Below are 144,179 nucleotides of genomic sequence, written 5' to 3' on the forward strand. Positions count from 1 at the left end.
TGATTTATCTGTTTATTAAGTGGCTAATGCTTAACATCAAACATGTCCAAAATTATCAAAAAATCAAATAATTTTGGGTGTAATGCACAGACTCAACACTTTATTTGCATTCGTTACTGCACATCAGAGGGTTTTTTGTTATTTTCCTCCCTATGTAAATGCAATGAATTTGTGGTGGTATTGAAATAACAAAATATTCCTGCTATTTCAGTATCTTCTTCCAGAAGATTTTCTTCGAGGGTTGAGGGAATTGGAGAGGGCTGTGCGTTGTTTTGGTTCTGTGGCTGTGGCCGTGAAGTGCCTGGCTTTGTGGGGACCCCTCGGCTGCCCTTTCTTCCCTGGCTGTCCATTGTGGCGGGCTCATTCATGCATCCCTAAACCCAGCGTGTGCAGCAAAACGCTGACTTCCAGGGGCAGCAAGGGCCTTCCTGAAACCGCCCCGCCGCCAGCTCAAAACGCTGCATTTGTTTTACGTCCTCCCGTGGAAATAGCGGAGCCCGCAAGGCCTCCCACCTATGGTGGGCGAGCCTCCCCCGGTGCCTGCCCCAGCACGGGGGAGCAGCCCCTGGCTGGGCCCCTGGCCCCCTTAATCCCCCCGCCCGCGTTGCCTGGCCAACAGGCCAGACAAGCAGGTGATGCATTGACAGGGAGCAGATGGTCTCCCGCCGAGGTAAGCGGGGCTCAACAATGCAACCATATTGATCATATTGCTCCTTTTATCTTCTTCGCCTTCAACTTCAGTCTTGAGGTTTCCCCGCTAATAAGACGCAGCCTCCCCCCGGCCCGGCCCCTGGCCCGGCTGCATGGCGGCCTTCCGCAGCTTCTGGGGAGAGAGTGAGCCTTCATCCCGCCCACCCAGCTCCAGCTCTGCTTCCTCTCCTGCTGAAATCCTGCTGGAAGGAGGGAGGGCCACCATTTCCCTACTCCCCATGACCCTTCAGCCTGTCTCCCTTGTAGCCCTCTCCCTCCTGCCCTTTGCCATTTAGCAAAGGGGTGAGGAGATTTTGAGACCTCTCTGCCCCAGCCTGACCACTGAGGCCCAAGATCCCTCACTGTCTCATTGGGCACTTCTGTCTTCCTTTTCCTTTGGCCCCCTTAACCTTGTTTATATTTATGTGTATAAAATAGGCTGGAGATGACCCATTTCCTCCCACCTTCCCCATGTGGAGAGTGCCCGGGGCCCACTCTCCATTTGCTGTCCTCTCCTGTACTGTGCCTGTGGCCACAACTTCTTCAGTCTGCTCAAGCATATTTAGATGGAAGCAAAAACTGATGCCTTCCAATCCCTGTCACTTCCTCTCCTTGACTGTACACCCTTCTTCAACAGACAAATGGCCAGAAACATCCCTAGTCTCTCTTGGTGCCCACGTCTTGCCCTTTCTCCTTCAGCATGCAGGGTCATCAGCAGGAGAAAGAGCCCTGGAGCTCGCATCATGCTCCTTCCATGGTGAGCCCTGGAGCTCGCATCATGCTCCTTCCATGGTGAGCCCTGGAGCTCGCATCATGCTCCTTCCATGGTGAGCCCTGGAGCTCGCATCATGCTCCTTCCATGGTGAGCCCTGGAGCTCACATCATGCTCCTTCCATGGTGAGCCCTGGAGCTCGCATCATGCTCCTTCCATGGTGAGCCCTGGAGCTCGCATCATGCTCCTTCCATGGTGAGCCCTGGAGCTCGCATCATGCTCCTTCCATGGTGAGCCCTGGAGCTCACATCATGCTCCTTCCATGGTGAGCCCTGGAGCTCGCATCATGCTCCTTCCATGGTGAGCCCTGGAGCTCGCATCATGCTCCTTCCATGGTGAGCCCTGGAGCTCGCATCATGCTCCTTCCATGGTGAGCCCTGGAGCTCGCATCATGCTCCTTCCATGGTGAGCCCTGGAGCTCGCATCATGCTCCTTCCATGGTGAGCCCTGGAGCTCGCATCATGCTCCTTCCATGGTGTGCCCTGGAGCTCGCATCATGCTCCTTCCATGGTGTGCCCTGGAGCTCGCATCATGCTCCTTCCATGGTGTGCCCTGGAGCTCACATCCTGCTCCTTCCATGGTGTGCCCTGGAGCTCGCATCCTGCTCCTTCCATCATGTGCCCCCCCCTCAGACTCTGGTGTACAGATAAACAAGAGAGAGAAGCCAGGCCCTCCACCTGCCTCCCCCCTTGCTCCCCTCCCTTTCAGCAGCCCCAGCCCGCATTCACTGCTGTGTGAAGATGCTAAACACCGAGGGCTCGAGCACTGTTAGCCACTATTCACAATTTTAATACTTGCTTCATAGCTGTCACATAAATTCATTGCTGACTGCAGGCTTAGAATAGCAAGAGGGAACTTTAAAATAAAGAAAAAGAAGGAGCATGTAAGGAAAAAAAAAAAAGAAATCCTAAGGGCACTTTGCTATGGTATCTGCACTTGTTTGCAGGTGGTTTTGGAAGCTATAACTACTGTAACTCCACACAGTGTTCTCTAAAGTAGCTGTCACATTGTGTTGTTTTTTTTTTAATCTATTACGCCAGCACACATGCACTTTTTTTTACAGTAGATAAAAATGCCTATAAAGGCTTTGCCCTTCTCTTTTTTTTATAGGGAAAAAAAAAGAAAAGCAAAGAAAGAAGCTTGTGAATGAATGAAAAACAATGCAGGGTCACAAAGCTGTCTCAACCAATGTCATAGTGGTGCTGCTGGGCAGGCTTACAGAGGACTTCTTGTTCCTTGATTTTTATGGTGATCGGTAGAACGCATGTAGCACTTTGAGAACAGGTTCAGGACAAGTGGCAAAGAAAAGGCTCCTCACAATAAACTCTTTTCTACAGCACTGGGAGCATTATGCCTGCAAACACCTGTAGTTTTCAAAGAGGGAGCTGTAAAAGACACAAACAAAAAAAAATAAATAGCAAGGCAAGACAAGTTGCAGTGCACGTCCCAATTGGCACAATGGTGGTTTTTTAAACTCATGTGAGAGACTGTGGAGTTTAAAAAAGCCACAGAAATATTATTGATTACTAGTGCCAGAACTCAGAGGTGGTGAGCTTGGGAAACAGAGAAATGAGATGAAAAGAGAAATGGAAGGTTCAGCATAGTGATCTGGCAGGTTTTCAGTACTGCTCTGTGATGGTCCAGCAGGAACCAAGAGCCTGCTGTTCTTTCTGAAGCATGTCCTTGAAATAACTACCAAGTCCCTGTGAAGTCAGGGTCTGTCCTGAAGTCCAAGGGACATCCTTACATGTAGCCCAAAGGCTCAGTAGTACACTCCAGGCTTTTTTGTCTAGGTACTAGGCACTAGTTAAGTATGACTGCTTTAGACTGCAAAAAGACATTTATCTTCCCCTTCAATGTTGGGATAAACTAACAAAATATCATTATGAGGACATATAAAAAAGACTTAACTCCCTGGCTTAACTGACTCTCAGGTTGATGAAGGGAACATCTCTTTTCCCCAAGATTCCTCATTCCGGTAGATGTATTGTGAGCCAAGTCCCCAGTACTTCTTGAGTGATCACCCTAAGTAGAGTAGAGTTCATGTCAGAATAGGTAATGTCTTTTAAAAACCTGTAATAGAGGTCCCTATTAGCATCCAAGAGAGCTCTGCCTCGAGAGAAACCTCTTCTCACTTCAGAACAGCTAAAGTGGTTCAATGTTTCACAAAATTAAAATTTTATATGAAGCAGAATTTTCTTCATTAGGAAAAACTAAACTTATTACGATTCTCTATATCCTTCACAGTGTTCTTTTCTGTCCCTACTTTTTCTTTTGGGATTCAATTCATTATGATTCCTGCAGTCTTAAATTTACCAAAACCTTTTATTTTGATAAAGTTATAAAAACCCAACATTCACCATCTTGATTGTTTCTGTTGCTAACAACTTTGTTTAAAAAAAAAAAGGAAAAACTCCTCAATTGCCCCCAAACTTCATCCTACCTCTTCCTACCTTTTTTCAATTATAAGTGTAACTGCATGCAACTTAGTAGATTGAAATATGGTACGTTTGAAGCAGAAAAGACTGCCGCATGTTTTATTTGGAAATTGATCTGATATTTTGTTGAGGGTATTAATCAAAGGTGGGGAAATAAGAGCATGGTCACCAATCCATCACATGACACTCCTTAGTGCCTTGAACTATCACCTCTTTTTTCACAGTGGAGTCTCTGGATTCAAGGATAACTTATTGAACTGGTACACATATTTTGGTATTGGTTTTGGTATTACTTGATAGAGGGTTGCATTTCTGAGTGACCCACAGAAGTAAACTAATGTTCGGCATTTTTAGATCACTAGCTTGATATCTGCAACTCCTCTGTACAACTTTCTTACAAACTGGAATAAGATGGAAGCTATTGTGGTAAAGTCCGAACTGAAAAATATTATCTACTTTATCATAATAAATGAGATAATCTCTGTTCCCTAAAGAATGTAAATATGCTTTAGTACAAATGGAAAACTTTTTTTTTGCCTTTTTTTTTTTTTTACTTTTTTTTTAAGACGGTCTGAAGATTTTTGCTTATATCTAAGAACCCTGAAGATACTTACACGAGAAGAATGCAGTATGGAAATTTTAGAGCTGCAATGTAATCTTGTAGGGATCTGGCTTGTTCTCTTAAGCCTACAGTTTAAAGTAGTTCAAAATATTGTTTCCTAGTGCAAAACTCCTTCTTTTCTAGTAGTTATCTATTGTATTAAGATGACAGGCATAAATGGTTTTTTTTGCTCCTTAGATGGACCTTAACTGTAGAGCAGAATCAAAGGACAATAAATTTTTCTGTTGGCCTCGGGCAGCTTTGGCTCATTTAAAACTTCAATGAAATGGCTGTGTAGGACCATATTACACTGATTCTGTCAGCTTTTACCCCTTTCAATGAGTCTAACCAGAGCAGTTAGTGTATAGCGTCTGGGAATTTCAAATCAATGTATACCATGTGTTCCTGTCATGGTGGGAGTTAGGTATGCTTATCTTAGAAATAATTGCCCTGAGTTAAACAGCAATCTGTTATCTTTGAAGCATAACCAAAAATTTTTCTTTAGGACAAGGTTTGGGGATATTCTGTGAAAACTTGATTCTGTCTTGGTGTGCTGGTGATAACATCATCAATGGTAGACCTTAGCACACAGCAGCAGATGGGACAGAGGAGCTATTGCTACTCCCAGTTTGTGTGGGCTTTGCCACAACAACATTGAAAATAATTGGCATTTTCCTTGTAAGTTGAAAGATATTCCAGTGGTGTGTGCAGTCTGGGATTTTAGCACCTTAATTGTGTTAATGGTAGAACTGTGGTTCCCTAATTCCTCTGGAAATGCTGATGTGCTTACCTACCCTTTGTTATAATGGGGTTAAATAAGTTCAGTGTGACTAGCAGTGGTTTACTAGAAGGGTCATATTTTGCCTGCAAGAACTGAGAGCTTGATTGTGTGGGTTAGATCTGCTTTCTGTATGCTTTGTTAGTTGTTGCTTGAGCATGGACTGAGATTAAGATATTTTCTTTGCCTTTGGATCTGTTCCAGACACTTTTTTGGACATCTCTGGATTGTTCATCTTTCAGAAGTCCAAAGAGATGTATACTATGGCCTATTTTGGTCAACTTGAAGCTGATCAGACAATGTAACTCATGTTCAAATGGGTATTGGCTAGGATAATTACAGCATAATTAATTATTGCAATTTATCACTTTGTAAATCAGAGGTCTGCAGCCTTATCCAGGAATTCTTTACAGCTTTGTATAGTGCTGTTATTACCAATGAAGAGTGAAACCATGAGGCCAAGACCTTTTGGGATTATCCATCTGAATACCTTCATATATAAATAATTACTGAAGTTGATGGGACTAGCTAGAAGTATAAAACTATGGAAATGGTTGCAGCAGTGAATCTGAAATGTGCCTTTGTTCATTATAAATAGCTTGGTTTAATTTGTTATCTCTACAAATACCTTCAGACATGTATATTTATATATGTGCTTATGCTTGTAAGCAAAGTTTATCTTCTCTTCCAGCAGTGCCAAAGTAGAACTTTCTTGACCATAAAGCAAGGAATGAGTCAAGGTTTTTGAAAATAGCTCAATACTATTATTTGTACTGTCATTTAGTTTTGCAATGTCTGTTGTCATGCTTTTTTGCCATTCTGTTTGGCTCTTAGGAGTTTGCTGACTGTGGAAAGACTATTCTCTTTGAGATAAAGTCTTCCTGACACTCAGAATATACTCTTTGACCTATATCCTCTATTTCTGCTTTCTCATATGCACACTCTTCCTTTTGTTCATGGCTAGGAAACAGATTAAAGAGATAGCAGGCAGTGTGAATTTTCAGCTCTAACAGGGCCTTGAAGCATCATCAAATAAGATTATTATTTGAGAAGGGCAAGGAGGGTGCTTGGCTCAGCAGCCTGACAGCTTTTATTGACTTGTTCTTAAAGATGCTCTCCTGGGCAAGAATTGGTACCAGTGAGCTGAATATATTGAGTGAGAAGTGCTGGAGTAGATGCCATAGTGTTATCCGCTACACAGCTTTTCCCTTCAATTACTCTAACAGGGTTTCTGCTTTAACAGTATTTTAATTTTCAAATGCTTCAAAATCTAGCCCTGCCACATCCCTGGTAACTGCAGTCTTTGGTTTCTGCACTGTGGCAGCAGTCTGATTGTGTGAAGTAAACTGAGGGACAGGATCCCAAGTTTCCTAATTGTTTCCTGACTGCACAGGGCAGGGAGCCTATGAAAGAGTTGGGATTAAATCTGCATCTGAGCAAAACAAACAGGTCCCATTTATTGTAAGCTGAAAGAGGCAGACTGGCTATAGTTTCTGCCTTGTGCATTATTGTCCCCGTGCTACGAACACCATGGCTGCTTCCTTCGTGCTGACAATTGAAAACTCCAATATTCCATACCTTAAAAATCTAGTGTTATAGTTTGTTGCATGGTTTTCCACTCATTCATGTTGCTCCTCAGTAACTTAGCAATGACCAGTCGAGATATGCACACACCATATTGTTTTACGTGTTTGACTAGAACACTGACAGATTAATAGGAAGGGTAAATAGCTCTGCACTCTGTGGTGGCTCAGTGTGGGCTGGCAGGATTGACTGCTGCCAGACTTTGTTGTATTTGCACAGAGGAAGCCGCAGCAAAGGCCTGCTGGGGCAAGGTGACGTGGGTCATGGGTATTTGTTTCTCATCTCTATAGAAAACAATTGTCCTCTCAATGGAAGACAGCTTTTGGAAACTATGTGGTTCCACTAGTGGGCAAGCATTTGTACTTCCAGAGCGCTAAATAAAACGAAGCTATAGAGTGGCAGATGTGTTAAGTGTCTGCAGTACCCTGCATATCAGGCAGGAGAGTTTGGGTTCATACACTGATAAATTATTTGCCTCTATTTCTTTGCCTTGCTCAGTTTAGAAGACAATATTGCTCAGATTTTCATGAGTATTTTCCTGAAAATTTCTTCTATGCTGAATACTTTTCTAAGATGTCATCTTACAAAGAGCACAAGGACTCCATTTGTCCCTGATCCAGCTGCTTTGCTTATTGCAAAAGATCATTATTTTAACAATTGCTAGAGCATCACCTTGGAAGGCCATCTGGGACCTCTTCTTTACAGAAGATACCATAAAAATTTGCAGTGACACTGAGTTTTTAAAGTGATCATACACTTATAAAGCATCTAAAGTAGTGTTTTTTCCCTCTAGTTTCCACTGTGAGGTGCTTCACAAAGCCAGTGTTTGACAGGTTGACATACAGGTCTGAGGTCCAGTGCCAGGATCACGGTTTTTTCAGCTGTGGAGGTTCTGGAAGGGCAAACTCAGGCACCCAGGTCCTTGGATAGGTTGTCTTGGTTGCCTCTTGAGGAGCTGAAAGTCCTCAAAGTGAAGGCCATGTGAGCATGGGTCACCTGGATGTATGTTAGGTAGTTTGGTGATGTTAAGGGAGCACAGACTGCTGGAATAAGCCCCACTGAGAGCTTCCCATGTGCTGATTGCCAGGCTGCCCCTCCTGGCCCCACCGAGTACCTGAGCTCAGTGGTTGGGGCTGCACCTCCCTACACTGAGAGTGCATCTCCACTCAAGTACAGCTGGGTTATCAGGCAAACCAGGTGCCATCTCCAAAGGGCACACAGAGGGCTCTGCCCACAGGAATGTTAAGTCATAATTTCTGAAACTCAGTCTTGTGCCACGACCTTCCTCTTTTCCTGAGTTATCCTTGAGTTACCTACACTCTGTTTTGCCACATACTGTGAAGGTGCAGAGACTTCCCACTGTCTGACCCCCATAGGGTGTTGATTAAACAGTGCTAGGAGTTTTTCTGTGTCTAAAGGTTTGTGTGATGCTCACTCATGAGTTGTCCTGCTGTCCCTTTCCTAGATATGGCTTTATTCTAGGTAGGGTAGTGGCTGCATGCAGTGTGTGAAGAGTGTAAGCCTCATGCAGTGCAGGCATATGCCCACTGGAATATTGTTTTGTCTTTTACATTCATGAAGTTCATTTCCTTGAGGAAAAAAAAAAACACCTCAGTCAAAACCCAACCAATAAAATACCTGAATGGCTTTAATTTAAATAATTTTTGATTTCATGAGACTCACTTAAAAAAAAAAAGTGGTGGATAGAGAACCTATTCACTGCTTATGTATAACTCTCAAAAATGTTGACAGCCCACAAGAAAATCAGTGTGGGAATCAACCCCCCATTGTCAGGATAATGTAAACACATGACAAAGGTCCTTAACTCCAAAAAGGGAGGAAACAAGCAATTCCTCTCCTTCTTTCCTGCAGTGTGTTTTGCCTTTTCTCCGCTCTGGGGTAATTATTTGCTCTGTAGGGAGGTGGACATAAAGTACTATGCTCCTGATGGTGGTGGCATGAGCAGATTGCTGTGGGTGGGGTGTGAGCTTGCAGAGCCTCAGACACTGTGTGGTGACTTTCCCTGTTTCAGCAGAAGCTGCAAAAGCTATTTTGCATTGCTCACTGCATAAAAAAATCCTGTGTGGGGGCTCTATACAGTAACATACTGCATATTTAAGCTCTAATTTGCCTCACTGTATTTGTTTTGTACAGAGGTAATCTGATGTGATGATGTTTTACAGTAGCTTTGTTGAAATTACTACAGAAGATCTAAGGATCCAGACTGAGCCCCAGACTTTTTTCTCCTCAAGTAGAATATTTGAATAGGTTAATGGCCACAATAAACCTGTGGACAGTCTTGAACCACATCATGATGTGACAGTGATTAGTTACTGCTGTTTGGTAATGGAGACAAGACTCTCTTTTTCCCTCATTTACAATGACCTTGCCAGCTGTCACTGCATCTTTTCAGCATATGCAGAGACACTGTGAGGCCTCCATGCTATGGAAGACGGTTCTGGATTTTGGCTGTAGTGAGTTTCAGTAAAACTTCAAATGTTCTTGGACTATATATATGTATAGTTTACATATAAATTACAGATATATAAAATTGCAGGCAGTACTTTCATAGAGAAATTAAATATATCACTGCCCTGAAATTTATCTTTCAATGTTTCTGGGCTTGCCGCAGATATTTCCAATTTGTGTGATGTTAAAGCTTGATACAACTATGACATAAAGAATCTTTGCTTTTATCCCTGTGTGCTAGACTATGAAGTCTGTAGAGTCAAAAGCAGAAGAAGCTTATAAAATAAACATTAGTGTCAAATATGGAGAGGGAATAATTTCCTAACATAATTCTGCTACAGGGCTTTATGCATCAGTATTCAGAGGAGTCTTCACAGAGGCTTCCCATGAATTTAGGATGCAATTTTGTGTTCCCTTGGAAGATTTTGCTACGAGGGTTTGGTACTGGCCCACCACAAAAGTTGGTGGTATTTTCATCCCAAATATTCTAGTGTTTCAAATGGATCTGTTCCAGCACGAATATGCCATGCAGAAATGCTCTGGCCAAAGCACTGGCTTAAATTTGAGCAAAGAAGTTACTCCTGTGGCCTTAGAGCCCTACTAATTTCCTCTTGCAAAGTAGTTGTCTGTGAGGGTAGAAGGAGTGAGTAGATACATGTGGTAACTGGAATGTGAACAAATACATGGAAGGTCTGAGATTGTAGGGAAATTGGGATTCTTAGAGAGATCATATCCTCCCTTCCTGGTGTGACTTTCAGGTGGTTGGATCAGTACAGCATGATGGAACTGATGCTTTCCATTGGTATCCACCATATTATTGATGGCTCTTCACCTGAATTATACATGGTAGTATCCATCAATAGCTGTACATTTAGCATTGATAAAAAAGTAAAGGAAACAAAAGAATTTTACTGCCACAATTGGGTTTTCTTTACAGGGTTCCTGCTGAAAAGTTAACTGCTTTTAATGGATTGTAGTATTTCCATTTGTTATTTTAAATTTTTGAGGCACTGGAGATATTGACAAACAGGTTGGATGCAGTTCTGTGCCATGACCCTGCTTGAGTAGGAAGGTTGGACCAGATGACCTGCTGTGGTCCCTTCAAACCTTACCCATTCTGTGATTCTGTGGTTATGTTTGCTGAAACAGGTGACATAAACTAATATTGACAAAGATGTCACTGAGAGTTAGGCACCCAGACCCCAAGAACTCAAATAAAATGGTGCAGGAAGGTTGTCTCCTGGCTGATAGAAGTATATTGCCATGTAGTACATTAAAAAAGGGAATAACTAGTCACCAATTTCCCTTCTTTAAGGAACTCACAGCCAGCAACAGTGCAGGCAGCATGAAGGGTACAAAATGCTGCAGCATGCATACACAATATCTGCTTTCTGTTGTAAGTTTATCAATTTGAAGTCAGTAAAATACCTTGATAGAAACCCACTATCTCTGGAAGCAACCAGGCAGACATTGATTAGTTATGAAAGGACTAAAATAATAATGTTAGTTCAATTAATTTATTATTAATTTGCTGCTTTTGCCTGCTCCTTGCCAGGAAGAAGAGGAATGTAAAGTTGCTAATTTACTTTCCTTTCAAAGCCTTTGCAGGAGTAGAGCATTCCACAGCATATTTCAGTACCACCCTCCTGAGCCCATATCAGAGGTATCACTATGTGGCACAGGGGCTGAATTTTGACCCTGTCAGTGAGAAAGAGGGCACATGACAGGTGTGAGCCCAGTTGTTGTGGGAATTAGCCCTGATCACCAGCATGGCTTGGAAGTTTCAGAACTGGGAAAGGTGTATCACATTTGAAAACAATTCTGGTATCTTCCAAATGCTATTAACAAGGTGGGTGGTTAAACCCCCCAGGATTACATCCTGTGGGTTTGCTAATTTTACTGCCAGTGATCCTTATTTCATTGTAGTAAATGTAACAGAAAGGGGGTCTAGAATCTGGAGTTCCCTTCAAATGTGCAACAGAAAGACCTCTGTAACATGGATTACACCTAAATGGTTCAACAATTAAAGCTACAATTAAGAAAAAGGTGAAATGTAGAATCCAGTATCAGAGTGGCTGTAGAAGTACAAAGGAACTTGAGTAAACCTGTCAGATGAGAAAGCCTTGAAGAGGGGAGGACTGGTCTCAGTGCAACATGAACTATTTGGCAGTGCTGTCACCGCTCTGAGCTGTTGGGAAATGTGTGAGCTCAGGTGGGAGCCTGCGTTCTGGATCTCCAGCCCAGTCCCTGAGCCTGCTGACAGAAGGTGTGTCCCTTCTCAGTCAGGCTCTGTGAGCTTTCCCTCTCTCCTTGACTTACAGTGCTGCTGCCTCTGGCTTTCACATAAATAATCCTTGAGTCATTACCCTGCCCGTTTTGTCAATATGATGGCAAATGCTGACAGCAAAACCACTTGTTCCTGGAGCCTCTTAAAAGGCTGTGACTAACCCCACTCTGTTCCTGCAGAGCAAACATTATTGATAGTTTTCTGCCACAGCAGTTTGTACAAGTCCTGGAAAAACGTCAAGATTTGTTGAAGACAATAGGTTACTCCTGTTGCCAGTTCAGGAGATAATTTTTTAGGAATTTTAGTTTTTGCAATATGTCCTAAGCTGAGAGGCAGGACAAGCTGGTTTTTTGGAGGACCTGCATGCTATCTACTGCCACTCATTGCTGCAAAGTTCTCCTGAGCCGCAAGGAGTGGAGTGAAGAAACCCCTGTGGTTAGAGGAAAACTGCAGCCATGGGCATTGAGAACTGAATTTGGGTTTTTGCATGGAAACTCACCCTACTATTATTAAGAAAAAATTTTGAATCATGATATTGAAGTTCATTCAGGCTGAAATTTAATGGAAACAAAGTTGCACTTGGGAAGTCAATTGGTTTTGTGGTTTGGGATTTTTTTCCCCTTCTTTTCACAAAAATATCTTGAGCATTCATGCTGGTTTTGAACTGTTTGGAGTCTATTTTTTCCTGGTGGATAGTAATTTCTTTCTCTTGAAAATACTCACAGATAAGCCATACAGCACCATTCACAGTACTTATAAAGGCCAAGATGTGAGATTTCTTTATTTGCTGTGCCATATTATCCTACTGGTCGTGCAATGAGCAGGAGGGGTCAGTTTTGTGTGGCTGTATTGTGGATCAGTGGCATTGTCTGGTGGCTGTGGAGACAGCAGTCAACTTACATGCTATCAAATTAGCTCCTGCACAATTTAATTAAACAGAGGTCTGTCTGCAGTAGCACTTTTTCTGGGTAGTGTTTTGGAAAACTCTTCCTTCACATAAAAATAACTTGCCTCCTATGTGTCTTTATTCCATTTTGGGTGTTCTTTTAATCAAAGCTTCTGCTGCTTTGGAAAGCTGCCTCATGTACAAGCTCACTATGAAGTTTGTAACTGATGGGAGCTCATTTCAAGGACAGAAATGCTGCTGAAAACATCCATGTTTTTATGAAACAAACACCTCTTGACAACTAGCAGCTTCTTTCAAAATCCAAACATTTTGCTCTTCTGCCACTAATTTGATTATTGATTTTTCAGAATATCAGTTTGTTCCTTCAAATACAGTTAAGTTTCCAAAAGACAGATGTGTTGGGAGTTTTCCCCTAAGCTTAGAATCTGTTTTCTTTTTGAAGTGAGCAAGCAGAACTGCAGACTCCATTTGCTTATCGTGCTCCAGCTCTTCACTGGGAAGCTGGACCAAAGGCTCTGGGTGAGTGAGAGCTGTGATACTGAGCTAGCTATACATTTTCCCCCTGCTAAATTTCCACCTGGAGGGTGGAAATTTAGCAAGACAACTGCATGAATACCAGGCATGACAGCAGCCTGGTGCCTCACACGTCCACATCCTTCAGCTCCTGCTGCTGGAAGCGCGTCACATACAGAGGAGAAGTAAAACACAAAGAACAATTATAGATCTTTGACAGCCTTCTGAGCTGGAAGGACCCAATCAAAATTTCTCATCTGACTGTCCCAAAGAGAGGAAAAACACTTATCTTAAAGATTCACGATGTGAGAGCCCGATAGGATCTGCCGTTTCCATAGAGCTGGGCCCTAGATTTCCCTTTAATGTAATTAAGCCTGAAGATTTATGAATACAACAGGCCAGAACTTGATCCATGTTCATTTTCAATTACTGGAGTGAAAGGCCTCCATCCAGATGTCTCTATTTACAGCATTCACACAGGCAGGACTGGGGGCTGGGGGAGGAGGGACCGCAAATTGTCACACTTGTTAATTCTTCACTGAGGACACTCAGCAGAGGTCTTGGCTTTGACCCCGGGACAAAAGGCAGGGGTCTGCTGGAGCAAGTGCATCAATGATGAGGGGGCTGACCCGCCGACCTGCCAGGGTCACTCCCTCTGCTTTGTAGGTATTTGGGTAATAATGGGGGTTCATTCCTTATTTTTATTTCTGTTACAGTGCCAGGGCAGGGGAAGAAAGAGAGGAGCTCTGATGTGAAAGACAAACATACATAATGAGAGGATCAAGCTTCCCCTGGCAACAGTAACGACTATGAAATGCTACAGGGGAAATACACAGTACTTAGTGACCCACATAATCAGGCCTATTTTGGCAGCATTGTTTTAGTTTTCTTTTGAACATTTCTTTATTTTTCTTTTTCCTCTCCTGTTCCCAGATCCAAATCTTAGTGCAATGAGAAATATTTGGGCATAGCATCTTTTTTCCATCACCAGCCCTAACCTGGTGCTACACAGGCTTTTCATCAGGCTGGTACACTACCAAGTGTTGTTCTGTCTATCTGTATTTTCATTCCAGTTCCTCAAAACTCTTGACAGACTCATGCTAGATGCTGTTTTCCCCACTTGAAAAATTCTTAAAGCAAAATATCTGAAGTGTCACTGTAAAAGAAAACTGCACCTTTTAGCCATCTACACAGAGCTCAGGGCTTTGTTCATCTTTGACAAAGCTGGTGAAACATTGTGAAATCCTAAAAGCAGCAGTTTCTCTCTCATAATGGCATTCCTATTTTCACAACACAAGGAGCAAGGCTGTGACAGGGCAATATTGTTTTCACTGAGCTATAATTGCATGTCATAAATTAAAATATCTTCATTAGAGCAAGCCCCTTTACAAATTTTCCAAAAGGATAGATTATTTCTTGAAATGGCAGAAAGTGTTTCACTCCATTAGCATTTCAAAGAGATTTATTTCTTTTGCCTTCTGAAGCTGTACCTTTTTGACTTGCAGATAGGCTTTGAGGTTTTAAAGGGATTTGAAAAAAACTTTGCCAAATGTGAAATTATGAGCAAAACCAGAAGCCCAAAGCATCCTTTCCATTTTCAGGCAGTGAATAAAAGCTGCATAAATATTGCCCAGGAATGGCTATTGTATAAAGCTACTTAGAGAAAAAAAAAAAGCAAAAAGGAGGAATGATCACCTGATGCTATCAAAACCAACAAATTTTTTATCATTCCTTGAGATGAAATTCAGAAGTTCCTGAAAAAAATAACTGAAAACAACCCAGGAAGAGTGGGTGCCAGTATTCAGAACAGCCATAGAAACATTGATTCATGTAGGTTTGAAAGGACCTTTTAGATCATGGAGTCCAGCCATTGTAAACTGTGTCTCTGTTGTAATCAGTTGGCTACAGGGTTAACAATCCGAATGTAATTTATACTCAGCTATTGCTCACACCATTAGGTATCTTGTAGCTTTAGGCTTAAGGTCTGTCTGAGCTTTAAAATTTCTTGGTTTTTAGCAGAGACTTCACCAGGGCCTTGCTAAGCCTTGTGACTCTAGGTCTCAGTGTAAGGTGTTTCTTGGGTGAGGCTTCTTGTTACCATAGGGGGTCTGCAGTCCCACCTGGGAGAGAGCAATCATTTCAGAGTCTCCATACAGGCTGCACAGTTCTTGCTTATCTGTTTTGGGGTACAGTTCTCTTGTCATGCTCCTGGTGTCCCTTTCCCTCTAGTTACTCTTGAGAAAAGCTGAGGAAAGTGGCCACAGGTTATCTGGAAGGATCTGCTGTTCAAAAGACTGATCGACAAAAGAGAAAAGCTAAAAATATTTTGATTTTAAAATATTGCTGTTCTTTATGTCTAGGGTGAGAAGGTAAGAATCCTCAAAACTTGGATTAAATTGATCCCAAATCATCATGATACAAGGGATGGGGAGGGAGTGGTAAGAAGGAGTAAGGGGAGCATCTTTCTTCTCATTAACCATGGTCTGATCACAACCAGTTTTTTGAGCTGCAATTTATACCTTTTTTTTTTTTAAATAAGAAACAACCATTTTACTTCCACACAGAAAGACAAGGATTTATGTTAGAAACTAATTAGTGAAGTTGAGGTTTGATCTCATTGCACGTCTTGCTTGTCTTTTGGTCAGGAAAAAGAATCAGCCAGTGATGGCAATGTTTTCCATCATCCTAAATAACTTCTGACTGTGTCTTACAGAGTAGTCTGTGCTGGCCTACTGAAAACTGGACCAACACAGAGCATTTCAGAAAACCCCACCTGTAATGGCCTGTGATCAACATTACAGGTGTAGAAAAATTGGTTTAGATACACACTTACAGTGTCCATGCTATATTGCTCAGTAGGTGCTTGTATTCTGTTTTATTCTGAATATCATCCTGAACAAACTTTGTAAAGTTTTGGTTTTTGTGATCATAGAAACTCATAATTTTGGTTGTTTCTGATAAAAGAACATTGACAGACGTAACAGAAGAAACCCCAAGTTTGAATGAAAATTGTGATGTGAATATGTTGAAAAAGAATGTATGTTATTTATGAGATTTGTTTTAGTAGAGAATACTTTAAATTTGTATTATTTAATATCACAGTTGAACATGATTACATCTTGACTACAGGAAGTAAAAAGGACACACAGTTAAGTCCCTTAGGCAGAAGGGATTTTTCCCAAGCAGGGAGCTGAGGCAGTGCAGTTCAAGCTCCACTTTGATGGAGGAGGGATTTGAAGCCCACAGTGTGGACCCCAGACACCAAATTGCATGGCATTGTAAAAACAGCCCAGGGGTTGCTCTCTGCCCAGGATTCATTTGTGTCAATATTCAAACTGAAGTTTTATAGCAGGTTCTCACTGAAGCATGGCTCTTCTAAGGTTGATAGAAATGTGCTGATTTACATCACTCATTTTTTCTTCTTGTGCAGTTAACAATGGTCTCATGTCCCAGGACTTCAAAATATATGTTCCAAAGCTTGACATTCAGAAAGTTGCATATTTTTTTATTAGGAGCTGAATGTGAACTGTTACTAAAATGTAATTACAAGGAATAAGTACTTTGTTGACTCCTATAATTTTATTTTCATGACATATCGAGACACTTTTTTCCTTATTTTTGTATTATTTATATACCTTTCTAAAGGATTTATTCTGAAATATATTGCTCTTGTGTATTTAAATTTTAAATACTGTAGTAGGGAACATGTTTAGATTTCTCAGCCCAGCCTATGGCAGAGGGGTAAGAGTTCTGCTGAGGCAGAGTTTCCAAGGTCAAACATGCTAAAACAAGAAAATTTGAAACAACAGCTTGTCAGCTGGGTAAAACTTGGTAAATAAAAGTGGTGGGTGCTAGTTTGTGAAGGCAGCTGTCATGGGTGACAGGCAATGTAGCTGACAGGTGTGACATTGCTTCTAGACTTGCATAGTGTTTGTGACTTATGGAGCCCAGGATTTTGGATGTTTGAGGAGCTGGTATCTCCCTCACACAGAGTTCACCTGGAAGAGCAATGCAAACCTGCCCACTCTTCAAAAGGGAATGCTGGCTCCACTGCCTCCTCCTTCCACAGGTGATGCTGGCATTTGGGATCTCTGTGGTGCTGCTCTGTCTCACCCGTGCCCTTAGGGAGGGTTCTGAATTTGACTTTGGTTCTTCAGAGAAGGCTTTGGGGTAGAAACAGGAAAGGGACAGCGTGCATGACGTGTGAAAGGAAGCTGGTCTCTGAGGGTACACCAATATAATTTTGGTACCCTCACCAATATCCTTTTTTGCAGTAGAGATAGCTGTGATTGCCAGCATTCCCAGATTGTTCCCATTGCATATGCCCAGGTTTTATGCTTGTGTTTAAAGCTGGATTTATTTGGTTGGACACTGGGACTATTCTTGATACAGGTGTGGTTGCACATATTCTTTGCAGATTCAGACTCAAAGCTAATAGGTCCATTATCACATCTCTTCCTTACACAGTTAAATTTTCCACTTGGCAAAGGGATCTGAGGTGAGGTAAGCTGCTTTATTAATGAGGCATAACTCTCCCTTTCTCCCATACTCTCTAGAATGCTACTCCAGGGATGACTGAGTTTATCCTAGATAATCTCAACAATGAGATTTGGTTCTTTTACTCTCCTTGGAAAGATAGTGTGAAGGCCTGAGAGGTCTAAGAAATCAAGATTTGCTGCCAGCATCTCTGACTAATGATAATACACAGTCTTATTTACAAGTGTTCTTATATCTTTATGAGTGACACACAGTAATGTGTGTCATACACTGGCCAAGTTTGATCTATTCTTCTACAAAATGTTAGCTCAAGTCTTATTGTTATTTGTCCTTTGAACAGCTAGCCTTTGTGCCTGTAATTGCATTTATGGGCTTTCATCAGATCTGAGGAGTGTAAATTCCTCCTTTAGCTTATAATTTACATGATGAGCTGAAAATACCTGTGAAAAATCACTTGGCTTAGACTAGCATTAAGGGGATAATAACCAGGTCAGCTTCCCCTGTCACTGTACTGACTCTCTCTGAAGATTTTGGGCATCACATCTTGAGCCACAGCACAGCAGGTTAAGATGAACTTATGCAATCATTTGAACCACTGGCAAACACACATTTTGCTTTCTCACAGAAATTAGGCCAAATAATTTGCTTTATATATGAAGTACAAATAATTCCTATTACAGGGAAGAGGACAGATGTGTTACATTCAGATGGAAAAGAAAAATCCTTAAATGATCAGTGGCTTAATATGGCAGCTTGGTCACTTGTTCCAGAAAAATATTTTGAGCAAGTAATACTAAAGATGTCTATTTAAAACAGGGTGTGAGCTGGAAGATGGTACTCACTTACTGTCTCTAAGTCTTCTGAAGGCCAAGATATTGTAAACCTCTTTAAAACAGCCTCTAATTCAGTATCATAAAAACATGAAAAATGTTTTCTTAATCTCTACTGAACTATACAGAAATATGAAGGACTGATCAGGCTTTCTTAGGGTTTTTTTTCTAACTGATGAGCTGTATTTGTTTGTTTATTTTTTTAAATGTGCTTTTTATTAAAAACACCTGATGCACTATGTAGAATCAGAATTTCTGCTGTTAATCTAAACTAATTGCTGTTGTGAGGATGGTTTACCTTGTTATCCAAACAGAACCAAGAATTTGTGGTTACACTGGTGTGTTACAGTGCTCCCTTCAGTATTCCATTGTTTTATGAAAGCAAGAGCTAGAAAATTAAAGTATTGAAGTTGAAAATCCCCAGTGCAACTTCATTTTCAGTGAGATGCTGTTGTTCACTTGTATTTTGTTTTTCTCCCTGTGAGTTTGATAAATGAGGCACTCACCACACCAGTTGAAATTTCAAACTGTGTATTTTGCTGTGAGGTTTCAGATGAAGTTTATTTGCTGCCTAGGTAACAAATCCAGATGTGGCGCTTGTCTGTGTATTTTACTGAATTATGTGAAACAAGCTGAGGACAAACACAGGAGACTGTACTCACTTAAAGTACATGCTGTGTTATCCCAGTTAGTGTTACTAGGGAAAACAAATACTGTATCCTTGTCACTTGGATTTGTCTGGAAGTGAAACCAGGAGCTTGGCATTTAGACATGAATAACTGCCTGTATGATTTCCATTATCTTTAGCTGACCTAAGATTGTTTTACTTTAGAAAGCGATTACTTGCTTATTGATTAAAGCCTCATGACTACAGTGATTCAATAGAGAAGAAAATTCAAGCAGGGGGATGAACAGGACTGATTCCTGCTACAGAAAACTAACAGTAGCTTGTGTCTTTTATTTTCTCAGAACTTTAATCTTGGAGCTGGTTTTCTAATTTTGATTGACTTTCAAATGTATGTTTCTAAACAGCAGAACTCATTGTGCAACTGGAAGTAATGCAGCTATCAATAATAATTTTGTACATCAGTGCAGTACAGAGATAATCCTTCTTGGAAGACCAACTGCATTTTCTAGAGACCAATTCACCTGGCAAACAAAACCACTAATACTTTGCTGCTAAGGGGATTTACTGAGAAAAAACCCAGGGTCCTGCTGTAACAAATCTAACACTGTGCGGCTTAGCATGGTAATGACCTGAGATTCAATATTACATACATTTAGAATGTATAAAAGTTATTTTCTGTATTTCTTGAGGTACAAATTAAGGTAATATTGGCAGTACAGATGCATTGTGTTCTTAATGTACCTTGAACTGTACTGATTTCAGTGGGAGATTTTGCAGTTTTATAGCCAATTATCCCCTTGTTACTTGACCTCTCTTCAACCCAAAATGAATGTGACCCAACAAGGGGGCAGAATCATCCCCCTTTATTTTGGTGAATGGCTCAATTGCTAAGAACAAACAGGGGTTAGCAGCCTGAGTGGTTTTGGTCACTGTGGTCTCAGGCTCCCTCTCTGGGTGAGACTGCCTCTGCTTCCAGCCTTTACAGCCCTGCCTTGGCTTTAGGAGCAGCGTTGAGTTGATCATTCTTCAGAAAGCAGGCTGGGGGTAGAGGGGAAGGAGAGAGGCAGAGCTTGATTTTGAGCAAAGAGCTGTGATCAGTCCTGTCCCAGCTGAAGTCTGTGTGGGTTCTGACATGGACTTGGATAAGGTCAGGCTTTGGTGTGACATGATGAGGGCATTTATCAGCAAGGCTACAGATGCCATCCCTTGCTGCACCTCAAGAAAGCTCCTGAAAAGATTCCTATGATGGATAAAGTCAAAGAATGGAGTTTGCTGGGCAGCAGTGAGACAGAGAAATGAGGGACAGCACCTGAAGAGACTGGAAATAGTTTAAAAAATATATATAAATCAACCCACTCCTCAACTTGCATCTTCTCAGCCAGTGACAGAAATGGATTCTAATATCTTTAAAAGTAAAATTTAACTAAAAAAATTTGAAGGCTGAAACCCTCCCTTTTACCTTATTGTCATAACTAAATTCCAGAGGAAATTTCACTAATATTGATGGAATGCTGTAAAGTTATGATCAGGGCAGTTGTAAAGTTATGATCAGAGCAGTGATTGATTCTGAATTGATTTTCTGAAATCTTTGCAGTTATACTGACTTTTTGCTTGGAACCTTCATGAGAAATCCTGAAGGGATCCTGTCTCTTCTGCACACTTTGATAATCACAGAGACTGTAGGAACATTTTCTGTGACCAAAGTCACCTGGAGGATGTTGCTGAGTGTTGTGTCAACCTCCTCAGTAGTTTCACTTACTCTGTGAGTGGTTTAAATGTGGATATGTACATCTATGTTGACAGCTCCTCTATATATAATGGCTCAGAGAAGTATTGCAAATACATTACATTTTCAACATGAATTATCTCCCATTTAAAAAGTCAGTTTGACTTAACATTGGTGTCTTTGAGAGTCTCCATAAGGTAATACTAAATTTCAAAAAAGAGCACATCTGTCAGCTTTTGACAGAAATGAATCTTAACTAGGTTTGCAAGTTATTTATGGGTATCAAAGTGATGTTCCTATTGTAGATCAAGAGCCATAGTGTGCTTCCCCTCTCTCATGCTTTCCCCCTTGCAGTGCTGTAAATCTAACTTCTGCCCATCCCATTGTTGGAAGAAAAGCAGCCATATTGTGCTGATTGCTATTAAATTAAAGCAGAAAGGGAGGGAAACAAATGCAGAAGCCAATCTTACCAGCAGGGATACCACTATCTTTTATTTTGCCTTTTGGGGGTCACAAAGTCATGGCAGGCAGCTGACCTCTGATAACCTTTTCAGTGCCACAGCGTGCAGTTTCTTTCGGAAGAACTTAATTAAACACAACTGAAGTTCCTGGCTAACATTTGTTGTGAAAAGAGGTGCCTTTGATTGGTGTTTTCTGCTGAGGGGACAACAGAGATGAAGCTTTTGTTCAGGGGAGAAAAGTTAGCATATGTTAGTTAAGGATTTGTGGTTTCCTATAGTGGTGCTGGATTCTGAAAATCCACTGGGGTTCCCAGCTAGCACTGAAGCACCACAGCAGAGCTTCTGTTGTTTCAAACTCATTTAAATGAGTTATTCTTTTTAAAGAAATAAGTCTAAAACTCATTTCCAATGAGGCTACTCCTACTAATTGATGTGTAGTGTGGTCCAAAGTAAATAAAATTAGGTTTTCCCTATAGAATTGGTGATGTAGCTGTGGTAGACCATGTCTTTGATATGAACCATGCAGTATCAAGCATGTATCCACCAAGGTTTTGCTGTAAGCCTCTGCAAGATTAATTGGAGCAAGATAAGATTTATTTAGTCCTTCTGTTGTGAATATGCTTGCAACACAGGAGAGAATAAGCAGTTTTTATGATATAGGGTATAAATCCAGAGCACTGACTGAATTTAGATTGCAGCTACAAGGTAAAGTGTGTAAAGCTCTTTTAGGTGGAGAAATGCACAGATATAAGTAATCTTCTGTATGCTTTTGTAAGTGTGATCAGATTGACACTTTCTAAGAGCAACCAATGGGAGAACATTTGACTAGAGAGAAAGACTGTTAATAACTCATGGAAATGTAACTGTGTTATGTACTTAATGATTGCAGAATCCTTTTGAAATAGTAAACACTACTGATGAGTTTCTTGATCTAATTCAGGATGTGTGAGTGTCTGCATGAACCTTTGGTGGAGACAAGCTTTAAATTTTAGCTTTTCCCTAGTAGCAAAAGGCAGGGAAAAGACTTCTCCTTTTCTTGGTTGCATGGTTTGGGAGTTGGCAGCACTTGGGACCTTGGTTTGGGCAGGGAAGAAGGCCCAGCTCTGTGACACAAGAACTGATGTCCTGATGGAGGCAGGAGTAGCTCTCATCATCTTCTGCCTGCTGCCATAGCACAAGGGAACCTCAGCTGGCAGTGTCTGACTTTGGTGCCTGGGTGAAACCATACGGACTCTCTGTCAGCTGAGCTCCTGCTCTGCTGGCAGTCCTTTCTCAGAGGGACAGGAGCTCCTTGTGAGCTCTCAGGGCAGCCAGGAGCAAGGCAGCAGCTCCTGCACTCGAGGATTGTCCTGGGTGTTGCCATGGGAGGTGAAATGGCACTGCCTCATTGAGAGTTGTGGGGTGGGAGAGACTGGGGAAAGGAACACAACGTCCCATGGGAGATCCCTTCTCCTTTGCTACAGGAGATTCACTTCAGCATGTCCCAGCTAAGCAAAAATTTCCCCATTTTTTGCTCTGCTCTTTCCTTCTTTTGCCCCTGATCTTTGATACTGCAAAAGAAATGTGTGGGAAGTGTTTGCTGAGGCTGTGTCACCTCCCTTGTAGTTAATAGGTGTCTGTGCAGGCAAAGGCTCTGGAAAGCGTCTGGTTTTGGGGCTGGGGCCACACTGCAGAAATGATTCTGTCCAAACTGCCCAGGAAGATCAGGTTACCAGCTCATTAGAGGGAATGTGTCCTGGTAACTGTAAAATGAGCTTCCATATTCCCTCATTTCTAGCATCTAATTTGCTAGGTGGTTTCATTTATTAGCATACATTCAAGTGTGTGGGCACTTGTATGGCTCTTTCTTTAAGAAACAAAAACATTAACTCTCTAGTACACCACCTGTTTGCACTTCATTGTCAACTGTGAGGGGTTATTTTATTGGCTTCATTGTTTTGCTTCTCATGATTTTTTTGTTATTAACATGCAGGCTGCAATCTGATTTCTTTTGCTAGAAATGGACTTTGTTTGTCATTAATACCACACTTCTGGCTGTATTTCTTTATTTAAAAGAAATAAAGCTTTTCTTTTATATCTAGTCTTTATATCTATCCTTGGTCTGCGCCTCTGTCCTAGTGGCTTTCCAAATGTACTTGATTTAGCTTTTCAATATGTAATTAATGCCAAACAAGTTAATTACTTTACAAGTGTCCAAAATTCCCTCGTTTCATTTCTATTCATTTATAAACCTTCATTATACAGCCACTGTTCCACATAAACACAAATGATTGTTAATGAATGCCTAATGTCGTATTCATTAGAAAATCAGGTTAATGGCTAGTAATGAATATCTGAGCTACTTGTTACTTTCAAGTATTTTTTCCCCTTGTTGATTACAATACTTTTTAATCTACAAAGACATCATACCTGCGTGTTAGGCCAACTGAAACACGATGAGGTCAAAACTTTGCAAAAGCCTCCAGCCATTCCCATATTACAGATGCTTTCTCTTGAGGTGGAGTGCTAGATAGATTTGACAAAGGCAGTCAAGCTGTAACTGCTAGTTTATCCTCTATTTGTGATTTTTAGACTTGGGAGGACTGCTAATGTTATTAAAACAATTTTATACTAATCAAGGTGACAAAGATCATTCCTAGATATCTTCCTATTGTCATGAGAAAGTCAATGGTTGGACTTGATGACCCTAGAGGTCTTTTCCAGCCTTAATGGTTATGATTATGCAGGATTTGTATGTGTAGCTGGCACATACTGTGACATACTGTCATTCTAAGAAGGAATATTTCTCATTGTGAGAGTATGGGTGCAAACTCTAATGGTTCCACATAGTTTTGCAAGCAATTAATGTTCAAGGCAGGTGAGCACTCAAATTGAAAGCAGTGATGTTTTATACTAGCTAAACTTTGACTAGATAGTGCTATTTCACAGGCATCTATATATTCATGTACTGTTAAAGATCAGTGGCAATGAGCGGGTCCTCAATGGTTTAAACCACAGATCCTTAGCTGCTGTGTGTTGTCTCACCCCATGAGGAAAATCTGGTCTCATGAACTTCTAAAGTAGCATTGGGAGAATACATCTGTGCAGCTGTAAACCCTGCTATGATAGCTGATGTTGTGTGGAATATGTCTGGGAAGTGATCTTCTTTATTGTAGTTCTGGACATGGAAATACAGTTCTGCTCTGAATGTAGGATAGGACCTGGGGCCTTCAGAAAATATGATTTGGGAAAGATCTTTGAATCAAAGGTAAAATTGGGTCCTGACTTTTTCTGTAGTTCAAATTCCACCTGAACTTTTCCCAGAACAGACATGAGATCCTGCCCTGACCAAATTGCTTTCTAGCTAACAGCATTCTTTAGTCCCTCCCAGAGAAGTGCATTTTTACTTGAGGTCTTCATAACTGTTGCATGCTATGTTAATTCATTAGCATGGCTGCCATCTCCTACCCCTGTTCTGGTTGTGTTTTGATGGATGAAGAAATTCCTAGGGTTTGGCTATAGTGAAATGTTGTGTTTTGACCTAGAAAGGTTCAGTAACCCTTCTTATGCAAGATTATCCAAATCTTGTACATGTGTACATACATGCATGTGCAGTGTCTTTTCCTAGATGTTTAGAGAAAAATAAGATTGAATAATATTTCTTGCCTTGCTTTATAAGGACTGCCTGCCAAAAAAAGATTTGGCTATTTGAAGTTATATATCTGGAATAACTGGGCTATATTTCATATTTTGTTTTATAAAGTGTTGGCTCATTTTTGTTTGCTATTCCTTCTGCCATGGTAACCTGAAGGCCTGGAGATCCTACAAGCATTAAAGCTGGAGCTATAGCTCTTCTGAGAACTCATTTTTGCATTGATGTACACCAACAGCCCTCCTGTTTTGCCTTATTAGACCTTTAAGCAACTTCATAAACTGAGCACTGCTGGTGATGAACATGGTCCCACTGGACACTCCAAGTTATAAAGAAATTACTCCTTATTAGTAACTAAACCTTAAAAGAATACATTTGCCCTGATTATAAATAGTGTGAAAAAGAATCCCCAGAGTAACTCTGCAGACTGCTGTTTAGATGATTTAACAGAGAAAAAGAAACATGATACAGTTAAAATGCAATTGATCTTTATAATGTACCTGTCAAACAAATTACAACATGAAATAAGAGGAGAGAATTTCTGCAGTGAAAGACAGTAAACTGTATTTATTGCTTAGTGAAAGTATGTAAGTTACAGTGCTTATCAGAGGGCATTATCTGCTTCCAGTTAAAGTTGGTAGTTTGGTAGTAACCCCAGTCAGGATTAGAGTCCCACAGCAGCAACACAGCTGAGGGTGTTCCATGTGTTGTTTGATCTCCAGCAGGAGTAATTAGTGGTGCTCACAGTCAGAGTGATTCACAAGGGTGTGTATCATAGGCTGAAAGTCAAACGTGTGCTGTGGGATTTTCCTGAATATTTTCTACTGGCATATCAGATTTGATCAGCCCCCTCTCTGTCTGCTTAGCACTTTGCATGACTGAGCTTTAATGAAAGTGCCAAAATGTAGGCAGGTGCTGGCATTGTTTGTCAGGCAAAGGCAGCTTGGAATGGCTTCAAGATGCAGCATGGAAGAGCATGGTGGTACCTCAAGTGTTTTGTGCATGGCTGTAGAACACATATGATGGGTTCCTGGGTTTGGCCTGGAAAAGGAAAGGTGAGCAATTATTACTGAAACAGGGCTTCAATCTGTAAAAATAACAGTGAGTTAAATCACAAGTATCTGATTTTATTCATTTATTTATTTATGGTTATTTTGAGTGGGCCAATATAAAATGGAGCAATCTCATGCTTTGTCTCTCAGAGCACCCTGCCATACTGCAAACTCACATGAAGTAAAACTAAAACATCACACTAAAGACTAAAATTTCTCTTGTGACACCTGAGAGCCTCCTGAGATCTGTTGCATCTTTGAAACCTGCTTGATAAAATCTCTTCTAGAAGCAGTGTGCTGAGCCTGCAAAACCAGAATAAAAGTAAACGGCACTAAATTAAATATTTATTAAATTAATAAATACATTGCAGGCTGTCCCTTGTTGCACAGCCCATGTGAATGGAGTGTCATGGGCTGGAGACATTTGCTGCTGTGCATCACCTACAGTCTCACACAGTCTCCCTTTTCCACCCACAAAGTTAACTGCTTCTTATCTCATTATTGAATAAGCACTCTTTCTACATCAGTAGCATACAGCATATTCAAAATTCCCATCTTTGGGAGATGGCTTTGCTTATTTTTTTTGTGTACTTCATTTTTCATGTAGCTTTTAGGAATTTATGTTCTGATCATGCTTGGAACAAGTGTTCTTATGCTGTTGGATAGCTCTTGATCTTCTGACTGATTAAATAACCCCTTTTCCACCCACAAGGATTATAAAGCAACACAAAACAACAACAAATAAAACCTCGTTTGGTGTAATCTCCAGTAGTATTCTAGTACTATCACCTTCTGCATTTAATGTGCTGTTCAGATGCCCTGTGAAGAATATTTTAGGAATACATAGATGTTGAAGCATTGATTTTATTATTCATCTGCTGTATAAGAATCAAAATCAGCTTTATAGGTGCAATTTTCTCTTTACTAGAGGTACAAAGACCAAAAATTACAAGAATAATTTCATCTTTCTCTTTCAAATAAAAATAAATAGATGAGTTCATCAAGGAAATTGCTGACCTGTTATATTTTTTCTTTCATTTGCTAATGATCTCCTTTTTCAGTGAATGAAGCTTGAGCCTGGTGATTTTTGCTGCAATGTGTACATGTATATCTGGTAAATTAATGGCAGTGTGCTGGGGAAGATGGTAGCCATAGGCCAAGGCTTTCTGTTGCCATGGATCCATTGCAGGCCCCTCTGATTGTAGCTTGTTAGGGCTTTGTTTAAACAAGTGGGAACAGGGGAAAAAAAAAAAAAAGGTTTTCAGCTATTTCTGTCATTTACATTCTAACTGTTCTAATTGTCCTAATTTCCTTCCTTCTTATAATGAATGGTGAAAGGAGTAAGCCTTCAGTGGTGACCACCACACTCTTCAAACTCAGGCCACACGCTCTGTCCATGTTTTTTTTCCCCTGTGCTGTTGTGCCATGGAGAGGATTTAGCCCGCCTGGGTGTGATTGTGAGACACAACCTGCTGTACATATGTACATACTCATATTATGTGAGAACTGACAGTGCTTTGGGCCTCAGTTTTATGAAACAGTGTTTAAATGCACCTTGGGGAGTGATCCACCGTGGCACAGTGTTTCAAACAGAGAGAAACACCCTTTAATATTGTGACCTGCTGTTTTTATTGAGCCCAGGCTCGTGCTGAACACAAGGTGCCTTGTGCAGGTACCCAGCTGTTCTGCAGGGCCAGCCTGGGGCACTGCCATGGTGACAAAATGTCAAAATAAAACATTGCTGTGCAAAACTGTCCCCCAGTGTAGCCTTCCTATGGGTACTGCAGTAAAAGACGGGAAAGGTGTGAAATTCTACCAGGAGCTGAAGAATCAGAATTTTGGTTTTTAGACTGCTATGATCTGAACTTCACCTTCACTGCAGGACTTGTTATCTCTACATATTCTCTCTCAGGGGCCATGGCAGCTATGCCTGTGCAGAAGTGCTTCTTCTCTCTTTCTACAGACCTTCTGCTGTATCAGCAGAGAATTACTGTGAATCAGAAGAGCTGCTAGACCTTGTTTTCATTGCAACTAAAGGCCTTTATACTCTAGTAAATTAGGAAAATATAGAGTGATTTCAAGTGATGTAAATCCAGTTTACTGTTATGTTAAAAATAACTTTTACTCATCAAGAGGGAGCATTTGCTTTAATGTAGATGAATCCAGCTTGTTTCTAGGTTTAAAAGTGGTATTTTACCCTGAGGATGAGTATTGCAACTATGCTGTGGCTGGAGATGCTTAAGGCTGTTCCACTTAGAAGCAATATTTAGTAATGGTGCCAAAATAATATAGATAATTATCAATTTATTATGCATAATTATATGATTATTAATGGTGCTAATAATAAAAGCCAACTTGTTGGCTGGCTTTCAATTATCCAAGTGTGTGTGAACTGGAAAGTCAGACCCAATCTCTCTCGTTTATTTTATTCCACTGTAATATGCAACTAACTCAATGACAGCATTGAAGATTTTAGAGATTTCAGGTAACCCAAAAGACTCAGTCTGGCCCCAGATAATGATCCAGTGAAGTGTCCCTACTGTGTAGAAGAATTAGGGCTGCAGTTACTCCATTTTCTTCCTATTTTCTCACTACACTCCCAACCTCTATTCCTTCCCTGCATTTCTTCAGCCTGAGGTTTTTAGGGCAGAGGCAGCTGGGAGGTAAAGCTGGTGGAGCAGCTGATGAAAAATCACAAAAGCTGCGATTCCTCTATCTTTGTGAACTCTGCTGTTGACATTTCTTGTGACAGTGGTGGAACAGTAGTTGTTCCTGGCCTCGTGACTTTGTCTCCTTCCCCCAGGCACAGGTCTTTCTCCCTGACTCTGCTGTCCAGTTATGCTGTGAGGTTTTTGGGGCAGGACCTGACACTTGTGCTCTGAGCAATGTTTCACATGGTAGATCTTGGCTTTTCTTGTTTGCCAGGCTGTGTAGTTACAAAATTCATGCCAGTCTATCTGGGAGGGGGAGGAAAGGAGATAGTATGATAAAATTTATCCTAAGGAATTACCTAGTCAACATCTGCCTACATGAATACAAATCACCATTCCAGTCGGCTCATGCTTTTATTTGCCCAACATATGGAAGATTCCCTACTTGCTTTTCTGCCACCACAATTTTTTTTCCTCTGCAGTACAAATATTCCAGCATTTGTGTCACCTTCTTTACATTGTGTTTTCCTCTGTTATAAAGGCAGTACAGATAATCCAAGCATTTCTATCACCTTCTTTACATTGTGTTTTCCTCTGTTATAATTGGCTCTTAAAGGAAGACACATAAGTTTCATTTTCTCTCCTAGAGCACACACAAAAGTAAATTCCATGGTCTTACAGCCTTGAGTTGTGCAATGTGCTGCTGAAGTCAGCAGCCTGTGTATGTGTAGATGTCTGCAGGGCTGCCCTGATAGTTGAAGTCCTGGCTTTCTAAAGCTCCTAGAACTAAATAATTTCTTGCTGGCCAAGGTATGCAGGAGCTTGCAAGCTCTTGTACTGCAGAAGCTCAGTAATGTCCCTCTGAGCGGCTGCAGAGCTGTGGGAGGCAGCTGGTCCCTGATGGGCAAAACGAGCTGGGTTTGGAGCAGATTCTGAGCCTGCAAAGGGAAGCGTGGAGGCAGCGCCGCGGCAGCACAGACATACTGGTAATACCCTCTAGTGGAGACAAGAGGCCTGCCAGCAACAGGAGGGGGTTTGCCAGCAACGTTAAACACCAACTTGAACAGCTTCAGGACAGCTTTATCACATACTGTACAGCTGCTGGAGGATTGTGTAGAAAACAATTTGCTTGCACATTTGTGATGGTCAGAGAATATGATTTATTTCCATGTATCCTAGGCACTGTTACTAGGCAGGCAGAGCTCTGTAGCATGGACCAATGTTTTGCTGCATCATTCTTAGTACACATAGGGGTAAAGTAAGTAATTTACTCTCAATTTCTAATGGATAGTTACACAGAAAACAGGCATATCACCTTTTTTAATCTTCTTTTTTAAATGTGTTTTCCTGATGACTGCAAGTAACAGACATGAGCATTGTGTGGTTTTTCTTCCTGCTGTTATTCTTCCACATCTCTAAAAACTCCATGGGAACACTGGAATTTCTGCTGCTCAAATATGGGAATATTTGAGCAGCAGAATATAGGGAAATATAGGAAATATGGGGATTTGGTTGCATAAATAAGTAAACAATAGAACACAAAAATATATTCCCCCCCCCAGTCATTTGCAAGTGTAAAGTTGCATGGTATTTTTATCAAGATTTATAGCAATGTTACACTGGGGTGATTTGATATTTTTCAGTAATTAATACTCTGGCATATCTACTACTTCTTTTATAACCCACATTAATTTTAGCAGGAACAGAACTAAGATATGTTGTTCTTTTCTGATGCCTTTCTTTTGTTATAAGATAATATCAGTGTCATGGAAAAGGCTCAAAAAAGGGCTAATATACATGAACCAGAAAATCTCTAGTCTTCACCTTGAATAATTTATCAGTTAAGTAAAGGATATTACTTTAAACTGGAATATGTTATCTTGGAGGAAGAAAATATATTGGAAGTCTATAATATTTGGCTTCTTGAGAAATTTTACAATTCAGCTTTCACTCACAAAAAACTATATGAGAAATTGTTTCTTTAATAACAGAATAATTTGATAATATTTTATAAGATTTTTATCAGTATTGCAAGTAGGGAAACATTTCCACATAGAATATACGAGTTTTTATATTATTAAAAAAAAAAAAAACAAACTGCTATAGGTATGGCAGAAGCAAAAATAAGAGGAAGAAGTCAATGCTGATCCTCTAGTATCCATACTTAACATATCAATGTTTATCCTGTATTTATGCTTTTCTTTTGATTATCTAGTGAAGTGAGAAAATTTTCCATGATTTCTAATTTTGTTTGTCTGCAAAACCCAACATTTATTCTACTTCTTTTTTTTTTTTTTTTTTTGCAAACAACTGGAAAGGTTATTAAGCATGACCTTGGTGTTCACACCCTGAGACACTTCAGTGATCTACAATTTTTTTGCCCATGGTGAAGGTACCCAGGATTCAGACGGGACCTGCTGTAATTTTGCTGACTTCTGAGGAGTAGATCCACATTTACACCTCTGAAAGCAACAAACTTAATTGAGCCTTTTGGGTTGTCTGCTTCAATTCCTATGGATCCAGATTTTAAAATTGCTTCAAAGGCTTTTAGTCAGGCTCAGATAGGGTGACATTTAAAGCAAATTCTTAGTGTAAGCTTTCAATCAAGTGAAGTTTTGAAAATCCCACCACTGTCTGATTGCTAGAGCCAACATGACTATGCATAACTCCGCTGGCATACCAGATTCAGCATCTGAAATTTGTGTGAAAGCAACATAAAACCAGCAGTCAAGTTCACCTTCTGAACAGTGTGAAACACTTAAATTGGTTTAAGGCGCATGGATTAAGACATGATGCTGAATTATATAATGGCACATTGCTGGAGCCACTCTGGGGTGATGAACTCCATGATGATTTATCTATTTTCTGTGGAAAACATCAAGGGAAAATCACACCTCTAAAGATAAAATGAGATTAAATTACAATTTAGAATTGTGTGAGGCTAGTACATATTATAAGGTGCAAGGGGGATAGATGGGAAAAAAGAGATGCAGTGGTAAAACTGTGTAATCTTCCCTCTGTATGAAAACAACTTAAATTTATCTGCCAGGTGAATTTAAGGCCCTGAGAGATTCCCATTCATGGTTGGCTCTGAAGGGAATTATTTCAATTATGACCTGAAAGGCAGCCAGCCTGCAAGGTTTCTGCATGCTAGTTTACATGTTTTCATCACAGATGTCTAGAGAGGTTTTTTGCATTATTTTTAATAAGAACTGCAGAACCAACCCCACAACCCTGAAATTAGAGAATTTTGGCAAATAGGACTAAAATATTTGCCTTTTTCTCATTTACCATTTTGAAAGGGACTCCTTTTTCCTCTAGAACTATACAACTTGTCAAGCTCAGATAAAATATGAAGGAATTAATCTGCTGTGATTCTTTAAAGCTGTTAGAAAATCAAATTATGAGTAGATGATGAAAGTTATTTCAGTTTTTACTGGAGCAATTGTGTTGTTTGTCCTGAACACCTGACTGAGCAGTCATGGCCATGAGCAGAATCAAAGGGTGCAAAGGTGGGACCACTGCTCTCCTCTGGGCAGGACATCATCCTCACATCCCAGTAAACACAGATACTGCAACAAAAATTGTGAAACAAATTGCAGTATATGGTTCCAGCCAAGACACAAGAATAGCCCCAAATCCCTCTTTCTGTATTTAAGATCCTGGAGGAGTGGCAACCCATGTTTTGCATGATGTGAGATATAGAGAGAAAAATGCAGTAGGTTCTCCTGGTGCTTTTCTTTCTCTGTAAAGAAAGGTATGTTTTCTCTAACAAGAACAGTCTAAATATTCCATTAATGCCTATGTGTATTATTAGCAAAACCCCTTTCAGGATAGATTACAGTATTTTGATTCATTACTCATCAGTATGTATAATTATGGTTTAACAATGTTATGAAGGACTGATGAAGGGAAGCAGGTGTTTAAACATACTGTACCAGGAGTTTGACACAGCATTTAATTCTCTTTATTTGTGCTTTTTAAAGACACTTATTCAAAGAGAGAAAACAGTGAGGCACAATGTAGCCATGAGTGTTTGCAAGAGAAAGAAAAAAGATGTTTAATCAATTTTTGAAGCAAGTATTTTTAATTAATAACAGTGAGATTTTAACAGCATTATAACATTATGTGAAGATACTGAAAGTAGTAACATGTGTTACAATTTTAGATAGGAAAATAATTATGTCTTACAGTAGGGTTTAGAACTACAAGGTATTCCTGGGCAGTGTGTTCATAAGCGTTCATGGTAATGGAAATTAAAACTGAAAAGCCTGGAGTGATTTTTGGAGTTCACACTCTGGAGGGTGCTGATTCCAGGGTTTGCTTCCCAGGACCATGAGGAAGGCCAGAGCAGCCCCATGGGTGACATCCACCCTACCTGGCCCATGCTGGGCTTAGCTTTGTCCATTGTCTCTGGGACATCAGCATCCTTGCTGGAGAGCATGGGGGGTGAGGGCTGCTTCTTCAGAACTTAATGGATTTAGGATATCCAGGGCCTAAGAGTCCTGTGAACTGTCTGCCTGAATGAGAAGACACCTATTTACCTCCAGGTAATGCCCTCTGGGAAGGAGAGCTTGAAAACCTCCATGCTTAAGAGCTAATCTTTGCCAGTAGCTGTAGTCTCCCTGATCACTGCAATTTGCCTTATCATACTAATTATTATATTGCTACCAAGTGTAAATTGATAGAAGACAATAGAACCTTTTAAAATAATCCTTATTTGGATTAAAAAGATGTGCCCTGCCTTATGGTGAAAGTAATTTTAAGTCATCCTAATGATCCCTGTCAACCATAAAATGTATACATAAAATATAAACATGGGTTGGTGTTTCATGATTACACCTGTTTCTCATTGCCTGATAATTTTGTTTTCCCTGCATGATACTCTACTATTAATGAAAATGGCATCTTTTTTTAAGTGACTTAATTTACAGGCAAAGTAGTTTTTGTTTTCCTCTGTTTACTTTGTCTTCTAATTGCTAATGTCATTAACAAGGAGGGTGATGGGCCAAATAAGCTGCCTTTTTTTCTCTCATTTCTGATTGATCACCTTGTTCAAACGAGTTCTCAGCATGCTTCACAGGTATGGAAAGCTTCCAGCTTGTTTGTTCTTTGCTTTCATTAGGAAAAATTATTTATAATTTCAAGGGTAACGAATAGAGTGATCAGAATTGTAACTTTGAGCAAGTGTGGCTTTATGTACTGAATCAGACTCTGGGCAGAGCCAGTTTGAAGAACCTTGTTTGCCTTGCAGACTCATCTTCCCTACCTTTTATCAGACAAATGAGAAAGGCATTGTTCTGCTCAGCAATCAGTCCCTTCAGCTTTCCATGAGTTCAGTGCAAATTCCCAAATATGAAGGTGTAAGGCTGCAGTTTTTTTTGCAATAGGGTCTCCACCCTGGTCTCACCCTGCCAGAAGTTAAAATAAGTAAATCTAAGAGTGTAGGCTGTTTTATAAATGTACCTTAATTTTAAAGACTTTTCTGTTTTAATCTGTGTGTCAAATGCTTTCATCAGGGTATTTTTTCCCTGCACATGCCGTTGTTTCACTTCTCACCTCTAGTGTACTTAACCAAGTATGAAGCTTAACCAAGCCTTTCAGCTACCATAAAGCACTACCCAGAATTTGCAGTCATCATTGGCTGTGTAAATGCCAACTCCTTTAAAGGTTGTATTTGAGCTGAGGAAGAGGTTTGGGGTTAAATACAGGGGGTCAGTAATGACTTTGTCCAAGGCACCCACCTCCTGCTTGGGGTTTGGCCATTTGAGCTTTTACTGAACTTCTGTTTTTCAGTGGCAATTTGTTGTCTCAAAGATCATATTCCTATGGACCCTAGCCTGTGCCCACCGTGCTGCCAGCACCTCCTGCCCAAGGGGCTTCTCCTTCACCCCCAGTTCCTTCCAACCTCTTGGGACAGAGTGTCAGCTCAGCTCCTTCCTTCAGGCGAGACCTGCTGCCTGGTACCGTAAGTTACCAAGACACAGAGCTCGTTTGACACACCATGTCAGTGAAATGATACCCAGGAAAGCACAAGTTTTTATGATAAAATATTAGCATTTTGTCAGAGGGCTCCAACACTTAAAAGTTATTCAGGCTGACTTCAGTGTGAGCAGAGAGCTTTGGGCACCCTGCAGACAGTCAGCCCAAAGAGCAGATCCTGCAGCAATGGGCCTGAGGTCATTTTAATGTGGCTTTTGTGCCTTCATAAAAAAAATGTAACTTCTGGTGCTCCTTGCATGAGAGTTGATGTTTAACGTTTTGGCCTTTAAGAAATTATAGTTTGACATGAATTTTAACTTTCCTGGCTAATAAAATTATCATGATGGAACAGACCAAGTAAATAATAGATACAATAACTCTTCTTTGCCTATTGTGTGCTTTTACTATTCATAATTTTTAGGACCACAGATATTAGATACACTTACGTAAGACTTAACGAACAGTAATTATCTCTTGGCTAGAGCAAAAGCCCAAACGAATGCTAAGCTGCATTATCGCTTGGCTTCTGACATGAGCTGATAATCAGATTTTCTTGCTTAAATCCATGGTGCTTGAACAATGCTACCCACTGTCTGTCCTTCCAGATATTACCCTTAATTAGAAAGAACAGAAACACAAATCTGAATTATTTCAAAATCTGGTTTCCATGGTCAGTGGTTGGAAGGGCTTAACTTTATTACAAATAAACCTGGCTTTATTTACTAATGAAATCTGAAATGCTGGGCCTGTAATAGTAGATAGTCTAATAGTATGGTGTTTACATGCTGAAAAATCTTGTGTGGGCAAAGTATGTTGTAATAAATCGTTAAGTAATTGAATTATGATTCTTTTATCCAATTAATAAAGCAGAAAAGGAGACCCATAGGAAGCCCTATACCATAGCTTAGGCCAAGTAATGACACATTGTTCTCTAGCCTTGTTCTTTGTATGTAGGACTTCCTTCTAAGATGCATTTGGCAAATGCCTGTTTCTGTCTCTCTAAACACTAGAGACTTTAATTTGTCTTTTTTTCCTAATCCTCTGTATTTACTGGCTCCGTGTTTCTGAACTTTTAACACACTAAAAGCTTTTTTTTTTTTTTTAATGTATAACAGGGGAAATGATTGTATTTAGCTCTTTTCATTTGTTTAGAGGCCTGGAAGCCCCTTTTCCACCACTAAATACAATCATTTAATTTGCAGTGATAAATTTTATTCTCTGTAGAAAGCCAGAAATATTATCTTATATTGTCTGATCTCTCTAACACCACTCTGATGTAATTGCAAATATACTTTTATTGTAACTGTTGTGGTAAAGTGTAACTTTATCAAAATATAACTTTTGGTCTACCAAAAAAGCAGAAGATTGAGTACATAAATGATTTATTTTGTGAATGCTTTTTGTGTCACAGTATATATATGTGTAGCTCTTGTTAATGTACCAGAACACATATGACCTTATACAAATAATTGGAGTTTTCTGCAGCATTTTCAAGTTACCTTCTTTTTCTAGTAAAATATTGTTCATCTTTAAGGGATATTTTGTGCATAATTAATAGCTATTTAAGGGAAAAGTCAGGAAGAAAACCCCAGTGTTCTTGGCAAGTCAACAATTGAAAAGTACAGGTGCTAGGAGTGGGTATAGACCTAAAGTAAATAGTTAGTTTGTTTTTTTTTTTAATCAAAAGAAGGTACCTTTCATTCTGAGAAATTTATTTCTTTTAAATATTTGCAGTCCACAGCTGATAGCACATAATGCCACTTTTCTTTCTTCCTTTACAAAGAGAATAGCTTTTGGTAACAAGCAGATGCTTGAGTGGGCTGTGTGGCATGAGGTGTACCATCAGCCAAGAAAATCAATATTTACTGTTCTAGTATCTTTGTGGTGTGTGAGTTGGCCTTGTTGAAAAAGTGGATTGTTTATAATATATAAGGCCTTGCTTCTAGTTGACCAGAAGAGGGGTATTATTGAAAAGGGCATGTTCTCTGCAATGAGTCACACTTAACCCTCCATGTCCTACAGCCCTGCTCTGCTCATTTGTTACACAAACCAAAATCAGCTGAATGGTGAGATCTGAGAGCTGCTTGCAGTCATTCTCATCCCTAAAGTATCTGTTTGGACATCACCAGTATGATTAATAACACCAGTAAAGCAGTAATTTGTTCAGCAGCAGAGTGAGTCCCAGCCCCTAGCAGAGACCCTCAGACCACTGCCTCCTGTGGTTTGCAAGAGTGGAGTTCTCTTGGCAGTGATTGCAGGGAGGGCTGGTGGGGGAGACATTAAATCTGCATTTCACTGTGAGGAGAAACACAGATCTATGCACTACTTGGGGAAATAAACTTCTCCTCTCAAGGAAATATTCATATTGAATAAGACAACTAAGAAATCTCAGGAGCAGTTTCTCAGTAATAATGGTTTCCTTTCTGAGATTGCATTTTGCTGGAAAGTCTTGGATCTTTGTTTTGCATTGATTTTCCCCTCCCTCACCTACGTTATGAAAAGAAAATGTCATCCATTGCAATAAATTCTCATGCTGCTTTTTCCTGCACTGAGCCTTTCATCTGTAATTTTTTTAATCCACAGTGGTGGAGCACAAATGATAAAAAGAGATGCTGAATACAGGTGTAGGGAAGCCATGGAGTTTGCAGGCCAATTTGGTGAAATGGGAAGGCACTCATGGAATGGAAATGACTGCTCATTTCACTGTTCAGCTTTCCTCTTCTCTCTCTTCTTCCATGGTTTGTCGGGAAGATACTATTTACAGTGCCACACTTGAAATTACTATGAGTTTCAGTGATGCAGAAGCACAAAACTCTACTCTGTAAAACTCTTGATCCTGTGCAAGGTTCTTGACTGTGTCAGAGGCTATGAGTGCTTCTTTAATGGAGAACTGGAGTGGTGAAGAGTTTAAGGGTTCCAAAGTTCCCTTGCTGCTATTCAATGCACTTGCTTTTGTCATCTTTGCCAGGATTTGAGAATCCAGAGGGGAAGAGGGAATCTGCATGCAAATAAATGATGGAAATGTTTTTGAACATGTTATTCACTGACAGCCTGCAGAGAAGGGTGCTAAAGGTGCATGTTCAGTCTCCTGGGAAGCTGCAGGAAGTGCAAGTCCTGCTCTTGGCTCAGAGACCAAGGCTTGGCTTTGGAGGCTGGTGGAGGGATGTCTCCCACTGAGCTACTTCTTCCCACTAGATCCCCATGAGCCTTACCTCCTGTTACTGCCAAAATCTCTTCTCTTGCATTTTCCTGGTCTCTGGCTTTCCAAGACATTGGGGTTAAATGCCCAGAGTGTAAACTGTAGGCATACATAATATAGAAAAAAAAAATTACTTCAATCATTGAGGTCTCTCTTGGCAGCCAGAGGGTTGAGAAATGTGGAGGGATGCAGAGGGGAGCTGGAATGTCTGGCATCAGGGGACTGATCAAGGTCAGGAATGCTCCCTTATGTCCTAAAGCTGGGGAAGGACTCAGTGAGAGCTGCTGCAAACACAAGAGCGCTGACATGCCAAGTTAAATGCACAGATTATTGTGCATTTGAGAGACACTACCTCTGCATAAACCAGAACAGATTCCCCAGTAGTCAACATGCTCTGAGGTTTAATTGGTCTATGTGTATCTTTTGGAAATCTTTTGGCTTTATCTTGCCCAGCTTCTGATGCTTAGACCTAAAAAGCTCATGTTAAAATAAGAAATTATTTTAAGATGAAGTTATTTGGTTGAAGTTATTTGTTTGAAAAAGAATGTGAGATAAAAAGTTAAAATGACTGGAAAAACCTGTCTAATTTTCAAACTGTATCAAAACTTTATACATCTTCTTTCTCCTTATAAACTCTTCTAATGCCTGGAATTTTAAGAAGGCAGAATTTGCTGGAAAATACTTCTTACACCTCCAGTGCTGTTTGTCCAGGGTAGAAGTACAGTATCTCATGCAACATGCAGAGATATCTGTGTAATCTCACTGGTGTTTTACTTTATAGAGCACTCAGAAGTCTTTCCTGCCTGGCCCTGGATTTGTGGCTCTGCTGAGGTTGTTGTGTGCTCTTGGGCTCAGCACCAAGCTCTAGGACAATCCAGCTAAGCAGGGGAGCCAAACCTGGAAGAGCTTCCCCTTCCCAGAAAAATATGTGTGGGCACATAAGCATATTGCATACAAAACCCTTTGGGGATTAGTGTCCAATAAGACTCAAAGTGAAGAGGAATTATTTACTATAACTATACTTGTGTGATAAATTTTTTCTTGCATTGTGTGTGGCAGCATCTTGTGACATAGACATACAGTAGAATCAGATCGCATGCCAACTTTAGGGTAATTTTAGAATTTTCAACAACTGCAAATGGCTAAATAATCTATGGCAATAAATTTCTGTTTCTTGCTTGTTATTAGCAGTATAAATGCACCATGTGTTGTTTATGGCATTGTTTTCTTGCAGCCCTTGTCTTTTTAGAAAATGATAGTTATAATTTGCCTGAAGATACCTGTGGTGGTGTTTGCAGGGGTCCCAGGATGAGGGAAGAGATGAGAATGTTCACTCCATGTTTCAGAAGGCTTGATTTATTATTTTATGATATAAATTATATTAAAACTGTACTAAAAGAATATAAGAAAGGATTTCATCAGAAGGCTAGCTAAGATTAGAAATGGAATGATTACAAAGGCTTGTGACTGACTGAGACAGTCCAGATACCTGGGCTGTGATTGGCCATTAATTAGAAACAACCACATGAGCCAATCACAGATGCACCTGTTGCATTCCACAGCAGCAGATAATCATTGTTTACATTTTGTTCCTGAGGCTCTCAGCTTCTCAGGAGAAAAAATCTAAGGAAAGGATTTTTCAGAAAATATCATGGCTACAGATACCAGTAATTTTTTTCATGCTAACAAGAGCTATTTCAATTACCTTTCTTAATCTTCCTCTTACTCTAGAGCAGATCACCTGGTGGATGGCAGTAGCATTGAAAGAGAGTGCTTCAATCTCCATTTTAAGGGCTCTCAGGAGTAAAGACACTGCTGTATTTCTCCCAAACCAACTCTTCCAATAGCTACATCATCATCAGAACCTTTTACTTTTCTGTCCACCTTCCCACTTTTGGATAACTCTGTGTATTTATTGATCTCTTGAAGATAGTCACCTTCTAGACAACTTTTGCAACTAAAAATATTGGCCTTTTTCTCCTGCCATGATGCAGTCCACAGGTGAAGAAAGCTTTCATTGTGGTTTCTCTTTTCCATCTTTCTGTATGACTCTGACACAAAATACCATTTTTTTCCCAAGATGGGCTACAAGTGCAGCAGAAGCTTGTCATACTGATTTCCAGGAATACCATATTCTGTGTCTTGGACAGAGCCATGATGACACCTTGGCATGCAGAACATACTTAGGAATATTGCCTGAAGTTGTCAGGGCTCAACAGGAGGGATTGTGTAACCTCTTAGCTTACCCTGAAAAGCAGAAGGTCCAGTTTGTTTCTTCCCCGTAGTCTAGGGTCAAATGTTTGCTCTGCAGGGAGCAAGAGGTTTTCTGTATGGTCTCCAGCTTCAAAGAAGAATTGGTGTGAGGCCAAACACCAAGTGCTTTAGAAATTTCTCCTGGTAGACTAAGGGCTACAGTTTATCTCAAATTACTACCAAGAGAGGGCAGAGATTCATAAAGGAAGCTGTGATAAGAAGATCAAATTTAGGGACTGAGTCAAATCCTTAGCAGTAAGGTGTTTGGACACATATGCTAAGAACAGGAGAGGACTTTCTTGATTTAGCAAGTCTGCTGTTTCCTTAAGATAAATTTGGATTTTTATGTCTTCTAGACTGACAGCTGTGAGAATCTTCTGAAGTGCATTTTGAAAGGGACAGAGCAAGTGTGATCTGTGCATACAATTTCCAGTAATATATAGGGCAAAATAAAAATGCACTTTTTGTGTTAGGTTGCAAGATTGTTTAGCATTAATTCACAGTGTGTTAAAGTGTACTCAGACTGCCTCTATGCATAGATTGCAAGTTGAATGTCTGACAAAAGGAGAAAACTGAGAGATATGAAAAACAGTTGATGGATGGTCATCAAGAACATTGGGAAGACAGACAAGCTGGAGCATTCTTAGTGGTTTTCAACTTCTTGTATAAATTAACTTATGTGAGTGTGTAAGTAAGCTGTAATACCTAGAAAAAGAGGGGAAAGGTTTTGTTGATATATTGGTTATTGGACATTGCTGCCACAATTTATAATCTTTATTCATTATTATAATGTATGGACATCCTACTATTTAAGTTTCGTGCTATTGTGTTATCAAGTTGTTTTTTTTTTTTTTTTGGGGGGGGGCCTTGTATTTATTGTCAGCCTTAGACAGAGTCTTGTCTTTTTAACAGTTTCAGTTGAAGACACTCATGCTGCTTCTGAGAAGTGTCAGGGAAAACTTTGCTTAGCTTTAGGGGGGAAGAGTGAGAGTATTTCTTTGAGAAACACTGGAGTTCCTTGGGAGCAGGGACTAGATTCAAGCAGGATTTATGCCTCTATCCAGGTTTTGCCTTTTGCCAGAGATCTGAACTTTGCAAAGAGCATAATTATTTATATGTTTTTATTTAGAGCTGCATTAACAGAACTGCTCTTCTTGGTGTAGTCTGGTCAAGTTAACCTTTGTGTTTGATAGCATGTGGAGATTTTCCCCTTGTTCTGAACATCACAAGGAGGACAGTGGGACAATTTACCAAGAAAAGTTCACCTTGATTAAACCAGCAAGATTAGGGAGTTGTAGGGAGAAGCTAGATCCAAGAGGTAGGAGAGAAGCCATTCAGAAGTGAAGGAAGAGTGTACAAAGAAGCCTGAAGGTAAAATTCAGAAATAGATGTAGAGACTGCTAATGGTTTTAGAGCATGGCAATGCAGAATTTAGAAAATGAAATAATGAAATAACGAAAATGAAATAATGAAAAAATTAGAAAATTGGCTGCTACAATACTGGAGGAGTTTATAAACTCTTTTCTGTTTTTCCCTAGGTGCTTAGCAAATAAGTGGTTTTCTAAATGTAATTGGGATGGCTCACTTGAAATCAGATGCTGAATTTTTTGTCAGGCTGAAGAGTTGTCCCTTTCAGCTGATTTAGTTATAAGCATATTTGCTGCTGCAGGTCACTCTCAGTTCAAAAATTCAGGCTCTCTACAGGAAAGCATTTAAGGACTTAAAAAAATTTAAATGCAAAGCAGTCTGGCTTTAAACCTAAGCATAGACTTAAATATTTTGTCAGGTCTCATGTATGAGGCCTGAATCATTTGCTTTGCTAAAAAGAAATCAGCTAAATTGTGTTGTGTTTTTTTTTTCCTCTCCTTCAACCTAAATTTTGAATGTAGCCAGTATTTATAATTATTGTCTGGTTATTTTACACAGGTATGTCCTGATTTGTAGAAAGCTCTCTTGGCAGCACCACTGTCATTCAGGATTTGCAGAAACAGCCTCCTATTATTTGGTACTGGTTTGGTTTCTGAAGGGCAGGCTGTAGACACAAACAAGAGACGTAGCCCTCAGAAACATTCATGCCGCATCCTCCAGGAAGGGAGGGGAGGTTATCCAAGTCTCCATGCTGCTGTACTCATATAAATGCTCCCTCTTTTGTTGCTGCTGGACTCCAAAGAATAAAACCAAAACACAAAGCGAAGGCAGCACCACTGAGCAAATGCCACAGTGTTCCCTTAATCCATGTGGATCAAAAAACATGAACGTTTTGATTCTGTAAAGAATCTTCCTCAGCATGCTGGATTAATCACATGGATTAATAAAACACTGTTGCACTCACTCAGTGGTGCCTCTTCTGCTTTGTGTTTTCTTTTATTATTCTTAGGAGCCCTGCAGGAACAAAAGACAGCATGTTTATAAGAGTACCATAGGCACTAGGAATTCTATAAACCTCTCTCTCTATAAGGTATGCTCCTTGAATTTTTCCCCATGGATCATACACTGCAGATTTGCCTGCCTACTAAAGCCTCTGCTACTGTCCCTATCTGCCTGAAATACACTCAGTTTAAACCCAGTGTTATTTCTTTCATTGTGCTTCTCTTTAGTTCTGCAGAGTGTGGCAGGGAGCACATGTGGAATGCTCTCATCTAGCTGCTTTTGTGGAGCAAATACTTTTGTGTATCATTTCAGTCACTGGCTGGAGGGTAGAGCTGGTGGGCAGAGGCAGCTTCAGAGAAAGACACAATTCTAGCAGCTTTCATGCACAGGAGTGACTGGGGAAGTACAGACTCACACTTTTCATTAATATATACTCTCACATGAAAATGCATGCTAATGCTAGCCTTTGGGAAGCTGGGTGAAAAGCAGCCAGCATCCAGCTTCTGACTATTAAACTTTCTTTCTGTACACTGGTTCCAGTTCTCTGTATTTTTTATTGGCCTCTGCTTTCCAAAAAAGCATTCTTTTCTGCTCATAGATGAAGGCTGACCCCCTCCTCTGCTGTAGGCCCCCACTCCTTTTCATCAGTGCAGAACGTAGGATGAGTAGTAATCAATCTTGTGGTATGGATAGGTTAAAGGTCTGAAATTTCTGGGTTTAGCAGAGCTAAAATTAAAGTGTTAACCCTTAAAATGAGAATGTACTGTTGTCCTTAGATGCCCCTAATGGAGTTATTTTCAAAGGTGCAAAATAACTTATTTTTTGTGAGTAGAATATTATTGAAGATTTTCTGTGTGCTTATCAGTCATTGGGTGGGGTATACAGCAATGAAAAAAAAAAAGAGTCCTAATAAAAAAATACCTTGAAGGCTTTTGAAAATATTCTGCTCATGACTTGCATATTCATGTTTTATCTACATATATGCCTGTGTTTATTGTTATCCTCTGTAATTAGAGATTCTGGCCTTTGTCTGTTAGTTCAGTCTCACAGCCATTCTGCCTTTCAGGACACCTGGGTTACATTGAACCTAACAAATTACACTGTCATGGTCTCTTACAGAAACTTAACATGCATATGAACTGATATCCTCTGTCCTAGGCCTTCTGGAAGGTCTGTTCTAAAGGATGTAGGTGCCATAGCAAATCAGCCCAGCAGAGAACTTTTATCAAACAGTGAGGTTCTGTATCCTCTTGGAGATGGGCACTTTTTCAGAGGGCCAGGGAAAATTTATTTATTCTTTCTCTCTTTCTCTCTTTCTCTCTTTCTCTCTCTCTCTCTCTCTCTCTCTTTCTTTCCCTCTTTCCCTCTTTCCCTCTTTCTCCTTTTCTCGAGCTTCCTAAATCCTTTCCTACCCATGCCCTTGTCCCAGTATGTACTGCAGCGTCCCATTTGCAAACCCATTGCTGCAGTGCTGGGTGTCTGTCATATTGCACCCACCAGCTACAGAACGCTCCAGGCTCCAGCCCCTCTGGTTCCAGTCCTACAGGACACCGACCTTCAGGCTCCTTTTCTCTCTGTGCCACTGTTCACTTCTGCTAAAACCAGCTCTCCTTCCCTCTGCCAGAGATGGGAACTTGATTGACTGGAGCCTTAAGCCCGCAATAGCCTGACGTTTTCTTTTCAAATGCTGCTCTGAAAATGAATCTCTTTCAGGCTGATAAGGCCAATTTCAAGCAGCAGGACATCCTGCAGTGAGCTCCTCCTTCACTTTCATAGTATATCTGATTTGCCCAGGATTCCCTTCTTTGTAGCCTGCTTTATTCTTTGAGTTTTAGAAATTCTCCTACAAATCATGTTGTACAATTGATTCATACTACCTAATCACTTTTCCACCATGGATTGCAGAAATTGTGGCACTTTATTCTGCAGTTTTAATTATGTTGAGCACCTTCTTCTGCTGTCATGTTTTGTAGCCAAAAAATGTTAAAATATTGTTTGATACTATTATCTATTGGTGATGTGTGATTCCAGGGTTTTGTAGCATAGAAATTGTAAAAGCAAAAAGGGTAATGAGTTGCTCCATAAAGAGAATTTTAAAGAGATAGGGCATAGGATCTTCCACTTGGTGGTAAGTGCCATTCATTAATGATGAATATAGAAACAGTTCCTTGCAGACAGGTGTCTCATAAGTATCCACTATGAAGTCTTTTACATCTTCTCCTTCATCTCTTAAGTGCTGACCAAAATCCTGTGGTGAAAGGAGAAGCAATGTGTCTGATAAAATGTTAAGGCTGCTGACATATGTGAAGTGTTGCAGGGGAATCACATATAATATCTAAATATAGATTGCTACTACTGCAAATATGAGCAAAAGCTGTAAACTTGCATTGCTCAAAGTGGGACCCATCACTGCTGGGTACTGCAGTAATGTTTCTTTGTTCAAAGGCATCTCTTATCCAAAAAATTGAAAAAAAACAATTCCCTCTCCCAAGTGTTTGTGTCATAAGCAAAATGTGTTTATTCCTTTCTGTTGCAAGATGGGAAGTGTTGAGCTTCAGCTGATGTTGGCAGCACTCCCCATAGCAACCAGAGAATCATAGCCTAGGTTATTCTAGAAGGGATTTGGTGCCAAACTGACTGCTCAGGTGTTCAACCTGATGAACAGCTACAATTTGCACTGGTGGTGATGATAAGTGTGGGATGCTCTCTCAAACACTGCAAAGACTGTCTGCTTTTCTCAGACCTGGTCACTGGAGTGTTTTGATCACTTGGGCTGTAGATTGCAGGAGAGATGTGGTGGCCGTTTTGGAGCAGAAAAGATGATAAGACTCTTGGCAAATCAGCGAAGAGTATTTCAGAACATAAAGTGTTGTTGGAAAGAAGAAGGGAGTGTTTTCCTTCCTGTCCATGGTACTTTTAAACTACAGCCTCAGAATTTAGTTTGGTTTTTTTTTTTTTTTTAATGGCAAGGATATATACTTTGAGTGCTCATAATTTCTCAGAATAACCTCAGAAATCAGGGCTAGGACACATAATGCTGGTCCTGCCTTGGAACAGGGGATGGAATAGATGAAGTCTGACCTTCTGTGGTCCTGTACAGATCCATGTAGAAATGTTTCTCTTGTTGCTGTCACCACATTTCTCACCAGGAATGCAGTAGGCATTCTGCCTCTCATCAGGCAAAGCCTCATAAACACAGTTTCATGTTTTGCTGAAACAGGACTTTTTAAAAGACATGAGGTCTAAATAAAGTTATTTTCTTAACTGATCGCCTGGGGTTCAGAAATTACAGAGAAATTGCAATGATTTATTGCAAGGTCAAAAAAGATTTGGGTTTCTGGTTGCACTAAAGCAATTATATATATATATATATATATATATAAAGATTGGGATATGGAAAAAAGATAAGATAGAGGGGAGTGAAAAACCCTCAGTCTAAGTCACAGGTAAGAGAAGTGTTCCTTTAACAAAGAAGAAGCCTCACAGCCTCTGTAACACATGGCAAAAATGTACAATTGACCACACTGCAAATGGCTCTTCTTGCTGGAGCAGAGATTGTTTTCAGTGCAACAAGCAGCCCTAGAAAAGCTGATTGCTACAGCCAGGAAAGGAAGAGAAGAGTGTGATTTTAACAGGACTTGTGTGTGTTACAGGTGTAAGGAACCAACCCAACCTCCTGAGGAGCTGTAGGAAGTTCAAACTGAGAGTAAATAGAACTGGCTGATAACACCAGGTCTGGTTGCTGTAAATTCAGATTGTCTGTGTGCATTTAGCTTCATGTGATGTACTTTCATAGGTTTTTATATTTTTGAGAGTGAACTCACCATTGTGTAGGATGAGGAGTATGATGAAAACCTAATGCAATGTGTCTTTCTTCCCTTGCAAGTCATAACAATAGTACTTATTAAATTGAGATATTACACAAACACATCAGTTAGACATCTTGCAGGAATCTTGATAATAACGTCAAGATGTTATTTTATAAGAGCATGAAATCCTGTCAATATGATCAAACTACTAATAAACTGATGCAATTTTTCAAGAGTTGCTCAGAGCAGATGTGCAAGCATCCTGTATCCAGCTCCAGTGAATTCATGTGCTCCTGAGCCATACAACCATGTGTTGATGGTGACAACAAGTAATGACTAGGAGGAGCTTTTTCAGGCCCTGATTAAAGAATTTTTAAGTGCTTTTAAGGACGCGTTGAGTTGTATTCTTTTCCAGGAGGGGGTTTGAATGGGATTTAATCCTCTGCTCAAGCACTTTTTCTGAAAGTGGTTGTCTTCTGGAATCAACTTTCCTTTCCATTTGTGGTTTAGTGACAGCCCCCACCTGGGTTTGAAATGAGGTCATTTGGCCTGAAAGGTGGGGGTAAAGGTATCTAAGTAGCTTTCATGGAGACTTACTCTGTTGCCTATAGCTACTTTCATCTTAAATAAGGAAGTGTGGCATGTTTGTATTCACAAATCCCGTTGTGCAATGTTCTGTCTCAATTGGGGCTGTCTGTGTCTCCATATTAATTCTCAGGGCAGCTGCAATTTCCTCCATTTCATGCAAATTAGCTTCAGCCTTAAAGCTCCTGGCAGGTCGCCAGCATAACCCTCTTTGGCAAAATTTGGATTCATCAGTGGAAGGGTATTAGCCTTTTTGCTTTAAAGGCCTTTGTTTAGGCAAGTATTTCACTATTTTAAAGGCAAATACTTAAGAAAATCTCTATCTTTTAGCCAGATGCATTCTTTACCCAGTAGAACAGTCCTAAAGATAGTTAGATAAACCACAAATAACTAAAATAATGGTATACATTCTTACTGCTTATCTTAAACATTGCTATAAATGCCACTGCACCAGTGCCATTAAAATGCGTGTCAGGAATTTTCCTTGACTGCCTCTATGCAGCCTTTTAAGATCATTTAACTACATAATGACTTTTAAAGATATTCTTTTTGAAATGGAAGGGCTTTTTTTCAAAGCCTAGCTGAAAAACGTATTCCACAGATTTTCAACGCAATATATTAATTCCATCTCTCTGGTTTGAAAACTTAAACTTTTTAGTTTGAACAATGATTTTGTGGTTTTGTGTGTCCTTTAATTATTCTGAGAATATTTTTCCCTTTTGCACTATTATGAATACTCTCACAGTTTTTTGTCTTGTTCTGAATAAATGCTATTCTTGTTAAAAGTCAGATTTAAATTTTTCTTCTGTAAAGATAATAAGAGTATTTAATTCTTCCTCCTTCTATTCTTCTCACATGAACCACATTTCCTAGATTTCCCAGGAACCCATTATTAAATTTCTAATTCTACCTGAACAGTGACAATAAAACAGCATGAAAGGTTCTTGGTTCATGGTGTGACACTGGCTTTGAATTTAATTAGGTAACAAATAATATTTATCTTTTCCAAATATCACAACCATATACTTTCCTGGCTGTTGAAATTCAAGATATGTTTGTCCTGTATCATCAACAGAAGTAGAAATCTTGCAGGAGAAAAACAGGTCTGTGGTTCCACTTGTGCAAAAGTGTTATTTTTACCTGGTATTCTCATGTCCACAAACGATCTAAGGCACAATGGAGTTCCACAGGTATTACCAAAACCACCATCTCAAGACTCTGCTGATCACTGGAATGAGTGAGTTTTCTTATTATTCTTGACATGCAAGATGATGTGATCCCATGCTCTTTGTAATAACTGAATATTTTCCATGGCTAATATTTAGGGGAAAAAAATATTTGCACTCTAGTAACTGGAGGAACTTTGCAACTGACTGTCTCCTCCTTCCTGCAGGTGTTAAACAAACCTCCATAAAAGTTCCAAATTTTTAGGCTGTGTATTGTTTTATGTACTTTAATCATATCTGTTGTTACCTCCTCTCAAAGATAAACTGTGACAATCATTTCTTTTTCTTTATTTTTTATTCTATGGCCTTCTCTGAGTTTCTGTAGTTCCTTACTGTCCCTGGTCAGCCATGGAGAGCCCTCTCTGCATACAGGAGTGAAGGCACCTTGATCTGGTCTCCTTGAGATTGTCCTGGATGATAGAGGAATTACATAGATATTCATTCTTTGGGGATAGATTGAAATTTTGAGATTAATACAGGAAAGCATGGCTTTTTGTTCAGCAAAATATTGTTAGCTTTTGTAGCTGCTGTAGTTTGTCTCCTGGCTGGATGCTTTAGGTGGTTGGATTTTTAGAAACATTTCAATGACAGTGGGCAGGGAATATTTTTACTTGTGTTGCAAAATTGGTTGTTTATCTCTTCATAAAGTGGAGAGATAAACATACCAGCTTTATAGGGGCACTGAAATACCCACTGTGATCCGTCACAGACAAGAAATGTTACATCCACAAGGTGATGGATGTCTCTCTTTGAACAATTTAAAAGAGGCTGAAGGCTTTTGTTGTGTTATTTGAGATCTTGTAACTCTAAGAAGCATACTGTTGCCTGCACAAGAAAAGAATTTGATTGGAAGTACTATCTCAACCAAAATCAAAGCTGGCAGATCATAAACTCTTTGAGGGTTCACCTTCTTTAAATCATAATTTTTTTTAAAATGGGCATTTGCTTACCAGGCAAATAATTTTAGATGCAATTAGGTAGTGGCTTGGATACAAATGGTACAACTTTGATTACAAAGAATCAGAATTTGATTTTATAAAATCCACAATTTCTCAGACCTGAAACACAATTGTTGATATGGTTTCTCAATGTATTTTGAGTATGTAAAATCTTACTGATGTAAATCCTATTAATGTAAAGAATTGAATGATTCCCTAAGGCTTTGGCCAAACATTGTTATTATGCATGTCTATTGGTACAACTAACCTTTATTTTGAATGCTGGGAATTTGCACAGTACAAATAGTCCCCCAGCTAATTACTGAGTGAAGTGGAGTTCCAAGGTATTTGGTTTATTTTTAAAGTTACTTTTTTTTTTAACACAACAATTCTACAATCAGGTGTAGGGGAGGATGTGGTAGAAGCAGTCTGAAGGCAGTAGCACAGATAAGCACAGAGGACAGGAATGTCTTAAACCAGCTTTGCCTGCAAGTTTGAGAGTCATGAAACTGTGTCCTGGAGTTTGACCTAGCTTGATCTGAGGCTGGGCCTGGCCACTGGAGCAGAGCTCTGTACCAGAGTCCTGGCACTCCAGCTCTTGTTGTGTCGACATAATTCTGCTCTGGGTTCTTTGTATGTCATGGATACTCATTAATCAAAATTAAAATACTGTCCCCTGAATATCCAAACCATTCAGATCCACTGAAAGAAGCTGGTCATGTCTAAAAATGGTGTTTTCCATAGAGAGGTGCTACTACAGAGCTTATGGCATCAACTAAATTTTACTTGATATTTCTGGGGTCCTTTTCTCCTGTAAATTTTAAACTCCTGCAGGAAGTAAATTTTACTTTTCAGTAGGCAATACCAGTATTTGAACTAAACTGAGGGGTACTCTTGCCTGTGCTGATTGCTATAAGCAAGGTTTAGTGGAACATTCAGCTGTCAGATGATAATTTCTTGTTTTGATACTCTCACACAAATTAAATGGGTCACTCGGTGCTTGAGACCGCACCAAACAGAGTTAAATCTGCAACCACCTCCTGTTAATAAGAAAAACTCAAACTCATCAGCACTGCCTGTGCATGTTAGCTGTGTCCAAGATTTTGGATAATCTGGGGAAAAAATGCTGGACTAATGGACAGGCTTAACACATGATAAAATAACAAGTGCAGATACAGATTTCAGGACCTGCCTGCTAGTCAGATCTGGAAAGTCAGGCCACACATATGTACAGCTGCCTTTGGTGATCCAATTGACTTCTTGCTTCTGAGTTATTTGTATAGCCAAAAAGGTGCTTTGAGGAGAGAGTTGGGCACCACAGGTACAGGGGTTTAGCTGGGCCATGTGGTATAGAAACAGGAATGATTTGCTCAAAATTGTACCAGTGACAGCAGCAAGATCTGATCAGGGATCATGCTCTACACCTGGCTCTGTGCCTTTCACCATTGCATCTGAGGTGTCTTGGCAATATGTACTGTTTCCTGTTTTCTGAAGAATGGCTTTTATCTAAGGGGCTATAATTGTGATGCATGTTAAAACATCTTAACACACAAAATGTATGTGCCAGAGTTGTAGTTGTCCCCAAGACAAGCAGTTGTTTCCCAATAAGTCTCTTTGTAAATAGTTGCTTTTATTTTGAAATGTTTCTGGGCTGCATTTTTGCCTACTAATGACAGGCAAAAATCAGAACCATCAGCTTTCCTAAATGTAATCATTAGTTTATGATGCTTGAACCATATGGGGATATTTCATCTTACACAAGAATGTAGGGAAGATCTCTTTTTAATTAGAGGGCTAGGGGAAAAAATCACTTCATGGAGCAAAGTGTACTTAGAGGTTTTAGCTGAGCTTTAAGTCCATTTGATGGAACCATCAGACATATTTACCAGCCTTGGTCCTTGGAGGTGAGTGTTTGCTCAGAGGTCTGGGACTGACTCCTCAAGGGGCTTGCACACTGCAGGTACTCAGTATAAATTCATATGCATCAAGCCCTCAGACAAAAAGATGTGTGGAGGAACCTGTGTCCCGGGTATTTACACAATGCACCTCAATTGCCTGAGAACAGAGGAGGTCTGTTTGAGAGCTTTGCATTTCCAATCCTTTACGTGGCTGGAATTGATCATTTTAAGAAAGGGAGCGGCAAGATGAGAGGAGTGGGATGGTTTACTGCAAAGTTCCTTTAGTGTTTGAGAAATGGAGAAATTTGGATGAATTGCGCTTTTCAGCCAGGACTTGCTGCAATCCATCTCTCAGTTCCTTAAGAGTAACGAGGATTTGTGCAGTGAGTGCAGCTTGCTGCCAGAAAATCTCAACTTTTGTTAATGTATAGGCATTCATCATCTGCTGTTCATTAACACATATTGCTAATGCCTGGCAATGGAGCGAACATTTTTCTAGAGTGGGGTCGAAAAACTAATTATTCACCATATGGTGGCCGGCTCAGCAACAATTGCTGAAGCCATGGAAGCAAAAGGAAGTTGGCTGGTTGATTTCTTTGGACAGTTTGCACAGTGATGACTCTCTTGACACATGCCATTCATGTGGCCGCTGCATAACAGATGGGCTGAGGCTGGGAACTGTGGAAAAATCATGGCAGAGATCTGGTGGCAGCCTCTGTCTTTTTATCCCTCAGAATGACTTTGGGTCACATGGGCTGTGAAAATAACAAGTAGGGGATTGTGCTCTAAGGATTTCCCTGCTTCTTTCATAAAGCCAGAGCGTAATTTTGACTGCCTTTTCGTATTTTGTTTATTAAAGGGATCAGGGTTTTAGATGAAAGAGATTACTTGGTTTGTGGTAGGGGGCTGTGCTGTGCCCATGACACTCAGCTCATTGTTAGCAGGAAAAATGCTGGCAGTTTGATAAGGGATAAGAAAATGGAGGGGTTTTAAATTAAAATTTAAATTACTCCTTATTTGTTCTTTTCTCATTTGTAAATCTCACATAGGCAAGTTTAGATAAGAGCTGTTTTAGATTCTGAATACTCAAACCTGAAATGAGTTAGTGTTTTTTTTCCAGAGGAGCTTAGTATGGGAGGGTAAGATTAATTTGAGCATGCTGCCTTTACAACTTGTGTGCTTTCTGGATTTCATATCATCCAGACAGTGCCTGAATGAGAGAAGGCACTGAAAGTTTTCATGCAGAGATTTTTTTGAGCTTTAGTGCCATTCAAAATTAAATTGGGGGGGTTTGAACTATCTGCAAATTAAATTTTAATTGATTACAGCAAATTGTGTCAGTTGAGAATTTTCTCATATCTTCCTTCATGGGAGTTGGGAAGAAGAGTTGACAAGCAGTGAAGGTATTGCCAGATCCCTTCTGAAGCTGCACAGCCATCCCAGAGGGATGCTGGAAATACTGCTTGCAGAACATGGAGGATGGAAAAGGAAAAGAAAGACTGTTCATGAAACTGCCCAGCATGAGGGAGAACTTGCAGGTGAACCATTCACAGTCATTTGGGATTTGTCAGGAGCAGCACACCAAGTTTCTCAGGTGAAATGTGATATGTGAGGTCTTTATTCAGGATTATTATGATGTAAGCATTCATCACTATCATATTTTGCATAAACATACACAGGACCACCTCTCCCCCTGCTGCCCCCTCCTCTTCCCCTTCTCTCCAAAAATAAAAGCAGAACGAAATGAAGATGTCTTACAAAGCCAACTTCAAGCAATATTTTACAATTCACTGGGTTTGAAATTTCTCTTTATAAGCAGAAAGATGCATGTGCCTTTTGCAGCATTACACTCTTGTCTGCTCACAAGCAGCAGAGTCTTTTCTGTGTCTGTGTGGCACAGAGATGACATGATGACACAGAAACACAGAATATTCTCAGTTGGAAGGGACTCACAAGGATCATCAAGTCAAACTCTGCAGTGAGCAGCCCACATGGCAAACTCATGACCTTAGCATTGCTGGGCAGGCTGTCAAGTGAACATCCACCATGTGGCTTCCAGGGTCCTTCCATCAACTCCCATTTTTCATTCTTATGTGTTAAAACCAGGCCTGTGGATTCCAGAGGTGGGATCTGCTGCTCTTGCAGTGCTGATCACAGAGAGCGTCTGCACAGGCTGATGTTTGATTCAGTTGTGCAAGTGCACACAGAGGAGATTTAACAAAAGGAAAATAATGTGTTTTTCTCTTGAATTATCCTGTTGCTATTTTGTGCAGGTGAGGCAGTAAATAGCACTATTTTTCATTAGCGCATGATACTTTTCCATAGCTGAGCAGGGAACACATTTTATTGTCTCTCTTTTCTTTGTGAGAAGGAAGTTACCTAGCCCATAATTTTGGCAGCAGCAATTATTTTTTTCTGGAGAAAGGAGTAAGCCACTTGTTTAATGTGATGAACATCCTAATCAGCTTTTTTGCACTGCAGTGGTCTGAGCAAGCACATTGTGAAGCTGTGCTGCATTGCCCTTGGTCCTGTCATGCATTACTTGTATTTCAGGGCTCTTGTGATCTCCTTGGTTCATGATGGCTGCTCTTTTGCTCAGACAGTGCATATCCCGCTTCTCCTCAGTGATTTCCCTATCTGTGTCACAGACAAGGAATACTTCTGTTTTTAGCAAGCAGTCAGTCCAGCAGATTAGGACCACTGTGCAGCAGTGGTCTTTTAAGAACAGCTGAATTTGTTGCTCTTATCCTTGTTTAATACAGATCTTATGTAGATTATATGAGCCAAATTGGCTTAAATGGGAGATGAATGAGGGATATGTGTTGATTATATGTGCCAATAAATGTTAGGTTGTGTATTTAAAATCTTGCTGTATATATTTTTTTCTAACTCTATTCACATAGAGAGTAATCAATCCTTACTCAGAATATAGGGATTTTTTTCTGAGAAAAACATATTAAATGCTTTTGGAATTAGGCTTGCTTCAGCTTTGTCAGCCTTGTTTGGTAAATCATCACAAATGTTTATTGGATGTTTTGGCTTTACTGCCATCTCCAACATGCTGAAGTAGGCCATGAACTCAGTAGAATTTGGGAGATACCCTATTGCCATTCTCCTGTCACACATGAGCAATTTCAGGGTCAAAATATTAAAAGGGAAAAAAAACCTCTTTATTTCCCACTTTTTATTTACTCTATAATCTTTTTTTCTTTAGCAGTTATGTTCAAGTAGATGGTTTAAATGGGAGATTTAGCAAGGACTTTACAGCCCCTTCCTTTTAGAATCTCAGGCTAAACTCCTGTCCATCTCCTAGAAAGTGAATCAGTCTGAATTTTATTTTAATTAGGTTAATATTAGAGAACAAATTCCCTGCTGTTAGTTACTGTTTTACTCAGAAGAAAATTTGTCACAAAACCAACACTAACCACTGAATTTCAGATAGTCAGAAGAGACCTCAGGGTGTCTGGGAAGGCATAGATGTGTATATTATATTGTATCATATATATAAAACATACATATATATACAACATATATGTTTTGCATATATATATACACAACACACATATATACACATATATATACAACATATATGTAACACATATGTACATGTACATATTATATACATGTATTATACAATTATATACATAATACATAACATTTTCTATAATTTACATATTAATTGTATTATTATATATTTTATTATAATAATACACTTTATTGTTATTTTATATTAATATTGTATATTAATCCTGACTAATCTAATCTGTCTCATGGGCTGGTGGAGGCCTGCAGAGGCAAGGTCTCTGCAACCCCCTCAGGCAGTGTAACCCTGTTGCACATATCCGTCTTGCATGGTGCTGTGTTATGGATTTACTGCTGCACTTGAAGGTGGTTTATCTTGGAGCCCTGCAGGACTTTTGGGCTGCAGGCAGAAGAGTCTGGCAGTCAGAGAATGCTGTTTCAGATTAGCAGAAGCTCAAATAGGAGAAGAGTTCCTTCTGCTCAAATAAGGTCAGTCCTGTTCCTGTCAGCACCTCTGTGGTCTCATAAACCTTTGCTCCCCCAAATGCCACCAAATCACTTGCTTGTTATTGGAAGTGGCCACCCCTACATATATTTCGTTTGATGTCTGTGTCAGCTTCTTGTATTATTTTGTCAAGTCTACCTAAGGAAGATCAATGATAGAGGTCTTGTGGTTTTCTTCTGTTTGCCAGGAATTGTGCATTGCCATTCCATTTTCAGTGACATTCTCTGCATTTTGCAAAGACTGGGTGATAAATTAGCTGTGGATATAACCAGCTTATAACCAACTTACATCTATGACTCCTTGTGGTCATGTGCTTCAGTGTTGCTGAAAGTTGACAAAAACAGAAGCAGAAAGACTGGGGAACAGATTTAGTATGATAAGAGGAAGGGATATCAGAAAAAATGTCAGATGGTTTTATAGATAGCTTGAGTGTAGATCTATATATATCCACCAATTTAATAGAAGTGCTTATGGTATGTTGATTTTATTTATTGTGTAGACAAACTTGCCAAACGTGTTGGACACTGGGATTGACAAAAATTACAGAAGTGATAGCAGTGACAAAAGCAGGGGTATATTGAATTTCCTAATGCTCTAAATGACAGTGGCACACATATGGTGCAGCAGAATGAGACTCTAAGTATTTGTGCTCTGCATATTTTGCCTCAGTTTTGGCTCATCACTGTCCAGCCAACATACATCTTTTTTTTCTTTTTTTTCCATGTAGCTTAGTTCTCATGCACACTTCCAACACTCAGTCCTACGAACTTTATATATGTGGACAGATAGAAGCATGTAGATTTCATAAGTATCAATAAATTCTGAGCTTATGAGTAAAACTGTGTGATATGGCAGAAGTTGCAAGACAGGAATTTAATTTTCTCTGGTCACTTAGTGCAGATGACAATTTTCTACAATCCAAATGTTGTGTCTGGGACTTAGCATCTCCTTGGAAATCCTCATGAACTAACTGTAGGGGAAAAAAAGACAAACAAAAAACTTGAAGAAAACTGTGATATTGAAGGGAGCAAATACTCTTTCCCTATCCTATAATGAAAGTTTTACATGCTTTTGTTTTTTTGAAAATGTGCAACATTTTTTGGAGGGAGGAATCAATCTTTTTCAAAAAATTAGGAGATGTATGTTGACAACTGGGGTGGGTAGATGTAGTGGTGCTTCTGTGTAGTTATCTAATTTTTGTTCCAAAGGACCCAATGCCAAAGCAAATTCCAGCTTTTAACGTTCAATCAGTTCCGTGGCTCAAACAGGGAAGTAACTTATGCTTAGATTTGTTTTCCGTGCACATTTGTCTACTTGGCTGCTCCTTCAGTCTTTGAACGAGTGCTGTTTTACAGTCAGTGGAGAATCTGACCCCATCATTCTTAATAATATTGGAAGTATTTGTGGCATAGGATGTTTGGGTTTACATCTGGGTTTTTATTAATCTGATGTGAGTGAAGGCCTCCTGTGTGGTTGTGTTGACTGGTGGGTGGGTGTCCACTTGAAATGTAGGTGGGAGCCTTGTTTGTGGTGGCAGGGACCAGTGACCTCTGCTTGCAGCCATGGAAAGAGCAGTAATGACCAGGAGCAACTGGTTTTTAAGAGAGATTTTGGAAACAGGGAGCCATAGGAAAAGTCTCTGAAAAGCATTTCTGGACTCAGGGAGTTCAGCCATGCATCCAGGGACTTTGCCACAAAGTGTAGGCATTTATCTGCTGCTAAATCAGCACTGCTGGGGAAGCCTCCAGGAGCCCCACTGCTTCCAGCCCCTTCCTGGAGGGGCTTAGGGCATCAGCCAGGTTCAGCCTTGCTCACACAAAATGCTTGCGAGTATTCCAGTGTTGTTCCTCTTCTTCATTCCACTGTTAAATAAATTGTCTTCCCAAATTAAAAAAAAAAAAAAAAAGGAAATTTTGTAGAAATTTAATATTTAGATTTTCTTTTCAATATGTATCTGTACAATTCTGTTGCATATTGAGCAGTTATGAAACCAAAATGACCAATAAATAATGTTTCTGGCATCTAACTGTTTAGTGGGGCAGAAAATTATTGGGAAGCCAGTATTTGTTCAGTGAACAAAGGAGTTAAACTATTTAATTTACCTAAATGAATGAACACCGATAATGGAATTTTCCTGTCATCTATTAATTTTCCTAAAGAGACCCCTAAAAATGATTGTAACAATTTTTGTCCCTTCCATGCCATCTAAGGGTCAGACTGTGAATGTCATATGCTGAGAAAGAGTTGCTGATATAAGTAATACAACTGACATTTAATTAATGTAACCTCACTGGCATTATTTTCATGACTACTGAAGGATCAGTCAAAGATTTTAGCCAGCTGTATTATGTCCTTTCTTTTTCAATTTTCAGATGCTTTCACTAGTGAGCCTCAAAACTGGAGCATTGCTAACTACTCATTAGTAGTTAGTCAATATTTGTGGAGCTCTAATTTATAGTAATAAAATATAATATAGGAAGGTCTTCCTTATAGGAAGAACTGCTGTTCAACCTAATTATTACAGATTATTAGATAAATTTTTTTAGTTGAGTAGCCTAATTAAAGTAGCCCCCCCTACTTGCAGTTAGAAGACTATATCTATTATTTTCTATTCTTTCTCCACTGCTCCTGTTCAGAATTGCTGAGGAGGAGGAGAAGTGTTCAAAGTGGTCACTGCACTTGTATCAGTTGCCTATTCTGAAAATACCACATTTTGACAGATTTTTTAAAGCATTTTGCCCCCTGTTTTGGGAGATGATGGATGCGCCGTACAGATGACCTTAACACACGGCCGCACGCTAATGCTCAGAACCGTGCTTTTGTCTGTCTGCAACAATGGCTGTCATTAAGAAAGCTGAGTTTGCCAATATGCCCCCCTGTCCCAGAGCTGGACCCTTCCTGATTGGGCACCGGGAAGCATCATGTGCCTTTGACTGAAATGACATGGAAGATGTATGGTCTGAGTGCTGTCCTCAGCACCACTGCTGTGACGCGAAGAAAACCACGCTGACCCAAACAGACCTGTGCTCAAACAATGTCACACCAAACCAAGACAACATATTGGGAAGAAAAATGCTTGTAAACTGTGTGTGCTGGAAGATGTATTGGCCAGGCGGCCATAGGGCAATCTTTGAACTATTGAAATCTTTAGAAATATTGTTTAGTTCTTGAAGAATACTTACAAACCTAATTAATCAAGCATAGATGGTTATTTTCACTCTTTACATACTGCTTCCTTTTGGGACAAGAATAGGGCTGTCACATTTGTTTTGCTGACCACTTCCCAGGTGCTTGCTGGCAAAACCAGAGTTTGAACATACATTTTCACAGCAATCCTTAAATAACAGACTTAAGAGAGATCCTGGCCTTCTCCTAACCCTTAATACGCTTCAAAATCTCCTGAGTGTTTCCATTTTTTGGTTTGTGCATGTCTTGGGCTACAACATTTCATTTTCTTTTTGGTTTGATATCCTCAGAACAGTATTTTAAACCTGACTGAAATCAATGAGTGATGGAGCAGCTAATGGTTTAATTTTAATGTCAAATCAATAGTATATGTTCATTTCAAGAGATGTCTATATAAGAATTTCTGTATAAAACCTGTTATTACCATTTTTGGGGTTTTTTTTCTCTTAAAGCTTCTACTACAGTCTTGTGGAAGCTGTTAGGAAATGCTCTTACCACAAATTCCTCTTTAATTGCACATAAGCTGAGGACTTCAATCTCTGATCAAAACTCTGATTCTTTGGGTCCACCATCCCACTGTTTTCTAAATTCTGGTATCTCTACTTTTAGATTATTGTTTTTATAATAAATTTTTATTGGTCTCTACGTATACCATGTAGTGGTAAAAAAAGCCACTTAGAGTACTTAAAATAAATAACTTCTCTTTTTAAATTATTATAAAAAGTTGTCATTATCTTCAGTAAGGCTTGAAAATAATTTGTACAGGCAGTAAACAATTTATGAAAATGTTAGAAGCTTTAAAATTTGCCTTAAGCTAAAATATACAGCAAGAACCATAAAATATTGCCTCTTGTTCTAATTAAAATCACCAAAACAGCATTTTAATGTTTATTCCAGTTATTTAAATAAATTTAATACAAATTATTACTTTATACATATTTTAATATATAGTAGTATATTTTGTTGCATTGTAATATAATGAATTAGCATATTATATCACACCCAACATGGAGTGATTCCTGGGGTTGTCTTGTGCCAGGAGGTGGACTTAAGTAATCCTAGTGATTTCATTCCAACTCAGCATATTATATGATTCAATAGCTAGAATATTGTAATTTAATACAAATTACTATTCTTATATGCTTCATAACATAATAATCACACTAATATGCTCAGGTGGTGTGCTAAAATGAGCTATCATTCAAAAGTAATGATATTTTAAATCTAATCTTGGACTTGACTTTAAATGAAGTTAAAAGCATATGTTTGAACTGCCTTCAGAGGAAATATTGTCCTGATTAGGAGATTACTTACTGCAGAAATGAGAATCCTTAAGAACATTCTTCAATGTATTTGAAGGCAATACAGTGGGAAAATATAGAACTGTTGAATGCACTCAGGAACTTCTGTGCAGTTCTAAGTGATCACAGTCATTAATATAAATTGCAAGTTTGCTCTGACCTTTTTTTAAAGCACTGTTTGTGGCCTACCCCCCTAGTAATGTAATGTATGTATGTTGAACATAATAAACTGTCCATACAAAAGTATGTCCCTCCCAGTCAGGCTAGAGGAGGTGTGGGAAAATATTCAGCCGTTGCTTGTCAAGGTCTAGTGCACAGGAAACAGGAGCCTGCACTGCTAGGAATCCCCCCATTTTCAGAAATGAGCTGAAGCAAGCCATACAAACCCCCTGTTTTGTTCAGGCTTGAAACACTGAACTCCCCCAAAATTAAAAGCAAGTAGAAAAAGAGACAGACTAGGTGGGGAGTTAAACTGTTGCCAGTAAATGGTCTAAATGAGGAGAAGGCAAATTAAATTAAGAATATGTGCAATCTATGATTCTGTCTGGGTCTTCAGGGTTTCTGCATACAACCTGTCTTTTAAGTAAGGGTAGCTGTGTGGATATGTGGGCTGATCCTAAATATTCTGCTGGATTGAAGCAGGAAGCATTTCTCTCTCTCAGCACTCAGAAATCCCCTGTTGGCATTTAGAAACTCATGTTCTTTCATCAAGGAGTACTGGAAAGGCAGTGTTTTCATGTAAAAGGAAAGAGAGATCCTAACTTTAGATTGGTGGTTGTTGCTCTGCTGTATAATGCTTGGGTTTTCTTCTCCACCTGTTTCAGTCTGTTTTAAAGGAGATGAAAAATGGGTGTCATCATTCCCAGGCCATTTCCAAGTCACCCCCACCCACCAGGTTGAGGATGAGGAAGGACCCAAATTTCCTTGTACCCTGTGTGCCAGCACTGGGGCTGGATGAAAATGCTGCAGCATTTGGTGCAAAAGCGAAGCTTCAGGAGGCTGTGTCTTGGTGAGAGCAGAGGTGAGCTGCTCCCTGGGGTGTGATGGGGCATTGCCCAGGTTAATCAGCTCTGAGAGAGCATCTGCTGGACCAGGGACAAATTGGTTCTGTGTTGACTCTCTCCTCCTTCTTGAATGGACTCATGAAAGATTGCTCTTAAATCTCATCTTCAACAGCACCAAAATGAGCCTGTTTGAGATTTCCTTATATCAGCTAAAATTCTGTAGCATATTTCAGAAACCAATAACCCTATTCATCACATTTTAAATGGAAATGAAAGACCTATTTTTAAAGTGCATTTTCCAAAGCTTGGAGCTCCTCTCTCTTTCCTCCAACATCAATTTAAATACTGATTACACTGGAAAATGAGAATTTCTATCATAAGGAAACTTATATTGAGGTTAATGCAAAAGAAGAGGAACTGAGCTGTAACTTCAGCAGGTTAATTGTGAGATGTTACTCTGGCTGTTCAATGGCATAAGATGTTCAGATCCCAGTGGCCTTATGAGTCAAATGAAGTTTTGGTCACTGGCTCAGTACATCCACCTTCAGGTGAGGATGCAGGTGGCTTTCTGGCCTCACTATGATAGAAATTGGTCTTCCTTTGTGTCAGGTGGTCTACAGGCACCATTCCATTGGCCTCTACCTCTCACAAACCTCCTGCCCGTACCAGCTGCACAGGTTTTATGTATTTCTGTATTTCTGCAGTAAGTCTTTCTATTTCTTTGTGTGTGTGTGCCTGTATATCATAGCTGCTGAGCTAAATCCTCAGTTATGTTTATTTTGCTTAGTTTTTTCCACATTTGCCAGTGTCCTCTCAGGCACAGGTGAGGAAGGGGGCAGGAGCAGCATCCAAACCTGGCAACCTGAGCATCATGCAGTCTGTGTGTCTGGGTGGCCAAGGGTGGTGGCACTGCTGGCAGCCCGAGAACCCCCCAGTTTCCATGGCACTGAAGACATTTTCCAGCCTTTTCCATATTCCACAAAAAAAAAAAAAAAAAAAAAAAAAAAAAAAAAAAAAAAATGCTCGGGGCAAACACCTTCTTTTGCAGAAATTTGGCATGACCGTCTCCTTCGCTGCTTGCCTGTTCTTCCACCCATCTTCCCACAAAGAGGTTAATAAATGTTTACTTTTTTTCTTGTTTCCATATGGTTTGTTCACAGGCTTTTGCTTGTGTGTGTATGAATGCTCACTTGCATTGACTGCTGTGAGGGAATTGTTCTACTAATGCTGGCCATCTTCAAATCAATGCCTGCACATAACAACAGAAAGTGCCTCAGATGTAGTGGTTTCCACAGGACTATTGTTAGGCCTTTGTTAGGCATTTTTGAACCTAATAAATAATGTCAAAAGTCTCTATCCTAGCCAAAAATGTTCCCTTTGAAACAGTTCTAATAGTATTTTTGTTCTGCAATGTCTCCCAGTGTTGTGAAGAATTTGTGCCTCACAATAGGAATCTGGTATATCGCGTGCCGCTTTGCTTTTTTTTTTTTTTTAAATTTATTTTAAGCTGTGAACCCTACTTTCCTGAGCAGGCATTCCTAATTCTTTACATAAATGTCATTTTTTCTCGAATAACCATATGATTTGGAACTTCAGTGCTGTAAATGCTACTAAATTTGACAAACTACTGGAAGAACAAATCTTAATAATGATGGAATGAAGGGGAGGGAAGCAAATCATTGAACCTAATTATAGGCTATTTCAGTGAACCTCCTTTGTGTTTTGTTGCATAACTCATAATTAAATTATATCTAAAGTAAGATTTTAACAATTGATTTATGCACTGAAAAGCAATGATAACAATGGTCAAAGATGATCACAGTAGTCCCCTCTGGCTGTAATATCTATTAATCTAGTCCATAATGACTATTTATTCTGGAAGAAACTCTAATTGGAGACTGTCTGTGATTCATTATGCCTCATATAGCACATATTAGCAGTACATTTCATCTGTCCTTAATATGAAGTATAACTTGTGGATAATATTCCCATTTCAGTGGTGCAGTAGTGTGTAGCAAATCAAGCTAAGAGAAACATATTTGCTAGACATATTTTATTTCTGTGCATTTTACTTTGCTTATTTTAATTGGGCTCTGGGGAAAAATGTCACAACCCACATTTCTCTGCATTCATTTTCTCTGTGACACCAAAGCTGTTGGGTGCTATATGTATTAAAAGAACTATTTATATTGTGGTATTTTATTTAGTTATTTCACCTTAGAGATAAAAGAGACACTTTAACTTGTTTTTTCACTATGGTAGAAATAAATCTTAGATCTACTGTTGGAACTGCTTATTTGTGCTGTTACATGGATCTTAAACAAATTTTACTTCTATAATTGTAAGAGAGAGCGAAACTCACTTGGGGCTTGATGAATCAAGCTTCTAACACTCCCAGTGGCAGTTCAGTGGACTTAGATCTGTGTTCATTTCCTTACAGCTGATGTTAGCAAAGTAGCTGCCTTGGACTTCCAGAGGGCAGACTGTGGCCTGCTCAGGAGCATCTTTGGCAGAGTCCATTGAGAGGCAGTCCTGAAGAGCAAAGGAGTCCAGGAAGGATGGACATTCTCCAAGAAAGAGATCTTAAAGGTACTGAAGCAGTTTGTCCTCACATGCTGGAAGACAAGCGGGTGAGGAAGAAGATATAGTGACAGAGGAGGGTGAAACTGGAAGGATTTAGTGCTTTCTTTGCCTCAGTCTTCAACAGTAAGATGAGTTGTTCTCTAGATCCCAAGCTCTGAACTGAAATACAGGGACAGGAAGCAGAATGAAACCCCTGTATTCGATCATCAGTCAGGCAAAGGAGGTGATTTTCCTTCTCTGCTCACACTGGTGTGGTCCTGCCTTGGGCGTTGTGTGCAGTTTTGGGCACCACAGCATAAAAAAGGCATTAAGCTCTTAGAGAGTGTCCAAAGGAGGGCCATGAGGATGGTGAAGAGTCTGGAGGGGAGGCTGTATGAGAACTGGCTGAGGACACTTGGTCTGTTCAGCAGAGAAAAGGAGACCGCGGGCAGGCCTCACCGTGGCCTACAACTTCCTTGTGAGGGGAAGAAGAGGGGCAGGTACCAATTTTTCCCCTCTTGTGACCAGCAACAGGACTCAAGGAAATGGCCTTAAGTTGTTTCAGAGAAGATTTAGGTTGGATATCAGGAAAAGGCTCTACACCCAGAGGGTGGTTAGGCACTAGAACAGGCTTCCCAGGGAATGGTCACAGCACTGAGCCTGATAGAGTGACAGAAGCATTTGGACTCACTCTGAGGCACATGGTGTGACTCTTGGGGCATTCTGTGCAGGGCCAGGAGTTGGACTCAATGATTCTTGTGGGTCCCTTCCAATTCAGCATAGTCTATGAATCTAGGAAGGGCAAATGGTCAGTAACCTTCTAAACCACTTAGACACACACAAGCCTATAGGACCAGATGGAATTCACACCAGGGTACTAAGGGAGCTTGCAGAAGAGACCACTGAGCCACTTTCCGTCATTTACCACAAGTCTCGACTAACTCTGGGGTCCCAGGTGACTGGAGGTTAGCTGTTGTGAGGCCAATCTATAAGAAAATCTGGAAGGAGCTACAGGCCTGTCAGCCTGAGCTGGTGCCAGGAAATATCCTGGAAATATCATCTTGAGTGCCATCAAACAGCATGTACAGGACAACCAGATGGTCAGGCCAGACAGCATGGGTTTGTGAAAGGCAGGTCCTGCTTGACCATTCTCATCTCCTTGTATGACAGGTCACCCACTTAATAGTTAGGGAAAGGCTGTGGATGTTGTCTGCCTGGACTTTAATCCACCTTGACAACGTTTCCCATTGCATTACCCTGAAGAATCTGGGTGCTCAAGGCTTGGATGTGTGTTCTACACTCTTAAATGTGTATAAAACTGGATGGCCAGGTCAAGAGAGCGGTGGTGACCAGAGTTAAACCCATCTGATGACTGGCGAGTAGCGGTGTTCCAAAGGGCTCAGGACTAGGGCCAGTCCTGTTGAATGTCTTTATCAATGATCTGGATGAAGGGATTCAAGGCACCCTTAGTGTGCAAGTGACACTGGGAGCATTGATCTGCTGTTGGGTGGAAGCGTTGATCTGCTGGAGGGAAGACACGATCCAGTGTCTGCCTTTCCCACACAGGGATCTGCTGATGCCTCTGCTCTCATGAGCAAGGAGAGACTTAATTCACCTGGAGGCATAGAGGATGGGTGAGTATTAGCTTGCTTTAATATAGTCAGCTGCAGAAATGTGCTGTAAAATGGGTTCCAGTAAGTGTTTGGGCAGGTAGCCCATGCTGGAGCTGTGTTTCATTGGTACTTCAGGTGTCTATCCTGACTTGAACATGTGAGTCTATGTGTACAGTCATTAATCCCCAAGGTACGTAAGTCTCTGCTGTTTTTTTGCTCAGTTGCATGGCTAACAGTTCTTGTTTCTGAATTCACATTTCTTTACTGTCAGTATGAACATTGCTATCCAGCAGAGCCCCGAGGAGGTGCTGTGGGGGCTCCAGTGGAGTGGGGCTGGCTGGTCCTGAGCTGGCCAGGCAAGTGGCCAGAGCTCTCCTCTGGCAGCAGAGCAGGAGCTGCACGAAACTCAGCCAGGAGCTTGGCTGGTGTTCTGCATCTGCTCTTGGCTGTGTGCTTTTCATGCCCCTGCTGCTGCGGCTGGGCTGGCAGGACTTCCACACGTGCACCTGGCCCTGCTGCCTTTTGGACCTAGCTTTGGGGGGAATTATTTGGAAAGACAAGAAGGAGACTGTGTGTGGTTCCTTGTTCTCTTTGGTAGACAGAAACAAAAAATCCTAAAAAATCCTGAAATATTAATTTATCTAGTCAAATTAATGGTGACACGTGAAAGGTGAGCAAAGTTGTATTTGTTCTTCTAGTGGCAGAATTGAATTGCAATGTGACAGTCAGGTATACACTCCTGAGATCAGACGAAACAGGCTTTTTTAGAGAGGAAAACCCCTCATTTCTTATGAAAACACTAAAAAAACCTATCCAAAGGGGACATTTTTTTTTTAATTTCTCATCTTCAGAAGAGTATCTGTAATGCACTAGTTGGCTAAATGATTCATTGCAATTGCATTATCAGGTGGACTTAGCACTTTTGCTCTTCAGTCATTAGTTAAAAGACTTTGAATTTTTGAATATATTTACTACCTGCAAAAAATTTACATTTGTGTCAGAAAAGTTACACCTGTATTTTTTGTCAAGTGTTCCTTCTGATCCACAGCTAGTTATTATTAGTGGACTATAATTGCTCTTCTAAAGTTACACATTATTTTCTCCTTCCCCTGATGTAAGGATTGGTCTTTCCATAAAGAAGGATAATGATCTGTGATTAAAGCTTGTTCTTGGTCACATGTTCATGCATGAGTACAGGAGAATGGTCAGTATTGGAGATTACATCTGCCTTAACACTGTACAGGCACACATGATAAACACATGATTGTAGCCAAGTAGAAAAAAAAAGACAAATTTGCTGCTTGTCAGCTGCCTTTCACAGAGACACACCAGCAGAAAAATTGACCCAGCATTTTTTTGTTATCTACAGAGTGCTATAAATCACAGGGAAATATAAATCCTAATTATATTCTAATTAGAAAAAAACCACAAACTCACACTCACATTTGTCATGAAAAGCCTTTGTACTTGATACTGAATTTTCAGTTTATTCAATTTATGGTGCTATTAGTGATGTCTTTCCACATTCATCATCACAAATTTTTTGCATTTGCACCACTTAGCCAAGCTAATATTAAAGCTGATTTTTCTTTTGCCAGGTGTCAATATTAGGATAAAGCATTTTGGAAAATTTCATCAGGCATTATTTGTCAATGTCCTCCTATAGAAATAGATATGAGCAGGATATTGGGTTGTTTTTTTTTTCAGTGAGAAAAATGTATGTAATCATGATAATAAATAGAAAAAGGGAAAGAAGATTGTGTCTATATCTATAGTTGGAACTTTATACAGAACATTAGTTTAGTTTCAGTCTCAGATTATGCAAGTAGCATTTTCCTATGTGTACTGTAGCTCTGTTAAGAGTTTAGCATTTCATTGTCTTAAGCTGTCACTGCCCTGAGCACACAGAGGTTTCTCACATCCTCAGAAGACAATTGTGAGTGTGGCATCCCCATTTCATGATCTCAAACATTGCTTTCCTTCTCTTTTGCCTCTGGTGCAGCAGCCTGCTCTGATCCCCATTCCCAAAATCCATCAAGGGGACAATGATTCCCTTATTCTCTGGAACATGGTCTTCTGTGACTCAGGAGCTGCCTAGGGGGAGATGTCACCTGGAGGCGGGTTAGCCATATTTGTCTAAATGGCATGGCATGAGCTATTGGTTGTGTGATGATCATTTTCATCACTTTTGAGTGGTCTGGTTTGAGACAGCTTTTGCAGCAAGCCTAAAAATCTTGAAAATAGTTTATTTTAAAAGAGGCACTGATAACACTACTGTGACCCCTGTGACGTTTTAGTCCTAATAAATTTAATATAGGTAATAATTGGTAATAATTTCCAGGAACTATAAAAGGCTACTGAAAAAATAGTTTTAAATTCAGAGGAAAAGGGCGTGAAGGCAAGGATCAATCTATGGGGCTTTCAACTCAGCTTATGTTAATAGTCAGGTTTGGTTGAACACTGAGACATCAATATTTTTGAGTATTTAATTTTTCCTCTTGGAAGCCAGTATATGGATGTGAAGTATAGAAAGAAAGCAGATATAAAAAAAGGATTTCATCATATCTCTAAAAACTCATCAGGACTTGTTACAAGACAAGCTTCCAATGTTATTTGGGATCAAATTCCTTGTCAATAAAACAGCTCAAAGAGATTTTATACTGGAAAAATGACTTTGTAAACTCTTGAAAATTATGATCTTGAATTAGCATTTAAGGAATATCTAGCTTTACAAGGGAAAACACATTATAAGAGCTATAAGTGATTGAAGCTGCTTTTTTTTATTGGGAGGGAAAATAATGGGAAATAGTGTTATGTCCATTATTTCACAGTCTTGAAGAAATGTCCCTGGAATGCATCAGATACAGCATCACCAGCCAAGCAAGGGAGGGGGTTGTCCCATTCTGCTCTGCACTGGGGTGGCCTCACCTTGAGTGACAGCTGGGGACAGTTTTGGATGCCACAATATAATGGCATATAAAGTTTTTAGTGTGCAAAGTGGGGCCATGGAGATGGTGATGTGTCTAGAGGGGAAACCATATGAAGAGTGGCAGAGGTCACTTGGTCTGTTCAGCCTGGAGGAGAATGAGGTGGGACCTGATGCAGTCTGCAGCTTCCTCATGAGGGGAAGAGGAGGGGCAGACCATGATCTCTTCTCTGTGGTGACAGGGCCTAAGGGGACTCCATGAAATTGTGTCAGGGGAGATTTAGATATTAGGAAAAGGTTCTACACCCACTGGGTGATTGGGGACTGGAACACGTTCTCCAGAGAAGTGGGCACAGCACCAAGCCTGACAGAGTTCAAGGAACAATTGGACAATGCTTTCAGGCACATGGTGGGAATTCTGGTCCTGTACTCAATGATCCTTGTAGGTCCCTTGGGACTCCTGCTATTCTGTGATTCTGTAGTCACTGACCTAGTTCAAAGGTTCAAGTGTGTGAATACAGAACTGATTCCTTGTCTGCTGTGGAATTGTCGGAACTTTTGCTACTACCTTCAACAGAACTGAACTTTCAGGCATTTTTCCTGTCTGAAGCTGCTCATAATGGAGTGGCCCTTTGCTACAAATGCTGATGCAAATGAATATGCTTCAGAGCTAGCTCTGCTGAGCTGAGGCTTTTTCAGACTTGGCGACTCTATTCCAATGCAATGCTTCATTTAAGAATCAAAAACAAATCAAAATTTGATAACAGAGAAATTAGACTTCAAATAATAAAAATGAGAATTGGGTTTGGATAAATAAATGGCTTTAGATGAATCCTTTATTTCATGGAAGATTTACCTTAGGAATTAGATTTGTGTAAATTAAGTATAGAAGATTTTATAAAATGGCAATTTCTGTGTTTTATGTAAGCATGAAGAGAACATGCAGTCTCAGAGAGGCCCAGTAGGCTGTATAAATGTTGATTTAAATAATCTGCAGGAGAGCAAAAATATTTTTCCACCTTTTTTTCCCTTAAAGTAGCTGTTATATACAAATAAGTAAGTCCATTTCAGTACCTAAGATGTACCCATTGCATCTAGCTGTGCAACATACAGTGATTCCCAAAGGCATGTTGTGAGAATTGGAAGCAGATAAATGAAAAGTTGTGGAAAAATGACATCTAATTCTGTCAGAGTTGCTGTTGGTTTTCCCTTGGTTAGTCAATTTGTATATTTCTTGCCTTTATTGTGCTTTGTATGTATGTTGCTAAGAACTGACTTATCTACTGAAATTCAGTTTTACCATTTGTACTGATAGGGGGTTTTTATTTCCATTTCACTATGATATTACATCAGCATTTTGTGTGTGCTCCTTCATACTTCCTCAGCTTAAAGATGTGCTCTTTTACATTTTTTTGTGTGTGTGACTTTAACAATATTCTGTTCACATTTCCTTGGATAGACCCAACAATTGCTTGTTGACCCATTTTAACCCCTTTTGAGCATCATCTTCAAAGTGTAACTGTCCTTGACAATGAAAGAGACCTTCCTATTGTCTGGTCCTTCCAGGCAATCTTTAGCATTGAGTTAAATGGCTTTCAGATGGAGGAGTTGGCTGGAAGGAAGGAGACAAAGTGGCCTGTTGTTTCTGAGTGACTTTGCTAGAGTTTCCCTTTTTTCTTTTAGAATGGTGCATTTCTATAGAAGATGACAGACGTTTTGACAGGTGCAATATGCTTTGAACTGTTGTGTCAGATAATTCTTTTGTCTTGATTTTTCCCAGCAGAGTGGTACATCTCCTTAGGATGCTGATATGCATATTGTTTGCTTTTCATTTAGTGTGGTGAAGCCTTCCATCCTCCTTTTCTCTCTCCCTCCCTAACTTTTTTAATGGCTTTTTGCATATATGTAGCTGACCCAGATGGGAAGGCGGAGTGACCATGACTTAAACCTCTCTCTCCAAACTTTTGATCATGATAACTGACACTTAAAACTCAGGAAATTATAATGGTAATCGAGAAAGAGCTGGCAAAGACACGCAAAAGCACAACCTCAAATGAAATCATGCTAAAATCTCATCTCTGACCGCAATGAACTATTCTTGGGTGAAAAATGTGGTTTCAAGGTTCTTGAGAGCAGGAAATATTTAGTTTTGTTCATCTGAGCATTGGCCTAGGTGAAAACAAACAGTAGTTCTATTACATAATCAAAACAGGTTTGAGAGGAAAAGAACTCCAAGCTGAAGTTTTAATACTTACATTTGTCTTGCTTCTTGTATGGTTGTTTTATTTCTTTCTTAATACTCTAACTGCAGAAAATATTTCTCAAGCAGGTAGATTAATTTATTTGGAATATGCAGAGCATGTTCTCTGTTTGTAGCCAGTGTTTCTGAAGTGTCAGCTCTGAAGGTTTTTAGTCCTGCTATGAATTGTTATGTTGTAAATAGCATCACTGGTAAACTGGTTATGCAGAGAAAATATTGGGATTTGTGCCTGATGCAATCTTTCTGCATCAGTCCCTGATTCTGCCTGCTGCCTTCCTGCCTGTTTTTGACTTAAACAGAGTTTTTTTACTTTTACCTTTGATGTTTTCTTTTTATTTTCAGAGTTAACATTGCTTCTTTTAGTGGCCTGGGTATGACTCTCATTCATTGTGTCATGAATGACATCCGTGTTACTGAAAGACAATCTGACCCTGAAAAATTGAAAACAAGATCTTCTTTTGCAGTTGCTTCACATGGCACAAACTCAATGGGGTAGAGAGATTTAAAGGCTGCCAATCAAACAGAGGAATGGACAACATAATTTACTGTAACAGGGAGAGGTGACTTGGAAAGTGCTGCTTTATGAATCCTTGCAGAATATCTGAGAATTCAGTTTAATAGCTCATGGAATACGTGTTTAAAATATTTATAACTTTTTTTTTTTAAATCGGGGACTAGTGGCTGAGCCTCTGTAAAGCATAGTTGGCTGACCTGGTGGCCTGATTTCTGAAAATGGCAGGAACCCATCAAACTGTGTTTTTTCACAGTCGGAGTGAAAGTATCTCATTGTAGCATTTTAGCCTACAAGGCAATTTTGTGTGTTATTATGGCATATAGTGGGTAATCTTGAATTGAAAAAAAATATAATTACTTCTTCTAAATGATATTTTTCTGTGAGGATTTTGAATGGTGCTTATGATAGGCCAAGCAGTGAATAGCTGTATTTGTCTGTTTACTAGTAGATACCTCTACTAGTGCTGAAAAGAGTTGTACAGCAGTACTTAAGCATTTGAGATCATGGTTCTGAAATAGATGGCTGAAATATTGTTTGAAATTCAGTCTGCTGCCATAGATGTCCTAGTAATTGTTATACTTGACTGTAAAAGTGCTTCTTTGGGATGATTGTAATTTTCAGCCTCTACAGTTACTTTTTCTTCAAGTAATTCCTGTTTACATTGCAATTCTTACTTTTGTGAGTCACTCATACAAACAAGATACAAAATCTGCTTTATTAGCTATTCTTAGCTGAAAACACAGTATTTTTTGCATCTCTGTTCTATGCTCACCTGTTACCATAGTCTCTGGTTGTAGATTTATTTAGTTATCATACTGATTACTGCTTGAAACTCCTTATATCTAAGCAGTAGAAAGTATATTCACAACACCAGAAATTTCTAAACTGATTCCTGTAGTAATCTATTGTAGTTTTCTGTAGGCAGCTAAGAGCAGGTTCTCATGAAGATAGTTGGATGGTTTCAACAAGAGGCCTATTTACTGACACCAGCTCTAATTGGAGTGTGTCATGGGAAGCTCTCCTCTCAGGAGATCTGACATTGTTCTAGAAAGAGCCAAGCAGATCCAATGCTAAATTGCATCAGGCTCTTTTGCAAAGTAGAGCATTTCTGAAGCTGGGAGAATTTTGCCAAGGGACTCACAGGGCATGAATTTCTTGGGATGATGTGCATCACATTCAGTTTTATGGTTTCCCTTTCACCGTTTGAGGACATTGCATAGCTGAATAGCTTGAAGGGGAACCCACGCCTTTTTCACAGGAGTCTAGTGTAAGCATGGCAGAGTCCTTGTTATGCTCATCAGTGAGATGGGTATTTATTACTTGATCAGTATCTGAAATTTCTATAGGGTTCTCATAAACAAAATGAAGGTGGTTGCTCTTTTGATCAGGTCTAGCAGGAAAATATGCAGAGTTCTCACAGGCTGCTGATGTCTCAAAATATGTCCACTGTAACAATTCACAGGCTATGCAAACTTCATGGTTGTCAAGTGTTCTGCTTGCCCTTGCCATATAGACGTCATGGTTGTCACTGGAGATAGAGCGCTGTACCTTCTGCTCCAAGCACAGAGGCTCCTACTGTCAGGGCTGGTATCGTGTTGCAAGCATGGGGAGACTATGCAAATGGGATAACAGAATGCTGCTCATATGAGAGCTGACTGTGCTAATTCCCACGTTAATCCTGTGAGCGAGCGCAATATGAACGAGGCTCTCACCCCAAGGCTGGCTAAGGCCAAGCCATGTGTTCCCACCACTGAGAAAAGCTGTGGCTGCTCTCCAGGTAATCAACTGGACTCCTGAGTCCTCACTAAAATGTGCAGTGGCCACCTGATAGCATTTTCTGTTACCTTGAAGTGTTGAGTGTGGAATAATCTGTGAGGAATCCACTGACAAAAAGACATTTAACATCAACTCTGAATTTTTCCACCAATTGTCTAAAATTTTGATCACATGGTCAGCAAGAAGGCCATGTTGGGCTTACCTTTGTCACAGAATAGTTTCACTTGTCTGGCAAAATAACAGTAGATTGATGCAGTTTTCTTAGAATGACAGAATGTGAGAAATAGAACTTTTCCCTCTTTGATGTTCAGGAACCATTCTAGGCTCATGGATTGGGAAAGAATCCACTACTGGGTTAAGCAGTTGATGATAGTCCTAAATCCCTTTCAGCTGAAAATATTCCATTCCATTCCATTCCATTCCATTCCATTCCATTCCATTCCATTCCATTCCATTCCATTCCATTCCATTCCATTCCATTCCATTCCATTCCATTCCATTCCATTCCATTCCATTCCATTCCATTCCTACTCTATCATGATGATGATGTTTAACCATTGAGGTTTTTAATTTATGGGGGATTTCTCTCACTCAGGAATTTAAAGATTAATTGAAAGATATGATGCACAGAGGCTACTCAAATTTGCTTTGATTCCTACTGAAATATTTTATGTAGGATTTAGATAATTTCTAAAATGTTTCTGAATGACTTTGCTCTTTCTATTTCAGCTGTTTCCTGCTTTGATGTATTTTCCTTTTATAAAATATTGATTTTAGAAAAACAGTATGTTTCCCAAAATCATACTGATTTTGTCACGTTTAACAAAAATTCCAAAGTGATTTTTTTCTTTTCAAGTTCAAATACTTTGTTCCATGTTTTCGTATCTGTATTTTGAAATTTATGATACAACATAAGAAAAAAGGAAATATGAACTATAACCATGAAATATTTGATGATGTCAAAACAAGGTCCATCACTGTATAGATCTCCACAATAAAATGTTTGATTCTACTTCCATAGGAAATATCAACATAATGTATTTTAAGTTCAATGCGTAATAGGTGCTACCCATCACTTTTCCTTTATGTTTTTCTTTTCAGGTATCCTAGACTTGAATATGAAAGCCAATACACAAGAAGATGCTGCTTTCTCTTTCCACTGAATTTAGTTTATGTACAGATTACTGTTTCAGGATTTTTTGGTCTTCTTCCTTGACTGAGAATTGAAACCAATCACTTGGCTTGAGTTTAAATATTCCTGTTTGAAGTCTTGAGGTCTCAGGGGTGACCACTAGTATTATTAAGGTAACTGATAGCAAATTGAAGGAATCAATTTCTTTATTATTTAACTGAGACTTATATTAATAATGCCATTCATTTCAATGAATGCTGGTCTGGGTCACCTGATCTTGGAACACGACTGCTATGCCCTGGCTGAGGGGTTGAGGTTCTTATTAATAGATTCCCTTGGGGAAGATTAGAGTGAAATAACACTAAATCACTGGTGTTTATATATATATGTAGGGTTTATTTGGTTGCATTGGAAATTAGGCATTTATTAGGTTATTATTATCTATAGTACTACAGCAGTATAAAAGGATTTCAGACATGGACTGAAACTCATTTGCTGATGTTGACTGTAGAGAAAAGGATCACAGAAGGCATTTTAGTATTGTGTTGCAAAAGGCATTTTGGAGGAGTATTGCAATTACTGCAAAAAAGAGGAATACACATGCAAAAAGGCCCTGGAAAAGCTGGATGTTATGTTTTAAGTTTATGAATATTTTATATTTATGCTTTTACCCCTGGATTACTGTCATTTAATATTGTGACATTTTTTCTTTCTTTTTTTTTTGAAGATGTTAGAACAGAAAGGATACTTCTTAAGAATTCTCTTAACTATTCACAAAAAAAACCCCCAGCAAATAACTTTAGCATTTCAGAAAATGTCAGGATCATTAATAGCATTGTTTACCCTTTATGAACTGATTTTTGAGTATTGGTTATGTTTGCAGCAATGAATACATGAATGGATAGCATCAACTTTCTCCACTGGAGCACCAGAAATAGGAAAAGGTATACCACAAAAGTACTATTAAAACAATTTAGGAAGAAAGAAAAATTTCCAAAGATCTTGCAGAATATAAGAGGCAAAATATTACTGAACCTACTACCTGCAATCTACTGTTGAACCTAAATGGCAGGAAGACACATCAATGGGATGTTACTTTGAAATAAATCTAATCTTCAATTGGACAGCAATTAAAACGTGGAAATATGATAAATATGTCAGGACTCACACACTCCCTGTGTGGACTGTACCAGTCTACAGAGGACAAGAATGTTTTCACTGAGCTCAGATGTACCTTCCTTTCAGTGAAGCTCTTAAAAGCCAGTCCTGAAGGGCACCCTGTTGTTCCCTTATACAGTCCCTCTGGTCAAGGGCAACATCTCAGTGGCTGAGGATGCAAAATCATTAATGCTATTTCAGAATTCATATTTGTATTCATTCTAGATATCGTGATATCTAGACACATAAATTGGAAATTCTGACCTGGGAACTCCTTCCTCCAGAAGCACTGAAATGCCAACCTGCAGGTCATGTTCTCAAGAACCAATGCTTTCCTTGGTTGTTTGTACAGTCATGGCACCATGAAGGTGTTTGAGTGTAAATGAGAAAGGAATTTGGTTATTAACCTAGCACTTGTGCTTCTCCTCTGGTAATGAGTGAGCTCTTTCGTGGTACCATCACAGCTCCCAGGATCAGTTAGTTACATTGATTTCAGGCACAGACACCATTTTCCTCATATTTGCTACAGCCTTACTCTCTCCCTTCTCTAAATTGTATTGTATTGTTTTGAGATGTAATTTGAGAGAGTTTTTGCTGTCTTTGATTTCCTATTATGTACACTGTGGGAGAAACTGAACCAATCATGACATAGTCACGTCTACAAAAAGGAAATTTACTTTGGTAAAATAAACTGAGACATGGACACACTATTGTATTTGTGGGGTGCGTAGATGAAGGAAGGAATGATGAATCTGATTCCATTTTTCTCAGAAGGCTAATTTATAGTTTTTATAATACTATATTATATTAAAGAATGCTACACTAAAATATACTAAAGAATACAGAAAGGATACTTATAGAATGCTAAAAAGATAATAATGAAAACTCGTGACTGTCTCCAGAGTCTTGGCACTGATTGGCCAATGAGTGAAAACAACCCACACCCGAATCCAATGAAACAATAACCTGTGGGTAAACAATCTCCAAACACATTCCAGATGAGCAAAACAAAGGAGAAGCAAATGAGGCAATATTTGTTTTCCTTTTCTCTGAGGCTTCCCAGCCTCCCTGGAGAAAATCCTGGGCAAAGGGATTTTTCAGAAAATGTGTATGCCACAGACACGCTGCATGTATAAGAAGTAAAACTGGGACATAATTTACACTTGCTAATGAATTGTTTCATAGGAATGTACAACTTGAAAAATGAACACCTAAGTGGTGAGCTATCTTTCTCTGTCCTATCATTGCTTTGCTGGAATGATGCATATTCCTGGAGGAAATGCAGATGAGATTAAATAGCACACAGCTTTTCAGCCTCCATTCTGAATGTCATGCACTTTTCTGGACATAATAGAGATGAGAATATAGATCTTGCACAAGCTTTAAAAAATATGTTTCTTAAATGGTTTTCATCTTGATAGCTTTAAGGTAGGTTTCCTATATCAAGATGAAGATTCCTGATGATGAAATATTTGACTTATGGCCCAATTTCAAAATATAGAGATTACTTTAAATTATCGTGGTGCTGAAAGAGGAATGACATTGATCATCTGTTGTTCAATTTAGTTTTAATTTTTCTGATCGATGAATGTTGAAAAAAACCAGTTAATTTCTGTGTCAGCATTTCACTTAAGTGCTGATATGGGTTTCTCTAGTACCTATGACTTGGATAAGATTGGGGTGGATGTCTCAAAGTGATAACAATATTTATTTTTTTAATTATATGCAAGGGACTGAGAGAATCCAAGATCTGTATTTTCCATAGCTGGCAAAACACAAGTAATTTTTAGAACACCTGATTTGAACAGGGTTTGTTCTTGAACTGTTTCTATATAAGCAGGACTAGTTTTGTTCCCAAATCAGGGAAGGACAATGCAGCATAGCATGTTTACAGAGTGTTTAATCCTATTTTACTATCTGAAAAGGGTCTCTGGTTATACGTATTTGCCTGATCCTGCATCACTGCCCAGACCAACTAAACCAGGCATCTTTCCAAGGCCAAATCTTCCAGTTATCTTTCAGAATATCTGTGACCTGGCTACCTAGGAAGGAACACACCAAAAGAGAAGAGTTACTTCAACCTGCAAGGAACACCCTTGTTCCTACCAGAGTTTTGCTCCTGGGAAGCCCAATGCTAGCAGAACATCACTGCTTCTCTTTGACTGTAACTTGCCCTTAGCTGCCTCAGAATTCAAAGTTTTCAGGACATAGAGTGTTTATAAACTTACATTTCCCCAACATATTTTATTGTACATACAAAGGAGAAATAAAATGTATATTTATTTTACTTTTATTTGCTGACTTAGGAAAGTGCAATGTCTGATGGGTCTAAGAACCCATTTTTCATGAAACACTTTCTTTTTGGTCAGCATTAATGATGAGGTTCTCATTCTATTTGCATTTTTTGCTATATTTTACTCACCTGTAGGTACCCAATTTTAATTTTGCTACAACACTTCTCTTTGTTTCTCACACAACCAACCACATGAAATGTTTTTAAAATTTATCTCATAGTAGTCCAAACTCAGTGCAATAAGGGATAAACAGTTGACAAGGAAACTTGGGAAATTCTGGACCCTCTGTCACTTCTGACTATGCCATGATCCACTAACTGAATGAGACAGTTCAGCCAGGGAGTAAGACCTGCCAAAGTGAGTAGGGGTATCAAAATCTAGGCCATATTTCTTTGCAATTATTTTTCTTTATTATTTTATTTGAATTTTTTAGGTTCAAGATTACTTCCCCAGAAGAAAAGCAACTGGTATCATTATTATATAGTTGTATGGCTTGTCAATCATAGGATGTTTTCCAATTCTATTATGTTTTTTTTGTAATGAGGCAATGGCAATGTTTTGTTTTAGATGTACTAGAAATTATAATCGAGAAAGAAAATGGAGCTGATGTGTTTAATGGGAATGAGAAGTTATTTTCTTCCTAGTTTCTTGTTACTCTACGGCTTAATTCCTGGCAGCATTGCATTAATGTTAAGCACTGGTCCCCAGCACCAAGTGGCAATTTATCATCTATCTTGGCAGGCTTCCCTGCTTCATCCTGCACCTGCCTCCTTGAAAGAAAACAAGACATCAGATACTTATTCAAATAATGCAGTAGCTGATCAGCAGAGTATCTACACAATGGTGAGTTATCCATGATAAAAGGACAACTTTTTCATGCATTATATGTGACATATGTGTCCTTTCTCTTAAGATTTATGACATTCATGACGGTGACTATTGTTACTATAATCAAATCTTTTACAGCCTAGCTGCAAAGGTTCAACTTATTGTCAATAGATTTCTATATGAGTCAATCATGCAATTTCATAAATGCTTTGAAACACCTGCACTCTCCTTGGAAGTGCAGAAATAGCAGTATCATGATCTCATCTTTCAAGTCATGAAACTGCTATGTCTCTGTAATTCCCTATTGGCAAACAAAGTGAGAGATGAATCAAAACTGTATGTTCATTTGCTCCGTATGATACATACATCTGTCACATATATACACGAGTGTGTATATTTATATATGGGTTTGCACCCACATATATAAATGTGTATGTACATAAACTTTCTGGAGAATAAATTATGATCTTAAAACACAAGTGAAATGTCAAGGGAAAGCTGTATCTATGAGTCAGAATCTGAAGAGAATAGCAGGAACTCTTCATAAAAAGTATAAATAAAATCTTCACAAATATGAAAGGAAAGGTCCTGTGTTTTACCAGAAATTTGCATTTTACAAGCCTCACTGGAAACAAAATGCATAACTGCTACAATGCAGGATGTCATATTCCTGCTGGCATGGAAAGGGAGTCCTTTGCTTAAAGACTTAATTAGCCTGAGGTGTGGAAACCAGTTCTCTGTGCTGCCACTGATCCCCTGGGACTGTCTGGTGGCTTCTCTGAGCCTCACTTCCCATCTGCAAAATAGTTAAATGTCTCCCTTCCTTCTGCATTGTCTGTATGAGCAGTTATCAAAGACACATGCAGGCACTAGATAGCTCCTTGTATTGGGCCCAGATAATTTAAAATATTAGAACAATGCAGCTGCATATGGCAGCATCATTACTGACAAAGCCAGCTTATGTTCCATTAAGGAATACTTTATTATCTATGATCATTAGGAATCCGTAACAACAACCCACTCTGTTAGGATCTGTTACTAAAGGTAATTCTTTCTTGAGTGCTCTCAATTTAATGAGAAAAACAAAGAGGGGGTAGAAGCACTCAGTGAAAAAGGAGCAATGAAAGAAAAGTGGCAAAACTATGAGGATATGTGTATATCCAAGTGGTGCAGGTGAAGGGGTACTTACCCTATAAAAGTACATCGTACAGTGAAGATGCATCATGCAGAACTGCTCAAATCATTAAAAGACAAAATGCTTCTTCCAGGTATCCATCTCAGAGCAGACACTTGAATTTAGGAATCTCTGTGCCAGACAAAAGTCCTGGAGTTGAGAAATGGCCCATCTTTCTCTTTCTTCTGAGAGCTGTTAAAGTCAGACAATTTTTTTTTTTTTTTTTTTTTTAATGTGGCAACAGAGAAGGACTACAGTGGTGACAACAAAGTAATTTAAGCAAAGCTGTTAATTTAAAGTGCATATTGGGGAGGATTTTAGAACAGAATGTCACATTTGCCTACTGAAATGCCATCCACAAGAGTCGTTTGATCTGGGGGCTAGATCTGATCTCTGTCTCTGAAAGAATTCTTCCTATTGACATTCTGATTAGGAATTTCCTTTTTTTTTTTTTTTTTCATAGCCTGGTCTGCAGCTGAGGTCCTGTTTTATCAGCTGCCCAAAAGGAAGGTTTTTTAGTTGTCTGCAGAGCTAGTTCTATAGCTGTCACATAAATGGGTTTCTAATTTGTTGTAGAGTGCTGAGCATTAGGAATATTTGCTACCTCCTGAATATCTGCAGATCTGGTTCTGCCTTTATCTCTGGGGTTCTGAGAGGGTGCCTGTATTTTTGGAAGGCTTCTTGAAAGATATTTTCATGTTGTAGTGCTTGCAGTGATGCAATCAAGCAGTGCCTAAAAGCTGATGGGGGGCTGAACTGCTGTTGCAGCATAAGAGCTCTGCTGGTATGTTGAATACAAGCCTTTTAACAAGTCCTTTACAGGACTCTGTCCTGTCTAGAAAATTGGTTTTCATTCTTTCAGGCTAGAATTTTGCTACATTTATGTGACCTTGGTGTTTGACAGAAGCCACTCTTCCTCCCAAGAGAGCAGAAAAGGAGGAGAAAAGCAAAGCATACTAATCAGAGTTGCAGTGCTCTAAACTTCTGAAGCCATGCTTTGAAAGGAGCCAGGGCCAAGTACTGTGGCCTCCTGGAAGCTGGCAAACAACATCACTTTAATACTTAGACAGAACCACCAAATTTGAAATCTCTCCTGGGTTGTAGTGGTTGGGGTTTTTGAATATTCTGTTCTTGCCATAGCACTGGTGCAGCTCAGTAATTATGGGCAGGTTTGGTAGCAAAGGCTTTTTGTGGCACATCATCCCCGTACAAATCAGAGTACTTCACTCCTCACAGTGTGACCTAGGACTGTGCTGCTGTTGCTCAGCATTCCACAGCTGGGGCTGGACTGGGGAGGTGGTTCTGGCTTTTGGACCTCAGAATAAGGAGAAAAAAATACTGGGAATGCATGGACTTTGTGTGTCATACTGTATATATGGCTATTTGATTTCTCAAGTTTCCTTATGCGTTTGGATACCCTAATATTCCTAATGAGTCCTCGTGTCCAACTGCTTAGTAAATACCAACATTAATGCTTGTGACTTAGAAGCTTTGTTCAGTGGCCGCAAAGGCAGAATAAATGCATAAGGCTTTGTGTATCTGGTTGCTTGGGCAAGTTGCCTTTCTTAGCAAATGCAAAGATATTAAATTTCTATTCAGATGATTAAAAAAGAGCTTCTTCATGTTTTACCGCATGACTTGCTCTGTTTACGGTGCATTAGGTGTTTACTATAGAGATAGGAAAATGGCACCTTCTCCATCTCCCTCTCTCCTCCTTTGTAACAGAGGCTTTCTCAGAAGGACTTGCTGATCACCTGCATCTCCAGCAGCATCTAACAATATTTCATTAAATAAAAAAAAAAGGTGGTACGTATGCGCGCCTTTATTTTGTTAAGTTTTGATTTCTAAAGGTAACAGCCAGTGTCAGGTTTCTCCAACTGCTCCTTCTATTTCTTGTTTTCAATTGAAACAGTGTGCTGTGTCAGCACAACCTACAGCTCGCTGCCACATTCTCTTTTGTGTGGCAGCCGTTTGACACATGAAACTGGCAGCTGCTCTTAAAGGACCCTGCAAATGAACCATATTAAAGATACAAAACATGGAGGGGTCCTTTTTCACGATGGTGGGAAGCTTTCTTAACTACATTTAATTCAGGGGTAGACCTTTACTGCCATAATTAAAAAGTGGAATGGAATAAGAGAGTGTGTTGCATGCAACAGGATTGCTAACACCGAAAAAATGGGATGAGATGGGATCAGAGCAGCCCATGAAGGGTTTATAGGCTCAGGTCTTCCAACAATTATCCTGACACCTGAGCTGTAGTGGTGTGAACTTTTTGATTGCATGACACAGTGTTCTCTGCCTGCTGTTACTGAAGATATTTGTGTTGTGTTTGGCTCCTACACCTAATTGTCACAGAGGTCAGAGCCTCTGGGAAGAGTGTGGTGATGATGATGGAAAGTGTCTTGGACCCCTTGGAGCACTCCTGTTTTTCAGTGAAGTTGCACATGACCTGTGGGCCTGCATAGACCATAAATAGATGCAATCTGTGCAGTGCACTGAGTCTGAAGTAGAACCTAGCAATCAACACTTGAAAAGATATTTTGTAGGGGATTTTTTTCCCCCCAAAATTTATCCAAACCTGGAAAAAGTAACTTTTAATTATTTGCACAATTTTAGAGTGGGAGGTTTTTTATTTATCTGAAGAGAAAGAAAAGATCCCATAAGTTGAGTCAGGCAGGGTATTTCTTTTGGAATGGAGTATTTTAACCATAAAATGCAACATTTTTACACTTGAGTTTCTGTGAGGAAAGCTCACCCTAGCTTAAGTCAGTGCTAGCCCAATCTGTGCTTCAACAATCTGTGGGAAGTAAGGGGAGAAAGCATGGCCAGAGGAGGGGAAGCAACCTGAACACCATTTTCCAGAGGAGAATAGGCAAACCCAGAGAATGAGTACCAGACAGTCAAACTACAATTAGGGAGTTATGGCTGCCCATTCCCACTGTAAAAATTTCCCATTGCAACAGTTTTCAGTCTTTTCCTCTGTGCTTTGAGCTGGACCAAACTAACACACATGGTGAGAAGAACTTCCTCTAGCCCAAAAGGAAAAGAGCTGCAAGGTCTTCAAAAATTCCTAAGGACTTGACTCCTGCCAATCTATTTTACCCTGCAGATTTGCAGCTTGCATTGCATTGCTGAACAGTTGCAGAGCTTCAAAGCAACAGCTGTGTCCTCTTGCAGTGGTGAATGCACTTAAGTGTCGTTCCCAATGTCATTCAAGATCAAAGTGAAAGTTTAGATAAATATTACAGATTTTGAGTGAAAGTGGGAGAATGCATAGAATTCATTACTGTATTTTGCATTGCTTTCAGCGTTGACCCTCAGAATTAAACCTAAGGAGGACAAAAGCCTTGTGCTGTGTTTCTTCAGAACTTTTAAAAATGTTAAAGATCCATAATAAATTTTTTAAAAGATGTCCTACTGATTTTCTCCAGGAAGATTCTGTTGCTTTAATTACTTTATGGGCCGGATCTATCATTTTGATAAATATTTATTGAACCAGTGTTTTATCAGAAATCAGAGAACTTAAGGGGTTTAGTTCCTCAGGCTCCTAACAACCTCTCATTTTAGCTTGTATTGAACATTCATCTTTCATCAGGATTGCATAAAGTGGTTTGTTAATTTGTAGCAGAAGATTTTTGTCATACTTACATATTTAACTTGGCTCTGTCTTATGAATGATGCCAACCATAGAGCATTCAATTGGAAAATGCCTGCCAAAGGTCTGTATCATGAGTGTCCTGGTCAAGGCCAGGTGTTGGATTCAATCATCCTTGTTTGTCCCTTCAACTCAGGATGTTCTAGGACTCTAACTATTGGGCAAAGCCAAGACATTCTTATAAAGGATTTTATGCTTGCAAGGGAAAGAGGAAAAATGGTGTGGTCCCCTCCCAAGATCCCAGCAAAGCTTCTCTCCCTGTAGTATGAGCAGCACCAACCCAAGGGCAGGAGAAATGTGTGTGTCTGGGCAGATGTCGAACAATCTTTACTCACTGGAGAAGGAAAATACTCAGATTTATGGTTATCCTATCTTCCACACAAAAGTCCAAGTGTAGTCCAAGAGAAAACCCTGTGAGACATTTCAGGTAGTATCAGTTGGCCCCATCAGCCTGGAAGGCACTGGGTGTTGGGAAAAACAAGAAATTGGTCCTGTTTAAACCATAAATAGGACCAGAACATCTAAATCACCAGAGCTCCATGGAACATTCCAAGTAACCTGGTATCATTATCATTAAACTGGAGGATTTGTAAATTATTCTGTCATGTCCATATCAGGTGAGGGTCAGTGACATGAGAGTAACATGTGTCATCAGGGCTCTGAAAATAGCTGTGTGCTCCTTTTCCAGAAATATCTGAGAGAGTGCTGCCTTCCTGTCCTGAGCAGGCTTACGAATCAGTTATTAAGGCTGAAGCAGTCCCTTGAAAGAGTGATTCCACTCTGGGTTGAGATATAAAAGTTGCAAATTTTGGCTGTTTTATTTGGTTAAGGGCAATGTAGTGATATTTTTTTCTGTTTCTCACTGATGGAATTTCAGGAGGAATGTGCAATAGTCAGGTTTGGTGTCATCCAGAAGACATGCACAGCTGCAGTCTTTCCTTTGTCTTTGATGCTGCTATATCTGGCCATTTGTGCTATTTGGCAAATGATACACAAACTAAATGAGTCATAAAAATGAGCATACAATTAAAGTTTAGATTGGCTTTGTTTCACTAATACCTAAAGTAACCATGCAAATCAAAACTTAGATATTCAACTGTAATATCAGCATGTGAACAATTTTGAAATCTGAAAATATGTGGTAAAAGCATTTGTGATTATATTTGAACAGTTCATAGGTTGTGTACTTTCCCATTCTGCCCACAGTGATCCAGGTAAAAAAATACAGGTGAAGCTAATCAAATATATTTCTAACTGCAGTTTATTCTTTCTTTCCTGCTGTGCAGGATTTGTGAGGTGCTCAGTTAAACCTCTGTGAGGATCACCTTATACTCAGCCCCCATCAAAACTTTTCACCCATATGGAGTCTTAGGGTTTACTTTAATGTGAAGCAGCTCCTACCCCTCAACTGTAGTGAAAGACACTGAAAATTGTGTGGAGCCCACCAGCCAAATAACTTTGCATCTCTTCAGCTGCTCTGGAATATTTATGCCTTATTCATGTGAATATCTTGTGTGTGCATTTCCTATCCCTGGTATTTCCCACTGCACTGAAACACACAGAGCTGTGTTGTTTTTGTCCACTTGTTTGCAGCAGGGCTGAGGTCACCCAGTAGCACCAGCTTTGCTTCAGCCCAGCCCCAGGCTCTGGAGGGAACTAGACCAGGACTGCTTTGACAAAAAACTAAGGAAAAGAAGCAAAGGAAAGTGGCAACCCTGTGTCTGTAGCTCACATCTCTAGAATGTCACTGAAAGCAAAATTTAGTAACCAGCTATCAATGCTATTGTCAGAAGCAGTCTTCAATCTTCACAAAGTTACCCAACATTGAAATTTTTTCATTTCATTCTACTGAACTACATTTTAAAGTCCTCTGTTTAGAAGTCTTCAAATCATCATTGTTAACTGCCCAATGTTTTCCTTTTGTTTCTTGAGGTTTCGCAGTGAATTAGACCACAAAAAGAACATTCAGCTATGTAGCAGAATAATATGTTGTTGTGGGGATGGTGGCAGAAATAACAGCATGGCAGTTTCCTCTGTATGGTATCAGATATTTCTGTATGTGACCCTGTTCAAATTACTCTTTTTTAGACTGACTGCTTAGCAGGGGCTGTCTAGGTAGGAAATGTGATGCTGTTTGTCACAGAGTCTGTCAATGTGTGAATGGAGCTGCTAACCTGATTTACAGTGTTTTAGCACAGCTACTCCTGGGCATGTGAGGCTAGAGTTACACAACAATTAGAGTGAAGCCATCAGTGGTATTTTATTTATGAAAGGTCTGTACGCGTTCTATAACTAGACCAATCTAATCACAATAATTTATGAGCTGTAGTTGGCAGAAAATAGTCTCAAAAAGTTAATTACCATAGACAGTGACTCAGGAAAGTCTAATCTGTAAATGTTTTGCAGCTAAAACAGTGTTGCTTTTTTAAATTTCTTGCTTTAAGTAATTTTAAAAACCTCCCTATGCCTAGTATATAGAGCTCATATAGAAGACATGACGCTCCTCAAACGTCTCAAAGGTATTAGCCTCAAAACAGGCTTAAAGCCTCACCTAAGATTATTAAATTAGCTCTTTTTCTTCTTGTTTGCCATGGAGCAAGGGGGTGTACATGCACTTCCAGCAAACAGGCCACTTGGGTTATCTTATTCTTTACAGAAAATGTCTTTATACCTTCTTTGTGATTCTTTGGGAAGCTTTGCCTGTCTGACAATCAAATAGTAAACTGCAACCTGAACATGAGCTCACTTAAATTATCCCAGCAGCAGAAAAAACATAGATTATAATTTTTTTCCCCTTTTGAGTTCTCATGGTCAAAAGTACAGCATATTCAGTTCCCTGCATTTTTAATTGCATAAAGTTACTTGAAGGTACAGCTTATTTTGCAAATGATGGTACTTGCTGCTCTTTATCAATGTGTTATTTAATATTTCTTTAGACTTTTCAGAGTCATCAAATAATCATAGGTATCTATCCTCAATGTCTTTTACTGTAGGGAGGTAAAAATCTGTTCTCTCAGTCTCAAATTTTTTTAAAATTTAAGGGATTTTGTGTAGGAGCCAAGACCCTAAATGTAATATTTTCATTTCCTCTGCCAGTAGCAGGGCAAAATACACTGCAAAAGCTGCCCAAACTGGGGGAAGAGAAGTAATGGAAGTAAGGTGACTGAAAAGATGCAGCCTGCAAGGGGTGTTTCAGTGTGAGGGACACCCTCAGATGCTTGTTCCAGGTCTGCACCCAAATTTATGATGTAACCTGTGGTTTGTCTATCCAGCTACGCCCTCACAGCCAGACTGTTGTGTGCCATAGTTCAGATTTGAGGGTTTTGCAGGAGGGAGAGGCAGATTGGCTCCCATCAGTGGGAATAAAGCAACACTGAGTCACATACAAGTTTAGGGCAGGTGAATGCAATCCGCAGGAAGAGCTTCAAAAATCAGCTTTCCACTGTGCTAAGGAAGTGGTCTTTATTGCAACTGCTGGCAAACTGCCTTCAAATGGCTGACAAAGCCCTTTGCAGTGGCCCTGGAGCCACTCAGGCAACCTGCACTTGGTCCTTGCTCTTGGGTGCACCTCCCCATGACTCACTGGGCACTGGATGGGAGGGTGGCAAACCTTTTGGGGCCTTAGTCTGAGCTAAAATTGCACTGTGTCCATCACTTCAATAGAAAAACTCTTGTGACGTGCTAAATCTGACAAACAATCCAGATGACAGGCTTTTTTTAATATGCTTTCATTTTCCTTTCTCAGATATATGTATATACATAAAAATTAAAAACAGGCCTCTTAAAAGACCTTTTAAACATTAAACATGGTTTTAATAGAAAACCCAGTTACTCCACTGATCTTGAAATCTTCTAATGATGTTACTGTCAAATATTTCTTCACATATTTTGATTGGAATAATAGGAAAAGTAAAGACCATTATGCTAAAATAAGGGCTTGGTTACTTTTGCTGATCAGTTTGTTTATATTTAGAAAATTATAAAAATATCTCTGTCGTTGCTCAGTCTCATTTATTATAACATTTGTTGACAAATTTTTATAAGACTGAATCCACCCTGGTGAACTGAGGCACGCACTTTACTGCAAAATTGCCTAAGATTCAGGATGGTACAGGTAAGCCAAGGATTGTTTCCTTAAGGCCTTCTTAATTTTTATATATTGTGTTTGAATTCTCGTTAAAGTGCACCAGCCTGAACATCTGATAACAAACAGTTCTGATTCCCTTGATAAACTCCTGGCTTATCCCTGGGTTCTAGTCCCTTTTATTATCTGATCTCTACTCACACTTGCTGTTGGGTTTTATTCATCTGATCTCTCAGTTTGTCTTTATTACACATCTCACAGGTTGCTCAATGAAGGCTGCTTACAAATAGCACTTGCTTTTGAGGGTTTAATTGCTCAATTTGGAGACCTTAAGGATCTTGGATGGTTTATAATCCAATTATTGAATTTTTCTTTTCTCCAATATTACCCGTATTTGTGTTCATTCTTTTTCTGGCCTTAAGTATAGTGAATATTTGTACTGATAGGATACTTCATAGATGCTATATTGGGCAAATGGTATGACTCTTATAAGATAATGGACACAGCTCTGTGTATTTGTGTATAATTTTACAATTTTCAAATCACTCAAACATTTCTATGAGTTCCCTGAGCATGAGTTTAATTTTTCTTTTTGTCAGTAAAAAGAAACATAGCAATAACTGCTGAGCTATGAACCTTCATATCCTCACATAACCACCATTGGTGAAAACTCTAAAACAACTAAAGTTCTGAAATTAAAATCAACTGGAAACCTTACTAAGCTGTCAGTTATATCACATACTTCCAACAACTTCTTGTACTAGTAATATTTTTCTGGGAAGTTTCCATAGAAAATTGAATGAGAAGGGTTTTCGCATGGTGGTAGAAGATAGGAGCATTTTGGTGCAGAGGAAGGTAGTGATTTGATTCAATCATTCACATTGGGACTGTCACTTCCTACATCAAATAAATGTGAGAAGACAATGGCAGTAGTTGTCAGCAACATGAACAAAGAGGGGCCAGATCTGGTATTTTTGGTGGTGTTAGGAGGATGGGAAACAATATCGGTTAAAATAATGATGATTTTGACAAAACCCTTGAATTTGATGTGGGAAGATAAGGCTGGGCAGCAGGGTAAAATAATGATCTTATTTGCTCTGGTCATCATACAAAGGCTTCCTGACCCTGGCCTTGCTAATGTATAAGGTGGTTACTAATGGTGCTGCAACTTCAGCATCAAGGGACTTCAAGTGAAATTCCTCTCCTGCCCATTTTATTATTTTATGGCCTACAACATGTAAATCACAGCAATATACACTCCATTGCACACAAGCTGGGCAGATGCAATGCTGGTTTAAGAAAGCTTACCTGAATCTAGTTGCTTTAAGAGATCTGATCCTTGTACATCCTTTTGAAACTGGCCCAGTGTTTGAAAATTCCCTTCTTTAACTCTGATTATTTTTGAGCAACTTTATATAACATTTCTACAACTACAAGCTGCATAAAATGTTTCTGAATCCAGTGCAACTACTGTGCAAATGGGAGAAGAATTCAGGCTCTTAGGCAAATATCTAAAGCTTAATTTTTATCCTGATCTGGTGAAGGTTACTGTGAATCTGGTTGTAGTAATATTGAATTACTGGAATAGTAACTCTGAAAACACATGTTAACAATGCAGGTCCACGGTCACTGTCTCCTATTGTATCCCAGTTTTTTCTGCTGAGACTGACAATGCAATTGTAAGACTATGTGGGTATAGTTTTTGTTGTGATTAAACAAACTCTTGCTAGATCTTTTTGACATTCAGCTGTTGCTGAAGATGTTAAAGCAAAAGTAAATGTACTAATCATTGGTAACAAAGCAGCCTAATCCACGCTGACCTACAATTTGTTTAGGATCCTTTGGAGCAACAAAGAGATTAAAGTATATAAAAAAAGAAGAGGTAAATAGTGGGTCAGAGATTAGAAGTGAAAAAGGAAAAGGCTGGCTTCCCCTAGACCACACACTGATAGTGGACTTTTGGTCACTGATTGTTAGAAAATGTTTCATGTTTCACTTTCCCCCCAGAACCTTAGAAAGGGAAGGTTTGATTGGCACTTGTCATGACTGATAGAGAGACGAAGATGCTTTGGTAAAAAGGAGAGGGAGGCAGCCGTGTCAAAAGCAGAAGTAGTCAAAGGATGATTCCTCCTTTCTGGGGTTTTGTCTCTTTCTAAATTATTCAAATCTGGGTGGCATCTTAGGATAACTGGCATTTTGACACAGCTTAAAGGATTGTCTCACTAACTCTATTGAACTAAGGCTGCCATCCTTTTTAAGAAAAATTATAAAGAGGCAGATCTTCTATAATCTGATATGTATACAAACCAAAGGCAGCTTGATGCAGGCGTCTTAAATATTTTGGAAGGGGGGCAGAAATTTTATCCATTTTGTGACTGATTGTCTTCCACATCCATCTGCAAGAATGCTACTTATTGGTCTAAAAAAGGCCTTTATTTGATTTTCTTTAGAATATCCATAGTTGTTTGCAATGCATCTGGTGGTTACAGATCCAAGTCAGGCCAGCTGGATCAGAGTCAACAAATGTGGGGAATTTTCTCAGTCGAAAGAAGGTACCTCACCGGCAGGGAATCTCTTCCATTGATGGTCATCCTGATTATGGATTTTTCTTTTAGGGGCAATTTCCTTTCTTTCTTTTCAGAAAGGGACCGTGTCCCCTCTTAGTGCTTTGTCTGAACCATGCTGGCTAGTTTAAATGGGCTCCCCAGGGTTAGGAGCTCCTCTGTCATTCTAAGTTGCCATTTTATGCTTTGGTGTCCTCTTCACTTATCCATAACCAGAGCCAAATCCTGCTCACTTTATTCACGGGAATCACCCACTGAAATAAATAATTGCATAAATTTTGGATTAGAAGGATTAGATGTCCAGTGGCATTCTGTGCTTAACTACTTAAAATCATTCAGCAAAGCCCATGATTCCCACACTGTTACAACCATTGCGCTTGGCTGTAGCTAGAAGGGAAAATATCATCTTGGCCCTTGTATTGATGTATTTTCTTTGAGCTCCTAGCAAACCAACCAACAGCCTTCATTGTTTGGCTCATTTTTAAAATTCCTCCCGAAGAAAACCTTTGGTTTTCCAAAAAGAACAACTACACTGGGCTGACTCTTTGCACGTACAGTGACCACGGTGTTTCAGAGGTCCTTTGTCCTCACCCAACAACAGTCACCAAGCTGAAGGCTTCCCAGTGGATCAATTAAAGTGCTAAATGAAAGTAATTGGATAGACACAACTTGTAATGAGATAGGGCTGAATTCGAGACAGATTTGTCTGATGGGTTTTTTTGCTGGTAGCCAGATCAGCTTCTAAGATGGCTCTTCTAGACTTTTAACAGAACAGAATACGCACATTCATTATTCCAATAACATATATCAAGATTATTGTACAAAGTTTCTTGGGAGACAACTGAAATGAGAGTAGCCACAATGCTGGGAATGTGAGGTAGACAACTTCTTTACTTGAAAAGTATGAACACTCAGCACTTTGAACTATTAACATCTTGATTTTCTTAACTGCTAACCAGGGAAGAACCAAAAGATACACACCCCTAGTCCCTAATTTTATTTTTTTTCCTGTTTTGAAACAGTTCTGCATCTTTATGTATGATTTACTTTTTGTTACCTAGTGGTAAAAGAACTAGTTAAGATTCACATGAAGAGAAAGACAGTTTTTTGTTGCAGGTAGGACTTCTGAACTCTGCAGAAGGCCTTCATGATTCTGTGTGGACTTTGCTAAGCTTGCCAACCAGGACTGCAGAAACCCCCAATGTGCAGAGCAGTGAGAGGAAGAAGAAGCACAAGTGTTTCATTGCCCTTCACAGGGCCAGGAGTTGGACTCAATGATCCTGATGGGTCCCTTCCAACTCAGCATATTCTATTTTCTATGATTCATATTAATTCGAAAGTCAAGAAGGCTCAGATCATCTCCACTTTCCAAGATGGTGAGCTTTAATTGTAAGCTTGTATTTGATTCCCCAGATCAAAGGAGAAGAGGGTGGCTGTGCCACTAGAATCAACTCCTGCCTGCACCATTTCCTATTCTTTTGCCATATTTCAGACGTGATTGTGATTACCAAATAACCCTTAATCATCCCAAATATACTTCTGAAGGTTATGTCCTCTATAAAGTGATATCTTTGATGATAGCAGAAGAGACAGGAGGTCCATTTTCAAAACTAAATAATACACTCAAAACCTGAGTAAGCCTTCCTTTTACACAATTGAATCTATGTGTGTCTATCAAATAATTAGATTGTCATGTGCAATTGCCCAGAATAAATTCAGATTCTGCATGAGGGGCACACGTGAGAGTTATAAATTTTGCATATGCAATTTAAGCTGTTTTGCTGTATAATCCTGATCCAAGGAGTTTTCAAATGCACTGTTTCATCTGATTAGAACTGAAAACATTTTTGTTGATTTTACCCAGTGATTAGCAAACATGAATTGTATTCTGTAATATGTAAGTCTTCAAGATTCTGGAATTAGGTCCCAATTTTAAATAAGCCATCAACAAGTAAAGCAAAATATTCAATGATCAGAATATCCTAAACTGGAATTATTTGTCCAGGTTGCTGAAATCTGTGACCCTAAAAAGCCAGCTGTATGGTCTGTATTTTCCCCAAACTGTGAAATTAGATTCCTTTTATGGATCCATCACAGTAGTATGGAGCCATTAGATACATCATCCTACACTTGTCAGCCAGTCTTTCCTGTTCATCAGGACTGTAAGGCATATTAAGCACACAATAATAGTACCCTTCAGGATGATTAGGTTGTCACATTTTCCAGCTGAATAATGTACTTTGCTCCTGAATCCCACAAGCAGCAGAGGGCTTCTTTGAAACCCAGGTCCTCCGTGTTCCACTTGCATAAGTTGGTGCCAGGGATGCTTCTTTCTCCTCTGCCATCGAGTTTTCTTCTCCAGTTCTTCCAGTGTGGTACCTATGAAAGTCAGCACAGATGCCAGGTCTTCAGACAGCCATGCTTCATCTTGCAGTGCCAGTTCCTGGAAAGAGGCTGAAATGTTCTGGCAAGCAGCAGAGTCACAACGCTGAGTGAAAAGCAAGTTGTTCAAACAACATCTAATGGACTTAATCCCCACTTCCTGCCCTTTCAGGATAACAACTGAGTTTCAAAGGCAGTGAAAACTAATATACAATTCCTAGGAACAGTTTGACAAAGTTAAAACCTCCATCAGACTGAAACTGGTGGCAAATAAAAGTCTCTCAAGAGACTAGAAAGGTGAAAGACAAATTTCTTTTGTGATCGTTTCAATCTACCCAGTGACCTTCAGCCTGGCCATGGCCAGGCATGAAAAACACAGCCTGCCCAGAGCAGTTCCTGACCTCAGCAGCCTCTTTTCCTTGCTGTGTATGCCAGGGCTTGGGCAGCTCTGGAGCTCTTTTGGTGCCTTTCAGGGAAAATTCATCTGTGTCCTGTAAATGTTTAGCTTAAGTGGGGGCTGACATTGTTGGGTTAGGGGTGAAAAGCAGACTCTAGTCTTCAGGTGGATCAGAAGATAAAAGTATTAAATTAAAGTAGCAGGTTTTTTTATAATGTGACTTGTTAAGGTAATACTTGATTGGTCTTAAAGTATAAACATCTCACATTATTGGTGACTGTGAATAGCACACTCTGGAGAGCCATATCTATAAATAATGTTTACAGAAAGAGAGATAATAATTGTTTGAATTCTTTTGTCTCAGTTTCCCACAGCTTCTACACAGCTTCCCAGGATTTTCCTGGGAGAATTATGTCTCTCTGTGTACAGAGGATATGTAATTACTACAGAGGACAAATTAATATCCAACTGTTTGCTGTTTAGAGTCAATAGGTATTTCAGAGGTCAATCTCAGGTTTATCATTCTTATGTTTACCTCTTCTGGCAGCTGTTCCTTTTATTTGGTGGCATCTCTACAAGAAAAAACCCCACTGAGGTGTGCTCCCTGTTGCTTCTCTGGAAACTCTCCCAAATGGATGATGGATGACAAGGTGTCACTGACTTCAGGCCTCCTCCTGCTGTGCAGAAGTACCATGGCTGTGATGCAAAGTCATGTCTTGTTTTAAATGGGTCAGTTTTGTGCTTGCCAGTTGTATATCATGCAATGCCATTATCACCTGAGCCACTTTGTTTTCCCCACTCTGTATCAGGTCTGCTTTGCACTCTGTTTTGTGGCATTAAGAAAGCATGAGGACATTGGCACCACATAACTCCACGTTGTACCTTTCTGGCTGTCTTGACAAAAACACAACTATGTTGTGCCTAGTTTGGATCCCATTTATAGACCTGGAGACTTACCACAGGATCTTCTGCTGTCAGTGACCATAACAGTGCCATGTAAATCTTCTGAGGTGCCACCAGGAATTTAAACTTTTCCACTACCACGGGGATAGGTGTGTGTGCAAAAAATGAGCTTTGGTGTTTCTTGCCTTGTTGTCAGCTGTGCTTATTGTTCCAGTGCTCCTCTTCTGGGCTGGGGCATCCTCCTCCTGAATCATTGCTGACAGCTCCCAACAACACAAGTGGTGGCCCTGCAGCCACTTTTCCCATCCACACTTGCTATCGGCAAGATTCCCACTGAAAATGCCAACAAAGCAAATTGTATGCTATTGTGCCCTCCTGCTATAATCATTTCTGTAGAAAATGTACCTTTAATAAGCGCATTGCAAGAAATTCCCTTCTCTTTTGTGTTTAGCATAATGAGCCTTCAAGACAGCATTTTAAAGAAAGCATGGCAGTCACTGAGCTCCTATTTCTGTGTTTATTTATTGAGCAATTTACATTAAGCCTCAAGTATAATTAGCTTTTTTGGATAAACACTAAGCAAACTTGGAGTGTTTTAAAAACATAATAGGGCACCCTGCAGTGGTTCTCTTTTTTAATACTTTATTCAGAAAAGATATTCCAGGATGCCACAGGTTCTCCTGTCTGACAATGGTTAGTAGCTGGTGTTCCTAGATCCTTTCTCAGCTTTCTCAGCCTTGTCTGCTGGCAAGCAGTTGCCCACAGGAGTCATTAAGGAGCTTTGTCTAGCAAAGGATGTTAGGGTGTGTTGCCAGATAATTTGGCAAAATTGACACTTTTTACTGTCTAATCAAAGCAAAGCAACTGGCCTTGACTCATTCAGGTCAGGAGGAGGATTAATAGGTGGAGCCCACAGTAGAGGTGTAAATACCAAGGCAGGCTTGATGCTGGTGTCTTCAGGTGTGTGTGGATAGCACAGTGCAGCTCCAAGCCCCATTAAGCTAGTACTCCTGGACCTCTATGCCTGACCCTGCAGAGTCAACCTCAGGTGTGGAGCTGGTGCCTGGGATCCTGGCAAAGTTCTGTTCCTGCTCAGGTTGTTACAGATAATTTTTATAATGCTGACTCTAGAACTGTCTCCTGTGTGCTGTTCCAGACTTCTAGATGAGAGTCAGAGCATGTATGTCCTCTCACCCCTGACACATGTCCCTCCTTCTGGTAGAGCCCAGTCCTGAAAAGAAGTGGGCACTCTGAAGATGCACAGAAATATCCATCCCTTGGGACTTAGTGCAGCCTCTGCACTGCTGTTCCTGCCCAGGTACACACAGTTGAGTTCAGCAGAGTGGAGACCTCATTTGCCCACAGAACTCTTAAGATGGAAGAGAGTCTTTACAGGTTGTCCCTTTATTCAGCAGAGGCATTCTACTTGTGCTACCCAAAGAAAGCCTGCTTCTCTCTACTGGCCAGAGAGCGAACATGATGTGGCCTCATTTAGGCTGACTGCTAGCACCAGTAAGAAGTGTTTTCTTCCTTTGGTGGGCTGCAAAGGAGCTGTTACAAAGCCTCTGAGCTGGCACCCCAGGAGCTGTTACTGCTTGGCTCTGGCAGCAGCACTGGTTGGAGCTGTGTGCCCTCTCTGCTAGAGTGACAGCACAAACTCCTCAGTTTTAGAGGCTCTAAGCAGACACTGGCAGTTCCTTTCACCAGAAGAAAAACAAGGGGAAGTAAAAGGGAGAAGCTGTGTTTATGCATCAGGCCTTTCCTCTTTCACACCTCCAAAGTGAACAGTTGGATGTTGCTTATTTTTGGAACAAACAACGTTCAGTAAACACCATCTGCCTCTGAAAAAATGAGCAACACTTGCTAAAATGGGAACAACAATATGCATTAAAATACCTCTCAAAGAACAACAGACCCCATAAAAATAAAACAAAGGCTGAGGTTTTGTTCAGTGCCAAAAGTGTTGATAAAAAGAAGTTTTTGCATTAAGTCTAAAATAGAACTATTCCTAACAAAATCCTAAAATAAACCAGAAAAGTTACTTTATTTTTCTTTTTTCTGGGTGAAGTCCAAATCAGAAATTTAGCAACTGCTTATAAATCTGTTTCCATGATGAGATATGTGGAGTGCCATACAGAATTTGCATCATTACTTCTATGGTGTCATGAACCCATTTTTGCCTTACACAGAACTGAAAGCAGTTCAGCTTGATGGGCAAATTCCAAGTTGTCCTCTCAGATGTCGCTTGTTCAGCATTGTCTTTCTGGGAATTGTGAATGCCCTGTCCTAATCCTTATCCTAGTGAAAAATATCACTAAATGAAGACCTTTGGATCAGCTTCCTCCCTTCAAGCCAGGAGGGTGACTTATTGTTCTTTTGCTTCTCAGAGTATCTCTCATGGAATCGTCACTCAGTATCACAAAGAGAGACTCTGACAATTATGTGGTTATGAGAATTGCTCTGCTGAGCATGGCATGGCTTTTCTCTGGTCCCCTCTTAAGTGGGCTGTGGAGAGGGACTTGCACAGTTATTCTGTGACATTGGCATCAATATCATATTAAGGTTATGCAGGCACTGCTCACTTCTGAGGTCAGCCTCTGTGACCATGTCCTCACCTGGAGCATCATCCACATAAAAGACCTTTAATATGCCTCAGACTGCTCCAGGCCTCATGCGGGTTCTGATTTGCAAGACCTTGACAATTTTGTTGTGTCATTTGTTGATATTGTACCTCATCCATATAGAGAAAAAGTCATGGGCCTCCTTTCGCGAACAGCAGGAAACCCAGGCCATGGACTCCTGAAAATCTCAGTAAAGTGGTTAACAAAACCAGGACTGTGTTAATGGAAAACTGCACAGTCTGTGGAGCAATGTGGGTGGAAGTGAGTTGGCCATGGTGTAGGTGTTTTAGCTAGCTTGGACAGCTTCTGGGATAGAAGAAATCCTTGTTGAGAGATGTGTTGAATAATGCAATAAGGAAGAGGCACCATCCTTGTAGCCCTGCCTTCCAGGCTCTCTGACAGGACATTAAGGGATAGTGCTTGAGTCTGTTCAGTACATTTTAGCTAAATGATCCTAATTAGTCTGGATCAGCAGCAAGGCTGCTTAATAATACATCCTCCTCCTGATCAACTGACCCTCTGTGGTCTTTAGAGACAAGGTTTTTTTCTGCATTATTGACAAAGATGTTAAATAGGAGTGGACAAAAATACGTCTCAATAAATGTTGTTCATTTGTAATGACATTTTTAGACCTGTCAGCCAGCTTTTAACCCACTGAATAGGTAGCATGATAGTTTGGTGTTATTCCAGTGTTTTAATCAAAGTTTCATGTGATACCAAGTGAAATACACAGTAGAAGTCCTCAGTCCATTACCTATATCAACCAAACCAGTAATCTTATCCAGAAAACAAATCAAGTTAGTTTGACAAGATCTATTTTCATAAACCCGTGTTGACTGGCATTAATTATATTTCCCTCCTTCCATTCTTTATTAATCAAATCCCTTATCAGCTGCTGCACTGTTTTGCCTGGGCTTGATGTCAGGCTGACAGGTCTATAATTACCTGGGTCGTGCCATTTACCCTTTTTAAACAGTGGCACAATATTAGCTCTCCTCCCAGCTCTGGTGCTTCCCCAGTGTTTGGGAAATGAGAAGCCAAAGACCTGCTTCAGTTTCTGTTAAAACTCTTGGAAATGATTTTCCAGGTTGGCTGATGTCTCACTTTTGTGCTTGCTTTTTAATACCTTTATTAGCTGCTATTGCAGTGGAGGGCATGACATAATCACCCTCTGATTTTGTTTATATCAATAAATTAAACAAAAGCTCAATATAGCAATTTGGTGGGTTTGCCTAATTACACCAGAGTTCTACATATTGAGCATGTCTGCTTTTTCCTTATTGCTGTTAGTAGCATTTTTGTCCATTCTTCTTAAAATCAGTAGTGTAAAGCCATTGTTAGGAGCTTTTGCTTCTGATATAATTTAAGTCTTCCAGTATGGAAATTCACCTCAAAGCACTTTATGAGCTTCAGGTGAACAGACTGGATTCCGTAGGGTAGGGTAGGGTAGGGTAGGGTAGGGTAGGGTAGAATAGAGTAGAATAGAATAGAATAGAATAGAATAGAATAGAATAGAATAGGTTGGGTTGGAAGGGACCTCAAATATTATCTAGTTCTACCCATGCCATAGACAGGGGCATTGCCTGCTAGATGAGGTCATTTGATCGTCTCCCATTTGATCTGGCCTTGAACACCTCTAGAGAGGGAACATCCACAGTTTCTCTGGCCAGCCTGTTCCAATGCTTAACCACTTCCAAGAAATTCATCCCAAAATCTTACCTAAACCTCCCTTCTTTTAGTTTAGAATATTTTCCCTTTGTCCTATCATTAGTTGCCTTCGTAAAAAGTTGCTTACCATTTTTTTAATAAGACTCATTGAAATCCTGAAAGTACTGAAATTATCCACAGTTTGACTAGGGATCTCGGCCTCATGAGGACCAGCAAGTTTCCAGAGTCCTTCACAGCACACCTGGATGGTGCTGCCATGCCCAATGTGCAGAAGAGCCAGAGCAGTCAGGCCTTTGGAGTCAGCCTCTCCTGGTTTCATTGTGCAACCTTTCTTTGGGGCAAAACAGTGTTGTGGGAGTACATGGTGTACTTTATTGCTTCCTAATTGACCCAAGGAGCAAATTGGTCTTTCCATGCAGTGTCTGCAGGGTACCCATTAGAAATATATTTATGACCTAAAAAAAAAATTAAAAAGAGAAAGAAAGAAAGATAGAAAGAAAGAGAGAGAGAGAGAAAGAGAAAGAGAGAGAGAAAGAAAGAAAGAGAGAAAGAAAGAGAAAGGAAGAAACTCAGATATTAAAAAGGGGGAAAAAGAATTGTTTCCTTGTCTTAGTGGTGTGGGTGGCAGATGTGAGAAAACATGAATCTCTCCTCACATTCCTCCTTGTTTTGTTGAGGATTATTCAGTTTTGCTGCGTTTAAACATTAAAGATTCTAGGGAAAAGCAAGGAGAAGATAATGCTTTTTTAGACAAGTTCTTGCTGTAGATTTCCATTTCATGCTAGACTGCATAGAAGAAAGCAACCTGTGTGCATGAAAGGCTGGTGTGAGGGGTGGGCAGGGTGCTGGTATCAGGAAGGGGAGGCAAGTGCTCAGCATGCAATCAGATAAAGGGAGCTGTTTGGCATTAGTGTGTTGACTTTGTCCAAGCTGCCAGCATCTCCAAAGGGCCAAAGCTCACTCTTCATTTGTCACCCCAGCGCACCTTTTGTGTGAATAATTTCCCATTGGTATTACCCAGAGCTTGGAGTCGATAGCTGGACTAGCCTCTTTGCTTGTACTATTATTTCCAGCAAGCTTCATACATCTGCAGTAAATCCAGGAGGATTTGCAAGTGGGCTGAGGAAGTATGAGTGACAGAATGAGCTGATAAGGCCTGAGTCCCACAGAAACAAAAGGCTTCCCATTTTGTCCTGACAAGACAGGCGCTGCCTTGGAATTGATTTGATTTGATCAAGATTTTGCCAGCCGACCCCAAAAGTTCATGCAAGTGAAGAATTAGGCCCCCAAGCTCTCTCTCACTCCCTAGTGAACCTTCACATCAGTGCCAAAGATGAGAGTATCTGTTGTGAGTTTTGTTGCCTGTTTGTTTTTATAAAGCAGGATCACTGAGGCTTTTCCTGCTGACGCATTTTTGATGGTAAGAAACTGAAAAGTGTCTAATGACCCACAGCTCTGTGGACAGAGCATCTTGAAAGAAACCTTAGTTGCAAAGCCAGGCATCAAGCTACAATGCTATTGAACTTTAATACACTCTGAAAGGGTAAGACCTAATGAGGTAAAACATAATAACTTTCTGCAAATCCTCCTTGAACTTGTGCCTAACCAGGGAAGCATGAGACAGGGGTAGCATGAATCAGAATGCCTGCCTGATATTATAGAGCCAGACATTTTCAAAAGTCAGCATAAAGTCTTTAGGAGGGTGTAGAAAGGTACAGGTCTACTTCTAGTTTGGCAAAAGTGAAGACAAATTATAAAAGGAAAGCATGACCACCCTTGACAGCTGGACTAGCAAAGAAAAAACTGGTGCTAAAAAATTAAAGCTGTCCAAAATAATGGGGTCTTGAGTGAAATGCATTTCTTCATAACAGATATCATTGTTTGAGCTATACAACATGGTAATGTGCAAGTTTTATCGAGGTGCTGTGAAATAGATTGTCCTGCCCATCTTTGGGGCATGTGGGAGGAGAACACACCTTTTTCAGTTTCATCATGCTTTACTGAGAGTCTTCTCTTACCTGCACAATCGTTATTGAAGACATTGTGCTTATATATTTATTGCCCAGGGACGCTGGAGTTTGATTATGTACAGTTGAATTTTTCCCCTCCTGGCCCTTCCTCTTTCATGGCAGAGCTTTGGGAATGGTGGCCTGGCTGCCCCTTGCTGTTACAATGACATCCACACCCTTATTTGCAAAGACCAGGTAACATTTGTGTAACCTAGCAAGAGGTATCCAAAATATTAGGATTTCTATGTGTATGTGTATGGGTGAGAGAATGAAGGAGGGGGGAGAAGAGTGGAGAAACTAGCTTCAGATCAAAGTCTGAATCTTAAATTTATAAGGTGTGTCTCTTTTAAGGGGGAATAAAGTGAGTAATTTATAATGCCTCATGGATTCCACACCTAGAAGTGACAGGACTGCCTGTTGGAGATGCCTGTAAAATAGGGTGCCCTTTGGACCCCCATAACCCCCATAACAGAAAAGAGGTCTCCTCTTTCATATGAAAGTGTTGCTGTGTGCCTCAATTTGCTTTTTTACTTGTTTAACATGGGAGTACAAACTTTACAGACTCTTGAACCTGTTCTGTGCTTTTATCTTCCAGTAGTGGTGTGTTAAATCTATCTCTGCCCATAGTTCATGGCAAACATTAAGAACCAGTAAAAGTGTTGGACAGACCCATTTAGAAAACATTTTTAATTGAATGTGTTGTCATATTTTTCTTGCAATAGGGTAAATTAAAAGGATTTATTTTGATTAAAAACATGAAAATTTGAAGTATTTCAAATGCAGATGAGAAATTAATCCCTTTGCATTTACAAAATATTGATGGACTTTAAAAGAGGCTGATTTTTGGAAAGAGAGGTTGCATTCACCTTTGACATTCAGTTTATGTCTTTTATACAATATTAGTCTGATCCCTGGTTCCATATGAGATGGTTGGCTCTGAAAAGCAAGTATGGTGATTCAGAATTATTGCCAGGAGCCTGAAGGTTTGTGTTCCCAGCCCTGATGTTTTAATGGCCAAGTCCCACCATAAGTTAGTTTCTACTCCAGCAAAGTTTCCTCAGCTCCTTGTAAGTAGTATACTGGTTTTAGAATTTAATTGAGCCCCTGGTTATTCTTTCCCTTGTAGTTCCCTTTCTATGTGTCTATAAACATCTATGATTGCCCCGTCAACAGCATTACTTAATTGGCTGAAGATCCTAATCCAGCTTTCCTGAAAGGAAAAGCATCCTGGACACAGTTGCCAATTATTCCATTATCTCTATTGACAGCCTGGTGTACTTTGATGTCCTTCAAAGCTCTGACACAGATATCCCATGGGAGACCATTGTCTCCAGTTAAAGCACAGTGCTGAAGAGCAGTGATTTCTGTGTCTGCTACCACAGTGTTCACTGGCTTTGGAAATGTTACTTAATCATTTGGTTTCCCTATCTGTAAAATGGGAAAAAATATGTTATTCAGGGAAGGTTAAGAGGGTTCATCTTTTGATGTTCATAAAATGTTACAAGATCTTCTTTATAGTTTAATGAACAGACAACAAATGTAATTAAAAAGTAAAAGGAAGTTATGGAGCAGGGTAGAAATAGAGGTTGGTACTGATTTAATGATATGGCTACCTCAGTTTTTCTTTGCTTTGAAATATTTTGAAATGACAAGGCTAAAGTTTCCTGTATAGTTTGACTTTTACCCTCTTTCTTGAATCATGATGCGGCCTTTAAGCATGTAATACTGTAGTATTTTCCATAATTTCCTGGCCTTTAAGTACTTGACTTTTCAATTTTAATATTCTTTTAATATGACAAGCTTACTGCAAGTATGAGAGCTCTAGTTTACAAAAGCAAAGTAAGCCACTTTCCCCTCCTCAGGAACGGGGCGTGCTGCCAAAGCTGACGTGGCCATGAGCTCTGCAGGGCCACAAAATCCCCAGGGAAGTGTCCCCCATGCCTGGGTGTTCCCCTGAGTGTATCTGAAACCCTCTTGTATTTGCCTGGCCTTTTCCTTCACTACCTTGGTTCATATCCACTTGCTGGGCCCTCTTCTCTGCAAACTTTTGACTTTTTTCATGGGTTGTGCCCTGTGCACCCTGAGAGACACACAAGAGTTCAGAAATCAGATATACAGGCACAACTGGGTGCATGGAGTAAATGCTACAGGTGGTGGTCAGCTTGGGAACAAAGAACCAAGCACTAATTTTCCTGTTCTTTGCACTAGAAATAAAGCTTATTTTTCTCTCAAGTGCCTTTTTGAGGTATGACCTTAGAAATATTGGATTAAAAAGTATTCTAGTACCAGTTGCTTATTTTTTTCTTTGAAGGGATTAAATTTTAGTTTTGCAACCCTCTTTGAAACATTTTGTTAGAATTATTTCTGGTTTCAGTAAAAACAACCTTTTTAATTCTCAGCATTGGGTGAATATACATTATTCTACCTGTACCTAAGGAAATAATAACCTTGCTGCTGTGTCTCTGCAAAGCTGGAATAATTACCTGTGACAGTGTTTGCAGGGGTCTTAGGATGAGGGAAAAGACAAGGATCTGACTCTATGTTTCAGAAGGCTTGATTTATTATTTTATTATATATATTATATTAAAACTATACTAAAAGAATAGAAGAAAGGATTTAATCAGAAGGCTGGCTAAGAATAGAGAAAGAATGGAATGATGACAAAAACTTGTGTCTTGGACAGAGAGTCCGAGTCAACTGACTGTGATTGGCCATGAATTAGAAACAACCACATGAGACCAATCACAGATGCACCTGTTGCATTCCACAGCAGCAGATAACCATTGTTTACATTTTGATCTTGAGGCCTCAGCTTCTCAGAGGAAAAACTCCTAAGGAAAGGATTTTTTAAAAAATATCATGGCTACACTTACCTGCTTTGGAATCAAGACTTGGGCTTGTCTTGTGCAGGGGCAGGAGTTGGACTCGATGGTCCCTGTGGATCCCTTTAAACTCAGGATGTTCTATGATTCTCTGACTTCATATTTGGTACAGGGTGACTAATTAGCGCAGCCTGAAGGGTGCATGCTCTCTCTATCTCATAAATCTCACCTGTTCACGATGCTGTTTCAGTACAGGCATACTCAGATGGATTTATTTTGAGTTTGGCAGCTGGTTTTTCCTAGGCTTTTCTTCCTCTGTGCAAACTGTGTGGTGCAGAGTAGGGGCCTGAGCATGGCTTTGCGTGCAATCACTCTGGGCTCCCTCCCTGGTAAAGGCAGGGAGAGGAGACAGAGCCTGATGGTGGGAGGGCAGAAGAATGTTCCTGGCTGTAAAGTGCTGAGCAACAGCAGGAAAAATATGGCAGACCCAAACGTGGGTCTGCCCAAGCCCAGAGACCTCTAGCAGCCTTTTAGGGTATAAACTATGAGAGGTACAATGCACCAGCTCCCCCTGACCTCAGTCCCTGTGACTCCTACTGGGGGCACTGCAAGCAAGCTTATATTGAAAGCTATGGAGCTGTTTTTAAACGCTTCTTTACAGCAGAGAATAATTAATTAAACAGGTGGTTCCATGAGCAGTGCTACTAATGATGGCTGCTTTCCAGGATTTCTCTCTCGTGTGGATTTCCAGGCTGTAACAAAGGTTGAGCTCATGCTGAGGTCTTTCCCTCAATGAGGGAATTAATAGGGCCTCCCTCCCTCCCTCTACTCTGCTGCCTATTTTCATGAAACTTGTAGGTACTTAATTCCTGTCAACCCTCTACACCTCTGTCTCACTTGGTCAAAATTGATCAACGATTTTAAAGCTTCCTGGGGATGGGGAGAATAAACAAAGGGAGAGAAACAGATGCATGGGGAACATAGCTGCAGAAAATCCATTTCCTAAAGTTGAAATTATTGCCCAAGATTGGAGTTGAAAATTGCTCTTTGGCCATGCTGGAGGAAAAGAACAAGTTAGAGATCAATGGTGCTGGTGAGGCTGTCCATACAGTTTTGGTGTTCATGTCTTAAAAAGCTGCCATTCTTTTTAGGGGGGACAAGAATCACTGGAAAATCTTTTAAGGAGTGGTAAAAATGTTTGACAGAAATACCTAATTTAATTTTCTCTGAGCATAATCTTTACTGCAGCATGTAAGTCATTTTACAGGGAGGATATAACACATAAAGGGTTCTTTAACCTTGCAAAAACTGATTTTGTTGAGGTTTAAAACAAGTTCAAGTGTCATGTAAGCCAAACACTGGTTTTAGAAATAATGAACATGCATCCACATGGGATTCTCCATATTCTGCCAGCTTCAGATAAAACCAGGAAAGTCTTCCTGAAATCTGTGCTCTGGCTAGGTACAAATAATTGGACCAGTTACACAGGAATATATGACATCCTTTGGCATTTGTGATTCACCAAAGCAGAGTAGATGGTTTAGGAGACTAATCTGACCTTAAAAGTTGCTTAAATAAGTACTGAAGTTTTCTTTCCTGATCCTCCATCTCTGGGACAGACATGACCCTCCATCTTTCACTTCCTGAAATTGTTAATTGCTTCCTGAATTGTTAATTGCTTCCTGAATTTGATTAAACACTCAGATGTAAGGGAAGTTGCAACTTTATGTGATACTTAGGTGAGAAGAAACGTCAAGGTTTTATTACAAGTGAAATGACAGCTTTTCTTTCATAGTTTGAGGTTTTCCAGAATCACCAGAGGGCGCCAATGCAGATCTTCCCAGTAGTGATGCTTCCCAGAGGGTTGGAACATCTACATCTCCCAAGTCGACGATGATGTGCAGACAAAAAAAGGGCAACTTCTGAAAACTTTTGTGCAAAAACAGGTATAGGTCCTGTGGAAATGCTCAATACTAAGCACAGTACAAATCTTTTCTGGAACCTCTACCATTAATGCATTGGTTGTCTTTGACTTAATTTTTCTTAGATGTTGACAGTTAGACCTATGCAAAACCAGTTTGGCCAGAAAATAGTTTTCTCATTCCTTTCAGCATCACAGTTAAGTTTAGAATTAGAAGGAACACCATGTGATAACAACAGTCTTGGAGCATCTGTCAATTTGTGCTTGAAATAGAAATCTCTGCTGCTGTTTTGACATGGAAAACCAAGACATTTTTGTTGTTTTTATCACACAGGTTTGGTTCATCTGGAGTATATAGGATAAGAAACAATGCTATTCAGACATCTTTATTTGTCCTTTTGTACCCTTTAGGACACAGCAATAAACAAACAATGAACATTCCCTCCCAATAGGAACGTTCCTTGCACATGTCCCAAAACACACCCTGAACACAAATGCACTCTTTTAAAAGGAAACAAGAGATTTATGTTGTAAGCTTGTTTAGATACCAGCCAGAATACCACATTACCACCACATTGTGAATCACTCCTTCTCTCTTTACAGTAAAATAATTTTACTGATAACGATTATGATAATAATTCAGATTTTATTCTGGGACAATTTTGCAGATTATTATCTCTGTTTTCCAGTTCTCACTCTAAATGAACAAGAAATTGGGACCCAACAATTTTCCCTTATCAGGTCCTGAATTTCCTAGTGATTTCCCTTGATGTGAAAATAGGATTTCTTTCCTGTGAATGTGATGATGAGGTGATAGAAATGACAGTCTGTGGACACAGAGAAAGAGGTTGGAAAGGAACCAATAAGTATTAGGAGGAGTTTGAATGCAGAGGTGACAGAGTTGGTACCATCCACATAACCCATGAGCTCAGCCTGTGTTTGTGGCATGACCTGACTTTCCCCACCAATTTCCTCATCCTACTCCCAGTGGTTTTTCATGCTGTGTTAGGTGTGAGGAAGCAACTTCATACTTCGTCTTCTTGGATGACAGGCCTGGAAAGAAGCAAAAAAACTTGAGAATAGAGAATCCTAAGTGGTGTTTTTTAATGACATCCTACTTGGTCTCATTAAGAGAGAGAAATAGGAAAAGGTTTGTCTTTTCTGTGATATAGCTGCTTAATACTGAAAGACAAAAGTTTTTTTTGTATACCTGTTTCTTCTGACTTGAGCAAACCAAAGGAATTTGATTTCTAGTGGCATATGTGGGAGAACCTATGAAGGATGCTACTCTGCAGATCTCCAGTCTGAAGAGGTTCTTTTTCCTTAACATTTAAAACAAATAACAAGCCCCAGCCACACTCCCAGACTACTGCCTGACCAGGATGAAGCTCTTATGCTTTATACATGTTAAACATCTCCTATTCATGGCTAAATTTGACTTCATGCCCTGAGCCAGGTGAAAAGACATTTCCAAATAAGAAAGAGAAGGGGAAAAGAAAAAAAGAAAACCCACAACAAAAGCAACCAAAACACAAGAAGCAAACCACAAAGTGAAATTTCTGCAACAAGAGGTGTCTGTGGCCAGTGTTGTTGTGCATCTAAAAAAAATCGTTCTCTTTATGGCAATTCACAGAAATTCTTAAGGAAAAGTAGGGAAAGGAGTTCTTTTATGAGCTATTTTATCCTTTTTTTGTCTGCTCTTGCAGTCGACTTTTTGGCAAAATACTGCATCTTCAGCCAGGAGAAGTTGGCGATGCACAAAAGGGCTTTTGAAGCAGTAAGTGTAAATTCAGACTTCTTTTCTTTTCCTTTCTTCCTTTTTATTTTTCCCCTCTCCCTCTCCTCCTGTGTCTGTAGACAGCTAAGCAGAAATAATAAGCACCATTGCTTGCAGTACACGTCCCATGAATTACGCTGACATCAAATGTAACTTTAGAATGGAGGCACGCTTTATTCTTTTCGACGAACTGTTCCCCTATCCATTCTTTATTTACATGTCGTGAGCCTAAGCGCTGCACAGCCAGTCAGAACACACACACAAGAGGGGGGAGAAAAAAGGAGGCCATTAAACAAATTAAAAGGGATGGGGATGACTAATACAGTACTCTTGGAATCTGCAATTTGATTAGTCTGAGTTTAATACACAAAAGCAGCGCCGAAGCAGGAGGGGAGTCGAAGTGCTCTTTAATAACCTTCTACAATTAAATTATGGTGATGAATTTAACTATTCTGTGCTTCTAAAGGGGTCTTATTATCTGATTGACTCTGAAAGAAAGTCAGTATTTAACCAGGGTTCTTGAGTCCAGCTATTGGAAGTCATACAGTAGTTTTATGCATTAACAACTATTTTTTTTGTTGTTGCGTGCCTCTTCCCATTTGAATTCATCTGTGATTTGAGAAAGATGGCTCTAAGGGTTATTCCCACTGCTTTTGATAGGAGTGTATTCTGGCCCTCTTACTGTACTGCCCAGAGAGTTAACATGAAAATTATGTAGATGGATTTATCTCCTGTTCTGTATTTTTGCTTGTAATTTTTAATTTTCAGATATAATTTTAGTCTACTTCCCTCTGCTGGTCTTCTCTATTGTCTAGCAATGCATCATTCAAATGTAGACTCTGTAAAGCATGCAGGGATCTTTAAAATAGACTTTTGACATTAAATGGCAGGAATATCAGTCCACAGTTTATCCTGACTTGTGGTTTTCCCTCTGTCCTTTCCCTTACATGCTTTCTCATATGCTGAAGGTGAAGATGTTGCATGTAAAAAATATTTAAGCAGAGAGGAGAATTGAATGCATTCCTTAAAATGTTATATTTCTTTTTTTCTAGTAAGTATATCTCTTGTGGCTCTTTGATCTTTGACAGAGAGACAGAAAGAAAAGGACAGAGACTTCATGATTAGCCTGATGGTAAAATCAGAGAGCTGATTTTATTCAAAGTAGAGGGATATGATGGATGCAGAATTTAAATTTTCCAGCTTTTACTTTGATGGCCAAAATGCTGGAGCTACTTTGCAAATTTTGATCTGAATATTTGGAGAGGATCTAGGCTGAGGGGATGAAAAGAGAGAATTATGCAGAGTACTGACTATTCAGCTAGGGCCTTATTCTGATACTTATTTTCATGCTAAGTTGCATCTTTCTCTGCCAGTAGTTTCACTGAAAAAAAAAAAAAGAAAAAGGAAAAAGAGAAAGATACTATTTCTGGTGCTAAAATGGTGTGCTATTTGAATGAGGGTGCTATATCCAGCACTCATTTTGTTCATGCCCTGAGTATCAGAGCAGGGCTCGGTGCCTCTGCTCCATCCATTGCAGCTGATGGCTCTGGAATGGCCCCTGGGGCAGCTGAAGGGCAGCACTGCCCCACTGCCTGCACGACACCGAGTGTGGGGCCGGGCTCCTGGGTCTTCATTCAGCCCTTGTGCAGCTGCTGGCTCTGCTGAATGAGCCCAGAGCGGAGTTCAGAGCTCTGCTGCTGCACAGAGGAGGGAAGGAGCTCTCCCCCTCTCGCCCCGTGTCACCACAGTGCTCCCTGCTCCCTGGCAGGTGAGAAACGGGGGGTCCAAGGGGCTGCTTGCCCTCCTTTTGTGGCATTTTGCAGGCTGTAACGCAAAAATGTAGGAGAACAAAGTATGGTGGTTCACAGCTATGGCATAGCTTGCCATGGGTAGCTCATGCAGAGGAGAGCACTGCTTAAACCAGCAGTGAGAGGAAAGTGCAGGCTGCACCTCTGGCAGCCCAGTGCTGGGTGCCCTGATTGTCCTAGAGGGGGTTGAAAACTGCTCTAATTTATGTTAGCTGCCCCTAGGAAATGTGAAAGCATCTGAAGGTGGTCACTGCAGCAAAGGAGAGACAATGTTGTGTCCCTTCCTTCCTGACAGAACTGCCTGGGGAGAGAATGTTGGTGCCTGTGCTGTGCTGCTGGCAGGACAATTCCCTGCATCCCCATGCCAAGGGATCTTGTTCACCCTAAGGCTCCTCAGGTCCCACTGGACACTGCAGGTCTCAGCATGGTGAGTGTGCTCAGGTGCCCCCTCCTTGCTCTGCTCTTGGCTCTTGAACTGCTGAACTGTTTTGTTTTGGGGTGTGTTTCTTGAGTCTGATGATCTCTACACTGTCGCAGACATCTTTTCATGAAAATCCTTTCCTTAGGATTTTTCCTCCTGAGAAGCTGAGAAGCCTCAGAAACAAAATGTAAACATTGATTATCTGCTGCTGTGGAATGCAACAGGTGCATCTGTGATTGGTCTCATGTGGATGTTTGGAATTAATGGCCAATCACAGTCAGCTGGCTCAGACTCTGTCCGAGCCACAAACCTTTGTTATTCATTCCATTATATTCTATTCTTAGCTATCCTTCTGAGATGAAAACTTTTCTTCTATTCTTTTAGTAGAGTTTTAATGTAATATATATCATAAAATAATAAATCAAGCCTTCTGAAATATGGAGTCAGATCCTCGTCTCTTCCCTCATCCTAAGACCCCTGTGAACACAGTCACACTACACCTCTGTCAATATGGATGGAGCTGTGGACAGCTTATCTGCATTTAGAGTCTCTATATTTTTTAGGCATGTTTTTTACTCACAATCTATCTTTACCTCTGTAGAGAATCAGTTAAAACCAAGTATTTTAGACCAAGGGCACTGGAGAAAAATTGTATGAATGTTTTGATATTGCACTTTCTTATTTTGTCTTAACAGTAAAATCTTTCTTCATGCTTATTAAATCATGGCAGAAATTTCCTTGTGGGCCAATGATGACAGGCAAACATGATGTCAGTTTTTAACAAGATGCCAGGCAGAGGTTTAAAAGAGCTGATTTTTATCAGAAGCTTTTATACTACTTGAGTAGTAAAAAATTGCATTGTGAGTAACATCCATGGCTCATGCATGGTAAAAAGGGCAGCACACTGCATGAAACCTGGGGATGCTGGGCTGGGGAGTGCTTCTTTTAAAGAAGACTGTGCTCCCAAATTAACTTGTTCCTATGCTAAGCATAGCAGAAACAGTGCTGCTGCTAAGCAGAACAATCACTCTCCCTTTGTAGTCTGCCTGCTGGTTTGTTCAGGCCTGCTTTGTGCTCAGCCTTGGCTGGGTCTGGGACGGTGGTTCAGTGACTGTGAAGCTCTGTGTTTAGATCCTAGCCAAATCAGTGACACACAAAATCAGGGCAGGCAGTGAATCCCCAATGTGCCAGGTTTAGGAAATCAGCGCTCTGCATAGATGAGCCAATATCCTGTATTTATTTTGCTGTTTTCTGTACCCATTTCTCTTGCATCTGGGTATTTAATACATATTTCCAACCAGCAACACACCAGCCTTAAATTAAATTCCCTGCTATGAATATCAAAAAACAGGCCCTTCCTTCTCTGTGCTGTTCCAGCTTGCAGCAGTCACCAAGTACAGGACCACACTCCCCCCAAGCCTCCTCCCTCCCTCCCTCCCTCAAAGCAATTTCAAACTGCTTGACTGAATGCAGTATTTGAATGAGGATTTCATATATGGGCTCAGGCTTTCTCTTTAGCTCACTGTGAGAGAACAGTGCAGAGAAAAGGATCCATTGCTGTGAGCACACTGACTGTAATTAACTTCAGTATTCACCAGGTAAAACACCAAGGAATTAATCAGGCACACCTAAAATTAGCATGGTAGTACTAATATTGAAAAAAAAAATGTTTAAAAAAGGGGGAATTTACCAAAAAGATTAATGGGGACTTCTCTCTCCTTCCCCTTAGCCAGCTGTGGTGGAGTCACAGTGCCAGGAATATGCAGGAAAACGGGGCACAAAGGTTGTAGTGAAAAGACAAGTGAGAAAAAAAAGTTTGGCTTCCTCAGGTATCCCCATTTCCTGGTCTGCTGCCAGCCCCAGGGATGTGCTGAGCATTTCTGTGTTCATTGCACAAAAAAGAGCTTGGATCTGGCCCATGCTCTCCCTGTCATATCATCTCTTCTGTGAGCTGCTCCATCTCAAAGCTGTCATCCCTGCTCCCTCTGCACTGATTCTTAGCAGGCCTTTCAAGATGCAGGCTGCTTTGGTGTAAGAAATCTGTGTCTGTTTTCCAAAAGACATTTGTTTTCATGCCAACACTGCCAGCTTTTTTAGCTTTTTCCTTTTTCTGCCTGCTTACCTTAGAGATATTTAGTGGGGCGGTTGTCCTCCAGCTCAGCTGTGTGTTGCCAGGCTGACCAAAGCAGACCCTGTCAGTCTCCCTTGTGTTCTTCTCATCACCCTGAAACAGCTCCAGGTTGACTCTCTCCTCCTGCATCTGGGCACAGCAAGGGCAGGAGAGCTGGAGATCATGAGTGAGACACAGGGCAGGGGGCTGAAGAGATGAGAGCAGGACACATCCAGTGGCAGCCACCAGGGTCAAATGCAGCCCAATGGCTCCAGACACACCCATAGCAATGAGGCAGGTCTGAGGTCAGCCAAGAAGTCAGACCACAGGTCAGGGTCAGCAGTGTCACTCATGTGGGGCCAAGGGCAAGTGTGGGAGCTCAAGCACAGCTCAGGAGCTCAAGCACAGCTTAGGAGCTCAAACAGCTCCCAAGCTCCTGCTCCAGGCCCCAGTGAGGCTCCATGCTGTCCAGTCAGTCAGGCTGGCCAGCAGTGCCAGCCCAGGAGCAGGGGAGCAGAAGCAGAGCCTTTTGGGGTGGTCAGAGAGGGCTCTCTGGAAGTATGGAAGGGGGGCAAGAAGACTTCCAGCCATCAGCACAAAAAAAAAGCCTTTCCACTGCTACTTATTGGTAATTTCCTACTGGAAATCTCAACAGACCTTACATCACATTTCTCACATCTGCATCATAATTATGGCACAAATTTCTCTCTTGCTTGACCAATCTCACATGAACTTCCATCTCCTCTGTCATTTGTCACATCCCTGTCTAACAGCAGAAAATCCTGTTCTTAATCCTGAATTAGAAGCCTTTGGACATTGACCAGAACTTTCTCCTCCAGTCCTCCCTAGCTTCCCATTCTATGAAAGACTAATTCTTTCTCTTTTTTAAACTTTTGCAAATTGAACAACTGCTTCTCCTGCTAGGTATTTGCTCACGTGAGCTTAGTTCTTCTGGTAATGAAGAGGAATGATTCTTTCATCCTGTGAATACTACTGAATTTGACAAATCTGTGGCTTACTATGACTCAGAGGTCCTTCTGTTTCTCTCTGTTTCATTCCATCCCCTCCTTTTGTCTTGTTTACTCAACCTAACATTTTAAATATGGATAGTTATAGTTATAATATAGTTATAATTGCAGGAGTCACTTTTAATTTAGAATATTGAGTCTGGAATTGCATTTAGATTTTGATTTGGGTAATTTGGGCTGTGTTTTTCAGACTGTGTGCTGATTAGTGAGAGTTCTCTCTCTTTTGCATCATGGTGGGGACACTTGCGTTCTGCTTTGCATGATGAAGGTATTTTGGCCCTGCTGCAGAAGTGGAACACCTTCTGTAGATCTGCAAAACAATCACAGATGGGTATAAGAAAACAAGTTTTGCTTTCAAGAAAACAAGGTTGGTCCTAAACTTTCAGTTGTTGATGGCGTGGATCATTACTATGGAAGATTTTAATCTGGCAGGTTGGAGGTGTTAAATCCAATGGAATTCTTAAGGTGTGAATATTTGCTTCCATGTTTATGATCCTTTGAAAGCATTGGGTGAGATGAAGTTGGACAATGAAATTTTTTTCAGGTAAGGTGCCACTGTAGGTCAGCTGGAACCTTCTGTTTATTGGGAGTTCATGCAAGTAGTAGAAAGACTTGGTTTGTTAGGATAAATGTTTGTACAACCTGACAAAATTAATGTTGTTGCACATCATGTGAAAGATGTGTATTTGTGTGTCTAAGAGAGAAGATGTACACCAAAACTAAAACCAGCAACACACCAACACTTCACCTTCTCCTGTCCCCCAGCACTACCAACCCAGAGCATGCTCACCAGACTTCTGGAACAGAACGCTCCATTTCTAGATGTTTAAATGTTAGGAGTTGGCAAGCTGATACTAGTGGTGTCCTGGTCGACTTTATTCTCTTTCCACAATCTTTTGCAGAAAAAGCAGTATTTTCCAAGACAGTGAAAGATGGATTAGTGAGTAGATAGGAAGAAGGGACCACGTTTTCTAGTCCCTTGGTTACATCAGTTTCCACATCGATAACTGAGCTTGCTCAAGCACACACTTCCAAACAACCAGAGCTTTGTGGCAGAGCGTAACAAAAGCCTCAGTCCTTAATGTGCTGCCAGGCCAGGCCATCTGTGTGCAAATGACCCCGTGGTGCTGCCAGTGTCAGTGAGACCTGTGTCAACCTGTGTTCTGAGGGCTGTTTGCACAAATTTGTCAGGTTGCAGAGGGCATTTCTGCACAGTTTGCTTCTCTTTCAAAGCATCTAAGAGGAATGTCCTTGTGTTAATGGTGAAAGCTGTCCTCTTCTTTGGAGCCCTGCCTCATTCTCTGCATGTCTGGCAGGTACATGGAGAGCAGCCAGTGTCCCATGGGGGCACTGAGAGACCTCCAGGCACCTGCTGGTGTAGGGTACTCCTGCTTTGTTTGCTTTTAGTTCTGCTGAATGGAAAGCTCTGGAGAAATTTGGCTTGTCACCTTTTTAAGGGGATAACTTACTGGAGCAGAGGAGAATTTTTTGGCTTCTCACCTTTTTAAGGTGAAAACCTACTGGAGCTCTGATGTGCATCAGAGCTGTGCATCAGACTGGCTGTGTAACCTGTGCTTTCTGCTGTTGCTAAACTCTTATTACATAATGAATTCATTAGTGGAGGGTAGGGGTATAAATGTTTAGTGAGAACCTGAGATCATTACCTCAGATAATTAAGGAAACTTTTCCTTTCTCCTTCTGTATTTTCTCTGGTGAGAGTTTGTGAAATGCACTGGTATTAGCCATCAAAATATTTATTGACTTGAACAGAAAGAGATACTGGCTGTGTATGCAGGTTCTCCAGGGAGTGGATGAGGGATGTGATGTGGTGATGTGACAGCTTCTTCACTGCTGATTTTCAGTACTAAGCTAAAAGTGAGAACTACTGCCTGGGAAGATGCTGAATGGGAACAGAGATCAATCGTCCAGTTAGCCTACAAAAACTCCCAAAGATACAAATTCCCAGTTTGCTTGATGGTAGAACAGCTATTTGCCACTTGCATATATGACTTGCTTTCTTGCTTTTTTTTTCCCCCCTCATATGTTACATTATTCTGCACCCAAATTCAAATGAGCTTTAGTATCAGTCTTCAAAATAGGAAGTCATCTCTGTGATATTTACTTCATAGTCACCTTTAAAACTGAAAATAGACTCTTGGCATATAGAAGTAAAATTGAACGGGAATGACTTTACTCTGGATGGGACCTTGAAAATCCTTTCCATGTCCTGACAATCTCATTCTCATGTGTGAAGAAGAGTTCCATGTTGCTGGAGATAGGTATCCCTGCTCATCCCTGCTGCAAATCACTGCTCCCCAGTGATTCTCCCTTGATGCTTTGACACATCTGTACTCTGACATGCCTGATGCTGCTTCTTCTACTTGTACAAAACAAACTAAAAAACTCCTTGTTGCTAAGCTACCAACCTTGCAAGACAAACTTTTACCAAAGGTTGCAACCTGCTGCTCAGCAAAGCTCTGGTTTTGAAACTCCATTGCCCCAACACTTTCTTCCAGCTCCCTCTGAACATTTCCCCCTGAAAATATCTGTCACTGCCTGAACAAGGCTGTTCACCTCTTCACTCCTAAGGCTACAGGCTGCCTTTGGGGCTGCAGAGCAGGCAGCTGATGGTGCACAGTGGTCACCTCCCTCCCTCCTGCCTCTTTTCCTCCTGCCTTTCACTCCCCTTGGAGGGGAGGCACAAAAGGAAACTCCACTTTTCAAGACTGTTCCGTTTGCATCAGGCCAAAATGTGTTTTCAACTGAACAATCACTCTCTGTGCAGACAGTGACAGCTCAATTGGTCCAAGGAGGGGGGTGGGAGGGGTGCTAAGGTTTTCTTTCACTTCTTGTGGTGTTAGACCATGTCAAATGAGACTGTTGAAACAACACCCGGGTTGTTTGTCTCCTGGCCTGGTCTGGGGTGTGAAATATTAGGACAGCAGCAAAGTGTTTGTATCTCTCCACAGCTGGAGAACACCTCCCACACAGCTTCTGCCCCTTTCCTCATTCAGTGGGAACCTGAAGAGCACCTTTCTCTTGACAAAAGCTCCCCTGGATGCCAGGTTTTTGGTCTTGGACTGTCTTGAGCATGTGAACAGATCAAAGACATACTTAAAGAGCTTAGCTAAGCTCTCACCTTTACTTGGGATACAAAGTTGATCGAAGTAGGATGTTCAAGTTTCAGGTTATGCTTGATGTTGCTTTTTCACTTGATTCTTCCTTTCTATGTGTCATTTCTATATGTGCTATTCATTATTCATCTTGATGGAACTGCAATAGAAACCAGTGTAGCTGTGAATTTGAGGGCAGGAGAGGGAATCCACAACTTTGTGGTTATATGAAGTAGGGAATGCCTCCATATTTGCTCTCTCTCCCTGTAAGACACAAAATATTCTCTTTTTGCCCAATGTCTGCATTACAACTTCAGTTTTTAAGTCCTTTTCCTAGAAAAGACATTCCTGGGTCGTAACCAAGACCTACTTTAGCATGGAGTAGGTATTGTTTGGGTTTTTTTAAACTGTCATTACTGATTATTTTTGGAGGTTCTGGACATGATCTGAGGCTGATAAAAGTCTCTAAGAGATCAATCCTCCCACTATTTAAGCTCTCCTCCAGAAAAGTCTTCCTGTCTATCACTACAATGAGAAAGAATTGATCTCACTTCTGCTCTAACTCCTGGAGTCAGTAAACAGAAGATTGAGGACAAACTTTTAAGAGAACTCACGATCCTACACCCTGTCCTACATGGGGTGTTGCATCTGAAGAGGGAATATTTTATAATGATCCTTTGAGGAACATATATTTTCAGTAGGCCAGTCTGAAAAACTGATAAATCTTCAAGTGTATTAAGAGAACAACATGACCAGATTTTCTCCACGGATCACATTTACTTACCTTAATCCATGTAAAACCTCCAAGTGGATGTGTAAGGATCTGTGGTCTAGAGGGAGCCAGCCCAGCTGGGTGTGAGGCAAAGCAGACACTCACCAGCTGTGTTAGAAGGTGCTCTCTGGAGGATGATGTGAGTGGATTCAGCAGCAGCACTGCCGTGACTGTGGATAAGCTGTTCCCAAACCTATGCTAGTTGTTATGGACTGAAACACTGAAACAGTTGAGCACTGAAACATGTAGGTGTTGCTGTTCAGGGCTAAATCAGCTGTGGAATCTCTGCACTGACCTCCAGTTTATGATGTAGACATGACCATCATCTCCCATGTGACTTGGATCTTTCAAACCTAGTAAATGTGCTATAGATTGTGGTAAGGACTTTTCTAGTCAAAAGATGGGTGTTCCTCATAATTAGCCAGGTAAGCAGTGAAGCTCCATGACAGACAGTTGGGGGAAAAAAAAAAAAAAAAAAGAGAGAAAAATAGTAATCGTCTTGTATGTGAATGACTTTTAAGTAAAAAGGGTTGGTTTGTGTAAAATAAGCTTTAAATCCCATCAATTCTTGCCTGTTCAAATCTTTTCTTCTCTGTCCCTATGGCCCCTCCAGAAGATCATAAAGCCATTTAGATTTTGCAGTAAATGTCTGGTGTATCATCTCACTGAGAAAAATAATGAATTTAGTATCTCGGTGGAAAGACTGTAGTGTATTTTAGCTCATTATAATGGAAAGCCATAGACAGATGTAAAATCCCTCCTTTCATTCTGAATTTCTATATATTCATAAATGTTTGAATTTTCAAAGTTATTCTTCTACTACTACTACTACTACTACTACTACTACTACTACTACTACTGTTGTATTGTGTACTAGGAAATGACTAATTGATGACGAAGGTGGTGTGGAGCCAAAAGAAGCTAAACTACTGTGCTTTTGTGTTCAGTGAAGGGAAAGAGTAAGAGGTTTTGAGGGTTTCCCTCAACTTGAAAAATGAAAGCAGAGCTTAACTACACATTGTAAAAGCCACACTCTGAGACACTGGAGTTCTGCCCAGAGGCAGCTGTCTAATTTTCTGAAAACTAATATTGTGAGTGTTGTTGCAGGAGGATGCTGATGAGATGGGTACTTGAACCCCTAGAAAGTTTTGATGGCCTTTAAAGAAGTTGCTTCTTTATTGACTTACAGTGCAAGTCAACAGATTCATGCCTTGAAAAGTGTGAGGAGGGTGACAAACATTTCCAGTATCCATAACTTCATTGTTTGTTGTGATATTTGGTTGGTCCACTCCACTTACATAAAGGAAAGCAGCCTCAGCAGCAGCACTGGCACATGTGTGAGGTATTTTTTTATTAAGCAATTCTATGCATAACCCACTAATAAATTAAATAACACATGTTCCTTTTCCATCAGCTTTTGGAAGTAAGAGTAGTGTTCAAGGTCTGAAAGGCCTGGAGAGAAATCAGAGCTCCGAGGGAAGGGGAAGGTCAGAGGTAAGCAGTGGAAATGGGGTGTATGCCTTCATTTTTGGCCAGGTAGTTGGGATAGAACAAGAAGATAGCACTAAGTGTACAGTCTACTCATGCTACTCAATGTACTTCTTTGCACAGATTTATTTCTTTTTTCAGTTGTTAGCTTCATTTTGGAAAGTGGCAGAGGATTCTGGATCTGTCCCATTTTGGTCAGCCAACTTGGCATAATGTAGAGGAGTCTAAATATAGCTGTAGGAGATGTTGCTCATTAGGCAACTCAAACCACTAGACAAGATAAAAATATGTCAAATACTCTGTGGATTTAATTTCAGATTGAGCTAGTCTCCCTGTATAGAAACTCTGCTTCTGTGGTAGTTGCTTTTATTTACTTCCTACAACGCAACATTTGATTTTATCTTAGTGTTTTGTATGTGCTCAAGTATTAGGAAATTTTCCAAGTGTCATGGTAGTGCTTGGAAGTTTTTCATGTCCAGCATTTAAACATTTATTTGGCTCTTCAAATGATGCTGGTTTGTGGCTGATGCACATCAGTGGAGCTGTGCCAGCTTCCTCCAGCTGAGACTTTGGCCCTTCAGTGCTGGCCTTTTTGCAGTTCTCTTATCACGATGCTGTTTGAACCATCCAGACATACAGCACCAACTCTGTTAATGCAGAGAAACGGTACTGGGAAATACAGAAAAAGAAGTATAAAAACCTCCCTGATTTAATCCAAACCTTACAAAGGCGTTGTTTCTTTGGGCACTTTCTTTGAAAAGACTACCATTTCAAACAAAACAGAAGGAAATTAGTAGGAAGTGATTATGGAGACAGGAAATCTCAAAGCCATGAAACTGTAAATAAAGTGTTATTTGTACTACTGTACTTGGTGCCCTGCTTTGCATTCCCAGCACGAAATGTTAGACAAGGCTTTAGCACTAGAGCAGGGACCAAGTTATTTGGATGTTTAAAAAAAAGCCAACAAAATAAGTAAAAAATCCAACCACGTATTTCATATGATTAAAGGTAGAAAGTCTTTTGGACAGTTATTTGTATGGAATTCTTCTGGACAGATTTTTATCTGAAACTTGAAGCCCCCCAGCCAGTCTCCATCACAATTTGTTCCTCTCAGCAAAGGATGTGACTTGTTTAGACATCAAACACGTATCAAGTGGCTCAATGTTAGTATTCTGAAGCATCAGCTCTAAGGCAGGCGCCAGTGCTAACATCATTACACAACTCATGTGGCACTATGGTAATCCAGTTCAGCACTGCCTGCATTTATTGTTTATTTTTATCAGACCTATAAAAGCTCATCTTTTCCATCTGTCAGCATTATCTTACATGATCCATTAATACAGCTAGGAGGGATGCATTACACCATGCACTTGCATATCCGTTAATGAACAGCCTTATAGTAGTGGTTGTAGTAACAACAGTGAGTGAATGAACACAGATTTTAATTGCTTCCATAATGATGTGTTTGCTTTGGGAGTGGTTATTGTCATAGGAAAAGTTAACCAGCAAAATTCTCCCTGCATCTTTAGTTGTTTTTATATGAGCATCCAGAAAATATCCCTTTTCTCTCCTTTCTTTAACTGCCACTTGTTTTCTGTTGTAGTTTAAAAATTATTTGCTCAAAGGGATAATAAAGCAAAGCACTTGAGCAAGGGAGCACATAAAACTTCAGTGTGATGTAAGGAAATGCTCTGAAGCACCTGAACTTTACAGGAGTGAAGATCATGTGTTTATATGTTGTGAGAGGCTTCTGAGTCCTGTGAACAGGAACTAGTGCCTGAAAGGCAGACAGTTGACAGAACAAAGCCTAAAGGCTTCTTGTTGCTTCCCATTCCTCTTCAAGCAGAAATAATTTCCCAAAATTGCCATAAGACTTTTGATTCTCCATGGTTTTTCACGTCAAGAGAGTCTGGGGGTAAAATTTGTAACTTGATGTAGAAGGGACATCCATTTGGAGGAAGCTCCAAGGAGTCTGGTAGTGAGACCTTCAGTGTGCTTAGTCTGGCACATTCCCATATGACAAGGAAATTGAGAAGACACCAGCATTATGGTTATTGCTGGTAGAGAAAGCTCTGCAAGCTTTTATCCAGGGCAGAAAGATAAGAACTGGACAGAGCAGTCTAAAAGTCAGCTCATGTTAGAAGAGTTTAAATGCAGCTAGGTGGCTCACCCAACCAGTGTTACTGCGGGTACAATTTCAGTGGCTGTAGAGGCAGTTAAATGGATATTATGTCTCCTGAGAACATTTTGCACCTGATGTAGTCAGTCTTTCTTAAAATGTGGACACAAAGCAGGACAAATATGAGGTGGCTGAGCCCTACATGCAAGTCATCACCGTTCTGATGCCTTAAAATCAGCAAACACCTCCTTTGCAAAGGGAGTGGGAAAGGAGGAAAGGAAAAGAGTGGAATGAAAATATTACATTTACTTCCCTGTGGTATAGTAACAGTATGTTGCATAACACAGAGACAAAAAATATTTGTGGTGGTCTTCTTTACTGATTTAGAGGATGTTCTTAAATTGTCTTCAGTGCCTATTTGTGTACAGCAATGCCTAAATTACAGCTGTAATTATTCGTGGCCTCCTTCAGCTTTCCTGCCCTAAAGCATTTTTCCCCACCAATCTGGTGTCCTTGTCAACTTCTTTGGAGAAAGCATTAATATTTTGGGGGATTGTTTTGCTGGCTGTGCTAATCGGGTTTGTCTCTGCTTCCATCAGGGCTTTTTATCCAGCCTTTCCCCCTTCCCCCTGCCTCCCTCCCTCCCTCCCTTCCAAGCAAGGCAGCAATCTGTTCTTTTTAAACCCTTCGTCATCTTTGCTCTCTCCATCTCAGTTTCCCCAGATTTTGGAGATTGTTGACTATTATGTAACAGATGGCCTGACAGACCTCCGACTCTTTGCGGCGATGCTTGGCGCAGAAAATAGCAGCACTGGGGGAAGCATTCAGCAGCATGGACGCTCATGAATTTTAACTCCTCAGTGACAAAGGAATTCAAGGGGGTAAGAGCCAATCTATCAGTAGCCAAAGTAATTAGAAGACTTAGATGGCTCTCTAGTGCAGAGTATCCCTTCTCTGCTATGGGCTGTTCATAGTAGATTAGGATAGTCTATGTCCCATTGATCTCTAAACCATAACTATGCTTCAAAACAATGGGACAGCTTAATCCAGAAATTGAGACATTTGAGCAAGCATCAGTGAGGGCTGTTCTTTTTGGCTTGTAATGAAATGTACTTTGCAGCATCAAGAAGGGTCAATGTATATTGAGCAGAGTTACACTTTGATTTTTGTTTCTATTACATTCCTGGTGATCAGGGGAAATCACTTGCACTAAATTACCAATATTCTGTCTCTAGACATTTAACACTTGAGGAATTAATTTTCTTGCCCTCTTTACATCTTCTATTTTCTTTGTTTTTTGTCATTATTGCTTCTGTATGTAAGAGTATTAAAAGAGTTCTTGTTAGTGGCCAGAGTTTTGGCACCCTCATATAGCTTTTTGTCATTTCTAGGAAGTTTCTGAATATATCATTCCCTTTCCCAGAAGTCTAGTTCCTTGCCTTTCAGAAACATTTCTGTGTCTGACCAGTCAATGGAAGCTTTTTCTTAAAGTAGGGGAAATGGGGAGAATAGACAGTTCAGAAGAGCAAAGAGCATCTTTAAAGCAAATCTATCAGATATTTAAACCAGAGCTGGTTTATAGTACTTTTAAGATTAGTCTAAATAAAAATAACTGGATTAAGTTACTTCAGAGATACAAGAGCAAAATTACTTTAGAAAAATAGAGATGAGGTCAAATGAGCCTCCATGGAACTGAAAATAAAGGTAGTCTATAGTGGCTATGATGTATCTCTGTCCCTCTGTGTAATCTGTGTATGGCTGAGGTAGGTGCTGTGTGTCTCCCACAACATGCCCCACTGGGGCATGTCCAGAGGTACAGTGTCCCCACGCTCTCAGTAGGGACTCCAGGACTTCTTTTACCCAGAAACGTTTGAATTACCTTGAATAACCTTACTATTTTCGGCAGAGGAGAAAATCCAGGGGTGGTAAGCTGACAAATGTCTCTCATTTCCTCTCTTAAATGTGCTCTGACACCTCTACAGATGAGGAGTGGGCTTTCCTTAAGCTCCTGTAGTTTGGGAATACTTGTCTCATTGGAAGTCATAGTGGAAAAGTTTAATTCCAGCCTGCAAAGAGTAGTTACAGCATGTATCACTCAGCAAGGTGTGTGCTCAGCCACAGTTTGCATTGGATCCTCATCCAGAGCTAGTCCACAGCCCCAAACACTGGTAAATGGTGTAGACTACCTTGTAGGGACAAAATTCTCTTTGAAGGGCTTGATTACCCCTTTTCCACTGCCCCTACCTGTATGCAGATGCACATATGTGGATAAACCCCTCTTCCCTCAGCACATCTCCAACCTTCAGTGCTGTAATACAGGGTGGCCAAAGAGACCTTCCACTGCACCTTTGGGACACAGAAAATCACTCCTCTCCATGCCAAATCTCTGTCCCTGTGCAAGTGCTGAGCTTCCCAAGGATGGTGTATGGAGAGAAGGATGCACACAGAGGTCAGCCAGAGGCTCAGCAACTCAGCAAGAGGTAATGATCTGCCTAAATTATATGAGCTCTAGTAATGTCATTTAGCAGCAATAAGTCTCTGTTTTAATTAGAGTGACACTGTCCCAAATGGCCATTTTAACAAGGTTTAGAGATTCTGGACACAGAGCTTTCCTGCTTTTGCAGGCCATAATAACTAGTTAGTTGTGCATAAGGTCAAACAACAATATCTGGTCAGCAAAGTCTTCATTTTACAAAACAGCTTAGAATGGGATGAGCAAATTATATAATTGTTGTAAAACTGGCTTCTCCATCTCTGCCTGCTGTTAATCCAAGAGGCACAGCTAACTAATAATTTCCCTAAAAGGAGCATCAGCATCCAGTTTTGGGGAAGGAGAAACCTTGGTAAATGCGCAGTGCCATGATCCCCACAGCTGCAAGCACAGGGGAACCTGGCTCTAGCAAGGGCAGTGGTCCATCCTGCTCATGGCTGAGCTCCCTCCTTCAGCAGCAGGCACAAGAATGGCTGTGATTTGGGGGTCAGGAATTCTGCACCCACCATGGGGCCATGCTGAGCTCTCCCCTGGTGAGATCTCTTAGATGCGAAGTTGAGAGTAGTGGTACTTACTCCTTCTGGAAGGCATCAGCTGAGAGCTGTAAGGAATTTGAGAGGAAAAGCTATAAAATCCAACAGAGATAACCTTATGAGTGAAACCTGCAGTGTTACTGCCCTTTATGTGTCCATTCTGCATCTCAGGTGAAATATTTAGCATCTTTGAATCATAACCAGAAAGAGCTAACTTCTGCCTCCAGCTTTTCTATGGAAGTATTTTTCACGCAAGTTTGCACCTTTTTGTTGTTGAGGTTTTCTTTTCTTGCAATAATTCCTCCAAAAATCTTTCCATGTAATGTTTAGGTAACTATGCCTTGAACTTTAATAGTTTGGGGAACTTTTCTTATTGCTAGTACTTGGCAGCTCACTGAGAAACACAGTAAGATAGAACTCTCCTGCTGAAATCATATCAGACATCCCAGGATTTCTTCTGATAGTACCCATGCTATTCTGCTTTATTTTTGCTGGCCTGATTTTCTGCTGAAAAAAGTAAGGTTGCTGCTAAAAATTAAGGTTATTCTCTCTTTTATTTTCTAATGTGAACTTCTCTACACAACTATGTAACAGCAACAACAACAATAATAATAATTATGTAACAGCAACAATAACAATAATAATAATAATATTGAAAAATCTTTTAGCATTATTTATTGTTGACTTTGTTTTGCCTAGAAAAGCAAGTTTCTGAACTTTAGTCAAGCAAACAGATAGAGATAGCTGGCATCTAAAATCAATAAAAGACAAGTGGAGTGCAATTCATGGCTTCTTTGTAAGTCAAACGTTCCAGCCCCAAAATAAACATCTGTAAAATAAAAGGTCATTTTCCTTGGGCATCACATGTGAAAAATACCTGAGGGCAAATAAATGTGGGGATCACGTTCTTATCAACCCTTTCTGTTAATAATAGCCTGGTCACTGGGGACAGTCTGTTAGTGTTGGCCCACTGGGTCAGATAAACAATCCTGAGTCTCTGCCTCTCTTCCCCCGCTGTGACCTGGCCCATCTGCTTCTCTCTGGCCATATGGTACAGAACTATGTGGGACTGGAGACATTATAGTTTTATGCATCTCAATGCTCTTTGCTTTCATTGAAGTTTTGCTGACATGACATTCCTTTGAATATTCCTGGACAAAAGTGGGGTTTGTTTTGGTGTTGGTTTTCATCTCAGAGCATGAATGAACACCGAGGTTTAAATCAACAGATGAGATTTGTAACAGACACATCAGGTGGGTAGGAGGGCTGGCTTCATATTTCCTCCAGTTTACCTTTAATGAAATATTATTTTTCCTGATCTTAACAACTCAAAGAGAGTCCAGCACATGAAAAAGAGCACATTTTGCTTGTTTTTTGTCATAAATAAGCTCAGTCTAACAGACTGCTTGAGTGTCATGGAGGAAGCACAGTCTGACCTGAAAGCTGTAAGACTGCTTTAGAAAAAGTGAAGAAATTAAACCCACTGGGACAAACTGTGCATAGATCAGACATCCCTCTCCTTCTCCAAATGAGGCAAGGGGGTTTCTGAGATGCTGCAGTTCTCTGCCTTGCTGTTGCTGAGGTCTCAACCCCAACCACAGCTCATGGGGCCTGTCAGCCATGCTCTGGCAGTGCTGCCCCTCAGAGATCATCTGACCAGCAGAACGTGGCCTCAGAGCCTCCCTGAAGGAGCCATCCCATTTTCCAGTCAGTCCTTGTGTAGGGAGAACACACAGGTATATCCTCCACTGAGGGCACCTTGCAAATGTCCAATTATGCCTAATGAGAGCTCAGCCCAGGCATCAAAGGAGGGAGAGACAACAGCAAATGCACAATACTCCTCAATGATCCCTTTACCAAGAGGAGGATGTAACTATTGTGTGGTTTTTGACATAATAAAGCCTATATGTGCATCCTGCACTCAGCATCCTAGGGCCCCTCTCTGCTGGGACCTGTGGACATTGCAGCCACCACATGCATGGTACAGGCCTGAATTAGAAAAGTAAAATGGGGATTGTTGTACAAATATTACTATAACAAGCTGATTTACAAATTCCCTGAGGTAAGTACTCAATAACACAGTTGTCTCTCGGTTTCTGTAAAACTCTAAATAGAAATAAACCCCTGAACAGTGAAGTCCATATTCATGTCACTCCCTCCCCTTCTGTTTCTCGAAGTGTCCCCTCATCTTTTCACCTGTAGTCCCATAGAATATGTCATGCTAAAGTCCAGAGAATTATAAAATCAGTGAGTGTCCTCAGAAGAATACAAGGTTTTAGGCTCTATTTTCACTTTGCCAATCAATTCTGTTAGTTCTAGGGAGGTGCCTAAAATTCATTCATTAAAAAAAATAAAAACATCATGACAGGCTCTAAAAATCTAGAGATTTAGTGTCTGAGGCTGTGTTTAATGCCTAGAAGTCAGAAATTAAAGAACAGATTTTCATGGGGCATCTGAAAATGCAGATGTGATTGAGAGTCTCAGTGCTGGAATTTGATGTAGATAGGCTGCCTTTCCTGCCAGACAAAGAGCTCGACCACCTGCTGCCTCTGTAAAATAGACCCCCAACCTCATGATGTCAGAGTGAGTTTTGCCATGTCCTGGCCCAGCATTTAATGGATCAAAATGTGTAAGTCCATCACCCTCTGCTGCTGAGTCTGTATGTGCTGTAAGGATGTTAGCAGCACTGCGGAGGGAGAAACAGGAAATAAAGAGGGAGGAAGGCAGACAGCCTCATCCTCCTCTCCACTCGCCCTGTTCACCAGCGAAGCAAGACTCCCACTACCTGAAAAGCAATACTATTCTCTGCATTAATATCTTCCTGATTCCTCTGTAGCTGGGAAAATTTTACACTTAGAAATCAGGGTTTAGAACCTACTAAGCAGAATGTCATTTCACAAGTTGTTTTGCACCTCAGTAGTTATTGTAGAGCAATCCTTGCTGCCCTGCTGCTAAAGGGAAATCCATATTCCTCCCACAATCCCAGGTTTCACTCTCACCTCTTTTCCCTTTGGAGAAACTAATACTCTGGCCTAGAATGCATGTTCTGGGGAAGGCTTTCACAGCCTGATTTGCAAAGGAAAAGAACAAAATCCCACTCCAAAAATCTCCCAAGACAAAAATTAACAGCAGGTAAGAATGTGGCACGTTTCTTGGGTGATATGATAGCATTTACCATGACATTGTTATTTCCTCTAAACAGGCTACTCCTTTCAGCAGAGGTGAGGAGGGAATAGATGAAAGAAAAAAAATGTTTACTTGGCAGCTGCATCCAGTGCTGTCTCAGAAATCCTCTGGACCAGGGACTTCTTGTATTCGGGGCTATGTGGAGGTGTTTTAAGATTCCCAGAATACACAGATGTTATATTGTATGCATCCTATCACAAAATTCCATAAGAAATATGAATAATTGCTAAAGTGAGTTCCTCAACAACGTGCAACAATCTTGTCATAGCCATGATCTACCTCCCTCTCTACAGCATCTTTGTTAAAATGTGCAAATAGAGTTACAAAAAGTTTCAGAATAATGTGCTATTAAGAGTTTATGTAGTCTTATGTTTCAATCAAGAAACGTCTTCTTAGTTTGCAGTATGATGCATACCTGTGGTCCTTCATAACCTGTTGTGGAACTAAAGTGGCTATTGCAACATAGTTTTCATGATTTAAGAAGACATTCTAACAAAACCCACTATGCCAAATAAAAGTGCAAATGCCAAATACTGATCTATTCCCAAAAATCATTCTAATCCCAAATGCACATTGCTTGTCTTACCACTTCACTTCCTGGTGGGAGAACTTTCTCAAGTGCCCTGAGGCTGTAAGCCTTTAGGAGCCATACTGTGTATTTTTGAACAGTTAATACTTTAATATATCCTATACTGTGTATAGCCTATAATAACCTTCAGTAACAGGATTTGTGGGAAATCAGACTCATGCTAATCCAGTATCCTGATGCAAAGAAGGACCATATATGTTGTTCCACTGAATGATGCAGGCAGCCCAGGAGCTGCTGATTAGGATATAATGTGCTCTTGGGGAAAGCTCTTCCCAAATCCATGGAAGGGATGATGCCCTCAAGCCAGAGCTCATGTCTCATTGTGACTATTTGCTTCTAATGCTCGATAGTTTGATTCTGTGTTCTCTTCCCAAATTAGTATTGAGTGACCAATCAAACAAACCAGAGGTTTGAACAAGATTGGAGTGAAGTTGGATTAATAGATCATGTTAAGTACTGAAGAGAGAGGCTGATGAAGGAGCACAGAAAGTGGGTGAGTGGTGGCTTCCTTGTGGACTCATTTACAAACATCTTAATAGAAGAGTGATTCTTTTTACTGTTCTCTTTTTCATTTTCTAATGTGAACTTCTCTATACAAAATCTACTCTTAACAAAGGTTTATTTTCATCCTTAGATATAAAAATCTCTATTACTGCCTCAACCCCCAGTCAGGATTTCTTATGGCTTGTCAACATAGGAATGAAACCAAAATCGCTTTGACACACGTCATGTACAGTACAAAGACCGAGATGGGCTCCGAGCTTGAACTTGTGCTAAGCTGAGTAATACTAGACTGTTATCTTGTCATTAAGAATTGCTTTGAGTCCCTATCTGTCCAGCAACTCTAATTAATGATCATTTAACTGTACTGTCAGCCCCGTTTAAATCTGAGTGTTGCCAGTTGCTTCCTTCATGCGGGCAGCCAATAGGTGCTGGGGGAGTCACTCATGCATGGCATTGTCCCAGTGGCGCTGGGCCTATAGCATCCCAGTTTAATAGGGCATTCAGGGCTCATTAGAGAGGAAACACATCAGGAGTGACCGCTCCACTGCCACACGTTGCAGCTAATAGCCTCGCCGAACAGAATCGTTTCTGTTTCTGCTCACTTGTTTTTGAATCCTTTCAATGTCAACAAGTGGTCATGTCGGCAGGAGCCCGCCATTCTCCCCAACAGTTTTATCCGTTGCTCTCCTGAGCCAGACTTGTGTCCTCCTCCATTGTTCCAGCCACAATGGAGCCTGAGCAATCACAAAGGCTTCACAGCCATTCATCATCAGCTCACGAATTCTGGGGTTGAGATTACCCGCCAAACTTTTGGGCCATCGTTTTGGCATGATGTGTGAATGCCCGTGAAGTATAAATAGTTTCTGAAGTTTACACTTTTGTTGCAAATGCATAGAATGTTGGTGGGGGGCTGAGATGAGGGGACTAGATGGAGGGAAAGAAGAGGAAATAAAATCCAACGTTGCTCTGGCTAAAAATAGACAAGATCCTGTAGAGGGAAGATAAGAGACAATGAGATTTCTGCTGGAACGAGAGGTGTAGAAAGGAGCAACCAGGGAAATGAAGGTGTGTCCAAAAAAAGTATGATCACCCTTTTGGCTCACAGATTTGGAAACAATCCCTTGGCTTTGGCAAGGAGGCACAGGCAGCTCTTGCATTGCTGAGATCCAGGAAATATGGGGAGAGGATGCCCCTGGGTGAGCTCCTCTCCTTCCATTCATGCCAATAACCAGCATTTTTCCTGGTTCCTGGAAACACAACTGGCAAAACGTTTCCTGGAAGCACACACCTGATGCTTGGTATTTGTATTAGGTTAGCATTTAGACCTTGTTGTGCTGAATGGAGAATGAATGGATGTTTCACACCTGTAAACATGAGATTTGAAAATGTAATTGCTTTACCAGCATCATAATGCTAAAGTCAGAGAGGAGAATCAAAGCTATACCATGTGTGTGTGTGTTTGTCAGTTTATTTTATGTGTTACATTCATGGTGTTGTGTTCTTCTCTACATCACAAGTGCTGGGCTGAATCCCACCTGCTTGGCTGCTAGGCAAATCAGACATTAATTTATATAATACTGACTGCTGCCCAGGCATACTGCCTACACCCCAAGCATCCTCCAGATGATGCACTGGGGATGATGCAGAAGGAGTGCAGTGTCCATGGTGTTTAACAATGCCTTTGGATGTTGGCTGGCCACAGGGGACAGAGCTTGCTGCACCCTTCCACCTCTTCCTTACCATGCTCTCTTTTAGGCAGTTCCCATTGTGCTGATTTTTCCTGAGTCAGGACTAATGGCTACATTCCAGTCAAGAGAATTTGATTTGGAAATTTTTGACATCATTTGGAAATCCTTGTGAGTACCCTACAGTCTTTTCCTCGTTTTAACATGCCAGGAAGTTACAACGAAATTCAAAACTGTTCACAAGAAAAGTGAAGGTAATTTATTTTTGTCTGTCACTGAAAAATTAAGTTTTTCATAAACCACAATCATAGCCAAAGATGCTTCTCAGTGCAAGAACTGAGAAATTGTCTCCTATTCCATTTTGCACTGTATATCAACTAGAGACTTCTCTTTTTACCTATTGCAATAATCAGAATGGGAAAAAAATTGACTGCCTTTATCCTTTTTTCATAACAGGTCAGTATCCACTTTATGGCCCAGATTATTATTATATAAGTACCAAGTAGCATTGCATGTGTTTCAAACACATTTCCTGACAAAAGTTTTGGGTGTAAAGCTGAAGTGGTCTCCGACATCAAAGGTAATGAAAAACACTATGGGCATTTTTAGGCCATGTTTTATGTGATCATTGTCATTCAAAAACAGTTGCAAACCACTGATTGTGTAAGTATTTGTGTTTCCTGTTGTCACATTAAGATCTGCAGTTACAAAGGAGTGGCTTTGGAAAGTGGGTTGTCTATGAGATTCACAGTCATCTATTGGAGAGTTGCACCCAACCAATACTGCAGCAGAGCAGGGGATTCTTCTTGTCTTGCAGAATTTTGCATGCTGCTGATGGGCACAGGGATCACTGATTGTCTTGTCTTTCAGACAAGATAAGCAGGAGAATATTACAACAAGGAATCTCAGCAGATTTAGATGTAATCTAAGTGTGTTCCAGACATCAGGACATTAATGGGCATACTCATGTCAGCACAACATCTTTAGGGATCCTCAGAAATACTAGAACGGGGACCCCACCTGTCCATGAGGTTAGGCAGCAGCTTTGCAGAATTTATGCATAGATGTGTGTAGTGGTGCAATGGAGTAAAACCCTGACTGTGGTAAACCAGAGGGGGTTTTGGCCTCAGTGTGTTTTCAGGTACTTGTCCCAGTCAATCCTACCAGACTCATAATGGTATGCATCTATTCAAGCTTTTCAAAGACAGAATTTTTCTTTTTTTCCTTTCTTTCTTTCTTTTTTTTTTTTTTTTTTTTTTTTTTTTATTTTCCCTCTCTAAAGCTGCTTAGGAAAGAGGTAACTGCTCCTTTTCACAGTCAAAGCAGGATATTCTGAACAGAATGTTAACTAGACTTGGGGCCAGACTGAAGAAGGGTTTGAGCAGTTTTCAGATCTGGGTTTTTGGCTTCAGGATCATACGTAATAATATAGAAGGGAAAGGGTATCTGGAAAATTTGTAGATATCATACTTTGAAGTTTCTTTAGTTATCCTAAGAGTTGGAAGTTTTCTCTAAGAGAAAGGAAATCATGCTGTGTAAAATTTTCTTTTTTTTCTTTTTTTCAGTTGTTCTGTTGCTGTTGAATTTTGCAACAATTTTATGAGATTGTTGATTAGTTGAATGGACTTGAAGGCTTTGGAATTGAAAATGTTTCAGGCTGGGTAGGTAAAGCATTCTGGTGCTCTTTACAAAGCTCTTGTCTGCCATGCATGTAGCCCTCTACTGCTAGATACCAGACCTCTCAAGTCCTAGTCCTGCAAACACTTAACTGAATGCATCTGCCTAAACATAAACTAGTCCTTTGCTTAAACATCTGCATGTTTTGATGAGGTTTTGTTATTCTGAAAGAGAAATTCAGTGAAATTTATGTGAATGCCTAAATTTGTAGATTTGGAGAATGCATATGGACAGAGCAGTAAACTGAAATATATGCCTGCCTCAAAAAATGGAGGTTTCTCACTTAAAAATGCCTTTATTCATAGATTCTAAAATCACATCTAAACACATACTGTTTCACTGCATAGAGAGATGATGATTGGAAGTTGGTTTTTTTAAGTATAATTTCAAATGAAAGTAGGAGGGAAATATTCTGAACTATACTGAGCACCTGACTAGGGGCAAGCTTTGTTCCTGAGACCAACCACATCAGTGAACGATATTGATTTCTTGTACCAGATACCACACTGGTATTTCAAAATGCCACATCTGAACTGTGGCTTCTTATCATCAGCATTTCTTATCATCAGCATTTCTTATCACATTTTTCAGTGGTGAGTAAGAAAATTGAGCACCTGATATGTGACATAGGTAAGTAAGAACCCAAGTCTGGTGTTGCTCAGTCTTACTTTGCAATCTGCATTTCCCTGCAACTGTTGTTTTTTAGGCCAAAAAGTTATATCTAGCTTGAGTCAAATCTCCCTTAGCTCTGTAATGATGCAGAAGTTCACGATATGTTCTTTTGTTTCTTTGCTTCATATCTGAAACTTCTGGGTTCAGATAGTAATATTTATGCAGGGGAGTAACCTTAGATATAACAATAGCACAAGATAGCTTAAGGGAGAGGGGAAGCTTAGGCTTCAGTTACAGCCCCAGGGAACTGATGAAAGGGTTAATATAATGATCAAGCATTAGGCAATCCACTTTTCACTGCTGCCTGCTCCTCTGAACATGGGGGATTGCTGTTGATTCAGAGTTCTATGGCTTCAAAAGTGAAAATCCTTTCCCCCTTTCTATGGATCTGATTTTTGTGACTTGAGAGTAGTTCGGATTATCTGGTGAAAATCCAAGTGAGCAAAACCAAACCCTAAGTTCTAGTGCAAACTTTGTGCTTTAGTTGTTAGTTTCTCTTTTTTCTTTCTTTTTCTTAGGGCAAGTAACTTAAAGAATAGCCTTTCCTTGTTGATTGCTCTACCATTCATCGGACAGCATATGGTTTTTGTCTTGGGAATCATCCAACATGTCACAAAAGCAGTGATACTGGACAGTTACTAGGCAGCTTTTGTATACTTTGGGGATAGGGGAAGATGGTATTTTAATAGATTTCCTTGGGGATCTCTTAGAAGGCTAATTTAATTGTTGAAATCAAATTTTGGGCTCCTGTCACAAATCATTACCTTATCTTTCATCCATCTATTCCCTTGTTGTTCAAACTAATAAAACATGCACACTGCTCTCCATTCATGTGACCCCCTTCATACGTTTTTAACTGGTAACCCTGGCTAATAATGGGTAGGTGGTCTGTTCCTGGGGGAGGATTTTTTGGAAGGAATGGATAGTTTCTCTAGCTACCACATCAACAAGGGTGGCAACTCTCATTCACTTGAGATTCAAAGCTACAGAACCACATGAGTGTTGGTGAAATTCAAACATAAAATGCCTCAAAGAGGAGGATGCAATCTGGGGCACCCCCTCAAATATTTGCATTCTGGATTCTGGCAGGCAGATTCTGGGCAACTGAGTCATTGGTGAAGGGATCTCGAGACCCTTCTTGGTGAAACCATTTGTCACCATTGCTATGGTAGCATTTAATCACTTCCAGCTTTCACTCAATAAAGCTCTCAGAAGACAGATTGGTGAATATTCCTGCAGCTGTTTGATTGAAGCCTCTAAGATGAGGTGCATTAAGATGGTGGGAAGCAGCCTGTGGTCTCACTGCTCCAGCTGCTCCTCACCTGATCCAAGCAATGTGCCACCTGCAGAAACATATTCAAGCAGCACCTGCATCTATCCTGTCCCTGCTCTCCATTCTCCATAGTATTTCTCATTCCTTCAAGAACTTGCAGCTCCCTGCTAACACTTTGAGTGCTGCAGCTCTCCTGAGCATGCAAAAGTGGGGATCTTCATTCCAGCAATTCAGATAGCAAGGAGACAGGGATGAGGGATGAGGAGCTCGGAGCTGGCAGAGGCCTGTTAAGGCAAGAAAAAGCAGAGTTGGAGCAACATACCCTATGAGGTTGTTGGTGTAGTCTTGGGACATCCTTAACCTTTTGCTAAAGCTCATCTGACCTTCAAACTTCTTAAATGTGATGCTTCAGCCTTCTGGTCATCCCTTGCAATTAGAAGTGGAGAATGGAAATGGTGCTTATTTCTCACTGTTCAAACACATTGCTCAAATGTCTCTGATTGTGTGAGTGATTGGGTTAAGTGATTGTGATTATTTATAGACAGGATTTCTGAGTTAGGCCGAGCTCTACTTGCATGGAGATAAGTGGGGTTTTAAAGAAAGGAATCACTGCATCATTCCAAAGTCCTCTTTAAGGCCCAGTGTTCCCTTTGCAGGCAGTGAACAAGCAGCATCCGTCCCTACTGTTAAGTATTTACCATGCAAAAAAGCAGAAAACAGAATATTGAGGAGCATCAGATTCAAAAATAAAAATGTGTGTATGTTCAGACCAAGGAGGTAATAGGCAGCAGCTGCATGGTGTTTGCTCACTCATTTATTTGCTACAATTCTATGGTTACTTCTTGTTTTTCACAACAACATCCTTCTAATTCTGTTCTCTTTCTTCTTAAAAATATTCATTTGGCTTTTTGAACACAGAAAAATTGAATTTAGAAATACAATGAATCACTTAAATAACATTTAGATAGAACCCTTATCATCCTAGAATGGGAATCCTTGCAAGTTTATATGTGGGCTTCTAAAATAAAGAGATTTTTTCCTAGTTAATTTTGTGAAAACAAGGACAAATCTAGTGCTTTATGCACTCAGGAGCTGATGCCTGCTAAGTGCAGTTCTTACACATTTCTTTATTCCCAGTGCTAAGAAAACCCTAGCTTTTTTTTTTTTTTCTCATGTTTCATCAAAAATGTTTTTCTGGAACAAACCAAAACAAACAAAACCCAACCGGTCTTTTGTTGGTTGCTCCACTACCCAAAAGGGTCCAGGGCACTCAGTGACACAGCATCTGTCTTAGATGCTATTGAAGGCATTCAGCCTCTAAATGCTCTTCCACTGACATTCTTTTATGCTGTGGTATTTGAAAAACTCATACAACAGGGCTCGACGAAAGGAAAAAGGCCTCTTTTGAATAGGGTGGAAAATATTTAATCTTCTCTCTACCTGATTTATCTCTTAAATTCTCAGGAACTTGTCTGGAAAAGCCAAGTATCCATATATCCTTATTAAAATTAATGTTGTTTTTGCTATTAAAAACAGGTTATTGGAATAACCCCTATAGGATTTTAAATTTAAAGCTGAGGTCTTCAAGCCCAAGTGTCCTTTCACTAAATGTGTTCAGGATTAGACCCTAGATTTGTGCTGCTTATTTTGAATTCTGTGTTCACTACTTTTAAAAGAGAAAATGAATTAATACAATTTCTTCCTTAGCAAAGCCTATGAACGAATGCTGCTCTTTTCAGCACTGTCCCTTTAAACCATGCAAAGTGTTTATTTTGTGTATGAAGAAAGACTTTACTGCTCTGACTAACATAATCCTGACTGTGTGCAGAAATGGGCTGGGTGTGTGTGTGCGTGGAAAGAGGAAGGCCAATTGTTCTTTTTGTTTATAAAAACCTTTTTGTAAAGAGATTTTACTGTAGCCCTCTGTATTCTCCTTCATCACAGAGAAATCCAGTGAAATTGTATCTATTTCCTCAGACTGCTGTCCTAGATACCTTAACACCACACAGATAGTAGATGTGCTAAATGAGAGGGGATTTTTCTTTTTTTTTATCACCTCTGTGGAAGTGTTTGTTCTTGTATCTTTTATTTTACTTCATAAAAAGGGAGAAAAAAACCAACATAAAGAAAGAAAGAAAAAGAAAAACTTCACAGAACAGTAAACCTGAGACATGGATTCGAATGCCAGACAGTTGAATGAACAGGATAATCGGGGTATTTTTTTTGACAGGTGCGACAGCCTGCCTATGACTGGCATTATAATCATTACCATTTTAATAAGGCTCTAATAGGGGGGCCGATAATTCAATGGGGTGTGAGGATCCTAATTCAACTCCCAATCCCACATGAATGTGCTAGAATTTGTGGGCTTTGTTTTCCTCTTTTGTACCCCTGAATGCAAATAATTACTGGCTATAGATTCAAAAATTCTTAGAACTGGAAGCTAAATTAGCTCTCCTAATACTGCACAAGAATGTCAATACTCAGGGGGGAAAAAAAGGAAGTAAGTGGTTTTTGGTTGTTTTTTTGTATTACACTTGTGGTACTGCAAAGGTTCTTTAGCTTAAGTGGTTTGGTTGGCAGTGTGAATAATACCAGCACTGTTTGTAAAGGACGTGCAGCTCTCTTTTCCCCTGCTCTCCCCAAAAGGAAAAGTAAATATATTTGTCTGAAAATCATTTCTGGAAAATCATATGCTGCTTTCTACCTGCCTTTTTTGTTGATGTTGCCTCGCTCTACTCCAGATGTGTCTGTCCTCTCTGTATTGTTTCAGCAGGGGCAAGTGGCATGGTCAGAATCTCTGGCTGTGCTTTCACAGCAGCCCTGTGTGCAGTAAAGCAGTCAGTTTATCCCATTCAGAGGATCCCACAACACAATTTCAAATCCCAAACCACACTGTGGTTTGAGGCTGAGTGGTGAAGGTAGCCTCTGGATGCAGGAGCTGCTCAACATTTAAGAGTGTTTCCAAATGTAAGAGAGTGCACCCATCTCTGCTTAGGACACCACTTACATTTGTTTAAGAGAATTTGAGTAGATATTTTAAAACCCAGGAGTTTAGGGGTCAGCAGCTCTCCTTCCTTGCTCCCACCAACTCCTACCATGTGTCTGACAGGGGATACAGGACCAGGTTAGGAGGAATAGACTCCTCTCTCTGTTAACAACCAGAACAAAAATCCTTTTATTTTTTTGTCCCTGCTGACCTATGCAATGAATTTCTCTATTCATTTGTGATCAATAATATATAGAATTATTTCTATCTAATGACCAACAGTGCTACATAGGACAAGTCTTTGAAAAACTGAGAGGGATATTTCCATATAACCCCTTGCAGCTGGAATCAGCTTCTCCCGCCCCCTATTTCTGATCCTAAATTAGCTGTGGAGTCTTGCCATGCTTTCAGTCCTCTTTCTCTTTCTGCACATGCATTGCCTGATGTGTAAGGAATATGACCAGCACTTGGTGTATAAGGGAGTAAAAGATAAACAAAGGCACTTCATGTCATGTAAGAGTGGGAAATAACTGAGGTGGACAAACCGATCTGTGAAAACCAGCCTGAACCTTTGCCCCAAACTGAAATGCAGAGTTTTGGAGCTTGGCCAGAATCTGGTTAATATTTCTCCCTCTCTGTCTTTTAATGGTATTTATGGTTTTGCAGCACTTCCTGGTTTCATCTGGGTCCAAAAGCAGGAGACTGAAATATCATTGAAGAGGCTATTCACAGTGTTTCCAGCTGGCTAGGACCATGGAATGAAAGATCTCTCACAATCAGGTCTGTTCTAGAAGGGCTTCTGCCCAATTTCTATCCTGATGAGGTTCTGATGAACAGCCAAACTGTTAGAAAATGATCCTAATTAAATTGAAACTTTAAAAATATGCCCATCCACAAAATAACTGACATCCTTCACATGATGAACCTGTGTACAGAAAATTACCTCATTAGGTTTCTTTTTTGCCTTTTTGTGCAGAAGATGTTATTTTTTTCTTGACATTGGATGGGTCCTCATGGACTTGATATGTATAGAGGCTATTTGTGCTCTCTTTGTGATAATGTTCTTTATGGATTTCAAGTTTTCATGGACACTAAGATGCAAACCCAGACAGTTTCTGTTTTGATTCAGACATTGAAACAACTTCTCAATCCTGTGGTTTCTTTGAGCAGAAAATGACAGGATTTGGAAATGATCACTGCCCTTCTGCAAGTGTTAAAAAGAATATATGGAGGTCTGTTCCCCATTGCACATGGTTTAATTTAGGCTGGATGTTGTTAGAAAGCAAATGCTGGGACAGGCTGTGAGGAGCAAAACCTATAGATGGAGAGGATAATCTTTCTCTCTTTTAGCTTACCTATTGTTGCCATTGTGGCTAATTATTGTTTCTGTGTGACAATTTTCCTAGTTTTGCTAAAAAGGTTGTTGAGAAATTTGTGAAGAAGCAACTGAAGATGTTCCTCTTATCCTCTGTCCTTATTCAGTTCTCTGGGGGCAAGGTGAAATCCAGTAGTTTGGGGACAACCTTGAGAGTACCCAAAGCTCTCCCTGCTGACTTGGACCACTTGACTTTCTTTAGGCACTGATCCATAATTTTATTCTTCTCTCTTAGACATCACAGGAGGCTGTGCTAGACTGGCTTCTGTCTGGCAAGCATTGTCCTTGGGGCCTCCGTCTGACTGAGCAAAGGTTCCAGAAAAAAAAGCACAAATATTTTAAAGATTCATGGTGGATGTGTACTTACCTGCTAGTCCTTTTATCTATCAAATTTGCTGCTGTTATCATCACTGTGTCATCACCATGTCCAGAGGTGGGCCCAGAGGTGAGCAAGGCTCTGGAGCAACTGTGCTGCCCCAAACAGCTCAGCAGTCTGAGAAAAATACAGCATGCCTGAGGAGCATAAGGGAACCACATTTTTCTATCCTGTGGTGGAGAAAAACTGTTTCTAAACTTAGATTATTTGTTTAGGCTACCAAAAAGAGAGTACAGGTTAATTTATCTTGTTTTATAGCTCTCCACGCGCTCCCTGTTGCCTGTTTTGAGTGAGGTTTCCTCATGGGTGATGTTTCAGCCGTTGCACCTACATAAGGCATTCAGGGAAATGTTCCTGTGGGTTTAACAGGAATGGCTATCAGTTTGAAATCCATGGAGACACCTGAGCCACCAGGACTCTTTCTACTTGATTCCAGCCCAAATGAGTCCAAACCTGCTAAGAAACACACACACACACACACACACACGCACACACACACACACACACACACACCAAAAAAAAAAAAAAAAGAAAAGCAAAGCTTTGCCTTCCCTATTGAAAGACAAAGCAGGAGGGAAAAAGGCATGTGAGGATGCTGAATTCCCTTTCCCTAATAGGAAGTAGGGAAGTAGGCAAGATTTTGTTGTGTTGTTGAGCTTTTCATTGGGTAACAAACTTTCTTGCAGGTGGAAGATAAGGTAGTTAAAGTTGTCCCAAAAAAAACCAAAAGAAAGCAAACACCATCAAGTTCATAATTTTTAGTGATGTTACTCCAAAGAGTTATGATGCAGCAGCCAAAGGAATAATTTCTGCATATGCCTGGTTCCAGCATTTCACTTCCCTCTGCTGTAGCTTGCCCTTGTCAAAGCAAAATCTGATACTGAACTGTCCCTCAGCAGATCTGTTCAGGGTTGATGAAGTGTTTTAGAGAAAAGGCTGCTGCTAAAAATGCTGCTGCAAAAGTTTTGACCACTAGCATTCACTTTGATGTATCAAAAGTAACCATTTTTCCCTAAAGTGCTGAAAGTTCATTGTGCAAATAATTTAGATTAACATTAAGTACAGGAGGTTTTAGAAATCATTCACCTTGAAGACTGGCAAAACTGGCATATTCACAGCAGAAGTGAAAGACATGTTTTATCTGTGTTGTCCTTTGTAATTATGCTGCTGAATAACAGGAGTATTATCACACCAGGGTTAGTGCCAGAGGATTACCCAAAGTTTTTCAAATGGGATGGTAAAGTGGTGCAAACAGGTGCATAGACAAAGAGCAAAAAGAGGGGAGGAAAGTGAGAGAAAGAAAGCTGAAGCCTCCTAGTTTCAGCCACATAGCAAAATTAATGGTTTCTCTAAGTGAATAGCATAGCTAGATTACTATTGAGCCTGTAAAATTAGAGGAATGGGTCAGATTCTTCATTTCACTTCTATTTTAACTTAAGCAAAATAGCTCACTTTAATTGTGCTTTACCTAAAAAGAAATCTTTTCATTGCAATAATTTTGCAGTGGATAAAGTGACTCATAAGAAGAATATGGATTCTGAAATTTTCTTCCCAAGAACTCCCTTTGCAAACTGGGATTGCTTTTTGAGCAGTCCACATGTGTGTATCCAGAGAGAGGAAGGCATTTCTAAATGAAGTTAAAATATCTTTACAAGCAAAACAGTCAACATAAGTACCTGCTCATTATATTTTGTTTGGTGTCACTTTTTTGATAAATATTTGTGTGTTGATTTATTCGTGTATATTAGAGCAAAATGGATATTTCTTAACCTCTTCAGAAAATAATGATGTGTGTTTGCACAGTTCCTTTGCAAGACTAAACTTGGAGAAAGTTTTTGGTGCCAGTTTTGAGTACGAAATGTATCAAGAGATGCATTTCAGTATTTACTGTTAATTACCACAAACAAAGCTGGTAAGGTTTTGGATATGGATGTCTGAAATATTCTGGGGAAGGAGAGAACAGGACATTTGGGAATTTTGTCCTCTTTCTTGAATGGTAGCTTTGGGAACATTTTGTGGTGGAAGGAAGCAATACTTGAGGAATTTGGGTCGCTGGGGAAAGTAGCCCATCTCAGATTTCTGTTACCTCTGTCTGCTGGCTGTCACTGAGAACAGGGGAATATTTTAGCTTACTGATTGCCCTGCTTTTGAGGTAAACCTCCAGGTAACTATAGGCTGGTAACTACCCCTTTGGTCCCCACAAAGATCTGCAAGTGTAGTAGAGGGGTAGGTCTGAGATGACGTATTGATGTTCCTCCTGACTAATGCATACAGTGGGATTTCTATGATTCTGAGCAAGATGTTGAAGGCATCTATGGCTTTGTTTTGTAATTAGAACATGAAAGGAGCTCTCCTGAGAATATTTGCTGTAAAGAATTATCAGTATAAATATCTGTAATTGCTGCTCCCTGAATCATGTGGTGGGGGCAAATCACGAGCCTCGCAGCTATGCAAATAAACAGCAGCCTCGCGATGCCCTGTCCCCTCTGTGTTCCTGTCGGCTCTGTTCTTGTGCATCACTAAAGGGCATTGAAATTGCACAAGTCAGCCCTCTCAGCGGGCTGGGTGCCCCGCTGGCTCACAAGAAAAGGGCCAGCAGGGAGTTTAGGGGCAACAGAGTACACATGTATGTGCTCACTCCCCATGCACGCCCTGCCTGTCAGCCCAGCAAGACCCGTCACCCTCGCGATTGTCGTTTTGATCCCACTCCTGCAGCTGACATGCTCCCAGCCCTCCAGCCAGGGCCATGCAGGACTGGCATTTTCCTGTCCCAGAAAGATAACAGCAGACTTTGTGGTCTTTCAGATTCAGTTTCTATCTGAAGTGAAAATAATGGTGTTGTCTTGGTGACAGTAACTAAACATCGTTATCTTACTTTGTCTGTGTCATATCATAGCCAAGAGAGGGGACATCTGAGATCATGCCTAGGTTTACAGGCACTCACAAATCAGAAATTCATTCCCTTTGAGTTACTTTTTCATTTCTGTGCATGCATGTGCAAAACCAGCACTTTTTTATGTTATGGAACAACTTTACTGGAACAAAATATTTTGGCATTATCAAAACGATTTTTTTTTCCCGGCTCTTAGTAAAACAAAAAAAATCAGTAAACTCAGTTTTGTTGACAGGGTGTGTATTGCCTAATAAGAAAGTATTTAATTTGAAAATGCAGGGTAAGTCTAGTTACATGGTTCTCAGGACAGTTTCTAGTGGGTGAATATTTCATGATCCTGAAGGTCAAGCTCTGCATGAAAATTTGTGTGATAATGCAGCAGCTGGGATCAGCAGCAGTGTACAAGACAAGACATTCTTGCAATAGACATGGCTGACAGCAAATCTTGCCAAGCAAAGTATTTCTGCCTTGCTGGTTTGCTTGAAGTTTGATCCATGGATATGGAGATGGTGAGGTTCTTTTGTATTCCTCCTTTTTAGCCCCTCTTCCTAGGAAGCAATGTGTGATTAAGCTGGCTCTAGGTCTCAATTCTTTGAACTTGTCTGCTTGGCTAGAAGAGAAACAGACAGATAAATCTTTCTTATTGGAATAAAGCCTGAAACCTAATCTCAGGTGTACTATTACCAGCAGAGGATCTAAGGAGAGGGGAGGAAAATGCAGATGCAAGTCTCCTGCTGGCCTGCTGGGACAGCACCAGGTTCTTTTGACCTCTTTTGTGGCATCAGGTCTTTCAAGAATGTTGCAAAAAGAAGGATGAGAGCAAAATGGAGTTTGTTGTCAGCCTGAGAAATTCACTCCTAAGTGTTTTCTGCAATAGCTTCAGAAGTCACTATTTCGTCTCATTTCATATAAGCCAGGCTGCTAGGGGACACTAATCAGTGGTTCTCCATGGATGATTCCAGTTTTCCATGAGCAATGGGGTCTGGCCACAGAACTTGCCTAGATTTTGGATTAGTGTGTTCATAGGATTCATCAAACAAAACTAGGAGAGTAAAGACTCTGTAGAAAAGATTTCCAGAGGCAACCCCCCTCACTACTATTAAACATTTAAGTTGCAATTGAAGTTCAGACATTGACTACAAAATGACCCATTTAGAGCCTGGAGAATTTTTCTTAAATAAATGAAGATGACTTAATCAAGTGGGCTGGGATGTACCCCTTGCACAGCTAGTAAAAAATTCAGGTAAATTCTGCTTTATAAAAGAACTGTATGACAGGAATAAGTAGGGGGTACAGAGCACAGCACTTGTCACAGCAGTGAGAAAAAATTGTGTCCAGAAGTAACATGAGAGCCCAGAAAATCTGGCTAATGGAGAAATGGATCACTGCAAAAGGGAAACAGTGGCTTATTTTCCAGTTGTAAGGGAAAAAAGGATGAGAAAAGTGCTGGGTGTCAGGCTGACTTGTGTGGCGCCAGAGCTCAGTCTGACTCCTTCAGGTGCTCCAGCCCCTGGAAGCGATGGAGGTGTTGTTGTGTAACATTGCTGGGACAGACCAAAGCCCCTGGCTCTCATTTCTGTGCTCTGCTCAGAACCACAGCCTGCTCTTTGATCTCTGTGTACAGGGAATAAGCTGCAAACCCACAGGGATCTGGTTTTCAAGAAAAACTCTCATCCTTCTGTAGCAAGGGAAGAAGGTTACAGAGGAGGCACGCTGACTTGAGCTTTGGTTTTTTGGATTCTTTTGTTTGTTTGTTGGTTTGGGTTTTTTTAATACCTACTCATTACTGGACAGTTTTCTGTTCCTTCTTCCTAACATTTCTTGCCAATGTATTTTTTTTTTGAAAGGGACAAAATCTAGAAAAACTAATATTCCCACCATGGACACCTTTACCTCTCACAGCTGGCTGGAGCAGAGTTCAACACATCTGTGAGGACACCCAAGAGAGAGGAGATTTGTACAAGAATTTTGAGATTTCCAAAAGAGCTCAATAGGTACAATTTTTCTTTGTCTGTGTATTTTATTTACATGAATTTATTGAAATGTCCCAGGCTCTGGGGAAAAAAGGTATTTTCTGCCACTATCAGATATATATTCAAACAAACAAACAAAATGCTATTGTAGAGGAGGATGATAATGCCAGGAACTGACATCTTCCTTCTACTCCATTTATCTCAGCAATGCACTCTTAGTCTGGAAACTGTGATATTGAGTATTGTCAGGTTGGGTTTCCACTAATTAATGAAAAACAAGCTGCAAGCACAAAGGATTAATTTGGCCTATTCAATCTGATCACAAACATTTTGAGAATCTGTTTAGCTTTTTTGAATGGTGTGAGGTAAACCAAGAGAAGAAACATCTTTTTTTCAGCTAGTCAGCCAGAAAAAAAAATCCGCATGGATTTACCTAATGGGGTCAAAGCTGAGAAAAGCAGAACACTCTTCCTGGGAGCCAGACAGGGCAGTTATGGAGAGGGATGATCTGAGGATCTAAAAATTTTAGAGCTACCAACTAGCCCTGTGAATTTAAGTGGGGAACTTTGCCTTCAGTGGGGATTTGCACTCCCAGTATCAGGTGGAACTAACAGCTTCTGTGCTTTCTGGGAGCCACAGGCCCATTTAGAGGGATTTTGCAATGAGTGTAGTGCAAAGCATCTGAGTCAGGTTCTCATCTGGTGAAATCAATGTTCCTGGTCAATGAAGAGCCTGGCAGTCTATATTCAGGTCCTGCCTGCACGGTGTGGAGTGTCTTTGATTAAACTGTAATCAGAAAGCAGCAAAGAGATAATTGGCATGTGTATTACTGCAGAACATGCATAAACCAATTCTGCTAGGCTTAGGCTGTGAATGTGTACCCAGGCTGATGTGCTAGCAATGAGCTGCTCGCTTGCTCCTAGGACTTAATTACGTGTTAGGCCGATCGATGAAAGGTTAAAACAGTTGAATCAATATTTTATTGCTCTGCTGTAAACTGTGGTTATAGCATATTAGACCACGAGTGGCTGGCAAGTTTAAAAGCATGTAACTGAATCAAAGTCTGAGTAAGTGTTGTGTGTGCAATTTAGAAACAGTTAATAACTTCCAATTGAGAGGATTTGTTTCTAATTAATATAAAAGCTGTTTATTTAAATCCTAGGCCGGCAGTATTTAAATACACAACAAGTCACCTGGGAATCCCATCAAAACCACTTTGTGGAAAGCTGTTATGTTGTGCTGAAATAAATCTAGCATGAAGTAACTGTACTCCATTCAGAGTGTAGAACAGTTCTCTACCTGCTGTTTTCTATTTCCTTCTTCTTCCTGAACACCCTGAAATATTCTTGGCCTTGTTCCACATTAAGGAATGATGAAAGTTACAGGTTTGCTGCAGTTTCCTGTCCTCTTATTGCCTGTATATCCTCAGTCAGCCATTGGCAGCACTTGTTTTGGAAACGTGTCATGTATGAACAAAATGAAAGACAAGCCCTGACAAAGGAGCACACAAAGTCAATAAGCTGAAGACACACAGTATGATGAATAACAGCATTTACAGAGTTTACAAATTATAGTCTCTAGAGTTTGTAGAATACACGAGACCATTACTTTGTTTTCTTGGTGGGGCATTTCAAGTGGACTTGTTAAGATATTTTTTAAAATTTTGAGGTTTGGAAGGCTTATAGGTAGTGAGGATAGCAGCATCAAAAGGTCTTACAGCCTTGTTAGCACAAGAGTTGCTGATTTCTTTGGTTTTAATTTTTGAATTTATTTTACTTTTTCCCCTCGCTTGAAAGAGTGAAATAAGTAATGCCTTTATTTAAAGAAAAAAGCCCAAAACATTTAAAAGTTAAGGATATTTCTGCATAATCTGGAGTGAAAGGGTTTTAAAAACCTTCACAATTTTGTGATAGTCCATCTTTCACCAGCAGTACATACCTGTTATTTTCTCCAGATATCTTGATTTTCTCCCCTCGATTTTTCCCCCATTTCATCCAACCTCTCCATTCCCTCTCTGTGTGCACTGTGGTGACAATGACACCTGCAGCTCATCCCAGACCATACAAGGAAGAAGCCAACAGCACTGTGAAAGGTGTTACAGGTAATTCCCTGCTTCATCCGCAGTTCAGAGAGCAGGCTGTGAATTTTAGCATTTTCCTAAAGTGGGGGAGTGGGTGAGGGAAAATGGGATTGTTTGGGCTAGATTTTCACTGTGGGTTTGTTGAGCTGGCTCCATGAGAAGGGTCAGCAATGACCAGTTTCTTTACTGTCTCATTTTTATCATGCTCATCACATGATGGACGAGTTTGTCCCTTGCAGACTTGTGGAAGCCAATGTCTTTATTTAATTTTCCCCTGGCATAGCTGTAAAATCAGCCTCAAATAACTTTCTCTGCTTCTTAATTATATGCTAATGAGTTTTTTACTGAGTATTTATTACTTCACACATCTTCCTCCAACCCTCTCAGGAGCTCAGACTCCAGCACTGCTCACCCATTGCCACCTCCACTTAGCCCAGGGAGGTCTGCCCTGCAGGAAAGTGAGAGTGAATTAAATTTTTCACTGACAGGTCTTCCTATGGCATATAGTGTATTTCTTTGAAAGGAATAAACAAATCAGCTGGTTAAGCTCTATTTCTGCAGGGCTTCCTGCTGCTGATGATTTCCTTGGTGTGTTTTGAGACACTTCTGAAATGTGCAGCTTTAAAATCTCTCAGGAGAGTAAAACCTCATAGTTCAATCATTCTGAAGGAAAGGCATTCTGTCAGGACTGGGGAGCAAGGAATGCTTGCCATGCAGACAGTTGTAATTTACAGGCTATAAATGAATCTATTTAGATAACAGAAAAATGAAGCCAAGCCTCATCTGTCTTTTATTTCTTTTCTTTTCTACTCAACATAAGAGAAGTTACATTACCTCTTAACAGACTTGCTTCTGCACACCTCTGCTTTTTCCTGTGTGCTGCACCTCTTAGCAGCCACCTCACAGTGTGTTTAGGATGGATGTGTCACTAAGCAGGGAAATGAATTTCCCATAACTATGATAAGTCCAACTGTAAATGTAGGGCCAATCACTGCATGCAAAGCTTATGGATTGTAAATACTACTGAAAGACAAGCACAGCATTCAGTAGCTTTGAGGGTGCCTTGGCTCCAGTAACAAGCTGGGTGGCTGGTGGCATGAAGGTTATCAGGAAGTTAGATGCCATCTTCAGCAAGGCTTTGAACGGGCTCTCCATAAAGCACAGGTGCATGGTGTTGGGTTGAGCCACTTCAGATGGGGCTGCATGCCTTGGGGTGAATCCGGAAGAAATCACTGTCAGCGATCAAACATTGGTATATTGTCATAGCCACTGATGTTAACGTAATTGGAGTCTTTTATGAGTCTTTTCTTGGCAAAGGCTTAGAAGTGCAGTGACTTAGACCTGGGTTATCTCTGGGCCTGCAGAGCAGGTGGCCCGGCAGTGCTCAGGTGGGGATTATTGCTGCCGACGGCGCTCGAACGCCTGCCTTGCACCTGCCTCCTCCTCTCAAAGATAAAAAGAGTCCGATTCCCTGGCACTGGCAACTCCTCCAATCTTTCAAAAACAAATACTCAACCTTGACTGTAAAATTAAATAGAAAATAAGAGTTGCCACTACCTTCTATTGCATGTTGATTGACCTGAGCGCTCTCCAATTGCAAACATAAAAGATTAGATATCACTTTCCATACAGGTGTATGCAAACCATTTTTCGTCTAAATGGGAGAACAAATTGTTCAAAGTTCTGGA

This window comes from Zonotrichia leucophrys, chromosome 1A (assembly GCF_028769735.1).
Source record: "Zonotrichia leucophrys gambelii isolate GWCS_2022_RI chromosome 1A, RI_Zleu_2.0, whole genome shotgun sequence".
Classification (NCBI taxonomy): domain Eukaryota; kingdom Metazoa; phylum Chordata; class Aves; order Passeriformes; family Passerellidae; genus Zonotrichia; species Zonotrichia leucophrys.